Consider the following 121,896-nt stretch of genomic DNA (forward strand, 5'->3'; position numbering starts at 1 on the left):
ACATCGGAGATTGCGGGGAGACTTGATAAAAATATATAATAATAATAATAATAACTTTATTCATAGAGCACTTTAAAAACAACCACAGTTGCAACAAAGTGCTGTACATGACTAATCATGGACAAGAAATTATTACATAACAATAAAAACATTAAACGAAAGAGTAAAAACAATAAAATTAAAAACATTAAAAGCACTAAAAACAGGAGCAAAGTCTCAAGCAGTGTCAAAAGCCAAGGAATATAAATGTGTTTTAATACTGGTTTTGAAGATGGACAGTGAGGGGGCCTGTCTGATGTGCAACGGCAGGGTGTTCCAGAGTGCCGGAGCAGCAACAGAGAAGGCTCTATCCCCTCTGTTAAAATTATGAGAGGCATAGATAGGATATACAGTCAGGACATTTTTCCCAGGGTTGAAATGCCCAACACTAGAGGGCTTAGCTATAAGGTGGGAGGTGAAAAGTTTTATGGAGATATGCAAGGCAATTTTTTTTACATAGAGAGTAGTGGGGGCCTGGAACGCATTGCCAGGGACAGTGTTGGAGGCAGGTATGATAGTGGCATTTAAGAGGCTTTTATGTAGGTACATAGAAGTGCAGGGTATATGGATCATGTACAGTCAGATCATCTGTTTAACTTGGCATCATGTTTCAGCAGAAACATTGTGGGCCAAAGGGCCTGTTCCTGTGTTGTACTGTTCGCTGTTCTAATCACTCACAGAGAACTCCAAGGATGGTAAAAACACTGAGGCAGATGTTTAGGAACGTGAATATGACATTGTACATTGCATCTAACCCTCATCAAGCCAATCACGGGGCAAGTGACATGTTTCTCGTAACACCCCTGGGCAATATTTGCTCAGTTTACCGTAACCAAGAACCTTCAAGACTCATACAGCATAATTAGAAGGAAGTTCCTATAGTTACATTCAACTTTAACCTGAGAAGAACATTTTATATTATTTCAGCGAAGATTTCTATTTCCCATTGCTTTTTGGTCTTACCCCACTAACAGTGCAGGCTTATGCCAGAAAGGGGCCAGAAATAATCACTGTTTCAATACCAGGCATTTCAAACCCAACTCCCCAAGGATAACAGAGTGGATTGTTCTCAATAAGTGGAAGATTCGATGAGACTTTTATTCAAATTCTTCATCCCAGATTTTTGATCATTGCATCAACCACTTTGCTCATTACTAACTTTTCGTGTTGTGGATTTTGTAAAGTAGAGATAATTCTCACTAAACGCCACTCCACCCCAAACAGGAAGAGCTTGACTAATGCTGTGCATGTTAGATTCCAAGAACCTTCTCAGTTGATTGTTATCGGTATATTTCATTGCTTTTGAAAGCAGCAAACCTCAAACACAGTTTCTACTTCTGGTATGCGTAGAGATTAAAGTCAACCTCATTCTGGCTGCCTTCGGCGTTATTTTTCAGTAATACACGTTAGTCCACAACATAAGCTTATCTTTGTGATCTTATAAACTGTATCACTGATCTTTGCAGTTACTATGTTTTTTAATATCAATTCCATCTGGTCCTTGGGTTCATGGATGTTATTTCTGTTTATGATCCATATATCTTGCTGCGATTCCCCATGAGCCACATCTACATGCATCTCTCTCATCTTCTAACCAGCTAAGTTGTACAATGCATTGCTGAGACCGCACGTGGAGTAGTGTGTACAGTTTTGGTCATGCTTTTATAGGAGAGATGCAATGAAGCTGGAAAGGGCGCGGAGATGATTTCTGAGCATGTTGAGAGATATCAAGAGCCTGAGCTATAGGGAGAGGTTGGGAAGGTTAGGACTTTATTCTGAGGAATGCAAGAGGCTGAGAGATTATCTTATACCCTATAGAGATATATAAAACCACGAGGGGCATAGGTAGGGTGAATGCTTAGTGTCTTTTTCACGGGGAAGGGGATTCAAGAACTAGAAAACATAGATTTGAGAGGGAAAAAGTTGATAGGAACCTGAGGGATAATGTTCTCCTACAGAGAGTGGTGAGGACATTGTCAACCAGTTGGTTTTCTCATTGATGGAAAATTGTTAGTTTCCCCTCAACAGCCATAAATCAATCATAAGGCTAGCAGAAGGTACACAAAAATGCTGGAGAAACTCAGCGGGTGCAGCAGCATCTATGGAGCGAAGGAAATAGGCAACGTTTCGGGCCGAAACGTTGCCTATTTCCTTCGCTCCATAGATGCTGCCGCACCCGCTGAGTTTCTCCAGCATTTTTGTGTACCTTCGATTTTCCAGCATCTGCAGTTCCTTCTTAAACATAAGGATAGCAGATATTTTCTTTCTGAGCTCTTTCTGTCAAATTCACTCCGATCGACAAGTTACTGCTTGCTATGGCTATCAGAGTGAAAACTCTTCCATGGTTGGACTCTGGCGAGGTGACCCTTTAAGTTGGCCCACAGAATGACGTTACAATGCTCGCTTCAGGAATGCGGGTGGATAAACATTTAGATGGAACGTTGAAACACTGATATCTTATCAGTATTTATCAGATTGGCAGCAACTCCAAGAGAGCAGAGTCCTGCGATACAACAGGGAAGAGGAACTAACAGGCGTCTCCATTCTGTCTCTGTGCCTGCTGACCTGGGCTTAGCTCTCTCATTCTAACTCAAACTCAGGCAAGACCCTGACATACAAACCCTTCTTTGGGTCCTCTAACTTGATACCGATTTTACGCAATTTTTCTGGGGATACGTCTCCAGCCTAACTCCGCTAAACATTAACACTCGCAGAAAGCTCATTTCTTACTAAATCTCTTTCAATCAGCTAAAGTAGATTTGCAGTCACACTGGCAAAGTTATAAGATGTTAAATACCCCTCTCGGTCTGGCATTCGAGTCCGGTGTATTCTGCATGTCATTTTTAATCCTACCCATTATTTTCCCGATGTTTTACTCTTTCCCGCGGGGATCTCCCGATGGTATCTGGCACCAGTGGGAATGCAACTGATGCCAGGCAGTCTTCCCTGATTGCTGCCATTGTTTGGCAGGGAATTCCTGAGCTGTTAAATTGCCCTGTGGCGCCATGTCAGCAGGCAAGAATGTCAGGGTGGGAGTTGTTGGGGAAAACCCAGCAGCAAGTGGCGTGACATGGTCAGAACTCAGAGCAGCCATTCCTCAGTTCTACTGTTTCCCAATAAGGGTTAGGCTTGCCAGGAGAGGACATTACTACAATGATACACAGGGGAAGGGCTCAATCAACGGTGGGTTCCTATCCTTTAGTCATCATCTTTGCTGTGCCATGAATTCAAAGTGGGTGTCTGAATGGAGATTAAATCCAGTTGTTGTCCAACTTCTGGTCCCATCATTGTTACCACATGACGTTCAATCTTTAGAACCAATCAAACTTTCTTCCTTTTGTCACCATTGAATCTCCTTTCTGAATGTTTTTCCAACTCCAGTCTCTATCTTGACTTATGCAGGCAAACAGTAAGAGTTGGATAGGCCAGCACTTGTTTTCTCTGGGGGTGGATGAGGGGGTGACCTTATTGAGATGTACAAGTTCATGAGGGACACGGATAAAATGAACATTTACAGCCTTTTCCCCAAGGCAGAGGATTCGAAAACGAGGAGGTGATCATACAGAGGTGCATGCAGTTATGGGGGAATAGATAGCGGTATTTTCTCCGCTAGGGAAATCAAGATCTAGAGGGTATACGTTTAAGATGCGAATAGAAAGATTTAATAAGAACAGGCATTTAATTAGAATACCAGGGGCAGATTTCTCACACAAAGGGTAGTGGGTCTATGGAACGAGCTGCCAGAAGTAGTAGCTGAGGGAGGAATTAATACAACATTTAAAACAAACATTTGGACAGGTACATGGATAAGAAAGGTTTGGGGGGATATGGATCAAACACGGGCAAATGGGATTAGCTTTGACAAGGCACCTTTGTCAGGAAGGACGAGTTGGGCCGAATGGCCTGTTTCTGTGCTGTATGACCCTATGACTATGACTCTAAGTGTGAGCAATGACCAATTGCGTGATACTTTCAGGGAGTAGCTGAAATCCATGCAATTGTAATGCAGAATACAGAAAAGACTTGGGTAAAGCATGAAATAAACAATAAACAAACAGGAGTTTAAAATATGAACCTCTTTTGAATCTGAAATTGCGACTCTTAGTTTCTATAAATAGGTAGTTTGCTGAATTTATTCATCAGGAGGCCATGTAATCAGCATTTGCAGAGCAAGGGAACTGAAGTGTTCATTTAAACACTTTCTTCACCACCGTTTTACACTTCAGCGATGATAACCCAAAGCTAATTACCTCATGAAAGAGTATTAATTAATGAATGATGGTTGAATTGGCAAATTTATTAACAAGCAGCTGAGATGCAGACTGAAAATGTGCCTGGTGGGTCAGGAGGTAGGTTGTGGAGATGGTGTTGATTTTGGGGAGGGGGTGGTGGGGGTTGGTAGGGGGTTTGGAGTGGGAGGTGGGTTATGGAAGATGGTGTTGCTGGTGGTGTGGGGAGCCGGGTGGATGTGTGTGGGGTGTGGAAGTGGGTGATGATTGCAGGGGTGGTTGCTGATTCAGCTACTGAGCTTTGAAGGGTAGCACGGGCCCACTGCCCGTGTCAGGTTAAATGACCTCAGTGAACACGGCATGTGAGGTATTATAAATCTTCTCAATATCACTCCATCAATAACCAGAAATTAGGCAGCATTCCACTTTAGAATTCTTTCGATTCTTATTTATGAATATCAGGTAAAGAAAAGATTAGAAGTAGACACAAATGGCTGGAGTAGCTCAGCGGAACAGGCAGCATCCGAGGAGAGAAGGAACCTTCTCAACAGAGATGCTGCCTGGCCCGCTGAGCTACTCCAACGTTTTGTATCTACCTTTGATTTAAACCAGCATCTGCAGTTCTTTCCTACACGAGGAACATATTGGGTTTGGCTATTCAGGCTGCCTACACTCACTGTTAACCTTCACAAGAGACTAATGGTCCTTGGATGAGGAGCAGTCAAGTTTCAACTTCAAGCTTATTGTCATGTACTTGAGTATGATAAGATATAGGCACATATAGAGACAGACAAACTGTGACTACCAGGTTTAAGAACAGCTACTTCCCTAACCTCAGTAACTATGATGTTTTATAGACAGTGTCTTTGTTTGCACTGTGGACTTTGATTTTGCACTATTCTGGGTTCTCAGTATTAGTTATTAATTTATTGTATGAGTGATAAATATATATTTACCTGTGTGTTATTGGATTAGCAGTCCTGTTCAGCTGCAGCAAGTAAAAATGTCAATGTTCTGTTGTCGGTGTGTTTAACATTTCTATACCGTCATCTTTTGGAATTTATCTGCCTGCATGAATCTGGGTTATAGTCTCACGAAATAAAGGAGAAAAATAAAATACAGATTACACTCTGAGATCACTAAGTCTGCATTTCCAAGAAAGAGACAGCTTTGTTTTTAAAGCAAACCCGTTCTTGCAGCCCTGAGTTTTTTTTTTGCGACTAGCTTCAATTCCTTCATTTCTTCTGTGGGAATAAAGAGTCCAATTCAGGACAGACATGGACATCCATCCCTCCCCTCCCCTCCCCTCCCCTCCCAAAATACAGACACAGTGGAGTACACAATTAGAATCCATATCTGATTGGCTGGATGGTCAGTTGCTTTAAAAATGTTGGTCCCTCCTTTATCCCTAACAAGCCTCTACTGTGTGAGCTGTCCTTTGCTCCAGTCTCTGCTTGTCCCCGCTGACTGCACCATTCCATCTGGCTCCCTTCGGCATTCTTCTCATCACTTGACCTTCGCCCCTTGCAACGTCCAGAGTTCCTGCAGAGTGGCCCTGAAGGTCGGCTTGTCCAGAGCTGAGACAAAGCATCCACTGTCCATATCTGTCTGAGACTCTCCAGCCACAGAAACGCTGCCTCTCCCAAACAACACACCAAGTTTTTAAAACCAGCAGAGAAGCTCGATGTGTTTGAAGGTAACAGCACAAAGGGATCTGTTCCGCACCTGGGGCACGGAATCGCAGTCACAGGTACTTTAAATAACCAACAACTTCTACAGGTATAAACTGTATTGCAACAAATTGTAGAGTTTAATCTTTCTTTAAAATCCATGTAAATGGTGGCAGTTAGTTTGCATGTCTCGCTCTCTAATTATGTTCAACTAGTTCCACGGGATGCGATCAATATTTATCTCAAGAATCGATGTGAAGACAACCTAATTCTACTAACTCAGCATAGTGATAACTGCTTCAGCGATGAATCTGGATAAAGGCAGATCTATCTGCTTTAGATTGTCATAATCAATATGCCAAAAGGGTCTCCTGATTTATTTTAGTTCAATCATTTTCAATCGCCACCTGAAGAGGCTGAGTCAGCCTTATGTGCGGTAACATGACTGTCAAAGAATGCCCAGTCAGATAACAAGTTGCCCCTAAGGTACCCGTACCATACGCTGGCACGAACTTGATAGAAAAAACAGGAGAAAAATAGATTCCAGTTGCTTACTGCATTTGATATGAGTGTCATCTTATGGATACCCTGCAGCTCCAGATGTCCCTTGGGTGTGTTACAGACTAGTTTTCACTACATTTTAAAGGGATACTGATATAGTTTATACTATGAGGAGGCTCCCTGCTTTATGAGTTATATTCGTGTGTAGCTTCATATTGGATCCATTATTTCGCACATACTACACTATTGTTTAATTATATTGGCCCTAGTTGCAGTACAGTAAATTCAGTTGTAAGACATTCAGTGGCTCCATACTTCCTGTCATCTAATGAAGAAGTGTGTTTTCCCATACAGTGCCCACTGTTCTTAAAGGAACAGTCAGACCATTGAAGAACAAGATTACTCGGATATATATATATCACATAAGAATATTTCAAGTTAGTGAGAGGCAATGAGGCTCAACAACTTCCTTTCGACTGATCTCTAATCCTGCATATGTGTAGGAAAGAACTGCAGATGCTGGTTTAAATTGAAGGTAGACACAAAATGCTGGAGTAACTCAGCGGGACAGGCAGCGTCTCTGGAGAGAAGGAATGGGTGACGTTCTGGGTTGGGTCTGAAGAAGGGTCTCGACCCGAAACGTCACCCATTCCTTCTCTCCAGAGATGCTGACTGTCCTGCTCAGTTACTCCAGCATTTTGTGTCTACCTCTAAATCTGCATTCTCTTTTGGTCCAGTACCCTTATGCCCCTGTCCCACTTAGGAACGCTGAATGGAAACCTCTGGAGACTTTACGCCCCACCCAAGGTTTCCGTGCAGTTCCCGGAGGTTTTTGTCAGTCTCCCTACCTGCTTCCACTACCTGCAACCTCCGGCAACCACCTGCAACCTCCGGGAACCGCGGGAAACGTTGGGTGGGGCGCAAAATCTCAGGAGGTTTCCGTTCAGGTTTCCTAAGTGGGACAGGGGCATTAGGGTTTGATCATTTATAGCACAACTTGTGCAAAATAAAACTGATTTCTCTTTTCACTTCAAATTTTCCTTGTTTTAGATGCTTTCTTCCAACATTAATCTCTAATACTTGGATTATTTCTGTTTTTCAACTATGCCCTTCAAAGCCAACTACATTACTCCTAAAGATTCCCAGAATTATTACAGTACTTAAAGCATGTTGAGTGACAACAAGTTTCATACATCCAACTAGTTTGTGAACTCAAGTGAGTGTTGTCACTTCATTGTATATGTTCATTGTATATACTTCATTTAATCTAGGTTATTCCCAATCCTAGTAGAACGCCGAGAAGAGAGATACCTAGCCATATAATATCTTGTTTGTGAAATGCAAGTCTTTGGAAATTAAAATGTTACAGGCGATCTAATATTAGCTTACAAGATGGTGTGATGCGCATGTATTCAAAATAAATCTGATATCTTACTCAGACACTAGGACATTTGCCAAAACCATGACCGTAGAAGAACATTATAAGGAGTATCTAAAAAGAGAATGAAGATAGATTCATGGAAAATTCACAGTATAGGATTTTTGAACAAATTTAGGGAAATTCAGAGATTAGGGCTTGCAGTTGAAGACGGTTCAGGAAGAGAAGTCTTCAAAGTGATCAGATATTCCATTAAAGATAATGAAGGATTCTGATACTAAATGACAATGAAAGAAGTAAAATCATGGATCCTCCAAAGTGCAAGGTTGGTGGGATGGAGAAAAGTTAATATTCCCTCTGGTCGACTGAGTTTCAAAACCAGAGGTCTGTGATTTTAATTCATTAGCAGAGGATTTGTAGAAGAAGAGAATTCTTTTCATCCAGGACACTTGACCAGAAAAGGAAGTGGAAGCTCAAGCTGCTGCTGGGCAAATGGGATCCAAAATTGGCTCGATAGCAGGAAGAGAAAGGCAACGGTTGAAAGGCACTTTTAGGACAGGAATGACCTTTCCAGTGAGGTTCTGCAGAGCAGCACTCAGTCAAATATTGTTTGCAGTATATGTTAATAATTTTGATAAATGCAATGTAAAGGCAAAGCAGTGCTTGGTGGGGAGAGGGATTCTGCACACTGTCTGGAAAGGTGTTTGAGGTAGAAATCTTCATTACATTTAAATATTATCTGAATGAGCTGTGGCCTGCAGGAACATACACCTGCTCCCACAACTGGTGTTGGCCAGGCTTTTCCAACTGTCATGAACATGATGGGCTGAATGGTCTTTCTTGTGTTGTCATGTTCTGTGAATCCATGAAAAAGCAGAGTTGCAAGCCAGTACTGTGACGGTGGACAAAATGGCCTCCTGACCCGCAGGTTTCCAAGATTCTCTGGAGTCTTTCTTTTATTGGCATTCAAGGCAGTAGTCTTGGGAAAACTAACAGTAAAGTGGTACCTGAACCACCCCGCCCGTCTCTACAAGCAGCATCTAGTGAACCCTTTATACAGGCCACCTGCTACCACCTTGCCGTTACAACGCTGTTTGTAGTATTTATGGTTTGATGTCTGCAGGGGACCCTCAGGCTTTCATTTCCTGATTCGTACATTTGTGCAACACTTGTTTAAAATAACTTGGTCTACAGTTTTAAAATATTTCATCAATGTCTGAAGAAGGATCCCCACTCAAAACATCGTCTGTCCATTCCCACCATAGATGCTGCCTGACCTGCTGTGTTCCACCAAGACTGTGTTTTGCTCAAGATTCCAGCATCTGCAGTTACTTGCAATTCCACTGGTTTAAAATAGATAGGCACACAGCTGCATTAAAACAGCGCAGGAATGAACCCTGCAAAATAAAATTTAAACAGAGGAAATGAAAACCCTTTTAAAACTTGAGAATCAACGTACAAATTTACTTGTCCAAAAACAATTTAAACTCAGATGCGATTCTGAGCAGCATTTATCCCTAGACTGGTATCACATAAATAGTAAATGTGGTCATCACATTGCTATTTGTGGGATGTATTTATGGACAAATTGGCTCCTACGTTTCTTTGTGTTACAAGGCACTTCAAAATACGTATTGGGGAAGGGATGTGAAGCAACATCTTGAACTTGTGAAAGAGACTGTAAATGGGAGTCCTGTCCTGCTTTTAATCCTGTATGCTGCCTTTTTTACGGCCTACTACAAGCTTTCTTAAAATAAAAACAATGTACGTGCATTTCTGATGAACCTAATTTTCAGCACAGTGCTTTAATACTTTAATTCGATGCCTGACTGCTATAAATAACTACAGCTGGGGAGAGCATTAACTGGTTGTGTGGTTTCTTTTGTGTATTTAAGTCAGAGGTTGTTGGAGTTGCATGGAGAGAAAAAAACAGTGGTAACATCCCCCCCCCCCCCCCCCCCCCCCCCCCCCCCCCCCCCCCCCCCCCCCCCCCCCCCCCCCCCCCCCCCATGGGATCAGAACTGAGTTCACAGATCTGTACAATTTGGCCTTTGTGGCCTGAAGGCCTCAGTTGGTTTGTGAGGATTGACGTGCCTTCACTGATCTGAGCAATCAGTGGGTAGTCTTGGTAATTAATTCTGAAAAGGTGGATTGTGTTGATGCTGTGTCAGAGAGCTCTACTGGGCATCTTATTCTCACGCAGTGTGTATATCTTTACACAAAGGGATGGCCTCTGCTCCATGGTGACTGTACACACTGGACCTTTAGAGCCATCAGGCTTTCCTGCAGTACTGATACTGCTCTGAATGAGGAACTGACTGGCTGTCGTCTTGCCCGGTTATCTGTATTATAGGACAGAGTATGGTCTCTCTCGCAGAAAGACAAATGCTTTCAAGCTGGCCACATGAGGGGCATGGATGCTTTGCACATGGAATGTGCAGACCTAACAAAACTATGAATATATAGAAAGAAAGAACTGGAGCTGTTGCTTAATGCACAAAATGCTGGAATAACTCAGCAGGTCAGACAGCAACTCTGGTAAACATGGACCCGTTTTCTTCAGTCATGTAAACTGGATGACATTATCTTCTTCTTCTTTCGTGTGGCGTGCACAGCCTAAAGTTGTTGGACAACTTCTTCTATTTGATCTTCCGTTTGTGCACGTCGATGTGATTGCATTAGTCGAAACAGGGCGGACCATGTGAAGGTTGCAATCTTCCACCCCGATGACACTATGAATGCAAAGAAAGCCGTGCACCGTTTCTGTATTTCTTATCATTTTCATGAATAAAGTTTATTTTTTGGAATATAATTTCAACTGGCCCATATCTTTCTGTGCCTAAACCCTGGTGGAATTCCAGGGCTCTAGGTGACTGTGACCCCAAAGGCCCTGGCCAACTTGCAACTCCCTCCCCAACTCCCACCTCACCGGCTTCACCTCCACCGACCTCAGGTAGCTGCTGCTCATTTGCAAAGCTGAAACCTGGGGCTGATGTGCCGTAAGATCAGTGAACTAGTCAAGTTTCTCGCTTTTCAGCTGGGACAGAATCATAAAATGTGCATATGCCCGATTTCCAGATTGTTGATGTCAATCCAATGGGATACCAGGGAGGCTAACTATTAACATCCAAATTTCTGTACCACACCAGCTTTGGTATCTCAGCTGTATTTCTAGTGGGACAACAATGAGTTTGCCTCAATTCTGTATAATAAATTGCATGTAACAGTGCTCAGTGTATTATCTACTACGCCTGTACTCGTCAGGGGGCGGGGACTGGGAGTTGGGTTTGTGTGTTGTAACTATTATTTACACAGACTGAACATAGATCATTTTACATTTAAGCCACTCTGTAGAGATTGCGTGGGTGGATATTCCCACACTCGGGTCACTACAACCTCAGCCTTGTGTAAACTATAACTTCCCATATTTCCCACATTCTGAAAACCTTTTATTTATATTTTAAATCCCAGCTGTTACCAATTTAACTTAGTTCCACATTGGCCACAAGAGACTTATCGCCTCATAACCTGCACTCAAATAGCATTTAATACAATGGTTAATACAAACATCAGGAGCTTGGAATGGAAGTGCAGCTTTTATTAATAAAGAGTTCTAGAAACATAGCCACATGATCCATCCTGTCCCCCTCCAGTGAATAACAGCATGGATGTTCGCCAGAACGGGACTGAATCTCTCCGTGTTTACTCTTAGCTGGTTGGAGATATTCCTGTAGTTCTGATCACATGGTATTCTAATCCTGTGCCATTAAATTGCAGCCAGTTTGAACATGTGATGTCTGAAGTTTCTTTGCATTAACCTAATAAACATAAGTTGCCCTGGGGTTCAGTATATTTTGAAGTTTCCTTCCGGCTCTATTGCACGCAAGTATCACTTGCCATTTGTGATGAAGTTCCCAAGGCATTATGTAAAATCATTTCTTTCTCCCCCTAGGTTTTGTAGAGTGAATCGCATCTCGATGTTCCCCAGTAAATAATTGCAAGATCAATCTTCCACCATTACAATACCCTCCACCCGCCACCTGCAAACTTGTATCCCCCCCCTCCAGCTTTACATTTCACTCCTCCTCTCTTCTTATTTGACACCCTTTTGTCTCCTATTCACTTGAGCCTTTGTCACTTGCTCCAGCCATCAGCCAATCAACCGCCTCCCCTCCGCCAACTGTATCCACCTATCAATTGGACGGTTTTGTTCCATTCCCGCCTCACTTTTCCAGCTTTCTCCTCTCTACTCCAATCGGTCTGAAGAAGGGTTCATCCCTCCACAGATGCTGCATGACCCGCTGAGTTTCTCCAGCACTTCGTATATTACTCAAGATTCCAGCATCTGCAGTTTCTTGATCTCAATCTTACATTATGTGTCCACTGACAGGGACCCAGGTTGTAGGCACCTGTTCCTCTCCTGGCTTTGCACAAAATTCCTAAGCCAACACCATTATTCAGTCTTGCTACTTATTCCTTACAGAATCCACTACAGATGGAAAGAAAGGGGAGTGATGGACGTAAACTATTAGTTCTTTGTAGCCACAGATCACAGGGCCACAAAGTTGGTGACAAGGGAAGGTGATAAGTTCAGCGAAAAACAGGGTGAATATGAAGTCTGGCCAGTTTTGTTGACATATTGCAGAAGACTCAAACAAAGCGAGCAATGGTAGATGGCCCATATTCACTTTGCAGAATTCAGATGAACTCCCATTTATTTCCATTATATGAAAATCCATCTGACCTGAGCTCTTCCCTGCACCTGATAGTTTGCCGATCCATTATGCTTAACGTATTTTTCATATTTGGTTTTACAGTTGAAACTTAATAACTAACACTCTGATAAAAGTCCATGCATTTTACAACTGTGCAGGCCTTTTTCATTATGACAGCATTGTTTCTTTCCTGAGTTGGGGATTGCCGCTGCTGATGACATTTTATAATGATCTAATGCAAGCTTCTTCACATTGTTTGTTCCCTTCACAGACGATTGGTGTCGCCAATCTCTAAAGTTTTGACAATCGAAAATCAGTCAACATCTCTCAACCATGTCCAGCATCCAAATTTATCCCAGGCGTGACAAATATAGAGGTAAGCAAGTGACAGGGACTGAGAATCGAGATGACAGAGAATTTAATGTATTTAAACAACACAAGCTGCTGATGATGAGATCAGCTGTATTAACAGTCAAAGAAATTGATTAATGTAGACAGGTAGACAAAAATGCTGGAGAAATTCAACGGGTGAGGCAGCATCTATGGAGCTTTGCTGCCTCACCCGCTGAGTTTCTCCAGCATTTTTGTCTACCTTTGATTTTCCAGCATCTACAGTTCCTACTTAAACTTAATGTGGACAGTATAAGTTGGATTTAAATCCCAATTAAAGAACAGTAAGTTTAACCCATTTGTGGGACGTAGATTGTGCTTTTTTCATAACTAACTAATTCATGACTAACTAATTTTTCATGACTAACTAATGGACAATGTCGAACTAATGAGATACAATCTGAAGGTCATCCGACATCCATGAGTGACAAAGTATTACAAGTGCACATATATTTGCAAAAAAATAGTAAAAAAGGGAGTAATATTCAGAATATTGGTAATATTGGAAATAGGATTATTCCACAGCATGGTAAAGAAGAATCATGCCTGGTTCACAATTGAATCCCAGGCCTTCCTAGATCAGAAGTGACCCATAAAACGCTTCAATGACTATTATAAACAGCCTTGTAAGCAGGTTACTGAGTCTGAAGAAGTCAGCTTTCCACGTTTCCCAGAGAAGCTGCCGGACCCGCTGAGTTACTCCAGCACCGTGAGCGTTGACGCAACAGCCTTTGTGAAGATTCAAAGGACTATGTGCAACTTGAATCAAGTGCAAGTTTTCACATGGGTTGCATTCCCGCTACTGGACCAGAGATAAAGAAACAAGGGAATGGGTTAGTGTAGGGATGTTGGAAGTGGGGGTGGTGCGTGGAGGCAAGTACCTGTACTAAACTAAGCAAGGAGACAGCTGATATTTAATCCTGGCTTATTTAATTAAGACATAAATTAACTCATGAGTCGAAAGTGTGTCAAATTTAAATTGATAATAATAATAATAACTTTAATAACTTTATTTATAAAGCACTTTTAGGCAACATCAGTTACCACAAAGTGCTGTACAGTGGAAATCAACAAAAAGTTATCACAAAACTAAAACCATTAAAACGACAGGACTATAAAAACAGTAAAAAATTAAAAGACATTAAAAGCACTAAAACAGGAACAAAGTCTCAGCCAGTGTCGAAAGCCAGTGAATAAAAGTGCGTTTTTAGGGAGGATTTAAAGATGGACAGTGAAGGGGCCTGTCTGATCTGCAGCGGCAAGGTGTTCCAAAGTGCCGGTGCAGCAACAGAAAAGGCTCTATCCCCTCTGAGCTTCCGCTTAGACCTTGGTACCTCAAGGAGCAGCTGATCCGCTGACCTGAGGCACCGGGTAGGAGCATATAGGTGGAGCAGCTCAGAGAGGTAAGGCGGGGCGAGGCCATTCAAAGATTTAAAAACAAATAAAAGAATTTTAAAATGAACTCGAAAGTGCACTGGAAGCCAGTGAAGGGAGGCCAAAATTGGGGTAATGTGCTCCCTCTTTCGAGTTCCGGTTAAAAGGCGAGCGGCAGCATTTTGGACCAACTGGAGACGCGCCAACGAAGCTCGCGAGACTCCAGTGTAGAGCGCATTACAGTAATCCAGCCGAGATGTAATAAAGGCATGGATTACTGTTTCAAAATGCTGCCGCTCGAGAATGGGCTTCACCTTTGCCAGCTTCCTTAGGTGAAAGAAGCTGGACTTAACCACTGCGCCTATTTGTTTATCTAATTTAAAATCACTGTCCATCATAAAACCCAGGTTTAAAACTGTTGGCTTTTCAAACACTGCAAGTGGACCCAAGTCAACAGAGGGAGGTTCACGGCAGCCATTAGGGCCGAACAAAATCACTTCCGTCTTTTTTTCGTTAAGTCCCAGAAAGTTTAAGGCCATCCAGGACTTAATGTCCTCAAGACAAGACAGAAGTGATTTGATAAGATAATGATAGATAGAAGAGAACAGATGCTATAGCACTTTTTTTCCTGCCTCGGTGAAACTCGTTTTCAGTTCTTCACCTCCCTCACTCTTTTCTTAAAGGACAAAAGTAACTTTGGAATTTCATAGCACAGTATCAAATTTTCATGCATTATGACCACTGATCACTGGTTGCTTGTAAATCACATTCAGTGGACAAGGAAAGCAGGCAGTTTTAACATATTAAGCTCCTATGTACAGCTAATGTCCATGTTGTATACTATAGGTAGTGCAATTGAAACATCAATGATAGTCAAACCCTGCAGAATTATCCTGATATTTTCTCAAGGTAGAGATTGCTGTTTTCAACATACATATGAGGGCCCCAAACAAAAGACTTACTTAAACAGTAGCAGCTCTCCCTCAGTAGCGCCCGCTCAGTATTACTCAAGCTCAGAGTAACAGGACAATACAATACAATACAATACAATGCCGTTTATTTGTCATTTGAACCTCACATGAAGTTCAAACAAAATTTGGTTTCTGCAGTCATACAAATCTCTGTGTGTCGTTTCAGAAGAGGATATAGTTTAGAGTTTTGAGATACAGCGTTGGAAACTGCCCTTCGGCCCATCAAGTCCACGCAACCACTGATTACCATATATTATTTCCATGTCTTGTACAATATGAATTTACAGAAGCCAATTAACCTACAAACGTCTTTGGAATGTGGGAGGAAACCGGAGCACCCGGAGAAAACCATTGTGGTCACAGGGAGTATGTACAAACTCCGCATAGACAGCACCTGTAGTCAGGATCAAACCCAGGGCTCTGGCGCTGTGAGGCAGCAGCTGTGCCGCTCCGCAACCCTTTTTTGGTGTGTACCATGACAATAATAACCTAAACTAAAACGATGGCCAAACAATGCTTTGCTCTGCTTCACTTGTGAGATTTATTTGAATTCTCCATTCTAATTTTCAATAATAAAAAAACAATATTACAATTTGTCATTTTTCCAACCCTCCAGCTTGTGAAAGTGTCACAAAATAGCCAACCTATTATTGGTGAATGACGTGATGAGTCACACAAACTAGCAGAGTGTCAGCTTTAGCTGCTGTGCACAGATAGTTGTCTGGTCACAATTGAGGTTATGGCACAGAAAAGTAAAGAGTGTGGCTGAGTATGTGTGAGGGAGAAGTTACAGACGTGGAGAGAAATGAATGAATGAATGAATCTCTTTATTGTCATTGCACATGGTACAACGAAATTTAAAAGTCAATCCCACGGTGCGATTCACAAGAGCAGTTTTAAATATATAAGATAAGGTAAAAATACATACATATAAAAAAAAAAATTAAAAAATTACAGATAAATAACAATAGCAGCTGAGGTAGAGCCATTCAGTTGAATGTGAGTGTTATTTCTTATTTTGCATTATTAAGTTCACGTATGGCTATGGGGTAGAAGCTGTCTCTGAGTCTGTTTGTGCGAGTTTTGAAAGACCTGTACCGTCTGCCAGAGGGCAGCAGGTGGAACAGGTTGTGTCCAGGGTGGGAAGGGTCCTTCAGGATGTTGGCTGTCCTGCCAAGTGGAGGCAAATATTAGGTTTGCTCCCCAAAGGGTCAAAAGCCTCCTTGTCTACTATGGCTAAGCAAGATTACAGGTAGCTTCCAGGACAAGCGAGAGGATTCCAATATTGACCACCCTCCAGTGACTGCCTGCTATAAAGTGAGTGCTGGTGCACATCAGTAGAATCTGTACTGACCACCCTTTCCATATGGCCAGCCAGCATTTGTTGCAACACCACTGGAGGAGAGCCAGCACTTGTGGAATTTATCTCAGTTTCGTTAGAAGGGAACAAAACATTGGAAGATGGACATATTCTCACCCGTGGACCTAATTACAGAGAGCGAGTGTGGGAGGTGTGTAGTGTAAAGATCGAGCGAGATTTTACAATGTCATTTAATTGCAATTGTTTTATCTATGTAATGTAATGCCTTACTGCAGTAACAAAGGTCCCTTTTAAGAAATAGCATGATTTTCAGCAACATTTCAGGACACATTTCTCAGGCTAATAAAGCAGAGAGCTGAAGAAACCGCATAGACCTGTCGTACTGGTGGAGAGAACTCATTCTTTCCTACCCCTCTCCCCTTTGTTTCTGCAGCTTTTAGATGTTCACATGTTCTTGATTAAGTCCAGCCAAAGGGCGTCATTCTTTTACAAACTGGCCAACTTCTGTAATGAAACACAGAGCCTTTAACTGGGCCTTGCCATCTGCTCCCATGCGGTATCATTGTTTAAAAAAGAGAACCTGGCAATGATGAGGGCTTTTAAATGCACCACTGCATGTATTTCTGATGCAAATATCGCAGATGGGCCAATGGGTCCAATTTCCAATTGGTACTGCGTTAAACTTTCTTGGCCGAGGTAGCAGTAAGTGCAGGGAGCAAGTAAGAGCAGGGGCAGTTAGTAGGGAGTTAACTGCATTCCCAATCCCTCACCCTGTTAGATTGAGGTTTATCTTTGTCCTTTGTACCGAGGTACAGTGAAAAGCTTTGTTTTGCACGCTATCCAATCTGATCAGATAATACAACACATAAATAAAATCGTCAAACTCAAGTACAATAGATAGAGCAAAATGCAAGATACAGAGTGCAGAATATTGTTCTCAGCATTGCAGCACATCAGTCCCATAGACAAGCTCCAATGACTGGAATGGGATAGAGGTGAAATGGTCAGTACCCTAGCTCATGGAAAGATTTTATTCAGTTTGGTTTGTTAATGAACTTCACTAATGTAGGAGAGGGGTTGATTGTGAACAAGTTTAGGGGGCAGGTTCATCAGGGAACCTTGCTTTAAATCATCAACGTTTGTTCGAATCGTATATCCCAGGCCTTCTGCATGCGATCATGGATAAATCATGTCGTAGTTCAAAACTCTGCTGAAGCTCAAACGTTGTTATGTAACCTGCCATTGGACCAGGAGGTCCTGCTGACTGGCTTTTATTATGGTGGCGATCTCAGGAAGAAACTGAAATTGTTCATCAACCTGGCACTTCTGGCTGCCTTCAGCAGGAAATTCCAGAGTTTAGGAGATCAGGAGCTGAAGACAGAGCTGCCAGTGGTGTCGTGATTAAAACTGGGAGAGCGGAGGAGGCCAGAAATGGAGGAGCACAAATAACCAGAGACTTGTGGGGCTGGAGGAGAATGGGTAAATGCAAAATGAGTAAGGGAGGTCTCCACTGGCAGCAGAATGTATTGCGGTTCACCGGAACAGGATCTTCTTTGGTACATGTCTCTTGTGGTCCCTGCAGTCTCTGGGGTTCTATTGACTAGTTCTGCGCAGTCTTCCCAATGTAACAATGAGATATTGTAGTCCTGACACCCCACATAAACTTATTTTCTTTCAGAGATGCCGCTCAACTTGGCAAGTTCCTCCAGCTGATTGTTTGTTGCTCCAGTTTCCAGTATCTGCAGTCTTGTGTCTGCACAAAAAACACATTTGCACCTCAGCAAAATGCTTGGTGTAACAGGACCCTTTTTGGAATCCTTTTCTGCTCCTACCCTACCATCTAGGTCCAAAGGGGAACAGTTTGAAAAATCAGCCCCTGCTTGGCAACCAGCTATAGATGGGACAGAGATAGCGCCAGTCTCATTACCCTACTCCAACACCCTTTCCACTTATTCTATCTTATCACGATGGTCTCAATGCCAATCCTTATTTGCAATGTTATTTGCTAGTAACTCACGGTTCCTTTCAGTTGATTATTGCATATAGCCTGGTGATTTACTGTAACATAGCAAAACACTTAGCTTTGTTAAAAGCTACACCTGAACAGAATATAATATAAATGAAGAACTGAGGCACAGTGTGTAAACAGGCAAGACCGTGAAGGAATGAAATATATTTTCAATCCTCCACACTTTAGTATGTTTCATTTCTCTTGTACTGTGTTGTGGTATCAGATTAATGCATGTAGATTGGAGGTGGAGGAAACATCTGTTTATTGAGACAGGCCGATCTTAACGGAAGCTGGTGCAATGATGAGCCACATATTGTGCTCCTTATGTTGCCACAATCGTAATGCAACAGTTCTTACGTTTACCGCACACAACGATAAACACTATACATTCTTGTAGTAATGAGGCACCATTTTGTTTTGACACTAACCACTCAGCAACTATGATCTACTATGGACTTTGTTTTGATCGCACTACAGACTTCGGTATTCAATTATTATAGTCTGGTTATCTAGTAATATTGATTATTGATTTATTGCATTATTGATTATTGTATATTTATTTGTTTGTTTTGCATTAATGATGGGCCTGTAAACCTGCAGCAAATAAGAATGTCACTGTTCTGTTGCTGGTACATTTGACAATTAAATACTCTTGACTCTGTTTCCTGGAGATGAGATAAAACCAATGATTAAACAACAGCACCACTCCAACAACTAACTGCTGGGGTTAGGTCAGTACTGGCAGAGTGTGGTTTCATGTGCTACTATCCGTTCACAATATGGGCTCAAAGCAGAACTGCTTCCCATAATCTGGGTGGAGTGCACAGATCGAAACCAAACTACTTTCACACACACACACACACACACACACCCACTTTCTCACACATTATTCACAGAAATCTGCCGTCCTTGCTGTTACTAAACCACGTTTTGACTGTTCCTGATGTAAACGCCTTTAGATTTTTTGAGTTACACTTGTGATGCTCCGTCAGAGTATCAGGGTGTGGAAAGCAACCCAGAAAATACATAGCTTTAATTAAATAACCATTCTTTAGATAACTGGTTGGGATTGGTGTCATAAACTAACAATGTGTGGGAGATGAATTCACAGAAGTGTCTTTACATAAAAGGACCTAAATAACTTCACAAAAATGTGGAATCAAGAGTCTAATGAAAAGGATGATTAAAGGAAATTAATATTGGTAAAAAATAGTGGTGGGGAAATTAATAAGACTGACAGCCAGCTACTGAATCCCCAGGGTTTCACATTCCACAGAAATAGTGAACACTTTAGGTTAAAGTTTAGAGAAACAGGCCCTTTGACCCACCTTGGCTTACCTAGTCCACGCCGACCATCTATCACCCAAACCCTAGTTCTATGTTATCTGACTTTCGCATCCTACACTTTAGGGGCAATTTAGAGGAGCCATTTAACTTACAAAGCTACACATCTGTGGAATGTGGGAGGAAACCGGAGCACACAAAGAAAATCTTCACGGTCATAGGGAAAACGTACAAACTCCGCACAGATAGCACCCGTCCCAAAGTGAAGATTAAACCCAAGTGCTGGTGCTGTGAGGCAACAGTTCTACTGCTGCGCCTCTTTGGTTGTCTTGTTCCAAATTTTACAGATTATAATGTAATCCCATTTCCTGTTCCCCGTTTGAAAAATTTCCATCCATAGCAGTACACTACCCTCAATTCCACGTTTAAAATTTTCACATTCATTTTTTACATAAGACTGACAAAAATATACTGAAAAAACAAATGTACCACATCCACTGATTCAGCCTTATCTATTCTACCAGTTACATCCTCAAAAAACACCAGAAAGTTCATTAAAATGTATTTTCATTTTATAAATCATGTTGACTTTGTCTAATTCTGTTGATATTTTCACAATGTCCTTTTGTTACATCCAGCATTTTCCCTCCTGCTGATGTTAAGCTCACTGGTCTGCAGTTTCCCAGTTTCCCTCATTCATCTTTTTTGAGGTTACATTTACTCCAATCTGCAGTAGACATTCCATAATCTATAGAATTTGGAAGATGACAAACAAAGTGTTCACTGTTTCCATATTGAATGGAGGAGCAGGCTCCAAGGACTGCATGGTCTTCTCACCTCCAATTTCTTAACGCTTCTATTTAATGGCTTAATTGCAACAAAAGTTTAAAGAATAACACTGATGGTGACCAACGAGAAAATGGACTGCTGACTCTTAGCTGTACACACCCACTTGAAGCACACACGCAGCAGGCCCAATACTTTCAAACACGTTCTATCAGACCCCAAGGTACAATGTCTTATTCAATAATTTCTATTAGAATGCCAGGTGGTCATGAGAACATGACATTAATTTTTTAACGCAAAAAATATTATTTAAATCACAGATTAGAATAGCCAGTGCTTTTTTAGTAAACAAAAAGGTGCTGGTAAGGCTTTTTCTCTCATCAATATGCCCCTGTCTTCTATTTTAACCCTGGGTCTAATCAACTTCCAGCTTCATAAACGAATAACTAAAAAGTAAAGTAAAATACTAAAAATTTGGAAATTTTGTGTAACTCCTTGAAATTATATCACAACAAAGCACTGGGTGGTGCAGAGGCAGGGGATTTGGCTCATTGAGCTTATGCCGGCTCTTTCAAAGATCAATTTAATTACACCCTTCGTCTCGGACCCTACAATTTATCTTCCTTGATATGGAATGGCTCAAATGCAAGTGATTTACCAGGAGTTATAGCACAGGATCCACAGACCATTTGACCACTTACCATTGTGCAACAATTCTAAAAGTTTCCAGTTCCCCGCAGAAGATATCTCTGACAGATATTTGCACAACCCTGGTCAATTGTGAAAAGTTACTGCTTTTTCTGGTTTTCCACTGTGACCTCGCGCAACTTCCCTTCATTTTATGTGAACACTTCATTGACTTTAAATAGGTTATCAAATGTCCCAAGATAGACACAAAATGCTGGAGTAACTCAGCAGGACAGGCAGCGTCTCTGGAGAGAAGGAATGGGTGCAAATGTTTTGGGTCGAGACCCTTCTTCTTCGCCCTCTTTGCTCCAAGGAGCATATTTCCAACTTCCCAGGTTTTGCCATCCACACTGTTAATTCTGAAACCACTGAAGTGAATCTCCTTTAAATCCTTTCCATTGTGGTCTCCGCGATGGGGCACCACGCTCCAGCTGGGGATGAAATAATATGTACTTGGGGATTCAGCAGACCTTCCATGCATTTGCACTCTGAGCGTCTATTTATAATGCCTAAGATCCTTTATGCTTTATTAACTGCTTTGGCAACCTGTCCTGCTGCTCTCCAAAGATTCAGATCTCTCTATTCTTGAATTCACATAAAACTAACAGTTTGGAATTATCCAATTGGAATAACAGAGTCTGTACATTTTCCAATTAGTATGGGAGCTTGATGCGTGCAAAGCTAGGGTTCGGGAGCATAGCACGGGCTGGTTGGAGGTCCTGTGATGAAAGGTACAGGTGGAGGAAAAGAATATGCGCCGAATATGGGACCCTTCTTCAGACAGATATCGTGGCCGGGACAAATCTTCCTTGCTTGTTTATTTTGCCACTAAAATGCAGAGCAATCAGGGGAAATCTTCCCAAAGGTTAACACTGCCACTAACAAATCTTTTGTCAAAGTGAACACACCAAAACCTTGTGGTATATTTACATTGCGGCTAATGCACAGCCCGCAATACAAATCTTCCCAGTGTGTATCTGGACACAGCAAACAGGGCAAATCTTCCCATCAGTTTTACAATGTCATTAATGTGCAGTGAACAGGGCAAATCTTTCTGGTGTGATGAATGGTGGAACTACGAAACAGAGGACAAAAACAAATCTCTCTGGCATGTTTATGATGCCTCTAAGGTACATGGCAACAAGAGCAAATCTTGTTACATTTGCTGTGTCACTAAAGCACAGTGACCACAGCAAATCTCGCTGGTGTGAGAGATTGTTAATACCACTACTATAAAATGGCCAGAGTAAATATTCTTGTCTTGAATACAATGTCACAAAGTTGCAACAGCAAGAGCAAAAATCTTTCTATCAGGTTACAGTGTTAACAATGCTGTGACCAAGAAAATTCTTGCCATGGTTAACTGAGTTAAACAGATTATTATCTCTTTATCTTGACAAGCGTAAAAATAAATAAAACGCAACCCTCAGCCGTCAATGGGTTAAAGGGAAACTCCTCACAGGAATTTAATGAAATCAGATGTCTTGGCTAACTGTCAGAGACAAGCCATTAACAGCTAACTGCATTCATATAGGAAAGACAGATGACACACTCTAAGTAAGCGATGAAACTCAGGGTTCAGAAAAGAGTCAGTAAATGTTATATGAAAGATACTCTGAGAAGCAGAGAGTGACCTTGTCATTCTTGAAGTCAGCCAAGAAACTTGACAGCTCTCAGGAAGTGATTCAATGCGATACGCAGAAGGGGAGCTGCTGTAAATGTGATGGGGCTGTTGTAAAAGTATTAACGTCTCTGGCTGGCACAGAAGAGTGTTTCTTTTTTCATCACAACAGTACACCAGCCGTTCTTCACTGCCTTTCCAAATGAGAGAAAACCTCTAACAGGAGCCAACATGAGTCTGAAGAAACTGAGTAAGTCACAACTATTAATTTTACCTTCAAAGCTGAGAAATGCAAATTTGTGCAGTTATGCTTGAGTTCAACAGTTAACTGTGAGAGAGTTTAAAGAGAAAGATATTTAACTGAAGTTGACTGTGTTTCGTGCCTCTGTATTTATTCTTCAAGCTGATTTTTTTATACTATTATCTACTGTGTGCGTGTGTGTGTGGGTGTGTGAGAGAGAGAGGGAGAGAGAGAGAGAGAGAGAGCAAATGAGAGTTGTAATGTTGGGATTTGGGTGTGCATAAGGGAAGTGTGTGTGTGAGAGAGAGAGAATGCTAATGATATGTATGTGTCGGAGAAAGTAGTTGTATCTCTGTGCGAGGAAGAGAGATAGAATGAAATGTATAAGAATAGTGTAAATGCATATACACAACAGTACCTCTTCTTTCTGTGTACATGAGAGTTAGAATGATGGGTATGTGAGGGAGGTAGTTATATTTTAGGAGTCGTCCACTTTTTTAAAATGTGCTGTTTGAAAAACAATCCATTACATCGCTGATCTATTTGGCAACAGTCCTCCTGAAAAGGGAACTCAGTTCCCGTCTCTTAAATGTAGATGTAAGATGATCTTTGATATGATGAAATAAAATTTCCAAAGATAACTTTAAAATGGTGTTTACGTTTGTGGTTTAGTCATTGTAAATGTATGGGCTTCACGTCATTTTTGATGTCATTAGTTGATAATTTGGTGCACTGATACTTTATGTTGATATAATATATGAAGGGGGCTTTTACAGGGATTAAAATGTGGTTAAAAAATTGTTAAAAACTGAGCCTGCTTCTGAATCTTGTATCAGGAAAGACTTGGGAAGATATAACCTACCTGCTTCATCCTCGGTGTAAGCTGCAGATCATATTGAGAAGTACTTTTGGGTATAGTTGAGCGCTTTCTTCAGACTAACTAATTCCTCCTCCTGGGGCTAGCACTGCAATGTAGACTAGGCCTTTAAATTCGCTACAATTGTACTTCCATTACCAGGAAGCACCTTAAAGAAAAGAATGGGCAGCATGGTAGCACAGCAATTAATGCTACTAATTCACAGCGCCAAAGACCAAGGCTCAATTCCCTAACACAAGGTGCTGTTGGTGTAGAGTTTGCATGTTCTTTCCATAACAGGGTGCTCTAATTCCTCCATATCCCAACAGTGGGAAAATGTAGAGGAGATTTACATGGATGTTGCAACAACTTGAGAGGATGAGCTATAGGGTGAGATTGGGCAGGCTAGGATTTTATTCCTTGGAGCGCAGAAGGCTGAGGGATGATCTTTAGAGGTGTATAAAATCATGAGGGGAATAGATACAATGAATGAACGGCATCTTTTTCCCAGAATAGGGTAATCAAGAACCAGAGGGCTTAGGTTTAAGGTGAGAAGGGAAAGGTTTAATATGAATCTGAGGGGCAACTTTTTTCCACACTGAGAATGGTGGGAATATGGAACAAAGTTCCAGAGGCAGTAGCGAAGGCTGGTACAATAACAGCACTCATGTTATTTTACCTGATCAGAGGAAATATTCTTGTCATGATTCTAATTATATCAAGTCACAACAACAACTAGTGACAACAACTAGATTGGGACGGGTACAAGGATAGGAAAGGTTTAGAGGGATATGGGCCAAATGTGGGAAAATAAGATTAGTTTACATGAAACATTTCAGTTGAGCTGAAGGGTCTATTTCATGTGCTATGACCCTATGTGCCAGTAAGTTAATTGGCTTCTGTAAATCATCCCTTTGTGTAGTTAAAGTGGCAAATGAACTACAGGGATGTTGATGGATAAATGAGAGAAACTAACTTGTTGGTCAACAAGAGGTAGGGAGGGAAGCACTGATGGGTGTGCTACATAGAGAGTTGACATGGGCCTGATGAGCTAAATAGCCTTCTTCTGTTTCTTCACAAGAGAAAACATTCCAAATAATGATCCAACACTAATCCCATTGTACTCTTCTCACATTCTCCTCAACTCTTCCCAGGAGATCCCGGGTCCACAGTCTTAGAATAAAGGGGAGGCCATTTAAGACTGAGGTGAGAAAAAAACGTTTTCACCCAGAGAGCTGTGAATTTGTGGAATTCCCTGCCACAGAGGGCAGTGGAGGCCAAATCACTGGATGGATTTAAGAGAGAGTTAGATAGAGCTCTAGGGGCTAGTGGAATCAAGGGATATGGGGGGAAGGCAGGACACGGGTTATTGATTGGGGACGATCAGCCATGATCGCAATGAATGGCAGTGCTGGCTAGAAGGGCTGAATGGCCTACTCCTGCACCTATTTTCTATGTTTCTATGTTTCTATGAGAAAATTCAAGCTGACACAAACACAAACTGGCATTTACATAAATCTTTTAATGTAGCAATATGTCTAAAGGCATTGACATTCAGCCATGAAATTCCCCCTGCTCCCCCCCGCCCACCCATCCCCATGCCTCATTAATATACGGTAAAACGTAAATAGCCTCGGCCTGGTTTCTTCAGTGATAGTTGGATTGCCATTTTATCTTCCAATCCATGACCCACCTGGAATTTTAATCCACAGCTCCATTGGAAATATGATTACTATCAGCTTCACCGTGTCGCTATCTATGATCATTTAATTTTAAAGCCACATTCCTCAAGGTTAATAATTAATGTTTGGGGCCAACTAACACTAAATTCTACATTGACCCAAAGAGTTGGAGTAGCTCAGCGGGCCAGACAGCACCTCTAGAGAAAAGGAATAGGTGACGTTTCGGGTCAAGACCTTTCTTCAGACATTAAATTCTGTTGAATTATTTGTTGAGCAACAGTGTGAGTTCTGCAAACTATATATTTACAGCCATGGAGTCACAGAGATGGTAGTGGGCCCTTCAAGTCCACGCTGATAATATAGTTTATAAAATAGATTATAAAATTAGATTGCCTAAGGACCTACAGATGTATTTCCATCCACTCTTGTCTGGATATGCCTTGCAGCAGAAATAGACCACAGGTGGTAGAGAAAATCAATACTAAGCCTGCAGCGTCTGGGGCAGAATGTCAATACTATACCAACCTACTGCAAATTTTATTGGCAACCTATGCAATGTAGATTGCTTGGCCTTTTGGTGGTTTCCACTCCGTTGTCAGCTTTTCATTGAACTGCTTAACAAATGTTCGGATCTAATATTCGTTATGCATAAAATGTTACATTCAGTTTGATTCTTTCTCAATGTGCAATTCACAATTCACCAACCCTGTCTTGGTATCATGACACTCCGAGAGAAGACATTTTCGACATTTCCATCAGAAAATGGTGACATACTATTCTTAAACAATGCCCTTAATTCCAGACACTACCATACAGAGAACATCACTTTTCATTCTCCAAAAAGTTTTATATATTATTTCTTCATCTTAGGAATCAACTTAGTGAACCTTATACTTTGCCTCCATTTATACCTTTCCTTAAATTTCAAACCAGAATTGTATGCCAAACCACACGTGGCATCTTACCTATGCCCTAAGAGGGTGCAAAGATGGGTTACATTACAGATGGGTTTGAAGAAGGGTCCTAACCCAATGGTCTCGGAAGATGGCCTCGGAAGTCAGCTATGGGAATGGATCTGCCGGCTCTGGCCAGGCCGGAGTTCCAGCCGCTGGACCCAGATTCGACCCGCCGCCGCAGAACCTGTCTACCGGAATGGATCTGTGGGCACCAGTTCGGTCGGAGTTCCAGAGCCCCGGCTGCAGGGGACAAAATCGACCTGCTGATCGGTGCGCAAGTCCCGATGAGGTCAAGGTTGGCCTCCCCACTTGGCCTAGACACCACATTTTCCGGGGGACATCCAGAAGGAATTTCGAGTGCACTCTCATAATTTTGTTCGAATTAAAGGTCTGACCAGATGCCAGAAAATCATTGGTAGATTTGTACAAGAAAGCTAGAGAAGGTTAGAACAAAAAGGAATCTCCAAATCCTGGGAGTCACGAAGAGAGAGCTTCACCTAAGGGAAATGCCGCGTGTGTCAGATCAGAACATCCAATAAGATTCTGCACTGATAGGCTTACTAAATTATCAAATGGCAGCTTTTTAAGAGCTGGAAAATCATGGGGAGTGCACCTGTTATTTCCTTGTCTTGGAATTGGTGGATAAAGTTTCACACCAACAGTGTGAACATCACACTGGTGGTTTGTTTACAGTTTAGCATAGGATGAGATCATTTTGTATTTGCACCCTCCAGAGGTCATTTTGAACTGTGTGAAATGAAAAGTCACCATCCCCTGATATCCATTTCCTTGGAAACAAAAGCAAATAATGTGGCCGCACTAACATCGCCTGGTTTGTATGATGTCAAATGATCCCCTAAGTGTGTTCGCACATTCTCAGATAAAACATGCAAAGCCTTCATATTTAGTTTGCAAGGAATAACAAGCCACGTTGTGAAATGTGATCTCCAAACACATTTTGGAAATATTTTCCAACAGTGTAATAAAAATGGAATTTACCTTATTCAGTCAAGGCCTTGGTTGTGGAACTATTTGAGTTGGCTGTGTTTTTTCCCCCTTATTGAAGCTGGCTTTCCTGTATTGGCAAGCATCAACAACGCTTCTGCTGACCCAGTTCAGAGCAGCCAATGTAGCACAATTGTCCAATTGCAGCCTCAAAGATGTGAAAGGCAGTTATAAAGCATCTTTACTTGCTGATCCATGGGAGGAGATGGCAGGAATCTGAACACTAGAAAAGAAAGAGTTGGAATAGGGCGTGTGTCCACTTGATCTTACTGCATCATTCAGTAAGATTATGGATGATCTTCCAACCAACGCTCTCCCCCTTAATCTTCATGTGTCTGAATTCTCTCATGCCAGCAAATTCTAATTCTGCCCTTCCCTATGGGAAAACATCTGGTTTTGGACAACAAGAATGCTGTTCACAATCGCAGCAATAAATGAATCTACTAGTTTTTGTTCTTCTTATTTATAATCCTCAATGGTCATAATTCCTGGAGCTCTAACTCCAGAGACTCAAATTCTTCATGCGCAAGCATATCTTAAACCAGACCAATCCTCTTCTCTCTGACTAGCCCCCATATACATGGTTCAGATGGCAGTCTGAAACTAGAACCCTGGGTGGCCATTTTTCCCCTTGAAGTATGAAACTGACTTCCACTGCAAAGCCCCAACTGAAGTCAGTCTGCTCCACACAATCTAACTAACTCTGTGTTTCCTTCTTTGACCCCACAAGTCATCAAAGGATCGAATTATGCATTTTTTTAGCTTTAGTGTTTTGTTGTCCTTTGAATGAAATAATTATTTTCTTCACACAGTCCATTGCACCAACATTCCCACACAACAATGGCGTTGTTGTCTTGGCGACAGCTCAAAGAGGGCAGGGATGAGCCGTCTGAGAGGAGAATCTCCTGCTTTGCCTGTCCTGCTCCCAACTGCTTGTCCAAATCAGCCAAAGGGAACAATGTACTGATGCATATGGAAAGTACAACTTCAAAATTATAATTTGGTGATTTTCAGGACTCGAGGCTTTTTATTGTACCTTCCCTTGTACGGAACTTTTTTGTTGATAACTCAAGGAGGAAAATAGGATGGAGTTTTCATTACAAGCAAGATGTTTTCAGTAGTGGTCCATCACACCTTCTTGAATGTGCAATATCTTCAAAGGCAAGAATGAAAAATTGCAACATTTGCTTAATAGATCTAAATATTTCTGGACCAACTGATCAAAACCACAATATTTTAGTTTATAATTATCTATGCTTAATTTTTGTAAGAGCTTAATGGGGCTCCCGAATTTCCCCTGATTCGAACTCGGAGAATTACGGTAATAGCCGCTCGTAGGTACTCGGGGCTCTCATGGACATTTTTCAACATGTTGCAAAATCTTCACGAGTCTTCCCGAGCTTACCGCGTTTCCCGAGTACTTGCCGTTAGCGTTACGAGCCGCTAAGAGACGTCCCGAGCTCCGATGTACCCGCTACGTACATTCTACGTACTTCCATGAGTTAGAATTTTTTTTAAACTCGGGAGAGCTCTTAAATTAGCTCGTACAGTGGGACAGCCCCATAAGTCAGTTCAGTATCAGAACGTGTAGCCTGACAAATCCGGGATATACGTTTCCTTCGAGTTCTTGCACACAACTACAATTCTGTGGCTTTCTTTCATCCCAGCCCTTATTATTGAAATATTCTCTGCCGCTATTTGAAAGAGCATGGACACAGGTCCTTCAGCTCATCGAATTAATGCTGAACATACAGCCCCCATTTACACTTAACCCATTTTATTCTCTCTACATTCCCCTTAACTCCTCACAGATACTGCCATCCATGGAGAATTCATAATGGTCAATTCTTTGGGATTTGGGGGAAACAGTAGCAAAACAACATGTGATCACAGAGAGAAAAAAAGACCAAGTGCTGGAGTAACTCAGCAAGTCAGGCAGCATTTCTAGAGAACATGGATAGGTGATGTTTTAGATCAGGACCTTCTTCAAACACAGAAAATGTGCATACACCACATAGGCAGCATCCGTGGCCAGGGATGAACCCAAGTCGCTGGAATTGTGAGTATCAGCTCTTCAAGTTACTTCATTGTGCAACATAACACATTTCAAATGGATAGAGGATTCTACAACCAGAGGGCAACGGCTTAAGGTGAGAGGGGAGTGATTTAATAGGAACCTCAGCAGCAACATTTTCACTCAAAAGATAGTTCATACCTGGAATAACCTGCTAAAAGAAACTATCGATGTACGATAGGATAAATCTTTATTATATGTGGATATAATTATGACTTTTAAGACATTTTGGCCTACATGAATAGGAAGGCACAGAGGGATCTGGGACAAATGCAGGCAAATGGGACTAGCCCAGTAGGCCAATTTGGTCAGAACAGATATGGAACTCTGAAGGGCTTGTTCATGTGCTATCCAGCTCTATGACTGATGTCTCAAGTTATTCAAATCAATGTTCAATCACGCACTTTCGACTGATACTCCAGGTGATGCTATTGAAGGTATCTTTTGGTTGTGCTCTGAAACAAAATCGCATTTGCCCTCTGAAATGGGTGTAAAAGTTCAGAAGCCACCCCCTTTGAAGATGCTAGAAAATCTAGTGTCTGGCGGAAATATTAGTTTACAGGATGCAGAATCATACAACTTGGAAACAGGCCCTTCAGTCCAAGCCAACTGAGATACCCCACCCACCTTGCCTCATATACCCACATTAGGTTCATATCACTCTAAACATTTACGATGCACCTGCCCAGATGTCTTTTATATATCGTTACTGTATCTGCCACAACTACATCCTCGGGCAGCTTTCTTCGGAAGGTGGTCTTTGGAAGACAGATTGAGAGTCGATCGGGTGCTTACTGTAATTAATGGCTATAACATTTGCACTCCACTTCCACCCCCCCATGTGTATGTTCGAGGTGAAGGGGACATGCTCAGTGGCTTTTGAAGGGATGCCATTACGTTGGCTCATGTGGATGATGCAGATCAACATCTATGGTGTCTCTGTGGATCAGAGATATTTACTTGGAATTTTTTGTTTTCTCCCTGTGTAATGAGATAAAGATGGATTGTGTCAGGATTCTGAAATTTGAGGAGAGGTTTGTGTTCAGAGCAAGCTCTTTGAAAAACTTAGAATGGTATTGTAAATAGTTTACATTTGTATTAGGCAAAGTAATCCACAACTTTTCTTTCATATCAAGAATGCAGAGTTTTATAACTTGACGAGTGACTTAGTTTATTTGGAGTTGGAGAGGAAGTTCCCAAATATTTCCAACTGGAAATTTTAACTCCCTGTCTGCAGATCCTACACATTCCATTCCATCAAAGGCAGTTACACCATCACACTGAGGCTCGGAGACTCACGGTGCACTGTGTTTTCCCTGGATTTGCATTTTACATATAGTATTGCAATTTTTGAAAGCTTTGATAAATTTCTACAAGTCATTCAGATCCCCAGTTCTGGCTTCCTGTACATGCCAGATTTAAAATTCCTCCATTATTGGTATCAAGAGCTGGAGGGCATAGAATGGGTACATGCAAAGAAACGTTTTAGCAGGACATGGGCCAAACGTGGGCTAAGGGACTTGCTTAGATGGAGCATCTTGGGTCAGCGTGGATAAGTTAGACCAGAGGGCCCGTTTCTGTGCTCTGTGGCTATGTCTTTAGCTGTCTGGATATGAGCTCTGGAATTATGCACCTCCACCCCTCAGTAAGATACTGCTTAAAATTTACCACTTTGACCATGCTTTGGGTCAATGGTGCTGTTGTCTTATAGTGAGGCAATCTGATACCTACTAATGCAAAGCACTTTGAGATTATTTTACTACATTAAAGCTCTATTTAAATGAAGGTTGCCATTTTTCATCCACTAACGAATCGATTGTCACAGTGGCCTGTGGTCCAAGAGTTAGAGAGAGATACAGCATGGAAACAGGCCCTTCATCAACTAGTCCATACTGACCAATTATCCATTGACACTAATCCTCCATTAATCCTACAGTCTACCTACATTCCATCAACTACCCCAGGTTCTATCACTCAACGACACACTCAGGGCAATTTGCAGAGGCCAATTAACTCCTTGAAAGTGGCAACTCAAGTAGATAGAGTGTTATAGAAGGCATATAATATGCTTGGCTTCATTGGTTGAGGCATTGAGTATAAGGGTCATGATGCACCTTTATCAGACATTTGTTGGGCTATATTTGGAATATTGCTTACAGTTCTGGTCACTCCATTACAGTAAAGGTGTGGAGGCTTTGGAACGGGTAGGAGGTTTGGAGGAGGTTTACCAGAATGCTGCCTGGATTAGAGGGTATTAGCCACTGGGAGGTTGGACAGGCTTGGATAGTTTTCTCTAGAACTCCAGAAGTCGCAGGGAGACCTGACCCCAGTATATAAAATTATGAGAGGCAGAGATACAGTGGACAGTCAGTACCTTTTTCTCAGGATGGAAAAAAACAAATACTGGAGGACATAGCTTTAAAGTGAGAGGGGCAAAGTTTAAAGGAGATGTGTGGGGCAAGTAATGTTATACAGAGTGCCTGGCGAGTGTGATGAATGTGCTGTCAGGGTTGGTAGCTGAGGCAGATATGTTATGAGGCTTCTGAGGCATATGGATATGCAGGGAATGGGGGGATATGGATTATGTTCCGGTTGATAAGAGATGGTTTGGACATCATGTTCAGCATAGACATTTTGGGCCGAAGGGTCTTTCCTTGTGTTGTATTGTTCTATGACATGGAGAATGGATTAGTTGGACAGTCAGCATGGCAAATTGTGTCTTGCTAACTTGGTCAATTTTTTAGAGGAGGTGACGAAGGTGATTGATGAGGATAGGGCAGTGGAAGTTGTCTACATTGATTTTAGTAAGGCATTTGATAAAGGCTGATTTAGAAGATAAGAATGCCCAGGATTTGGTTGTGTGGATTCAGAACTGGCCCACTGACAGAAGGTAGAGGGTTGTGGTGGAAGGGTGATATTCAGACTGGTGGTCTGTGACCAATCGAGTTCTGCAGGGATCAGTGCTGGGACCTCTGTTGTTTGTGTTTATATATAAATGACTTGGATGTAAAGGTAGGTGGGTTGGTCAGTTAGCTTGCAGGTAACACCAAGATTGCTGGAGTTGCGGGCAGATTCAAGGCAGTACAGTACCACGGGCCAAGATTTAACCTGGCTCTCTGGTGAAAACCATCACCCTGTCAGGGAATTGAACCAGGGTATCCCACGAGATAGATGGTGATACTAACCACTACATCAATCGACATTTGAGTGTAATTTGTGGCAGCTGTAAATTGGCCTCTGCAGGTAGAATCTGAAATTGATGAACACCTGAGTGGGATAAAATGTGATTACAGAAGGATTCATTTAAATGGATGTATGATTGTCAGAGCGGGCTCAGCGGGCCGAAGGAATGTTTCCAAACTGAGTGACTCCAAGACTGCAAATCATTGTGATGTGTGTCCATTCGGAGAAACAAGTGGGTCTTTAGGACGGAGAGAACATCTGCTGATTGTGTATGACTAAACTCCATACGCAGATTTGTCTCCCACATTTAGAAACATAGAACATAGAAATTAGGTGCAGGAGTAGGCCATTCGGCCCTTCGAGCCTGCACCGCCATTCAATATGATCATGGCTGTATCCCGTACCTGCCTTCTCTCCATACCCCCTGATCCCCTTAGCCACAAGGGCCACATCTAACTCCCTCTTAAATATAGCCAATGAACTGGCCTCAACTACCCTCTGTGGCAGAGAGTTCCAGAGATTCACCACTCTCTGTGTGAAAAAAGTTCTTCTCATCTCGGTTTTAAAGGATTTCCCCCTTATCCTTAAGTTGTGACCCCTTGTCCTGGACTTCCCTAACATCGGGAACAATCTTCCTGCATCTAGCCTGTCCAACAACCCCTTAAGAATTTTGTAGGTTTCTATAAGATCCCCTCTCAAGCTCCTAAATTCTAGAGAGTATAAACCAAGTCTATCCAGTCTTTCTTCATAAGACAGTCCTGACATCCCATGAATCAGTCTGGTGAACCGTCTCTGCACTCCCTCTATGGCAATAATGTCCTTCCTCAGATTTGGAGACCAAAACTGTACGCAATACTCCAGGTGTGGTCTCACCAAGACCCTGTACAACTGCAGTAGAACCTCCCTGCTCCCATACTCAAATCCTTTTGCAATGAAAGCTAACATACCATTCGCTTTCTTTACTGCCTGCTGCACCTGCATGCCTACCTTCAATGACTGGTGTACCATGACACCCAGGTCTCGCTGCATCTCCCCCTTTCCCAATCGGCCACCATTTAGATAATGGTCTGCTTTCCCGTTTTTGCCACCAAAATGGATAACCTCACATTTATCCACATTATACTGCATCTGCCAAACATTTGCCCACTCACCCAGCCTATCCAAGTCACCTTGCAGTCTCCTAGCATCCTCCTCACAGCTAACACTGCCCCCCAGCTTAGTGTCATCCGCAAACTTGGAGATATTGCCTTCAATTCCCTCATCCAGATCATTAATATATATTGTAAATAGCTGGGGTCCCAGCACTGAGCCTTGCGGTACCCCACTAGTCACTGCCTGCCATTGTGAAAAGGACCCGTTTACTCTACTCTTTGCTTCCTGTTTGCCAGCCAGTTCTCTATCCACATCAATACTGAACCCCCAATGCCTTGTGCTTTAAGTTTGTATACTAATCTCTTATGTGGGACCTTGTTGAAAGCCTTCTGGAAGTCCAGATACACCACATCCACTGGTTCTCCCCTATCCACGCTACTAGTTACATCCTCGAAAAATTCTATAAGATTCGTCAGACATGATTTACCTTTCGTAAATCCATGCTGACTTTGTCCAATGATTTCACCACTTTCCAAATGTGCTGCTATCCCATCTTTAATAACTGACTCTAGCAGTTTCCCCACTACGATGTTAGACTAACTGGTCTGTAATTCCCCATTTTCTCTCTCCCTCCCTTCTTAAAAAGTGGGGTTACGTTTGCTACCCGCCAATCTTCAGGAACTACTCCAGAATCTAAAGAGTTTTGAAAGATTATTACTAATGCATCCACTATTTCTGGAGCTACTTCCTTAAGTACTCTGGGGTGCAGCCTATCTGGCCCTGGGGATTTATCGGCCTTTAATCCATTCAATTTACCCAACACCACTTCCCGGCTAACCTGGATTTCACTCAATTCCTCCAACTCCTTTGACCCGTGGTCCCCTGCTATTTCCGGCAAATTATTTATGTCTTCCTTAGTGAAGACGGAACCAAAGTAGTTATTCAATTGGTCCGCCATATCCTTGTTCCCCATGATCAACTCACCTGTTTCTGACTGCAAGGGACCTACATTTGTTTTTAACTAATCTCTTTCTTTTCACATATCTATAAAAGCTTTTGCAGTCAGTTTTTATGTTCCCTGCCAGTTTTCTTTCATAATCTATTTTCCCTTTCCTAATTAAGCCCTTTGTCCTCCTCTGCTGGTCTTTGAATTTCTCCCAGTCCTCCGGTATGCTGCTTTTTCTGGCTAATTTGTACGCATCATCCTTCGCTTTGATACTATCCCTGATTTTCCTTGTTATCCATGAATGTACTACCTTCCCTGATTTATTCTTTTGCCAAACTGGTATGAACAATTTTTGTAGTTCATCCATGCAGCCTTTAAATGTCTTCCATTGCATATCCACCGTCAACCCTTTTAGAATTAATTGCCAGTCAATCTTGGCCAATTCACGTCTCATACCCTTAAAGTTACCTTGCTTTAAGTTCAGAACCATTGTTTCTGAATTAACAATGTCACTCTCCATCCTAATGAAGAACTCAACCATATTATGGTCACTCTTGCCCAAGGGGACACGTACAACAAGGTTGCTAACTAACCCTTCCTCATTACTCAATACCCAGTCTAAAATAGCCTGCTCTCTCGTTGGTTCCTCTACATGTTGATTTAGATAACTATCCCGCATACATTCCAAGAAATCCTCTTCCTCAGCACCCCTGCCAATTTGATTCACCCAATCTATATGTAGATTGAAGTCACCCATTATAACCGTTTTGCCTTTGTCGCACGCATTTCTAATTTCCTGTTTGATACCATCTCCAACTTCACTACTACTGTTAGGTGGCCTGTACACAACACCCACCAGCGTTTTCTGCCCCTTTCAACACCACCGCAGCTCTACCCATACCGATTCCACATCCTCCAAACTAATGTCCTTCCTTTCCATTGCATTAATCCCCTCTCTAATCAGTAACGCTACCCCACCTCCTTTTCCTTTCTGTCTATCCCTCCTGAAAATTGAATATCCCTGGATGTTCAGCTCCCAGCCTTGGTCACCCTGGAGCCATGTCTCCGTGATCCCAACTATATCATAGTCATTAATAGCTATCTGCACATTCAACTTATCCACCTTATTACGAATGCTCCTTGCATTGAGACACAAAGCCTTCAGGCTTGTTTTTACAACACTCTTACCCCTTATACAATTATGTTGAAAAGTGGCCCTTTTTGATTTTTGCCCTGGTTTTGTCTGCCTGCCACTTTTACTTTTCATCTTGCTACCTATTTCTTCAACCCTCATTTTACACCCCTCGGTCTCTACGCTCACACATTTAAGAAACCCTTTCCCTTTAACTCCATCCTCCACTATCCCATTCGACACCCCACCCCCCTTATTCAGTTTAAAGCCACCCGTGTAGCAGTGGCAAACCTGCCTGCCAGAATGCTGGTCCCACACCTGTTAAGATGCAATCCATCCCTTTTGTACAGTTCCCCCTTACCCCAAAACAGATCCCAGTGATCTAAGAATCTAAATCCCTGCCCCGTGCACCAGTTCCTCAGCCACACATTCAGGTCCCGTATCTCCCTGTTCCTGCTCTCGCCAGCACGAGGAACTGGAAGCAAACCGGAGATAACAACCCTGGAGGTCCTGCTTTTCAACATTTTTCCGAGCTCTCTAAAGTCACGCTGCAGAATATTCATCCCCTTTTTTCCGACATCGTTTGTGCCGACATGCACTACCACTTCCGGATGTTCACCTTCGCCCTTGAGGATTTTCTGCACTCTGTCCGTGACATCCTGGATCCTGGCACTGGGAAGGCAGCACACCATCCTCGCATCCCGTCTGTTGCCGCAGAAACCCCTGTCCGTACCTCTCACGATGGAGTCTCCCACTACAATGGCCTTGCCTGCCTTAGGCCTTTTTGGTTTTGGCTCAACAGCCCTATTCGCATCGCAAGCCAGTCTGCCGCTCACGTCTTCTGTCCCAACAGCTTCTAAGCGGATGAACCTGTTTACAAGAGGTACACCACCCGGGGACGTTGGCATTCCATGCTTCCCTCCCTTTCTCACTGTCTCCCACCTTCTCTCTTCCAGTACCTTAGGTGTAACAATCGTACTGTAGGACTTGTCGAGGAACGACTCCGTTTCTCGTACGAACCGGAGGTCGTCCACTTGCTTCTCCAATTCCCCAACACGGCCCTTCAGGAGCTGTACCTGGATGCACTTTTCGCATTTGTAGCAGCTAGAGGCACCAGCGGTGTCCTTGACCTCCCACATACTGCAAGCATCGCACTGAATCAGCTTGCCTGACATCTCCTTCTTTTGTCTCTACCTCTCAAGCGTTTACTTCTGGATTGGGGTTGCAAACCTTCTTGGATTGCCTTTCCTTTTGGGATTTAAAGACTAACCCTTTAGAAGCTGACAGAACCAATCAGGGGGAAATGATAGGATTTGTTTTTATAGTGTCCTTATATTTTCTGTTGGTTATAATCAATGTTAGAGATGGTGAACAATAGACTGACTGATAATATGAAATAATCCATTGGGTAAAGAACAGGCTACCTCTTGTCCAATTGAGCAGGGAAAATAGACTCCGGACAGAATGGATATGTTGAGAAACCAATGATGGATGTGTAGGGCAGGGTCAGGAGTTAGGAAACCTCCACAATGAAATGGAAGCAGAGTTGACAACCCAAGGAAGGATCATTTACAGAAAAGCAATAAACATAGGTTTTCTAATCTCTCCTTTTAAGTACAATCTTCCATTCTAGGCAACATCCTGCTTAATCACTTCTGCATTGTAGCTATTGTTACTACATTGTTCCTACACTGTGGCAACCATATCTGTATACGGTATTCTAGGTGTGGCTGAAGCAATGTTTAATACAGCTAGACATGACTTCCCAACTCTGATACTCAATGTCCAGCCTATGAAGATAAACGTACCAAATGACTTTATCGTTACCCCATCCATCTGCGTCGCCACTTTCAGCGAGCTATGGACTTGTACCTCTAGGATTCTCTGTATTTCAACACTTCTAAGGTGTCTGACATTTACTCCGTAAGTTCTCCCAGAATTTGACTTTCGAAAGTGCAACACTTCATACTTGTCTGGATTAAATTCCATTTGCCACTGTTCTGGCCAACACTTTTGCTAATATGTGTCCTGCCTTATGCTGGGGTGCCCTTCTTTACTATTGGTAACTCCAATATATTTTTGTCAATGGTAAACTTGGTGATCATGCCTGGCTAATATTCAACTATTAATTAATATCATTTAAGCAGATCATCTTGCATTTACCAGATGTTTAAGAAGGAACTGCAGATGCCGGAAAATTGACGGAACTGCAGATGCTGGAAAATGCTAGAGAAACTCAGTGGGTGAGGCAGCATCTATGGAGCAAAGGAAATAGGCAATGTTTCGAGTCGAAACCCTTCTTCAAACTGAGAAGGTGTTGACCCGAAACGTTGCCTATTTCCTTCGCACCATAGATGCTGTCTCACCCGCTGAGTTTCTCCAGCATATTTGTCTACCTTGCATTTACCACATTGTTGTTTGTGGAGGCTTTCTGTGCAAAATGTGTGAAGTGAGCCACATCCCTGCTTTACAACTAATATGAGCTTCATTGTGGCTGCATCATTCCGGCTAGGTAGGCGGCGCGGCTCTGGCCAGCAGCGGCCTCTGCAGCCTGTCCGCGTTTTTGTTATTTTTTGTCTGTGTTTCTGTGTAGTTTTTGTTATTTTATGTTGGGGTGTGTGTGTGGGGGGATGGGGGTGGGGTGGGAAACTTTTGAATCTCTCCCTGCACTGGAGACCCGACCTTTTCTCGTCGGGTCTCAGGTGTCGTTGAGGCCGCAACGAGGAGCGGCCTCCAACGGGAAGAAGCCGGGGACTCTGGTGCAACTCACCGTTGCCGTCGCGGAGCTGGCCGAGACCAGAGCGGGTGGAGCGGTGGAGGAGCGCTGCCGCTGCCGCTGCTGCTGCTGCTGCTGCTGCTGCTGCTGCTGCTGCTGCCGATGCTGATGCCGCTGCTGCTGCTGAGTCGGAGGCTGCTACTGCGGGTCTGCGGACGGCTCGGACGACCCCGCGCGGCTCCCTGGAGGGAGACTGCTTTTCGGGGCTCCTGCAACGGCGAATTCTCCCGCCCGTGTTGCGGGGTCGAAGAGCTCCTGGAGCGGGGCCTAACACCATTGCCCCGCGCGGCTGGAACGGCCGCGGGACTTTGCGAGCACACACCGGGGGCTCCAACACCAAGACCCGGTGTGCGACCTCGCACCACCCGGCGTGGCTTCAATGGCCGCGGGACAATCGCCAGCGCCAGCTGGGGGCTTTGACTTTGACTCTGACATCGGGGGGGGGGAGAGTGCAGTGGAGAGATAAGTTTTTTTTGGCCTTCCATCACAGTTATGTGATGGATGTTTATGTTAAATGTAATTATGTTGTGTCTGGGGTCTATTTGTGTGTAATGTATGGCTGCAGAAACGGCATTTCGTTTGGACCTCCAGGGGTCCAAATGACAATTAAATTGACTCTTGACTCTCTTGACTCTTGACTCATTCAGGTAAACCCGAGAGCCACTGTGTGCTGTTAAATGCTTGTCTTTCTTCCTCCTGTTAAATACCAGTGTCACCAAAAACAAGGGAATCAAAGAGAGGGGCAGACAACAGTTTCAGCTCTAAAATTATATTTCTATATTAAAAAAAACAGTTGCAGGCAACGGAAATCTGAAAACAGATATTGCATTTGAGTGTACAATCTGTTTAGGTTTGAAGGGTGAAACAGTTTCCTGTCAGAGATACAAATAGCCTTCCCCTGCAGGGCTGCTTTATACTTTGCAAAACACAGACTGCTATCCTGAACAAGAGAGGGAGGATGGTGTTTTTCCAAGTTAAAGGGATCTAATGCAATTTGCCAGGAAGTTCCTGCACTGTGTGCCTTGCAAGCTTTTCTCTCTCTGCACAGCCTATATTTCTACAGCAAAGTTCAAACCAGACCTCATAGAGTCGACCTTTGAGGCCTCATGCATTAATGTGGTGCAGAGCCTGTCACGCCCTGACAACCACTCCCCTCCTCCACCTCTTGCGAATCTTTACCCCACCCCCCACCTCGGTTCCAATTAGTCTGAAGAAGGGTCCTAACCCATAGCGTTGTCTCTGCATTTTACCCCTAGATGATGAGTTCTTCCTGAGTTACTGAGTTCCTCCAGAACTTTTTTTCCCCCTTAAATTCCAATATCTGCAAGTCTCCTGTCTTGGCTTAATGGCAGGGTTTTGTTTGTAAAAAGTAGAGTTAGCTGCTGGTCACTTCAGAATCACGTGTGAGTTGCAGAAATGACAAGGCCAACTGAATTGTTCCAAATCCTGCAATATTCCAGTGGGAAAGATGTACAGTGTAAGCCAACTTCACTCTTTGGAATGGCATTGATGGGAATTCTGTGAACAGCTGCTTATGAAAAGCCCTCCCTTGGGAGACTTGTTAATGAGCAGTGTCCACAATTCACCCTCCATCGTTTTTAGGATTATGGGAAACAAACATGCCCATATCAGCCACTTTTGTCTCAACCAAATTAGGGAATTCTGTGATAGTGGCTCGGTCCCAATTGCTCAAAAGCTCCCAACCATTTATAGAACTAAGAACAGGAGAAAAATGCAACATACATCACTGGCCTGAATGCACAGTCTCAGTAGCTCAATAGCATTCTTGCCATTAGGAATTATCTCGGCCGCTGGAATCAATATCAACCCATGCTATTACTGGTATATTGCAACTGCAGCCTGCATCACCAAGACAGGATAATAACAAACATTATCTGCAACTCTTCCACTTGCAATTTGTGCTCCCTAAGGCTACTGAGTAGCAGATTCATTTGACATTCAACTTACTACAAGGCCCAGATTGTTATTTCCAGCAGCAATATAGGATTTCCCATGATGTTCTATAAGTCCCTTATTGAGTATAGAAAATATAGGAAGGCAGTGTATTTTTTAAATGGTGTGAGTTTGAAAGTGCTGTCGTTCAAAACAATACGTGGTCAGTGTAGGAATGTGACACTGGGGTAAAATATCACCCTTATTAGTGGCAGAGCAGTGGAGAAAAGCTGAATGGCCCATCCCATCTTCTGTTCTGATGTTCCCCAGCCATTTCTGCCCTAGCATATACTGACCAGCACCACCCAGTGGGCCTGAATTACACTGCCCACCACAGTACTAAAGCTCTGCTGGTAGTGGAGTCATATTTTGAGTTAGGCATTGGAGCACACTGAATGATGGGAAATTTAAAACTGTTTTTCACTGAGTACATTCTCAATCCAGTATTTTAATTTGCCATTTGCACCATGGCCCAGGGATGCTCATCCCAATGATGTTCAAAGACTGAAACTCAAAACAAAACTGCAAATCTGAAATAAAAACAGAAAATGCTGAAAATACTCAGCAGGGCAAGCAGCATCTGTGGAAAGATGTCAAAGCTTCGTCATCAGAATATGTCAAGCAAGGAACATATTAAATTGAAATGACAGAGCCTGTGGGTCAGTAATATAGTAATGTATAATAATATAGTTAATGAGGTGATTCTGCTATTTATAAGTAAGTAAGTAAGTTTATTGGCCAGTAAGGAAATAACCTCTTGTGAATGTGATTAATTGACCAAATGGCTTCCTTTAATATCATGTTCAAATATGAGTTAACCAACCTCCATTACAGATCCATAGACTATTTCACTTGTATTCTGTCTGAAGAAGGATCCCAACTGGAAACATTGTCTGTCCATTCCCTCCACAGATGCTGGTTGACCTGTTGAGTTCCTCCAACACGTTGTGTTTTGATCACTTGCCCTTCCTCCCAGCCTGCACCATGAAAGGACTCCACTTCATTCTCTCAAACAGTTCCTCTGTTTCCAACTGCCCTGATGACGGGACTTTCCGCGCAGATGTCCTTGAGATATCCTTAACCGTGGCTTTCCCTTCTGCAGCTGACAGAGCACCTCTACTCTCTCCCTTTTCATAGATGCTGCCTGACATGCTGAATGATTATCAGTATTTACTGCTTTTGTGCAGATACAGGCTATCTGTTGTCATTTAGGACACGAGTAGAAATATATTGGGGTTCCATCCGTTATCCAATGACAAAGTTGAGGCCAATTCTTAGTGACCGAGATCAGATCTGTGATTAAATTTGGCCTGTCATTCTCACCTTGTCAGATGAAGTAAATAGTAATGGGTGACAAAGAAAGAACTTGTATTTATCATCTCAAGTCATCCAAAAACACATCAGTATATTTTGAAGAATTTCCATTATTTAAGGAAACTGTGCAGCCAAGATTGCTCACAGCAAGCTCTACAAACAGCAAAGAGATACTATCTTTATTTTCTTTGAGGTTAGTTCAGGGATACATATTCTCCAAGGTACGGGGAAGAACTGTGAGATTCTTTATGTCTCAGAGGTTCTCAGTTTAACATCTCATGGAAACCTCTAACAGTGCAGTATTCCTACACATTAGTAATCCTCCCAGCTAGTCTCCCTGCTATTAGAGTATATAGTTCTCCATGGTTGACCAAAAATAGTCAAAAGTAAATCCAGTAAGGAAAAAAATATGTAAATTTAGAAATGGCTTTTTTAATCTAAGTATTAGCTCAATAGACAAACGTCCTGGGACTGTTATAGATTGCAACGGCTGAGTTTCCTAATGCTGGGTTCATTGTGAGGCAATGTGCTGTTTTGTAAACGTGGTAAGTATGTCGTTGGAATGTGTTTGCAGCTGTTTTGCAAGCCAAGAAATGTACTTCTGGTGATTATCCTGCTGGGGACAGCTGGTGCCCAGTGAACTTGAGAGAGATCAGCTAGATGGCGCTGGCTTCAAGGGCTTGCAAACTCTCCCAGCCAATATTTACAACAAAATTCCACTTCAATTACATTACAATGTGACTCATGTGGTAAGGAAACTGGGAACAGCACTTTTTGATTACAGATTGTTTAGAATAAATCACTTCAAACTTTTGTTTGCAGGTCAAAGAGTCACCTTTAACATATCATGTACTATTATAATTTATTTTATACATATTATATATATGCTATTTAATATCTATTGCATTGTTAACTTGCCCATGATATTATAAGTGTGTGAATGGTTATAAAAATCTAGTAGATGCAGAATGTTATGCCTAATAACATAAGTTAAATGCCTGGGGACATATATTGCAATATCCCCAATCTTTGCGAATAATCAAAAATTCTCGGTCACATCATTTATTATGTAAACATACATATGGGTATTACATAGCACCACATCAATCATACACAAATGTAAATTCTACTAAATGAAACAGATTTTTATTATAAAATATCAAATTTTCTTGTAATTGTCCAGCTAATTTTGAAAATTATGTGGTTTGTTCAAACTTAGATAATTGAAAATATTTAGACCTGAATATGGTATTGAGTTATCAGAAGAATGCCATTAACTGCAACAAGTCAGTAACAAATTTAGAAGCTGCTAGGTTTTAATCACCATGGAAATGCTCAAAAAGTACTTTAATAATCTAGTGAGCTGTACTGTAATACACTGGGATAATGCACTGCCTATATAATTAGACGTTCGGACAGGATATTCAAAAGTACAATGTATATGGCATAACTTTCATTAGGACATTTTACTCCCTAATCCACCATGTTATAATATAGTGTGCACTGGGACGGGACCCATAGCACTGTGTGTATAACACAGGAACAGAATACTCCATGATATAATGTTATCATCTAGTTGCACACTGAGCCATTGCATAGCAGGATTTGACACTAGGTGTGTAATGTTGAAACATTAACATTACATACAGTTCTGTAAACCGTTAATTATTTTATCGAATATCCCATTCTTTTGGGCATGAAATTTTAACATCCATGGGTGCAGTTTTTGATTCTGATTGCATCTTGATTCATATTGTGTAGTTATTTTATGCAAAATTGAAATCGGCCTGCATCATTATTTTCACACTGTCTTAGAGAGTGAGAGATTCAATGATATTGCTGCATGAGTGATATGGGAAGAATTATTGCTAAATTATTGCCAAAATATATAGGCTTGTGCACAAAGAATTGTCTATGAATTAGCCCTCTCTTTAACTTGTTGGTACTTAACTGATTGGTTGAATTTCAAATCAGTGTGATTTTGACTGTGAGGAATTTAGGCAGCCATTTAGAGGAGCAGTTTTGAGAGAGTGGTTAGCACCTCTGGTTCACAAGATTGAGGCCTCACAGTTCATTCCCTGAGCACATAATCCAGGGTGATGTCTCTGCATAGAATCTAAATGTTGCTGTTTATTGAGGGTGCTACTATTTAAATAAGGAATCAAACGTTGCAGGGACATGTCCTTCACTACATTTATCCCTCAAAAGGAATGATTTTTTTTAGCACCGTGTTATATGCTGGAGCCTATAGTTCTATAAGAGACTGACATTTCTCCTAAATCACGATAGCAAATATGTTTCATGAGCTGTAAGGGGTTTCTGAATAGTCTGAAGATATAAAAGATTTCATCTGGAAGTCAGAGGATAATAGATGCCCGGTCAATTCTAGTCGGAGAGCCATATAGCATGGAAACAACTTGTCCATACCCCATCTGAGCTAGTCCCATTTGCTGCTTTTAGCTCATATCCCATTAAACCTTTCCTATCCATATATTTGCCCAAATGTTTTTTTTAATATTGTCATTATATCTGCTTCAAATAGTTCCTCTGGCAGCTAGTTCCATATATCCAACACATCCAAAATAGTAGCCCCTCAGGTTCCTATTAAGTCTTTCCTGCACACTCCGAGGAGTAAATTCCTCCCCTTCCCATAGTTCAGGCCCTCGGGTCCTGGCAACATCTTCGTAAATCTTCTCTGCAATCTTTCTAGCCTAATGGCATCTTTGTTATAACTGGGTGACCAAAACTGGGCCCTTTTTATATGAATGTTTTTAATCATGGCAGGGAGGTGTGCAGCAACATTTCCCTTCCCATGACCTTTCCCTTTGTGAAGGGATGTGTGCAGCAACCTTTCCCTTCCCATGACCTTTCCCTTTGTGTATACAGATGTTTGACAGATTCACACAGGGGACACTGTCAGGGTTAATGAGAACTAGCTGGAGAAGCCCTAACCCTTAAGTGAGGTCCAACAAAAAAAAATGTTCAATTTACTTCAGCTTTCCATTTTTAACCCCAAAGCTCTTGATTAGAAGCAAACATTCTTAAGCTACATCATTTCCTTCAAGCAAGGGTTCCACAGACAGATTGTTATTTTAAGATGTCACTGAGTCATGGGATTGGCCATTGAGCTGCACCAGACATCTCATTACCAACACCACATGCTCTCTCAGAATGTGACCAGAAATACCTGAGAGCCTTTGAATTCTCATCGTCTCCCCAAAGGCTAGGCTAAACTCTGGGAATCTTTCAGTGTTCGCTTCTCCCCCCACAACCATAAGATGATCCACACACAAGCTAATAATTGGATTCCCTGACAGTTACTGCAACGTCAGAACTTAAAATGTGCTGAGGATATTACAGTTGCATGTTTTTCTCATGAAAGAAAACACTCAATTGAAATTTCACACAAAGAAAATATAATGGAGAGAATGAGTGCGTTGCGAGGGGGGGGGGGGGGGGGGGGGGGGGGGGGGGGGGGAGTAGGTGGTTTAGTGGTGTTTCTGTAATTTATTTATGCACTTTCTGGGCTCGAGGTTTCAAGGGGAACAAATTTCAGCCAAAGGTCCTCATTCTGATAAATATCCCATGACTTCCAGCTGAAATGTTTCCAGTTAAGAACGGACACAATATGGGAAAAAAAAACCCATAACTAAATTGCTTTCTGCAGTTGAATAACCACCCCAGAGGATGTTGGTAGATTTTAAACAAAGTATTACCATCAGTTAGGGCCTGGTGCGAAGTGAAACCTTCCTCACAATGGTGAAGTCCTGAATTAATAGCATGGTGGCCCCAGCACATCACACAGGCAGCTTCATGAGAAAAGGCTACGCAACATCAAAAGGCTATAAATAGCCCATGGGTTGAGTTTTCACAGTTTCTGAAAGTAGAATTATGGAAAGAATATGCGGCGTTTACCTCACCCCTCTTGCCCTCAGGGTTTCGTGCTTCTCTGGGTGATTGTTTCTGTTCTCTGCTGTCATGTTGTGAAAATGTGGTGTCGGATTTGGATATTAATTGACATTTCTATTTCTTTACTGATCGATGCAGAGATGTGGGGTGGGGGATGGGCATCGAGATGATTCTTATCAGTGCTGGGAGGGATAAGCCAGACGGGTCTGGGGAAGCTATTCATGATGTTAGAAGGGCTGGGAGTGTGTTCTAACGAAGGGTCTTTAGCCAGAAATGTCAATTCTATTTATTTCCATCAAGGCTGCCAGACCTGCTGAGTTTATCCAGTGTTTTCTGTTTTAATTTGTGTTGGAAGGGCTAATCTGCTTGAAATGGTCTTGTTAGTCTTGTAATGGTCTTGTTATTCTCTAGTACCTTGCAGCTTTTTTCTCCCCATTAAAACTCAGTCTTATGATTTAATTGAAGATTAAGGGGGAAATCTTTTAGGACCGAGATGAGAAAAAAAATTTTCACACAGAGAGTGGTGAATCTCTGGAATTATCTGCCACAGAAGGTAGTTGACGCCAGTTCATTGGCTATATTTGAGAGGGAGTTAGATGTGGCCCTTGTGGCTAAAGGTATCAGGGGGTATGGAGAGAAGGCAGGTACGGGATACTGAGTTGGATGATCAGCCATGATCATATTGAATGGGGGTGCAGGCTCGATGGGCCGAATGGCCTACTCCTGCACCTATTTTCTATGTTTCTATGTCTATCACTTTGGGTAATAGTGTGAAAGGAATGGTATTAGATCATCTACCACTTGTACCTCTGTTCTAAACAGGCCCTTTGGTCCACCAAGTTCACACCGACCATGGATCACTTGTTCTACAACACTACTTCTATGTTATCCCGCTTTCCCATTCCATTCCTTATACACGAGGGGCAATTTTACAGAAGCTAATTAACCTACAAGCGTGCACCTCTTCGTAAGTGGGAGGAATCTGCAGTACCTGGAGGAAATCCATGCAGTTACACAGAGAACGTGCAAACTCCACACAGAGAGTACCCATGGTCAGGATTGAACCTGGGTCTCTAACATGGGATGCAGCATCACTGCCAACTGCACCACTGTGCCGAGCTTCAAAAACCTTTTTTTCTTAATCAGCCAGAGGCTATGCTGGTGCACTGATTTTTGCATCATCAGTGACTGTTTTTGCTAGGAATTGGTTCTGGAGACATGTGGAGTGATCCACATATTTCATAATTTAAAGGACACTCCACCTTTAACAAAGTGAACGACCAAATAGTATTCCTGCAGTGTCCGTGACCATAATCTATATTCCCCTGAAGTGTCCATGCACCCTCCTCACAATCTACACTGTCACCCAACTTTGTAATATCAACATTACCAAGTTTAACATTATACATATTTCCCATATCCAGATCATTGATATAGATTGTGAAAAGCTGGGCTCCCAAGTCCAAACCATGTGGACTCTAGAGCCTAAAATGACCTATTTATTTCCTCATTGTTTTTATTCATTATCTAAGGCTCAGTCCATGCCTTTCATTCCCCCCACTCCATGTACTCCATTTTTTCATAATCTCTTCGCTATCAACTAAATATTAGAGTAAAGTAGTTGGTTGGATTCATAATATGGTGAAGAAACAAAGGGTTTGAATCTCTATAGCACTTGTTCCAGTTATGGGTTGTTCTAAGATATGTTACAACCGATGAAGTACTTCTGATCATAGTGACTGCTGTCATACAAGTAATGTAACAACAAATGTCTGCAATGTGATAATAACCAGCTGATCTGATTTTCTGAGATGTTGGTTTAGTAAATATTACTCAGGACATCTGACAAAAACTCGCCTGCTCTTTAAATAATATGCATGTGATCATTTGTGTCCATATGAAGGTCAATGAGGTACTTGCTTAGTGTCTCATTTGAAAGCCCAGCACTCCCTTAGAACAATTCATGGGCTGCATGGTAATGTGGAGAGAGGGATATATGTTGACCACAATATTTGTACATTTGCATAGTCTGATGAAGGAAGAGGGTTGATGGGCTAAATAGCGATCTTTTGTTCTACATGCAATAATATCTTAACTCATTTCTTTTTGTTCCCTTTGTTTCAGAGTTCTTTAAGTTTAAGGGTTTTGGCAGTTTAACAAACATCCGACGATCTTTCAGCGGTTCTTCTGACGGTAAGAAGAAAGAGTTGGGAGACAACCGTCTAGATTTCCAGATTTGTAGAGAGACTGCGCAGGGAACTTTGGATGATTTGGAAACGGTGCCCCGCAGCCCCAGCTATGTCCGATCAAGTGAAATGTACACCTACGTTGGCACAATGCCACGTCGGAACTCTAACAGGGCTGAGAAGCCAAACAAAAAGCCATGCTCTGCTGAAGGACAGACCAAAGGAAGGAGTAGACTTGGCCCTCTGCCACCCGTGCCAAATAGTGACCAAAATGAAACACCGGATAAGGAGCAATCGCTGGCTGAGGTGGCAAGCCCGGACAAGGTCGGTGTTGCCCAGGAATGTCAGACCACCAACCACGTAAAGCCAGTGTTCTTTGACTCTGAAGCACCGACGTCAAACTCAGCCCAGTCATCTCCTCGTCGAAATAAGGATGATCAGGAGAGACACGTTGAACCGCAACTTAAAAATAGCCAGAGCAAATCAAATGAACTTGCAAACGGAGAAGTTCAGGCGTTTCCTGCTGACGATGGAGCTGACCAATGTAATCATACAGGAACAGAAATCACTGCTGACAAGAGTGAGCTGACAGATGACAGGTAGGATCATCTATGTTCTTTCTTGAGCTCAGGTCAAGGTCTGGGATATGAAAACACTTATATTGCACTTCAAAACTTTGAAATGTTTTTTGGAAAAACTCTAGTTGTTAAATGTTCCTTTTATTTTATGTTTCACAATCAATTTTAATTGAATCAACCTGGATTGGCAACCGATGAAAGGGGAAACTGTATAAAACTTGAGTAACATTACTCAACTTTAATTACAAATAAATGTTGCATTTGATCAGCAAATAATTTCTTCCCTAATTTAGTTCTTTAATAAAAATCTTGTTTCAATTATTCAAGTTGGATAAATTTAAAAAAAAAATAAGCCCTAGAAAGAATGATAGCCATTCAGTCTAACTAATCAGTGCTATGTGAATTCTGACAATCGCTTGATTACAAAAAGATTGAAGATTCTGGATAATAGAACAAAAAAACAGAACACTGAAAGAACTCGGCAGATCAAGTGGCATTTGTGGAAATGAAAAATGCAAGTTAACATTCTTGGGTTAATACCCTACACTTGGGCCTGAGGGAGTGGAAGAAAGATTGCCAGTTTGTGGCAGAATAATAGTGAAGGACTGAGATGGGTTAGAGGCTGGTTGGCTATAAGGTGGACCAGATAACGAGGGAATCATTTTCAGATGAAAACCAGGTGGAGAGGGAATGGGCAAGGTGAACAAAGGGAGTAAAACAAACTAGGTTGACAGCTGTGTATGTGCAGGGGAATACTAGGGGAGTGGGGTAGCTAAAACGGAAAAAATCAGTGTTTATGACTTTTGTTTGTAAGCTGCATAAGTGGAATTTAACTGGAGTAGCTCAGCGGGACAGGAAGCATCTCTGGAGAGAAGGAATGGGTGACGTTTTGGAGACCCTTCTTCAGACCAGGTCACTTTGGCCCTCACACCGTCATTGCAACAGGCCATACATAGGTCATCTGTTTGTTGACTTCATCCACTCCCTTTGTTTTCTTAACATTTAATAACCCCTGCCCAATAACAAGATATTGGCCTCAGTTTTGACATTTTCATTTGACCCTAAACTCGTTTTGGAGTGAGCCCCTGATTGTCGCCACCAACAAGGTCTTGGTGAGGTATCTGGAACCTGAAACTGCACCCCAGTGAACAATTCAAGTCTTTTAGAATTGGGGAGGGGGAGAAGAGCAGAAACTGACAGGGACAATGATAGAATGTGCATTTGTTACAAAGGTCATTGCAAACCATAAACCTTTTAGAGACGTGGAATTGCTCATCCTTCCTTTAATAAAATGAAACTGCTGATTATGGGGAGCTCAAATGTATGAATAAAATTGTTCTGGGGTCATTTTTCCACTGCTGTGCTGTTGATGGAGAAACCCTGGTCCCTGAAAGGACCATTGCATAAGGACACCTCCGTGACTCTATATGAGACTAGCTTAGAAGGGGCATCTTGGTCGGCATGGATGAGTTGGGCTGACAGACCTGATTTTGTGCTGTAATATTATATCCTGGTTACAACAGGTGAATAAAAGAACAAAGAGGTCAGACAAGCCCAAAGCTATAATGGTCAACCTATGAAGGCCTAGACCAACCATGGTCCAGTCACTTTGGTGTAAGTTGACTACTTCCAGATCAATTCAGGTCTGTCAAAAGTTACTCTGGTCTTTTCGGACCTATGTGGGTGAACCCACACTAATCTTTCTACGCACATATACTCCATGTAGGATATCTCAATAATTCTGGAATTCTCGTGATCTACCCATTATTGATCAACACAGATGTACTCCGGACAGATCTCCTTCCATGCTTTCTCCACTTGGATTCAGGACCAATTCTATGAGAATCGGTAACCGTTCAGAAACTCATCTAAATGGCCTTGCATCAGTTGGGCAGGAATATTAATGGAAAAGTGGGTTATGAGTTCTCAATAAAGATTTGGCAGGCTCAGCTTACATTGTGGAATGGGTGAAAATGTTCCCAAGGCCCAATAACCTGCTCTCTTTGTATCTTTCCAATCCTGGTCCATTACCACTTGTGGTGTTGCGTTCATTTACCTGGCACCCACACTCTGAAATTCCTGCCCCACACTTCTTCTACTTCTCTCCTTTAAAATGCAGTTCTTTAACCAAACCCCTCCTCGAGTCATTACTGTGTTGGTGCAGTTTTTCTCTAAGTATCTGTTAAGCATTCTCTAGGGCCTGTCCCACTTGGGTGTCATTTGCGTGTCACCTGTCCCACATCCCAAAATCCTGGGGCGCCACGCACAACCGCGTGTCACTACCTACGCCACCATGCACCATGCGCGTATCACGTGCGCATCACGACGCAGACGTCGTGCATCGTAACGCGTAAATTACGTGCAAATGACGCCCCAAGTGGGACAGGCCCTTAAGTATCTCTTAAGTGTCCGTTAAGTATCTTAGAATTTAAAAAAAAATCTAGTTTGAAGAAACTGCACTAATGTAACCAGCAGCTGCTGGTGTTTGACTCTGCAGTGAGAATTGCAGCTATATCTTGACGGGCTACTTGGCTGGGGAAGGTGTCATGGTCAAGCTAGTGGCTACAGCAAAATGGCCAGTCTGCATGTAGTTGTCAGAAATCAATATAAAGTGGAAGTGAACCAACAAGAAAAAGCTATTGACATTGAACTAAACTTGTGGGGGGGGGGGGGGGGAGGGGGGGGGGAATATATCCAACAGCCTTACAACTCAAGGCAGCTTCCTTTTTTCCCCATTTGGAGATACTTTTCTTAACTAGAAACTGACATTTTAAATTGATTTTGCTCTCAGATAAGTTATACTGAATAAATGAATTCAACTCATTAAAGTTACATAAATTGTACTGAAAAAATGTTGGTCATTGGCCAACTAAAGTGATTAGTAAATCTTGCAGATATTAAACAAGAAGCAAAACACAAATAGTCTTGAACTAGAATAAGGGAGCTTATAGTTTAATTCTCCAGTACAAGCAGAACATAAAGTGGATAATGCGTGAGAAAGTGGCTGGAGATGATGAGATTTTTTTCAACAAGACAGAATGTTCATTCATATGTGGGGAGATGAGGTTTTACTACAATCCTATAATCCCATTCACAAGGTCAAACTTCTGAATGTTACACCTCATCAGTAAATTTATCAAATACTTTAACGAAAATTCAGCGGCCAGGCAAGAAATGGGATTAAATCCCTGCCCCCTCACTTGGCTGGATTGGTACATTCCGTAAGTAGTTCTTTCCTCTCTCTCTCTACCCGCTTGTGAGAGTTCTGTTGAGATTGGATTAGTCTCTCTGTGAGGCTGTCAGTCAAGCCTTTACAGTGGGAGCCGAGTACCTTAATTGTTGCTCAGCGGAGCAGGACAAGAGCCACTCACTCCTGTTTGGAGGCATATTACGTTAGTGAGGACAGATGACAGAACTAGCCGGTGGAGGCTGGACCATGGGTCTGAGGTAGGTTGGATATGCTTTTGTCTATTTTTTCCCCCTCTCCCCTGTTCTTCTTGGCTTTGTGAAGTTAATCTAATCCAGCTGTTGCTTTGAATAAAATTGCATTTTCAGTCTGGGTAAATGGAATTTAGGATTCACTGTTTCACTGGCTTTCAGCTTAAGTTTTCTTCACTTCCCTCTTGTTTTCTGAAACAACTTTTGTTCTCACTGGAAGGATTTGGTGCGTCTGTAGCTATTCCATCGCTGTTGCAGATGGGGCATGCCGCTGTTTTTAAGTATAACAACTGCCAACGTTTGTTTAACTAGCCATGAGTTGAAAGTTCCTTGTGTCTGCTGCTGTGACAAAGCTTCTGGGTGCCCAATAGGCAGGTTGGATGGAGGCTGTCAAAAAGTGAGAGTCAGTAATCTGTTAAAAAGAGGCCCAGAGCAATAATTAGAGGTGGACTGAGAATGTCAAAGATAGCTATAATTGTGACACATAGGGTCAGTGCATAAAATGTGCAACAGTATTAAAGAGACCGGCACGCAAGAGCAGATAGTAAGACATCTGCATGGAAATGATCAGAGAATGCAGAAAGACACTTAGGAGAGAGGAAGTAAATGCAAGTCAGGAAAACATGCCAGGTAAGGATAAAAAGAACAATTGAAAAGATAAGGAGGACGTAGAACAGTACAGCAAATGAACAGGCCTTTCGGCCCACAATGTTTGTGCCAAACATGAGACTTAAACTAACTCTTATCTGCCAAGGAGATCAAATGAAAGGCATGGAGAGGAAGCGGGAACTAGTGGCTGAATTTTCCCTTAAAATGCTGTTTGCATTTGTTAACTGCTGTCTCGGATCCCTGACCGTCTGCACCAAGTTTAGTAAGTTCCCTGTATTAGGCCAACAATGTTCTGTTAACAGAATACCCAAATGCACCTCAGCTTTGACATGTGGTCTTCCTTAGACTGAAGCAGAAGCTGTGCCGTACAGCACTGAGCTGGGTTGATGTGATCTGATCCTGGTTTCTCCTCAGCCGGCTGATTTTAACTGTAACAGAATTAGCCTCATTATTCTGGACTCATTGGGGATCTGATTCCTCAAAGTTTCTGACATCTGGAGATTCCTGCTGGATGAGGATGGGAGGTGCCCAGCTGAGATCCCTCCATGTGTCAGTACTAGCTGGACAAGAATAACCACCAAAGGCATCAGAATTGTATCCAAGCAAATAGCCAGTACTTACAGAATACAGTGTTGGGACTGGGATAGAGAGGGTGGGGTTGGGCTGATGTTCTAGGGTTTACAATTTCAGAAATGTCTTCAAATGATGCAGGAGAGAATGGTTTTTATCAAAGGTGAATAAGGAATATTAAGCTAAAAATTGATTTTAACTGCAGTGCCTTCATCGGCATGAAACAAAACCATTGGATTTGTGCAATGCCTTCAATGGAGTAAAAATATTGCAGAGCATTTCACAAGGAATTTGTCATTGACCGCAGCGAAAACATTGGGGAGATGCTTAATTAAAGATTAAGGTTTTGAGGGGCTGTTTCAAATAAACTGAGAAGCAGGAAGGATAGGGGTGGTGCATAGGTCTATTCTGACCTTGGGCGGTGTCTGTGGTGTTTGCATGTTCTTCCTGTGACTGACGCTCTTTTCCCTAGGTGATCTGGTTTCCTCCTACATCCTAAAGACGGATGCTTGATAAATTAAAGGTAGACACAAAATGCTGGAGTAACTCAGTGGGACAAGCAGCATCTCTGGAGAGAAGGAATGGGTGATGTTTCGGGTAGAGACCCTTCTTCAGACTGATATGAGGGGAGTGGGCTCCTCTGACATCAGTCTGGAGAAGGGTCTCGACCCGAAATGTCACCCATTCCTTCGCTCCAGAGATGCTGCCTGTCCTGCTGAGTTACTCCAGCATTTTGTGTCCACCTTTGCATCTGCAGTTCTTTCCTAAACTGCTTGATAAATTAATTGGCAACTGTAAATCGCCCCTAGTATAGATTGTTGGTAGGAGAATCCGGGTGCAGTTAATGGAAATGGAAAGAGTCATGGATTATATGGCACAGACACAGGCCCCTCGACCAACTCACCCATGCCAATCAAGATGCCCCATCTAAGCTGGTTTTGTTTGACTGCGTTTGGTCCATAGTCCTCTATACATTTCCTATCCATATACCTGTCCAAATGTCTTTCAAATGTTGTTGTTAAAGAGAGAAGAGATTACAGGGACATAGACGGGGGACTGAGAGCTTTAATGGGCCAAATGGCCACCTCCTAGAGAACTTCAATACTTCAATACATTACATGGCCATCAAGGTGAAAAAATTAAAATCTGGAATGTGCATGGGGACAGAATTGGAGGCATGCAGGGAGGAGATTGCAGAGGCAAATTTGGGTGGGAAATCTGAACACAGGGTGAAGTTTCCAAATTATCATTAGCAGTTTCTGGCACTGCTCCAAAGTTCCAGTGACCAGATGTGTGACTTTGGTGACAGACAGATCTAAGGGCCTTAATGTCATTCGAGCTGTACAGCACGGAAACAGGCCCTTTGATCCACCATGCCACGCAAACCTATTTGGCATACCTTTTGCTGGCAATTGGCTTATAGCGCACTGTGTCTGCTTCTATAGTTTCTCTGGCAGCTAATTCCTGATATGGAATGAAAATGAATTAAATGAATGAATGAAAAAGTTCCCCCTGAGGTTCCACTTAAATCCTTTTCTTCTCACTATATGCCTTCTTGTATTAGATTCCACCATCATGGTAACAATGTCAGAACATTTACTTTATCCATGCCTCTCAAGATCTGAAATACCTCAATAAGGACCTTGTACTTGCAGAAGGCTTGAAAGCTCCTCAGAAAGATGGATAACCTTATTTTAAACCCATGTGCCTTCTGTACTTTATAAATTGTTGACTTGTACAAAATGCAACAGAAAGGAAGTCAGTCAGATACTTGGAACTTGACTCCAGAGGATTTCCCTTTCACTGTTTGGCTTATAATTGTTTATGTGTCATTTCCTTCAATAGTTCACCACCATAAGCTCTCATTTGTTCTCCTTTGTCGCTTCAGAATTGTTATTCCAGACTTTAATTCAAAAGCTGTGTTTGTGCACAGCGACATCCTCATCACATCTCTCACTGGAAGATAGATGAGCTGAGTTGATGCATCTGTCCCATGGTGCTGTTGGAGTTGTGGTACCTTTTACAGGAGAGTAATAAGAGCAAGAAAAATACAGCAAGATATTCCTGCATACATTCTGGCATACGGGGAGAAATGCAAGTTATCCAGATAATGATGGAAATATTCATTAAGTTAGATAGCATCTGTTAGAGAGAAAGAAACATGAGGTGGAATTGGACAAAGATAGAGTGGACTCTCGTGTTGTTGCCTACCCGGGGCAGGGTTGAATAGATTTGCACAAAGGAGCAAGTCTAAGTTTCTGTTATCACTGTGGTGGCCAATCCAAACCATGGCAGCCAGTGTCATGCCTAACTGGGCTAGAATGTGCAGGTCACATGACCTCATGACATGAATTCAAATTCTACATAACAGGTAAATTCAAGTAGGTTACACAAGGGTTGTATCAGTAACGATGGCCATGAAACTAATTGTGAAGGAAATATAGTTTGGAACTATTTGTGATTGCAGACCCACCAAAGAGATTAACCCTCACTGCTCTCTACGGACGGACAATAAATAACAGTGTACCTAGTAAAAGGATGCATTTACAAGCATTGGTCTATTTTTTGGTGACATTTTCCTGTGATGATCATGTTGACAGGCATTAATCCTTGTGAAGAGAAAACTTTGATTTCAGGTGCTCAGTATTAGTAAAAGATCTCTCAGATGTAAACTGAACCATCTTCTGCTCTGCTCTCACCAACCCCTGGGCTTCCAGTTAGATGCTCTGTTTATCCCAACACAGCTGCAACTAGTCAGCACTTTCCTCAGTCAAGATGGTTTTATATTGTGGTCTATGAGCATGGAATGTTAAATGACGTTCCACAAACCTGTTCTACTCAGCCCGCTGAATAAGTTGACCCTCACTCTGTTAGGGTTGCACGAGAGTTCATTTATGAAGATTTTTTTCCCCCCCAAACAATTATTTTATCTCCAAAATTTGATAATTATACAATGCAGGACATTTACCTGTCCTCATCCATCATCCCAAGCATACCATTACATTTAATTTTTTTAAATGATACTATGTTGACATTGTGTCAACATAGCATCATTTTTTTTTAATTTTCAACAATGCATTCACTCACGCATCCCAGCCCCATAACGCAGGGCAAGACAGAGGAAACAAGGGTTGTGGTAACTCCTTGACCTGCGCGATCTTACACGGAGCTGCCCTTAGGGTCTGGTGATAAAGTGACCCTGCTTCAGCACAGGAACTCTGGCTCCCTTCTGCGGAGAAAAAGGGGGTAGGCAGAACAAAATAACAAAAGACTGAATAAAAAAAGTAAAGGAGAGGTTATTTGGCTTTGATTGTAGTAATCTGTTGTCATGGAGACCAGACCAGGAGGAAACACATACAGTATCACTGGGTGATTGATGGTGGAACTAATCCAGAGTCAACAAGAGGATTATTAAGAGCAAGTGAGCACCACGTTATAGCTTGAAGTAGCCTGACCCACATACTTGATAACCCTCCTGACTATTCCAAATTAACAAAAGAGGGTCCCCAACCATTATGCCTAACATTTAAGTTGAGCTATTCTGCAGGGCCTTGGTTGTTTAAAGTCGCCAACATGCTATTGAGGAATATAAAACACACAAAGGCCTCAGGCCCAGATGAAACACCCCTGGGTTTCTCTCGGAGTTGAGCCAGACACGATTCCTGCTTCAACTGGAATCTTCATGGGGGTATGTGTTTCAATTAGAGGTATTGAATTTGGCTGTTAACCACCCACAGTTGAATCCTCTTGTGCGACCTGTTGTGCTGTTGGCTTGACATCACATGACAACATTCTGTATCTTCAGGAGTGGAAGTGAGAACATTTACAACAGTTTAAAAAAAAAGGCTCAGCAGGAAAATTGTTCTTCCTCGTGATTGTGATTTTGTTGCCAAACTTATGAGTGGTTGTTAGAGCCTATTGTTTCCATAAATTGGCTGACATCTTTTCTATACTGAAACAGTGACTCTAGAGTTATAGAGCTGTACAGCATCAGGAACTTGGCCCTTCAGCCCACCTTGTCCACGCGGACCCAGTTTGAACACTGGGCTAATCCCATTTGACTGCATTTAGCCTACAGCCCTCTGCATGTTTTCTATCTATAGATCTATCCACATGTTTTTATAAAAGTCATAATTGCATTTGCTTCTATAGCTTCCTCTAGCAGCTCATTCAGATAAGGGCTGCCCTCTGTGAAAACGTTGCTCCGGAAGTCCTGCTTAAATCACTCCCATCTCACCCCTCCCAGGGAATCCTCTAAGCATTATACCCCTCTTGATCTTGTTAACTTGGTATCTTTATAATTTTATAAAGTTCAAATTAAAAAAACTTTGAAATTGTGAGACACTATGTAAATATAAAATGTATGTTTTTTATTCCTAAAATGTTTAGTCAGTCCAAAGAGCCAGTGATTTTGAAGTGAGACTGTAGTTTGCAGACAGCGAGCGAGCTCCTGTAAAGTTCTGATCTGCTCCACGCTTATCAGGATGCTCCTGAAAACAGCTGCTTTTGGATTTGTAACCTGACACGTGCAACAAGCTGCATTCCTGACACTCAGTAGCCCTGTACATTCACCACTTGTCCACACATCTGTCAGCAAATTCCCACCCTTCGAGGGCTGATCACTCACCCTTTATATTCGCCAATCAACAACAAATCCTCTTTTCATCGTCCCTTTCAAAGCTTTATGCCTTTAATTTGCCATTAAAACTTGTTGCTTACATTTCAGTGTCTTCACTCTTTCCGTATGGACTGCTCATAAAGGAGATGATGGTTGACATTTCAATACACAGCGCTATTATTGAGATTTCCCTATAGGCTAAGTTGGTGATTGAACCAGAGAGAGTAGAAAGACCACAATTTCTATGGTTAGATGATCTGAAAATTTGCAATTGTGTTTAACAAAAATAACCTTCAATCCTCATGTTTAATGAAGAACAAGGTCATGCAAGTGACCTGATTGAGATGTACAAGATCATGAGGGGCATGGATAAAGTGAATGCTCATTGTCTTTTTTTTCCCAGAGTAGGGGATTCTAAAACTAAAGGCCGTAGGCTTAAGGAGAGAGTGGAGAGATCTAAGGGGAATCTCAGGGGCAACTTATCCACTCAGCGGGTGGTCCATATCTGGAATGAATTGCCAGATGAAGCTATAGAACCGGATGCAATGATGTCTTATTTGGTATATTTGTATAGTATATTGTACTTTATTAAGTATATTTGGACAGGTATATGGATAGGAAGGGTTTAAAGGGCTGTGGGCCAAATGCAGGCCAATGGAATTAACCCAATATGAGCAAGGTGGGCCAAAGGTCATGTCTCGGTGTGGTACAATATGACTATGCCTGGTCCTGGCATAGTGGTGACCCAAGGTTTAAGTACTTGTGCGGATGTCCATTGGCACAATGTTATAGAATGGTTTCACATTGACAATCTCACATTTGAGTTCTCACATGAAAACAGGCTGCACTTAGGTGAGGTATGGAAGGGCAATGAGCAGCTTTGAACCAATGCTGAGACTTAGTGCCTTCACTGTAGGCGGGGAATAATGCTCCTCATTAAATTTTAAATAAAAGATTACTGAAAGGAAAAAGAGTTACTGCAGTTAATTAATAGCATCATTACACAACCATATATTGGTGTGCAGTTACCATGTTTTAAATTATATTAATAGCTTGTTAATAGGCATGTTATGTCATGGTAATAGATTTTAATTTCTTCTTCAAATATGCCCCTGCCCCCTCCTCTTTAAAAATAAAATATTACTCACAATGGCAATGGGAAGCAGACTGTGAAACATTAACTTCCACCAATGCAGTTCACCGCATCAAAACATTTAGTATTGGAAAGTGATCTTGGTTGTTTGGTTGTCCTGATGTATTCTCAGTGGCTGGATTATGAGTCCTCTCTTTCAACCCACCCTCTTGCTTTTGGGAGTCTCCAGGGTGGCTCTTATTTTTGAATTCCACAGTTCGAGAGGTTTCATACGTAAAGGAACATCTGGCTGCTGAACTTACATTTGTCTAGTTTCTAACCCCCCCCCCACCCCCCCACACACATCTATCAAGTGACCACCTAACCTGGACTGAAGATGCAATATTCCTGGTTTAGGAACAAGTGTAGACCATTCTGTACAACAGGGCCATGCAGGTACCAACATGGACACGTATGCTTCCATTTAAAATGTTCAACTAATTTATTTTTATGATTAATGTTTCCAAATCTATTGCATCTTGCTTATGTATAATTGGCAGAATATTACCCAGGGTTAATTTTGTAATTTGGTTCCTATGATAATTAAAAAATGATTTTTTTGTAGAGTGTAATGACACTGTGCAAAAAAGCGATTCTAAAATTTAAATTAGATTCGAGAGAAGGGATGAAGGGGTTAAACCTCAGATTCAGACCCGTTGCAGATGGAAGGATATGTTCTGATTGCAAGTTCCTGAGTTCAAAAGGTGCTGCCGCTGTGAGTGTTACAGGAACAGACGTTCTTCCACCAGAATGTACTTGATGTCCTTATGAAGGAAGCCTTAATTCTGTCCTCATCTAATGTAGAGAGAGGGGACTTGCGTCAGTGTTAGTGTTTTGTGTTTCAAATGAATTTAATCTGGACAACATTTTGCATGCATGTTCAGTGACCTTCCCCACCTCCACAGCTGTGAGGAGAGAGGGCCAGACCATGTCACACGTAAACATTTTTTTAGGACCTTTGAAATGGTCTCGTGCATTTTTTCACTGAGATAGTTTTGTGAGTTTCAGACCCAGTGTTCTAAAATCACATTTTTATCCTTAAACACCTTGACAGTGAATGTGAAGAAATCATTGTTTCAATGAGGCTATCAACATTTATACCATAGGCCTGATGCAGTTTGGGATTAACTTGAGACAACATCCATGTTGCCCAACTGATCATTGTTGTTCTCCTCCCACCTTTCATCATTTTGTATTACTATCATAATTCTCGTAGATTCATAGGGCTGTAAAACAAGGGCCAAAACTGTTAGGCCTAACTGTCCATACTGACCATGATTAAGAGGCATGGCAGGAGGCATTCATATTGTGCCTCTAAAGGTGAGATTCGTGGACTAGTGCAAGAGGGAGGCACTATAGTGCAGCTGCTAGAGCCACTGCCTCACAGTGCTAAAGACCCAGGTTTTATCCTGACTGTGGATACTGTCTGTGTGGAGTTTGCACGTTTTTTCTCTGACTGTGTGGGATTTCTCCAGGTGCTCTGGTATCCTCCCACATCCCAAAGCAATGGCGGGTCTGTAGGTTAATTGGCCTAGGTAAATTGCCCCTATTGTGTAGGGAGTGGATGAAACATAGAAACATAGAAGGTAGGTGCAGGTGTAGGCCATTTGGCCCCTCTAGCCAGCACTGCCATTCAATATCATGGCTGATCATCCAGAATCAGTACCCCGTTCCTGCTTTCTCCAACATCCCTTGATTCTGGATGAGAAAGTGTGATAACGTAGAACTAGTATGAATGGGTGATCGATAGTTGGTATGGACTTGGTGGGCCGAAGGGCCTGTTTCAATGCGAGTTGGAATACAGGGCAAATCCCATTTGACTGTATTTGGCTCACAGCTCTCTGGACCTTTCTTATCCATATATCTGCCCAAATGTCTTTTGAATGCATATTTCTTTCTCTCTTTTTTGTCTCTCTAGACTAATGATATATCAAGCTCTGTAAAAGTTATGAATTCTTTGTGCTAACTACTCCCTGGTAGAGAAATTTATCCTGAATTAGTCACTATTATGTTTATAGCCTCTTGTCTAATTTCAAAATGAAAATGTTATTCCTGTGGTTACCTCTCCCAATCTTTTCATACTTGCAAAGACTTTTGTCAGCTTTCTTTCAGTATCGTTTGAGACCCTCTACGGGACTGAAAGGTTCCTATAAGATCTGGAATCCCCTTGGCTTAAAGATGAGATGAGTAATCAGGCCAGGAAGCTCAGTAGGAAATGGTTCTGTTCAAATGTCGCTCGCAGATTCCGTTCCCAGCTCAAGCTTTGAATAGCTGGAAGTTGAAATGTAACCCCAAGTGGACCATTAATAACCAACCCTGCCTTTCCCTTTGGGTATACAAAGCTAAAGTGGGCAGGGTTGTTATACTCATCTCTCCTGATTCATCAGTTTGCTGCGTTAGCTGTTTCCAAGAAAAAACAATTACAAAAAATCTACTGTGAAAGCCGAGGTTTAAACACCCTCTGTCCAAGTTCAGGAATCATTTGATTCTTATACGAGAAATTAGAATGAAACACTGAGGGAAATGGCATGGAAAATGAAGGTGTAGGAATGAATCAAAGGTCAGTCTAGAACTCACGGTTGGGCATGGTCACGTGTGGGTTGGAGGTGCTTGGATGGAGGAAGATTTTGAAGTTAAGTGAAAATGAGCAATGGGAGAAGTCTCCATGATGATCCTTGATTCAACATTCTGACAATGTCTAGAGAGGGATTGAAGTTTGGATTTTAGTATGGACAAACTAGGAAAAGTACAATGGACTGTGTGTGATGGTGTTGAGTTGGTGGTATTTGAAGGGCTCTCTGCGAACTTGTCTAATTCAAATGCAGTGGGTGGGTATGAAGAGGAGAAACACTAAAGGTATTTATCTTCTCCCTTGAATTTTTATTATCCTGATGGTCTTCCCAGGGTCAGAAAGTAAATGGATGATTTGTTCACAAGGTCCCTGCTCCCGACTGAGATGCTTTTGTAGAATCACAGAATTATACAACACACAAACACATCCATCAGCTCTCTACGTCCCTGCCAGGCAGCATCTGTCTAAGGAAATTGACACACGATGTTTCAGGTTGGGATTCTTCCTCTAAAGAAGGATCCTGACCCGGACAACGCCCTCTATCCGTTTCCTTCCACAGATGCTGCCTGATCCACTGGTTTTGGCAATGAAAATGTTGTATGTTTTAATGAAATATCCTGCTATACTCGAGAGATTATAGACGCAGTCTACTTAATCACTCCTCACTGGACAATTTCTCCCAATTCCAAGAATCAGTTTAATGAACCATTGTAATGCTTGTCATCTTCCTGATGCTAATTGTATACAAAAAAATATATATATATTTTAATGTTTTTACCTCAACAGTAACCTACAGAATATGGATTCCAAGTCAGAATATGTCAAGGTAAGTCCCTCTCCTATTTATCTGAAAGGTAACTGATGTACCCTGAGAAATGTGACTTGGTTACTATCTGGCCCTAATCATCTCAAAATAATCTTTCTGACCTCAATAACAGGATTTAGATTTCAGTTAAAAAAACTTCAACAGAATAGTCATTAAGCTAGAAAGAGTGAATTATGTTGATTTTCCTCTTTCCCTGCAAGCGATGGAGTCCCCAGAGCAAAAGGTCTTAGGCTCACATCCAATGAGTCTGTTGAGGTGAGACAACTAAACTGTGTTGAGTCAATTTGGTTCAATGGCTGAGGAGTAATGGGCTTAAGCATGGAGTAAATATGGGGATGAGGGAGGGGGGAATTTTAGATGAATCATCTGTTCCTAACCATTAAGCCAATGGTGTTGGGAAGGTACTAGTTTTGGCTTGAGCGAAATACCCAATGCACAAATGACCCTTCAACAAGCTTGGGGATAACTACACTGGAGAGAAGATGGAGAATGGTTACTTGGCGTGAATCTGTCCTAAAAACTTTCAGGAGGAAAAATAAATCAGCTGATAACCTTTATAAAATTGCTTAGAATTCAGTTTGTATTGACTCCAAAGAGTGGCAAGCTTTTCAACAGCATTGCCAGGCACTGAAAATATTCATTGATTTTATTGTGTGTGCTGCAGTGCCATTCAGTCCTAACCCAGTGGCTCCACAAGGAATGGCTGCCACAGTTAGAAAGAACATTTACACTTGGAAAGTCATAAAATGCTGGAGTAACTCAGCGGGGTCAGGCAGCATCCCTGGACAACATGGGTAGGTGACGTTTCACGTCGGAACCCTTCTTAAGATTGGGGAGGGGGTGTTGTTAGTTGACAGATGTTGCTGAGAAAAGGCACATGGTTGTAGGAGTGAGTCTGGGTCTTCCGCTACTTTTGTTTTACAAAATCTGACATTGATTTCCAACATGATCTTCTACACAATAAACCAATTTTATTTCTGTCATATGCTGCCCTATAACATGACATTGGCGATCTAGGTGATAGTGATTAATTTTAACATGGTTATCTGACTTTGAATGTTGATGCGTTGTTATTGCACTTTAGAAAGACAAAAATGCTGAGGAACTCTTGATAGTTTTTTTTGTTAAAGGAAAATAATCTATTTTGATGAGCATTAACTGAAGTAAATTCTGGTCTGAATTGAATCTAGAGCAATTATAGATGATGGCAGAAGGATTATGTTTATTACATTTAATGTAGTATTTATTGTACGTGTTTTTACCATCTCACTCAAAAAAATAATATGAGTTGGTGGAAGATGAGAATTGAGAGAATAAATAAAAGAATAAAGAACAAGAAAGGAACGGTACAAGAAGTGAGAAATGTGTACCACCTACACACACGCTGGATTCTAGCCAAGGAAAAGTAAGCAATAGAAAGATATGATGGTTGACTATAATTATATTAACATCCAACACTGATGTCCACCCACCACAATCTGTTCAGGTTTATGTTGGTGCAGCACCCACTAATACTTTGAAGGGAAAGTTATTCCAGAATATAAAATTGCAAATATCTGTATACTGCAGTAGAATTCTCTGCCCAATGTTCGGAGTTGGACATAAACAACCTGTAAATTTAATCTGGCTTGGAACATTGCCAGCAGTTACACGGTTACACCACAAGAATGTCAACATCATGTCTCTTTTTGCATGTTGATATCATGATGGTGAATGAAGGCAAGTAAACATGATTCAAATGTCTTAATACGAACAGGTAGAGAACATGCAGAGTGGAGAGGTTTCATATTTGCCCCTTTGGAAGGACATGAGAGGAACGTCTGATGAATGTGGCATAAATAAACCAGAAATGACAAGAAAATTATGATTTTTAAAATACATTTGCACAGATATATGAATAGGAAGTGTTTAGAAGGATATGAGCCACTTGCAGGAAATGGGACTTGCCCAATATGCCAACATGGTTGACATGGACAAGGTCAGCTGGAGGGCCAGATTCCATACTATACTGCCCTACAACTATAGATTTAGTGATGAAGTGAGGACTAATGGCTTCCCCAGATTTGAGAATTCTATAAATTGAAATAGTTTTAAGTATTGCTGAATCACTGGAACAAATGCAATAGACCAAAGCCTTGGTTTCGACTCAGTCCAAACTGTGAACAAGAGAGAGCTTTGTGCTGATGTTTTCGATTTGTTGGCGCCACTTAGCTTCTCCTTATTTCTTCTCTTAATTCCAAGAATTAAGCTGTTGGGAGGAGGGTGTGGGGAGGTTCAATTCCCTCCTTTGCAATGGAAAGAATGGCAGAGGAAGAGAGAAGAGGCTTTTGTGAGTTTGGCAGCAAGGGAACCATGAAGGGTTTGAATGAACTCTGCGCACAGTCAGTGATTGTTAGCACTGTCACTTTTTAGCCGTCAACTGTGAGGGTATGTAGTGATCTGATGCCAATGTGAAAGACATTTGCTTAAAAGGACAGGATCACTGTTAGCCCGCAGTGAATCCTGGCCAAACAAAAAGTTTACAGTTAGTTTCCAAACTCAAGCCAGCTTCGTACAAAGCACAGAGGCGCTGTGCTGTAATGTCTGATGTATTGTTTACAGGTTCTTTATTATGAAGAAAACGTAATTACATTTTTTTTTTAATGAAACTGGAGAATCTATTTCAAGGTTACACTAAGATATCCTAAATCAATCCCGGCAGCAGAAACTACTCCAAGGTAACATTCAAGAATGGACATCACAACCTCAATACACCCATAATAGATAAAGGAAGGCAAAATATTGAAATCAACCAGTATATCAATGCTTTCAAGTTCAAGTTTATATTGACTGTCACTGTACCAATTGGTACAGCGAGATTTGGGTTGCCGTACTGTCATACAAATAAAGAGAACACAACACATGATAGAATTTAACATGACCATCCCCACACAGCGGAATCAACGTTTCCCACTGTGAGGGGAGGCAATAAAAGGTCAGTCATCTGCCTCTATGTTCACCCGTGGTCGGGGCCTTAGCATGCGCTAGTGGTTTACTATGGGAAGGGCACACTGTATATGGGCATTGGCTGAGGAGATGATTGAGCTTTGATGCCAGTCAAATATTCCATCAATAGTCAACATTTCAGAGCGAATGTGTGGGCACAACATCTAACAGCCTCCTGTGTTTTATAACAACCATTGCTCAGATGTTGGTGGCTCGCTGCACAAAATATGAGTAGAAGCAGTGACCAAGATTATGGTCAGAGTTGAGCTTTAGGCAGCATCTTCAAGCATAACAGGGGAGGTTTTATCAAGGGAATTGCGAGTCCAACAAACTCGAACAGCTGAAGTAACGCTGCCAATGGTGGAGTGAAACGGGCAACTTTCCTGTTTTAAAAAAACAAACAGCTGCTTGGCTGAATCAGTGAAGGGCGCCCAGTTTTTGAGGCGTGCAATCCTAACCAGAACTGGAATCTTGGAAGAATGAAGAACCAAACGGGGAGTTAAAAAGAAGCAAGATGTCAGCTGTAGTTTCAGTGTTTGTGCTGACTGAAATAGAGGTGGGAAGATGATTAGTAACTTCTGTGAATATTTATCTTGGTTTCCTGCTTTGTTAATGGATCCAAGTCAAGTTGACATCTCCTCATCTTCTCTTAGTAAACTTTATGAGCTAGACTATGTGGGTCTAATGAAGTGAGCAGACTTGAACAGGACCTTTGTGCTTTCCCCTCTCTCAATCTTGTTGAATTTTGCCTCCTACATGTAAGCTCTGAATGCACGTAACTTTTAGGATCAAGTCTGAGGGTTGCTGAGGAAGAGAGGAGTCATTGCCAACCAGAGAGGTTCATTAAAAAGCCCCCCACTTTCAAACTACTTATATGGAGAAACATTTGTAGCCATGTATGTTACAAGCAGCAGGTGAAGATTTGCTGTGGGACCTCTATGCAATGTCTTTACATTTCTGCATAGATACAGTGCTCTGATAGGTTCTGATTGTTTGAGGCAAGTGATACAGAAATAAAAGTTGTGAATTTAAAATAGATATTAAGAGACAACAAGTATAATGGGCATTACAACCTCTGCCATTTGACTCATAGAAACACACCAAAACTCATACTGCTATTAAAATGAATTTGGTGCCTAATCAGTCAACCATACTAATGTCTTTCTTATCATGTCATTGAGGAGCTCCATTTTGTGAGTGTTTAGCACTGGTTCAGATTATCCTGAATATCTGGAATGGGAGATGCCTTGTGTTGGAAGCTGCATTATTACTACACAAGTTATTTGAGCAATACACTGGAAAACTCAGTGAAACCGTGGAGAGGAAGATGGTTACCTACTATTCTCCAGAAGTTTTCCAAATATACGCTGAAAAGGCAATTGGAAGAGAGATCTGTGGTTACTTGGTAAAGGGCTGCAAGGATTTCAATGTTCAATACTTGAGTGATCCATGTAAGTTTTCGTATCTTCAAATGTTCCATTACATCAAATTATATTCAGACCGAAGAAGGGTCTCGACCCGAAACGCCACCCATTCCTTCTCTCCAGAGATGCTGCCTGTCCTGCTGAGTTACTCCAGCTCTTTGTGCCTAATTAATTAACGGGGATTGATATGTTTGTGCATGTAACCGGGGTTGTCCCCAGTCATCCTCACAGCCCAATGGATGGAGGCTTATGCCCCTGTCCCACTTAGGAAACCTGAACGGAAACCTCTGGAGACTTTGTGGCCCACCCAAGGTTTCCGTGTGGTTCCCGGAGGTTTTTGTCAGTCTCCCTACCTGCTTCCACTATCTGCAACGTCCGGCAACCACCTGCAACCTTTGGGAACCGCACGGAAACCTTGTGTGGGGCGCAAAGTCTCCAGAGGTTTCCGTTCAGGTTTCCTAAGTGGGACAGGGGCATTAGGAGGAAAGGGCACATTATCTGTGGTAAGACAAAGACAGGACAAGCCAGAGTGAACCTGCAGAGCGGCACCAGTTATAACCTGACCACCCTGACAATTCCTGAGCCCGTTTGGTAAACCACCTCAATTTTGCCCCTCACTTGGCCATCTTTATTAAAACGATCAGATTCTAACATCTTTCTCTTTTGCTAAAAGGCTCCACCTCCTCTATTTCATCAGTGCAGCTGCAAGTGGAAATTGATTTTAATTTGTGACTGCCTAAATTACAAGGGAGAGCAGAGTCTACAGTGGAACATAAAATACCATGCAATGTGAAGCTCGATCTGGTCATTGCAGACAGGGCGCAGGTGCCCAGCAAAATGGTAGCTGAGTGCATGTTGCAGAGGGAGGGGGGGCAGCTGTGGGAAAACACATTCACTTTAATTGCCTTTTAAGCCAGCGGATTCTGCTGAGTGTGATTATTTTTTACATTCCTGATGCAGGATCTCCACATTTATCCTAGGTTTCCCCCGACTTGTCCACGCTGACCAAGATGCCCCATTTAAGCTGCTCCCATTTGCCTGCATTTGTCCCGTATCCTAAACTTTTCCTGTCCATGTATCGTCCAAAGTCCTGGTAACAATTTGTTTCTGGTTGCTGCATTTATCTTCAGTTTCAGAAGATGGTTAGATTGGATTAGCCCCAGGGGAGTATGAAGAAAAATACCAGTATGTTCAATGGTATGTGTTTCATTCACATGGTCAATGTATCCATATAGACCAGGTAAGATCCTTGACTTCATCCCTTGGTTGAGGCTGAATAATTCCTTCCCCCAGGCAAGGACAGTATTGAGCTTGGCTGTGATTACTGAACTACTGGTCACTGCTTAGGATAGAACTGAATAGAGGCCACTTAAGTTACGTGTGAGAAAGTTGGTCAACCTGTTAGAGAAAATAAATAAACAACGTCCCTGTTTAAACATTGGTAGTCCCAATGCATGATACTGATTTCAAGTGTCAAAAGATGTCAGGTCCTGCCTAACAATTCAAGCTTGTCGCGGGTCCAAGTGGATTCTTTCTTTCTCCTTTGTGTCTAGATACTTCCCACTGAGGCCCATTCACATGTGTACAATCTCCCAGCTGGTGAGATGGGTTGCCGTGCCAGAGTTAAAGTGTTTCCAAAATCGGTATTGGAGAGACATGAATGGGGGAGTTTTCCTCCGTGTTTGCTACTCTCTTACTAATGGGCGTAGAAATGTTGGGAAGTTCCTGGACCTCCCGACTCCCCCAATGGTGTCAGACACTGCGAATGAGGCTGAGTGGTCTCTGATACCTGCTCGCCTTTCATGTCTTGGCCTAAACGGTGTTGAGTTGGATAGGGCAGTTCTGTGAAATGTGGCCAGGTTAAAAATCAAGCTGGAATTAAGATGTGTGGGGGGAGAAAGAGGGAGTGGGAGGAAGGAGGGAGGCAGCCAACATTGTGAAGGAGGCTGAGTGATCTCTGATGCCATCTGGTGGACAGCAAGAAGGGGACAGATTGAAATGTCACTCTCTCAGCCCACTCGGCAGCAGGGTTAACAAACAGATTCAAATTGCATGTGAGCAAAATATCTACTTCAACTCTGCCGTCGAACCATGTCCACAGATCTATAACATGGCAGCTGACACAAAGGAGCATCAATACCAGCCTTGTGATAAGGCACAATGATTGAACCTCCAAAAAAACAACAAAAGACACAATCACCACTGCATCACTTTGAACCAGGCCATCCAATTTCACTCACAAAGACATCGATTTCCCGATTTATTGGGCCAGGAAACAGATTTTTCCCAACAAAAACTGCATTTTCACCAATCCCTGCAGATGTGGTCACAAACCCATGCAGAGCAGGTGTTAATTTAACAACCAAAAATAACATGCAGTGCAATAGTGTCACTATTTCCCTGATCAGGTATGTCAATAGTGAGAAATGAATTAGCCCTGTGGGCTAATTAGTATTATAAACACAATCAGAAAGCGGCAAGGAAACAGATTGTCTGGGTAAATGAGGCTCGCAGAACACAGATGTGCAGACTCCATCTCCTCGTCTGTCCAAGTGGAAGTACTTGTTGATGCAGGGGATTAGGCACAGGCCCACAAGCCTGGATCCTGCATCTGAATCCAGCCCATTGAAAAGGATGTGATTCCTGTATGTAGAGTGGGGATCATTGGCTGTTCCCAGCCCTTGTTGTGTGCAGGCACTCAGTACAAAGTTGCAATAACTGACAACACAACTTAGAGCACGGGGATGGCTGTTGTGTGAAATCAAACAACGTTCCTCTAATACCTCATGTTTATAAATCAACAGCTTTGATCTAAATCTCACCGAGCCTGCGGTGTTCTTGTTTATTTTAGACAAAATTAGTTGTGCACAATTTGTTCAACAGTCTGCTGGTGCAGTCTTTTCAGATTCACACCCTCCAATGATGCTTAATCTTAAAGTCATAGAAATGTAGAAACATACAGCACAGAAACAGGGCCCTTCAGCCCATCATGTCCCTGCCAACCATTCACCTACACTAATCCCATTTTACCAGCACATGGTTTGTGGCCTTCTGTGGCCGGGTGATTCAGGTGCTTGTCTATGCAGTTTTTACATGTTGTGGGAGTTCCCATCTTCCACGTCCCTTCAGATGCTTTGTTCTGGATTCCATCTATCGTGTGAGTGGGAGAGTTCTTCCCCCACCCCCTTAAACCTCGTACCCCTTACTCTAAACCTATGGTTTTCAGTTTTAGGCATTTCAGCTCTGAGGAAAAGTTTCCTACCTATGCTGTCAGAAATTTGTATACAAAAATTAGAGTCACATTGGAAAAAAACAAGTTGGAACCAAGTTGGAACACCATTTCAGGGTGGAGGGGTGTAACTGGTGGAGTACACCAGAGATCTATTCTTGGCCCTCAATTGTTTACTATATACATTAAAGACTGATGGGCAGAATAAAATGTAAGGTTTCAAAGTTTGTATATGAGACGGAAATAGTGGTAGGGTATGTTGTGATGAAGATATTGCGATTGAGTGATTAGACAAAAATCTGGTCAATAGAGTTTAATATAGGGAGTGAGAGGCGTTTGGTTTGAAAGGAACCAATATATTTAGGGTAAGGGCCTGATGCGGGCAAATGGAACTGGTGCAGATGTGCAATAAGGCCATCATTCATGTGGTTGAATTTTCTGCGCTGTTCAAGGCTGACTCTCTGAATCTTCCCTGAGTAACACACCATCTGCTGTGCAGGAACTAATTGGAGAAAGGAGAGAAATCCTTTCATTTGTGAGCACAAAATCTGAGATAAGTGGGAATCAAAAATCAAAGCGAGGGCCTTGTGAAAACAATTCTCTCATTGCGTTAAAAATGAGAAAAGGATGCACTTTCCATCTGCGGTGTGACTTCTCCATTAGTTCATCTGCCTTATTCTACTCCTGCTAATTTATCGTACCAGAAACCTAAGACGGCATCGGTTTTAGAGGCACAAGTCACTGCAAAGCTGGAGTCCTGAGCAAACAAACAAAAGTGCTGGAGGAACTCAGTGGGCCAGGCAACATCGGTGGAGGAAAATAAACAGTGTTTTCTTCTTCAGAGCTGACGCATTGACTCTCCATTTCCACCACAGATGCTGCCAGGCTTGCTGTGTTGGTGCACAGCATTCGGTTTTGGTTTAGTGCTCCTAAATTGAACATGGTGCCGCCTGGAATAGAGCTCCAAATGCCATTCAAAATTGCGCAGAGAATACGATAATAAGTCAGGACTACAGGGAGGGTGAATGCATCGGGATTGGAACCCATGACATGGCCCTTTCTCCTAGTCTGCACACAGCTAGTGTTTAAATGCAATTATTTAAATCCTCTTCAACACAGAACAGTCTGCTCATCTATTTTCTAATTCATTTCTGTCAAAGGAGGACCTCAGTCATCCAATTGAACAGAGGGAATTTATTTTCTGGCCTTGGCTTCATTGGGCTTTAGGGTTTTGTGGAGAGAGAATTTGCTAAACAAACTGAATAGAAAAAGGATAGAATGTTATTTTGCTAACCTTGACATATTCTGCTGGTGCATTGTTTGTACATCCGTGGTGGGGAGAAACATTAACCCACTTCACGACTTCCACCTGCCGATATATCTGTCCTGTGTCAACCTCAGCTGTGGGCAGCATTCTGACCTCTGAGACAGATCATTGTGGGTTTATATATTGTGCCAGTTATTTGGGACAGTTTCTTCCCAGCTGTATCAGGCAACTGAATCATCCTACCACAACCAGGGAGCATTCCTGAACTGCTATCAACCTCATTGGTTACCCTCAGACTATCCTTGTATGGACATTGCTGCCTTTACTTTGTTCTAAACATTATTCCCTTATCATGTATATATACACTGTGAAAGGCTTGATTGTAATCATGTATTGTCTTTCTGCTGACTGGATAGCACGCAACAAAAGCTTTTCACTGTACCTCGGAAAAGGTGACAATATACTTGGGTGCATGTTCTAGTCTCACACAAGTTGATGGTGCAGTCATCTGGGGTGGGTCCAGAACTGAATTAAAATTAAAAAGTGACTGCTTTTCTCAGGGATTATTACACATACTTGTGATTTATAATTACTGGTCAGTAGTCTACCCTGCTCCCTTAAGGAAACCTGAACGGAAACCTCTGGCGACTTTGCGCCCCACCCAAGGTTTCCGTGCAGTTCCCGGAGGTTTTTGTCAGTCTCCCTACCTGCTTCCACTACCTGCAACCTCCGGCAACCACCTGCAACCTCTGGTTACTGCACGGAAACCATGGGTGGGGCGCAAACTCTCCAGAGGTTTCCGTTCAGGTTTCCTAAGTGGGACAGGGGCATAACTCACCTCTTAGCTGCATTCCAGCCCTTCTTGTCTGCAGGTTTAAAAAAATCCCAGAAAAGATTAAGGAATTTTCCCAATGTCCCAGAAAAACCTTTCCACCATTAATATCACTAAAGCATACTATCTACACAGAGCAAGCTCTGGCAATCACTAACAACCACTTAATATGCTTTTGTGATATGAGAGGTGGAAAGGCCCTGGCCTGATCTTCTTTAGTGTTTTGGGATCTTTTAGCTCCAGTCAGGGTAGGCTGGGTTGTGAGGAAAGTGTAAGGGGATGAGTGTAATAGCAGTGGCATGGCCTACTGCCTAGTAATCATCAAGCACAAGTGATTTAACAGTACACTGTGGAGTTACTAGTACAGGTAATGGATTTAAAGGGGCAATGGGCCTTTAAAGTTAAACTGGTCCTTCACAGAGAGTAGGGGGGATTGATCATGGAGGTGCGGCATATTCTTCCCACACTACTATTGATGGTGGGACTACAATAATGAACAAGGCCACATATGTTTAACTGTCTACCCTCAGTTCAGCACAATATTTTAACAAAGACAAATTTAACAAAGATGATGCAGGGGAAATTATGAATATTCAGAGACAATTGAATGGATCCTCATCAAAAACATTAATGGACACCGACTCTCATAACACCAGTTCCTCAATCTCTCGACACATAACGTTATTGGTTGAGGAGACAGGAGGTCTAATCCAACCACTGCCGTTTTAGATGGAAAATTAATTGAGATCAACTTCCCTGTGATTCTTAGGAAAGGATTTGTTTGTACAACAGCACAATGAAGCAATCACTGGACTGCACTTCACAACTGAATCATAGAACAAGTCAGAGGACAGTGTCCACGACTGGACATTGATGTATGGGTTTATCCCACTGAGGGACTGTTCCGTTTCAGACCGTGAAATGGTTAATGTCTTTCCAATCAATTCAATATGTTGAACAACGAGCACCATCCGCTGGCATGTCAATGATGGATCACTTTGCATTCCAAATCCACACACAATCAGCTACCCTGTGAAAAGCTTAGCTGGTTAAGAGTGACTAACACATCCCCACAGACCAGAAGCAGAGGCGGTCTGATCTTGAAGTCGGCATTGAGGAAGTTAAAGTTGTAAAGTCATAAAGAGGTACAGGACCTTAGGCTCACTGAATCTGCACCTACATAAATCCTACGATAACTGTATTTTATTTTAACACATTCTCAACAATCCCTCCAAGATCCCACCCCTCACCCGCAGACTAGGGACATTTACACTAGCCAGTCCCCATCTTGGGAATGTGGGAGAAAACTGGAGTAGGCAGGGGAAACCCACAGAGTCACTGGCAGAATGTGCAAATTCTGCACATAGGTTGAGAGTGAAGCTGGGTCACTGATGCTGTGGCTCCATTAACATTGGCTCCATTAACTGCGCCACTGTGCTGCCTCAAATTAGGTTAAATAGTAGTTGGGGCCAGCAATTCTGAGTATGGTTATCGACCTTCTTTAATCATTCCTGGATCATCTCCAGGAAAGACGAATGAATGTCGTGGCCTTTGCTGCCATTAGCCCGAAAGAAAAATCATTGTGGCATTATTTTAAATGTGTGTTTTGTTCAGTTTCTTTTAAGAGTTCTTTGTAAGCTAAGACAATCAAAGGCAGTGAAAGGCAAACAAAGATCAATTGGAGTCGAGAGTTTTCTGTGTTGAACAAATGGAAATGCCAAGTTTCCCTCACCTATGACGTCCAAAGTAGACAGGAAAGGGGTGGCCAATAACACCTTGATTCTGAAAAAAACATGCGACTTGCAAGCACAAAATAATCCAAGCCTTTATCCTGGCGGAGGTTCATGATGAAAAGATTAGCAGCCGGCTAAAGAAACCTCAAGAATTGTTCATCTGTTCATTTCCTTTTATTGCAGACTTTCAGTCATTTGTAATCTCTTTATTTTTACTCAGTCTGCTCTATACGTGATCCAGTAGTATGCCAATGTTGTTTACTCTTAGAGACGTAAGAAACTACAGATGCTGGAATCATGAGTAAAAGACAAATTGCTGGAATTCAGCATGTCAGGCAGAGTCTGTGGAGGGAATGTATATGTGATGTTTCAGGCCGGGACCCTTCTTCAGACTGAAATGTTGGATGTCCATTTTCCTCGACAGAGATGCTGCCGAACGCCTCCAACAGTTTACTGTTCACTCTCATGTTTGATTTTTAAACTGCTGCACCCCTTTCCCAGAATGAAGAGGAGATGGTGATGAAAAGCAAGCAAGTCAGAAGATAGCATCTTCAAACGTTTGAGGATTCCCATGCCAATGGCTGAGGTCGCCACCAGCACTCCTAGATAAAAACATCATTCAATAATATTATTGACAAGTGTTTAAACCAGATATTGCATTGAAGGAGTTATAGATGTAAATTCAAAATGTCATTTAGAAAGCAAAAATAACATGACCAAAGGATTTGTGAGCTGGATAAAAGTGATTTATAGTCCAGTCTGTATTGTGGGATTGGGTCGAGTTCTTGGCTTACGCTTTGTCCCATTTTCTGATCAACTTATGTGTTACGGGCGAAAATTGGTGGGGAAGAGACAGAACTAAAAATATAGAAAATATCATATCCCCATACTGAGGCACACATTGGGCATCCAACGAAAGATTTCCCCTTTCTTACAATGGGTGGTGAATATCCGGAATTCTTTACCCCATGAGGATTGTGGAGACTGGATGTGTGTAAAGAGTAGGAGATCATTTCTGAAAGATGAGGGAATTGAGAGCTGTGATGAATTGGCCCAGAAGAGGAGATGGGATCTGGGGCAGATCAACCATGATGATATGGAATGACCGAGCAGGCTCGAGGGGCCTACATCTGTTTTATCATGTTCGCTGTCTCTTTGCATGTTTAGTGTAAAAGTGAAACCTCACCTCCTACCTTATGGATGCATCATGCCATTTAACATATATATTTGCACACTTATTTCTGGTTGTCCGAGGACTTTTAAGATCTCAGTCAAGTTCTGCAGACTAGGCCAAGTTAAGTTTCACTAAGGGAATCACTTGGGATACTTTCAAGACACAAACTGTAAATAGCAAGTATATGATTTGTAACCTCTATACAATACACACTAGATTATCATACTAGTAAAAATATCAATGCATGTTTTGCTTCCAAGATCAAATTAGTTCCAACTGCATCAGGTTGACATTTTCAGAAGGTAAAGGAAAGAAGTAAGGCTTTTGATAGGTCCCTCATGGTAGTTGATCCAGAAGATTTAGATATATGGGGTTCACAACGACTGTGAAGATTCGGAACTGGCCTTATTCAAAGAAGAAAGGTTGTGGCAGAAGGTAGATATTCTGGCTGGAGGTCTGTGACCAGTGAAGTTCCACAGGGATTTGTGCTGGAACCTATGTTGTTGGTGATATATACAAATTACCTAGACATGGAGATTGGTTGGTGAGTACGTTTGCTGCTGATGCAAAAATTGGAGGTGTTGCAGGCAGAGGAAGGCTCTGTATATAAGATACAGTGAGATATAGATCAGCTCCAGAAATGGGCCGTGAAATGCCAGACGGACTTTAACCCGACAAGTGTGAGATGTTTCACTTTGAGAGGTTGAATGTATGCCGAGAGTGTACAGTTGATGGCTAGACCCTTAACAGCAATGATGTGCAGATGGATTGTAGAGTCCATGTTCAAAGCTCACTAAAGGTGGCAACACAAGTAGATAGGGTGGTAAAAAGGCATATACGATATGCCTGTCTTCATTGCTAGGGTGAATATAAGAATCAGGAAGTCATGATGCATCTCTATAGGACTTTGGTTAGGCCACATTTGAAATATTGCATGCAGTTCTGGTCACCCCATTACAAGAAAAATATTAAAACATTGGAGAGGGTGAAGAGGAGATCTTCCAGAATGCTGCCAGGATTAGACGGGTTCAACTACAAGGAGAGATTGGTTAGACTTGGATTGTTTTCTCTGGAATGTAGGAGGTTGAGGGGAAACTTGAAAGAAGTATTTACAATTTATGAGAGGTATAGATATGGTAAACAGTCAGAACCTTTTTCCCCAGAGTGAAAATGTTCAACACTAGAGGGCATAGCTATAAGGTGAGATGGGGAAAGTTACTGGAGAAGTGGGGGGGGGTACATTTTTATTATGGAATGCATTGGTGGTGGAAGTAGATACAACAGTAGTGTTTAAGAGGCTTTTACAAAGGCGCAAGCAAGTGCAGGGAATAAAGGGATATGAATCATGTGCAGGCATATGAGATCACGCTCAGCTGGGCATCATGCACAGCATAAACATTGTGGGCTGAAGGGCCCATGCCTGTGTTGAACTGTTCTATGTACGAAATAGGAGAAGATTGATGTAAAAAGAGAGGACAACATTGTCCCATTGAAAATATTTACCAGTACTTTCTTTTTGAGGTGAGGTAGTTGTCTCTTGAGGAAAGATTGAGCAGCATAAACTTTCTATAGTTTTGAAGAGGAAATGCTGATCACTTGAAATAAAAATTGTGAGAAGCTAAACGGGGTCAATGCTATGAAGATGTTTCTTTTACTGCCGAACACCGGATTTGCAGTGTACAGTTTCAAAATAAATGATTGACCCTTAAGACTGAGTTGAGGAGGAACCTCTCGTCTTAGAGGATTGTAAATCTCCAGTATTCTCTACCAGAGAGCCTGAGATGCTGTGTCATTGAACATATTCAATGCTGAGTTGTTTTAATTATTTAGGAATACAGTTATGGGGATTGGGCAGGAATGTGAAGTGATGGCCAAAGAACAGATTAGCTATGGTCTTGTTGAAGGGTCTTGCAGTATACCCAATCCTGCTCCTTGAGTTCTTATGACCAATGACTAAATGCAGCATTATATTCCGTGGTACACAAAATTGCTGGAGAAACTCAGCGGGTGCAGCAGCATCTATGAAGCGAAGAAAACAGGCGACGTTTCGGGCCGAAACCCTTCTTCAGACATTATATTCCTTGGCACTGATGTGATCATTATGGAAATGCTATTTCTCTCTCTCCCTCAGAATAAAGAAAGGTCCGCCAAAAATCTTTATAGAATTAAATGTCTCTTAACGCATGGCCTTGGATTCCTAAATATAGATGCTCCGATCGCTATGGATTGTTCTGTTCCGTTCAGTTCTTCTTCATCCAACTTATCATCCAGCAGAATCATTAACATGAAATAAGAGACTAGTACCATTGGAGGCAATAAGATTTAATAGGCAGCATTAACACTCGTTCCATTTCATGTACAAATAAGCTATTAGATATCAAGATTTCTAAAGTGGGGCATTAGATGGGTGTTGATAGGCAGATGGTTGGACAAAGGCCAGAGTTGAAATAGCAAAAGGTGTGAGATAAGGATGGAACAGTTGCAAATTGTGAAGTCAGAGGAACAAATTTCTGCCGTTACCAATTATCCAAATAGTTAGTTATGCACTGGATTGCCACTGGGGACAATGATGATTGGCAGGGTCCTGCTGGCCACTGAATTATTTGACCTTAGCTGAAGTGCTAATGGATGGCATGTTACAAGGAAACAATCAATCCTACATAAATTACAGGCCCCAAAGCAACAATGTAAAGAGAAACAACATGCTTGTGCCCAATCTCAGATGCATTTCGTTGTCTCATGCTTGTGCTGAATCTGAATCTGAGTTGAGCCCATATTGGATGCCCTTCTACACTAAGCAAGCTAACCATTTGCATAATAACTAGAAGACCCACAATCCTTTGAGAGAAAGAAACCTCAATGAATAACACTCATACACTTGTATATAAATCAATTAACACTGGATCATGCACATGGAAAAGATGGGGATGTTAGGGAGGTGTTGAGCAATCATAGTGATTGAAAAATAACACGTTTTAAAAAGTATGATAAAGGGTGAGTTTACACTAAAAGCATCATTGGAGTAATGCTTACCCGATACATGTTACACAGTATTTATATGGATAGTTACACAATTATATTTTTTGGATAATTTGAACACTCTGCTATTGAAGATGCCGCACCTTTTCTTGTTGTTACATTTATTATATAAATTACATAATCACAATTTCATAAAATTACGGAACATTCACAAAGAAAAGATTCAGTAATCAGTCAATGCAGGTATCGCTGAGGCCAGTGGTGTTGGAACCGTCTACCATTGTTCCCTTATCCAACCACCGTAACCTGCTGATAAACGTTCTATTATCCTCAACTTTTCCCTTGAGGCCAATTATGTTACAGTCATTTTTACTGGATGCTCATCTCTTTCCAGCTCTGGTTCATTCACCATTGCCAGATCAGGTGGTGAGTCTTTCCTTTTAGTGTAGTAGTCTACACCCTTTATGAACACCATTTCCTTATCCTCTTTACCTGCTCTTCTGCCTGTCAGTTTCAGTGGAGTTAAAATTCCCCATTAATATTATATTCTATGGGTGGTCTGAATACTATTGCTTTTGTTATTGATCCTTAAGTACTTTCCTTTTCTAATGTAGATTCACTTTTGTCTAACTGATGTACTGGAATTATTTTACCTCTGCTTGCTTTAATGCTTCACCTTTCTTTTGCTCTGAAGAACGTTTCTCTTTTAAAATCCTACAGTGATTAATTTATTCTAATAATCTGGATCCATACACAATCCTTACAAACCTTTTTTTGTTTTAAACTTCATGTATTTTAGCATATGGACAATTTGACATTATTAACAGGATTTCCTCTCACTTTATTTTAACCATCGCTTTACATTTATTCTTATAACCCTATTTATTCCTGATCCAGTTAAGACCAACTTGTTTTATAGATGAGAATGGCACATCCAAGAAAAGACACAAAATGCTGGAGTAATTCATCAGGTCAGGCAGCATCCTTGGAGAACATGATTAGGTGATGTTTTGGGTCGGGACACTTCTTCAGACTCGAATAATCACCTATCCATGTTCTGACCTGCTGAGTTACTCCAGAATTTTGTGTATTTCCTTGGTAAACCAGTATCTGCAGTTCCTTATTTCTACAATACACACACACACACAAACACACACACACACACACACACACACGCACACACACACACACACACACACACACAACCACACACACACACACACACACACACACACACACACCACTCACACACACACACACACACACACACACACACACACACACACACACACACACACACACACACACACACACACACACACACACACACACACACACACACACACACACACACACACACACACACACACACACACACACAAAGTGCTCATGGAACTCAGCGGGTCAGGCACTCTCTGTGGAAGGAATGGACAGACGATGTTTTGGGTTGGCACCCTTCTTCAGACTGATGGTGAGAAAGATGTATAAGGGAGGTGGAGCAGAACTAATCCAGACAAGTGATAGGTGGATAACAGCAAGAGATTAGCAGGAATCATAGAAGGGGTGTAGTGAGAGAGGGTCTCACAGAGCGCCTGGCAGAGAGAGGAGGAGAACTTCTTCAAACAGGACAAACCTGAGAAGATTAACAGTGGAGCGGTAAAGTGGAGACACTAGGAACTGCAGATGCTGGAATCTTGAGCAAAACACAATGTGCTGGAGGTACTCAGTGGGTCAGGCAGCATCTGTGTAGGATATGAACAGACAATGCTTCACGTCAGGGCCCTTCCTCAGTCAGGTGTCATCTGCGGATATTGTTATTATGTTTGTTTACAAATTAATAGAAGTACATCCAAAAATCGGGAAAATCTTCCAGTCTGGCACCTGGTCCCCAGAATGTTGGATTATTGGAATATATTACATAGAAAATGTTAGAAAAACTCAACAGTTCATAGAATCCTTTTATACCATCTCGTTCATTCCTAATATTTTCTTGTGTACGGCTCATATCCCTTTATGCTTTTCTTTTCCCAGTATCTGTCCAAATTTCTTTTTAATATTATAACTGTTTCTGCCTCCACCACTTCCTCCGGCAACTTGTTACAGATATTCAACACCCTCTGTGTGGAAAAACCTACCCCTCACTCAAATCCTCCTGAAATGTCTCTGTTTTCACCTTAAACCTGTGTCCCCAATTGTAAACTGCACTGTACTGCGAAAACTGACTGTCCATCCTATTTTTGTCCCTCTTAATTTTATGAACAGGTATAAGGTCAGGCTGTATCAGTTGGGAGAGGAGTGGAGTTAATGCTTTGTGTCAAGGAACTTTCATCAGAATTGAGAAGAATTGGCAATCAAACCTGTTTTAAATAGCACAGCAGCGAGAGTGTTAGAGAGAGCAAGAGTCAAGAGTGTTTGATTGTCAAATGTACTGACAATGGAACAATGAAATTCTTACTCGCCACAGGTGCATGCAATAGTGTGCAGGCTGAGAGGCAGAGAATGGTGGAGACTTGTTGACCAGTTGATCTACCTGGAGGGGACAGAACTGGAAGGAGATGAATGAAAACAGGAGATTGAGAGAAAGAGTAAAATGTGATAACTGCGAGATATAAAACATCGCTGATTTTGGACCTGAGATAAAGCAGGGAATGGTAGAAAGGGTTTCGGCCCAAAACGTTGCCTATTTCCTTCGCTCCATAGATGCTGCTGCACCCGCTGATTTTCTCCAGCATTTTTGTGTAACTATGCTAGAAATACTTAGCAGGTATGCAACATCTGTGGTGGGAGGAAAACAGGATTCACATTGCAGGTTGATGAGCTTAGATCCAGCTGATCAGACTGGTCACTTGAAATTGTGGAATTAAGTCCCTAAGTGCTTTGATGTGACTTGTTGAAAGTGAGAAAGCAACGTGACTACATCTGAAATTAAATAGAAAATGTTGGAAACACTCAGCAGGACAGGCAGCATCTCCAGAGAGTGAAACCGTTGTTCTGAAATGTTAATTCTTAATTTCTCTCTACAAATACTACTGTCCAGCTGAGTATGTCTAGCATTTTCTGTTTTTATGATAACTTGTATATATTGTCGGGAATTTACAAAATTTACCACTGCATAGAATTGCAACAATACTTCAAATGTTGCATAGAATGATGGATGGGATGTCAAATTACAACGTTATAAAATACTGGGTAAACAAGGAACTGCAGATGCTGGTTTACAAAAAAAAAGACAAAGTACTGGAGTAGCTCATCGGGCCAGGCAGCATCTCGGGAGAACATAGGTAGGTAACATTTCAGGTCAGGACCCTTCTTCAGACTGATTAAAATACTTGTAAGAAGGATGTGATTGGCTTGGAATGAGTGTTGAGGAGATTCTCCAGGATGTTGCTTGGATGGGAGGTGTTGGGTGTATTGGAGGTAGACTCTGTCACATTTAACAAGCACCAAGTAGACTATCTGCACTAACAACCCTATGTACCCAATAGGGGTAAATGGGATTAGTGCAGATAAGTACAAGGGGTTGCATGGACATAGTGGGCTGAAGGGCCTGCGTCGGTGTGGTGTGAATTTGTGTGTGATTTCCAGCAGTCCGAAACCAACTCCAATTCTCCCCACGCACACAAGCTGCCCGGCCCTTGCACCTGTGTGAGCGGTCATCCCGGACCGTCCCCACCTTTGTGCAATGGGGCAGAGAGAGAGATGCGGGGAACGAGCAGGGTCTGGGTACAAGTGCGAAGCGGGGAGCAGCCAGTTTACGCGGGGGTGAGGACGAAGCCCGTTGTGTCTGCACGGACCCCGGCTGCAGCTTGCGTTAGTTAATGAACAGGCTGGCGAACGGCTGTCTGTCTGCTCACTCGCTGCAGCCAACGCGTGGTGCCTGAGTGTGTGGGCACCGCGGGCTGCGAGGCTGCCTGAGCAGATAGCGGCTGCTTTATCCGTTCCCTTGTCTTTTCCTGCCCTTTACCACTACCCCCCCTCCTCCCCAAGAGATCCCGGAGACAAGAGCCTCGCTCTTGGCGTCAGCCGGTGCCCGGGGCAGCGGGGCTGGGCTGTGGGCTTGCATCTCAGGGGAAGTATTCTGACTAGAGTTGGCGAGTGAGTGGGTGGGTGAATCGAGGTGGACTCGCCCATCCTTCCCCCTCTCCCCCACCTCCATCACCAGCTCCCCGTCAATTCCCGCTGGGACTTGATTGCATTTTCATGAGCTGGGAGGCAGCTCCTGACAGTCATTGGCGAATCGTGGCGGTGCCGCGGATTGTCAGGAGGGTGATGCTCCCGTGCCCAGCACCATCTCCGCGACTGCACCAGACCCCCTCCCCCCCCCCCCCCCCCCCCCCCCTTTCCCCTCCCCTCCCCTCCCCTCTCCTCTCATCCTCATTCAGCATCTGTAGCTATCTGTGTGTGTAACGGCACCGCGAGATATCAGGCAGTAATTCAAGCCGAGGGTGTGGGAGGAACCCGGGTCAGTTCTTGTTAAGATCCTGGATTACACACATCTCTTTGGAGGAAGCGAACATGACTGACAAGTGCAGTTTGTGGAGCGCCATCTCGGCGGCAGCGTGCTGCTTCTACCGAGGATCGTTCATGCAAGTCCAGGTAAGGAAGGATAGCATGAAACACAGGCAACACTGTGCAGCTCGCCTGGCTGTGGCATGCGGTCCCCACACATGGGGAGGGATGCGAGGCTGCAGCTGCACACGGTGTCGGCATTCTGCAAACCGCTACTTTATGAATGAGATTTGCCAGGTAGTCATTGTAAACTGTTCCATCCTGCCTGCTTGCCTTCTACTGAGAGAAGGTTGGATTCCTTAAGCAATCCCATCACGTTGGCTTTGTACACTTCTACAGATAGCGTTTGAATCAACAACATTATATGTGTATATATTTTATACACTATTAAGAATTACTGTACGGGTGGATTACAGTTAAACAAATGGTAGTAAAGGTTGTTTTTTATAGAGTCTGGTACAAGGGTGATATACATATACATACACAAGCAATTTCTGAAATGACACTTGGACAATCTGAGTGGTCGATGCACGGGGTCCCTAGCAGAATGGGAGTGGGGTGGACCAGGGTCAAACAGTATAGGCAGATATAGACACATAATGCTATTCGGAGGGATAGCCACAAAAGATGCAAAGAGACGGAGATGGGAATGATTCAGATCTGGGGAGAAACTGAGACATAACCAAGAAAATGTGACTTGGATGAAGAGGCGCAATGGGCTGTGTATAGGGACAGAGACATAGAGACATGGAGGGAGAGGTACGCGGGGACACACAGTGAGACAAAGCTAAAACCCAGACCCTCGGGGAGACACAAAGGCGCATACCTATAGGGTCACAAAAGCACACATACTCATGGGACAGATACAAGGCGAGTGGCAGTGACTGGCTCGGCGCCTGATCCAGTGTGTGATGGAACTGTTGATCTTCCACGATCAGTCCATGCACTCGATGATGTCATGCGGTGACTCTGCTTCGTGTCCTCACTGACTTCTGCTGGAATTTGAAATATGGCTCAAGATCCCAGAATCTGTAGTTCCTTCAGCCTCTACTTCGGTACCTGAGCCGTCATGATTCAAGTTTAGGTTTCATACTCGCTGTTGACCAACGCACTAGTCCATTCAATACTGGCCAATAGACGATAGACAATAGGTGCAGGAGTACGCCATTCGGCCCTTCGAGCCAGCACCGATGATCCACAATCAGTACCCTGTTCCTGCCTTCTAACCATATCTCCTGATCCCGCTATCTTTAAGAGCCCTATCAAGCTCTCTCTTGAAAATATCCAAAGAACCGGCAGATAATTCCACAGACTCACAACTCTCGGTGTGAAAAAGTGTTTCCTCATCTCCGTTCTAAATGCCTTACCCCTTATTCTTAAACTGTGGCCCCTGGTTCTGAACTCCCCCCAACATCGGGAACATGTTTCCTGCCTCTAGCGTGTCCAAACCCTTCATAATCTTATATGTTTCAATAAGATCCCATCCCATCCTTCTAAATTCCAGAGTGTACAAGCCCAGCCGCTCCATTCTCTCAGCATATGACAGTCAAGAGGTATGGCCAAGGTAGTAATGAATAATGAAGGGAGCTAGATCGGAGGAGTATTGAACTTCCAGGATTCCACCGCACCCCCATCCTTGCCACCCTCTTTCTCCCCTAACCCCCGCCTTAATACAAGTGGAAGTGGCTGAAGGGTCATCGCCCCACAGTTAGTAAATTAGCCGGTTTACAAACACGTTGGTGGCGATGGGAGGTGGTGGTTACCAAGCAAGAAACCCTCCAGTTGAATTGCCACCCCCTCTGCGTTGGGCAGCTTAATATCAAAACACAAAGGAAGGAACTCTGTGGGCCAGGCAGCATCTGTGGAGGGGATGAATAGACAATGTTTCGGGCCAGGATCCGGTGAGTTCCTCCAACACTTTGTGCTTTGCTCAAGATCCCAGAATCTGCAGTTCCTTCAGTCTCTACTTCGATTTCTGGTCCGGCCAAGAACACGTTCAGCCAGGTCTGGACAATTGTATGGATAGTCCATACGGTGACACTCAGAGGATGATCAGCAGTGAGCTAAAGCACCAGAGAACCGCGGTCCCTCACTGCGGGAATATTTGAACCAGTCCCACGCCCATACTTGGCAGAAGAAACAAGACTTGGAGGAAATAGTTCGGAGCAATTCCAGTAAGCCAGCACTTGTCACACCAGGAGGAAATGCGTGACCGAGGGAGCGTAAAAAACCCGCTCACTGAGAGAGATGAATATAGGATGCGTGCTTTGGAGATTCTGCCATGTTATTGTAAGGACAGGTGCGGTGTATGGAAAGTGTGAAGTAGACGGATGCTCAGTCGCTTCCTTGTAATGTGACTGAGCTAATGACGGCGTGGGACAGCTGCATTAGCGTGGGGAATGAAAACATCGTTCAGTAACATATCCCATTCTCCGTGCGCCAGTATTCAACATTAATATAATGTTTAATCTTTACTTTCGTTTTGTTAAGGATTCTGATGACGACTATTGTCCTTCAGCGCCTGACAAATAACAATTCCCTAGGGTCAGCATTGAGGTGGCCAACAACTCTGCTCTCTCCTCATAAAGAATGCCTAAATCCAGAGATTAACCCAGTCCATGGGACCTCAGATTTAGAATACTGATCCATGCCCATTTCATTGCCCAGAGCCCTCAACCCCATCCCCACCCACCTAACCCTGCCTAGGAAATACCTGTTCACAGCGGGATCTGTTCATGTTCCGTGTAACAAATGGCCTTGGTCAAACCCTACCATGCTGGTCTTAATGCTTAGAGGTTATTTCATCACAGGATAATCGCAGCTGTAGTCAGAGGTCTTCGTCCCAATTACACTCAGATGCGTTTCCAAGCAAGGATCAGCGGAGACAACAGTCTATCTATCTGCCTCCCTTCTGCAATCTATCACCAAAATACACACACAGACACACACCACAGATTAGGAATTGAGCAGTTATATCTGATTCTCAATGATTCAGCTCCATCAGCAGTATATTTATAAATAGGCCCGAGGGGGAGGGGGGGTGCAAGATGTACTGTAAATGTGTGTATTTGCATTGTAATCTCGTTCTTTCTAAGTGTGTTCTTTATAATTGCAACGTGCACTGCACATTTTTGCTCCAGGAAAACATTATCCGCTTTATTGATCACACATTGAAATGCAGACACTTGGCCACTCACACGACATTTCAGGCTCCATTAGAAAACCGATCTCATACAGAGAGAAGGTAGAAAAACACAGAGAGAGCTGCTGCCGCCCCCCCTCACCCCCACCCACCTTCACCCCCACCCCCACCCACGCTGCCTTCAACCTGCACAGCAGTAAGTTCTACAAAGTTTCCAAAAATTGACCTGTGGAAATGAATTCACATGTAAAATGAAAATTTAAAAAATCCGAATTCCCATGGAAGTACAGAGAGTGTTCCAATCTATTTACAATGTGATGGGGGCAGCTAATGGATCGGTAATCTGGGCCGGCAATTCCAATGTATGTTACTCAAGCACTAGAGGCAAGGCATGGCTCTTTAAATTAGTTGCAGGAACATCATTTTGTTCCCAATTTTAAATACGGTGCCGAATACTTGAAGTGAATTCATGTTCACTTTCACGAGATGGGGGGGGGGCAGAACTAGTAACTGGTGTCCATTTCAATCCTCGGGGAGGAAATAAAGGTGTTCAGATGATAACAGAAACTGCCTCTGAAAAGATGACGTAACTAAGAAATAACGATGTGCAGTTTCTGTTTAATAGACGAGTCAGGTGCCGGGTACAGACCCCTTATTAAAATAACAGACTATCACCTCTGTGGAAACAGCGATTGAGAAATGGCACGACGCTCATTTAGCTCCTAATCGCCGGCGATGGTTTAGAATCTTCATTGAAACACCCAAAGCAACTACAGATATAAAAACACAATCAGCTGTGCGATTGTAGCGGGGAAACGTCATTTTTGTTGTTGTTGCTGCGTGAAATTCCTCCCTTTTTTTTTTAGAGAAAGGAGAGGTTGAAATCTAGCCAGTGATGATCTGGGAACGCGCTGCCGCTGAGACAGCAAAAAAATAACTCGGAGACAAGTTTCGAAAGGGATTGTGACAAATACTCGGGGCGGGAGATAATGGCAGAGATATGGATAAACAAAAGATTGCCGGGGGTTAGGAGAGGTTGGATGGGCCGAACAGTCTCCACCGAGAGCATGTTTTTTTTTTAATCCATTGGACCCAAAGACCAATTTAAGACAAAGAATGTGTTGAAATTCTGGTGGTGATCTGTCCTCAGGCCGCGTGCTAATGTCTTCTAAAATAGACACACAATGCTGGAGTAACTCTGTGGAACAGGCAGGCAGCATCTCTCTCTCTGAGACCCAGAGATGCTGCTTGTTCCGCTGAGTTACTCCAGCATTTTGAGTCTATCTTTGGTGTAAACCAGTTCCTTCCTACTTCTTTCGTCCGCTATTGTCTTTTTTGTCCGTAACAGGGACATTGTTTGGGCTGTGCGGGAAAGAAAAGCACGTCTGCTGCGAAAATGACATTGAAGGTCCGAGCAAGCAAGCAAGCAAGCAGCTGTAATGTGTTATCCCTGCACCAACGAGAGCTTTTCCTTTGTGGTGTAGCGGTGACATCATTTCTAGCCAATAGCTCCCCTTCTCGATGACATGCACAGCAAAAAAAAGAACCCGCTGAAAAAAGAGAGAATCCTTAACCTTTTCAGTGCCGGAGTTGAACCTCGACTTCTCCCAGTCTCTGGAATGTGATGGCTTCCACTTCCTCGCTTCCTATTGAATTTCCAGTGACTCCTAGTCCAAAGCACCCTTCCCCACACCTCCCCTTGCCCCCCCCCTCTGCATACCTGAAGCCAAATAGAGAGTAGGTAGACAAAAGTGCTGGAGAAACTCAGTGGGTGAGGCAGCATCTCTGGAGAAAATGAATAGGTGATGTTTCGGGCCGAAACCCATCTTCAGACACCGAAGGAAATAGGCAACGTTTCGAGCCGAAACCCAAAGGGTTTCGGCCCGAAACGTTGCCTATTTCCTTCGCTCCATAGATGCTGCCTTACCCGCTGAGTTTCTCCAGCACTTTTGTCTACCTTCGATTTTCCAGCATCTGTAGTTCCTTCTTAAACGCCAAATAGATAGACCGAAGATAGACACAAAATACTGGAGTAGACACAGTGGGTCAGGCAGCATCTCTGGAGAAAAGTGTCTCTGAAGTGTCTGAAGAAGGGTCTTGACCCGAAACGTCACCTATTCATTTTCCCCAACATGCTGCCTGACCCTCTGAGTCACTCCAACATTTTGAGCCAAATAGATAATGCTTGAGTGATATTCGAATGCAGAAGGCGCCATTACCGAATCCAATTTATACTTGCACAGAAACAGGCCCTTCAGCTCAACTTGTTCATGACTATCAAGATGCCACATCCAAACTCGTTTGACATTTTCACTCCATGCATTTTGACCCATGTCCCTTGAAACCTTTCCTATCCACGTACCTGTCCAAATGTCTTTCAACTGTTGTAATTGCACTTGGCTCATCATTTCATTCTCCCTGTCTCTACTACTTCCTCTGACAGCTTGGTCAATATACCCACCACTCTTTGTGTTGAAAAAAGTTGCCCCTTAGGTTCCTATAAATCTTTTCCCTCTCACCTTAAACCTATGATCCCTGGTTCTTGATTCCCCTAACATGGGAGAAGTCTCTCTCTCTCCTCCTCTCATGATTTTATACACCTCAGCCTCCAGCATTCCAAGGAATAAAGTCTGCCCAACCTCTCCCTGCAGCTCGGGACATTTCTTAGTGAATAGTCACTGCTACATGGGGTTAACCTCGAGTGAACTGAAGACTGGAAGTTAATTACTTAACAGTTTGTCTTGGTTTGGTCGAGTTTGTGATTATTACCTTGAAGACAATCCAGGATTTTATCTTCCAGTTTAAGATGACGTGACTCGTTTTGTGACTGTTTTTCATGCTGGTGCAGTGGTGTCAAGTCTATGTGCTCCCATTCGCTGCTGGGCTGTGACGTCTGTGCTGAAGGATTAATTGCTCCTGCACCAGGGTTGCAGATTTAGGAAGAAATTATTTGCTGTTTTATTTACTGGCAAATTCAGTGTCCCGTATACTATCAATTTTGTTCATCATTTCTTCCACTTTTACATTTTACAGCTCATGTACTTGAGAATATGTGATGGGAAGCTGTGTTGATATCAGGCATCCACTACAGATGACGTCTGTATATTAGTGAGTGGCTCAGTGGTCTCAGCAGGGACGGTGTGTGTGTGAGGGGGGAATCTGCAGACAGTCCCTGCACAGACTTCTGAGAGGAAAAGGTTATATTTAAGCTCAAATACAAGTTGCGCTTGGCTGCAGAGACCAGTTTGTCCTGTTGCTCGACTCTTCCCCCCCCCCCCCCCCCTCCACATTTTCACCAATGCACTCTGGACTTACACAACAGAAGCTCCAATCTGGCCGTTTCTTTGTTTCTTTCTCCTTTGTTGCAAATCCTACAGGATTTCATTCTTTTCCAGGGTGTAGCACTTTCATCTTGTTTGTCGATTCTAATCCATTGCAGAGATTTGAATACATAATATAGACTGACGATGAACAACCTTTCTCAGGGGGAGGGGCAGATTTTACTGTGCAAACCACCTCTGAGGGCCAACCACAAGAATCTAATTTTGTTTTAATTTGTATATAACGAGATGGATATTTTTAGAACCATTTATACACTAGTGCCATGGCACCACCTCCTCATTGCTCCACTCGCTCCCACTCTGCTGTTTTCTCTAGTCATCCCTCAGCCTCGTTTGCTCCGAGATATAAAGTCCAAGCCTACACAACCTCTCCCCAAAGCTCAGGCTCCCCTGGCGAGCTGACAATGCTGCAGGGATAAACCGAGAATGAGTTGCAGACTGGAAAATAATTACCTCACAGTTCAGTTTGGTTTTGTTTAAAGCTGTGGTTGAATTTGTGATCGTTACCTTGAAAACATGTTTTGTCTTCCTGCTGCCCGTTCGTTACTGCCCCTAGCATCCAGGAGCTGCATCTAGGGACACGGATCTGGGCTCAGGAATGCCATAAGGACAGAGAATGTGGGAACAATGGACCCATCTAGTGGACAGATTGTGGACTATATGCCATCCATTTTCCCCTATTGATTCAGGTTGACACTTCAGTGCAGTTCTGAGGGTGTGCAGCAGTGTCAGTCGTTCAGATGAGAAATTAAAACAAGATAGTCATCAAAGGACATAATCATCCTTTGAGAAGATGGCCTGAGTGGTAATCCTGAGTGTTTTAGTTTTCAGAGATACAGCGTGGAAACAGGCCCTTTGGATCACTAAGTCCACGTCAACCATTGATCACCCATACACTAGTTCTATGTTATCCCACTACGCATCCTACACACTAGAGGAAATTTATAGAAGCCAATTAGCCCACAAACCTGCATGTCATTGGAATGTGGAAGAAAACCGGGGCACCCGGAGAAAGCCCATGCAGTCACAGGGAGATCTTACAAACTCCACACAGACAGCACCCATAGCCAAGATCGAACTCGGGGTCTCTGGCACTGTGAGGCATCAACTCTATTGCTGTGTACATTCTAGCTAATGTTTGTCTCTTCACCAACATTAATTAAAACAACTGGTTTGTCATTATCACATTCACGTTTGTGGGAAAATTTGGCCAATTTCCTTCTTTACAATGTAATAATGTGTAGAGGTTGTAAAATATATTATATGCATCTAAATCTTTCTTTAAATGAGGTGACAATAAAGCCAAAGGTTTCCCATGGTTTATTTCTCTCAAATCATATTTCTACTGAGCTGTTGGAAATGGCAGCATGCCAGTTCAGTGCTAAACATAGCTGTCTTTTCTTCTCACTATAAAACAACTCCAATTGGAATTCATCTGGGAGCAAGAGGCTGGTCTCTGTAGTAAAAGGTAACAGCATCCGGCCTCTGACCCCATTAACTGTTCCATCTCAGGACAGTTAAGGTCAGCAGCAGCATCAGAAAGGTCATAACTGGAAAACCAGGTTTGTCTGCTATTTCCCAGTTACAGTTTAGGTCAATATTAATCTGTTCAGGGTCCAGAGAATCACACTGTGTGATGTGTAAAGGCTGTTTGTATTGGTTAGAATAGGTCATAACCTTAATTTCAACTACAAGTGACTGAGGAAAGCCAAACAGAATAGTCTCTTTAAGAAATGAATTTCTGTGGTGATTATTCTGGGCTCTGCAAATTTCCCCCTTTGAATTGTGGTTGCAAACTTTTTTAATCATGGAATGTAGCACGCAGTGGCACAACCAAGACTTATCCACAGAGTGGAATTCTCAGTTTTATAATGGGGAGCCATGTTATTAACATGATGTTTATCATGTTGCATTATAACAGGCAGCTTTATTATCAGAGATGGGTGCATCAGACTGGTATAGCCAGAACTGCTGGCACAATGGTGTTGTAACTGGGAGCCTCATCAGCATGGGTGTGGCAGGCATTGTAAAAACTGAGTGTCTCATCATCAATGCAATGCAGCGTGATATTACTGAGAATTCTGTAGTATTCTGGTCCATTAGACTGCCAATAGGATAAAGTTTCATGATGTAGTTCAGGGTGTTGTTGAATAGATACTTACTTTTCATTATCTGAGCTACTGGGAAAAATACACAGGCTAGAGACGTCAATGTGGCTCTTGTCTTTACTAAAAACATGACCTTTGCCAATGTTGCTCATTCATTAATTCATCATTCAGGCGGGCACCTTTTGTGCTAGTGTTTAGATAGTGAATATCATCTGGAGATGAGGTATGTCAAACTGAAACCAATGTCATCCAATATCATCCAGTCACACTATCATGAGCAAGACCCTGGATTGCAGTCTACCAAGCTGGAATCCTACCATTTCCTTCAACCTCTCCTTCCAACCTCTGCTTTTGTTATACCAGGGCAGCTGTGACTAACTGAAACTCTGTCATTTTTTCCCTGGTGGAATCTTGCTAAGTTAGAATAGACCAATAATGGAATCTGGGATCTTTTCGCACAAAGGCGGGGAATAATCTGTAGTATTCTGATGTTTCTGTAATTTCACTTAATGTCTGGGTGAAATAGTCTCAATCCTGGTAATTGCCTCAATTTGGAAGCTATAGCTTTTATAGGCAAAGAATATTCCTAATTTGTTTAAGAAGGAACTGCAGATGCTGGAAAATGGAAGGTAGACAAAAATGCTGGAGAAACTCAGCGGGTGCAGCAACATCTATCGAGCAAAGGAAATAGGCAACGTTTCGGGCCAAAACCCTTCTTCAGACTGAAAAAGGGTTTTGGCCTGAAACGTTGCCTATTTCCCTCGCTCCATAGATGCTGCTGCACCCGCTGAGAATATTCCTAATTTAATACGTTGTAGTTGATTTATTATTATTATGTGCACCGAGATAAAGTGAAAAACTTTGTCCTGCCTGCGATTCGGTCAAAACATATCATGCATGAGTACAATCGAGCCATACACAAGTACTTGGAAATGAGATTTAAAAGAGTAGACGGATTGTAACGGATGATAATAGATCCTCTGCTGGGAACAGCAGGCAAACGGTTGCCACACTCCCGCGCTTTGTAGAATACAGGAAAAAGTAATTTTTACTGACATAATCCTCAAAATGATCAGACAAATGAGTTCTCGTGGTTCAGATTTTCTAAAGAATCTGGCGATCCTCATCTATCAGTTCCTTGGAGGATACAGATGATAATTGACTCTGACTGGGCATTCTTTACAAACATCAACTCTTTTTTGATAAAGCAGACATCATTTCTGGTTTAGCACAACCGGTTGAATATTCATCAGTTCATATTGTACCAAAGTGATGTATTGAATCACACTTGGTAAATCACATCCCAAAGCCACTTCTACGTATTTTATAGACTGCAGTTGATTGTGAGATTATTATGGTAATTGCATTATCCTCCTTCATTCTTAATTTGAACCCTGGCAATTTCAGATGTGATGGAAATTATTCTCTCAAATCATGGGATTTGATATGAGTTCATGGCTGAATAGCATTAATATTCTAAATGGCGGAACTTGGTTGAAGTTAGATCCTGAATGAGCAAACCTTGTGATTAATCCAGAAAACGTAAAATGCTATTCTGAGTTTAATGGGCACTTCATGCATTATTGAAAAGGTAGAAAGCACTGTTGGAGACCAGCACAGTTTAGGCATAAGAAATGTAAGCTGCTTACATTTCAGTAAGTGACTCACCATCGATGCATCAAAAACACTTCCTGTAAAATGTGTTCACAACCATCAGTGCTATTATGCAGATTCTATTAACAGGTTATTGATTTTACACTGTTTCTGTAGGCAGTTCACTGGAACAGAAGGGATAAAATATCCATTGGTGAAATTAACTACAAATGTCAGGAAGGCTTTGGTACAACAGCCCCTCAGGTTCCTGTTTGTGTGCCTGCTCCCCACTATCTTAACTGTACCCCAGTCCCTGTCCTTCTTCCTGTCCCCCTATTGGCCTGCTCCCCACTGAAGCTATTCTCTGCAACAAACGTGTTCACCTGTGGCAACATCTTTCTCCTCCACACTGTGTGGGTGACTGTCCGATCCCTCTGTTCATGCTACTTCCTGTATTGTACTTGGCATACCCCACATTCTTGCTCCTCGACTATATGCTCATGGTGTTCCAGCTCCCTCTGTGTATTTTCAAGCTTGCTAATCCCATGTATTCTTGCTGCCTGTCCCCCTTGCTGCTACTCTTACTACCAATGACCCCATGTTATCATTGTATCCCCTCCTTCCCCCCCACCCCAAAGTAACATCTCACATCTACCCATACTAAAATCTGAGTTGCAGGGGGCTCCTTACTTTTCAGTACTTCATAAGGAAATGTTTAGTGGGAGCGGTGGGTTGGGACTGGGGATTAACAGTGGAGTTATGTAATGGATAAGGAGAAGTGGATTGCCAGGGACAGAGAAATAGATGGTCAGGGACATTGGACACACACACACCCAACCACCCTGTCATACAAGCCAGCCTTTGGCAGTGTGGATTCCACAAAGATTGTACATCAGCCACTTCAGAGCACAAACATATTGGAAACAAATTAAATGGGACTAGTTTAGATGGGGCATCTTTGTTGGCATGGACCAGTTGGGCCAAATGGTCTGTTCTCGAGCTGTCTGACTTTAAGTCATCCTTGGCCTTAAAACTGCCTAGCAAGGTCGGTAAATGGTGTGAATAGGTGGTTGGGAATCTCCTATTGTAGATGTATCCCTGATTTGGTTTACCTCCATGTTTAGTCACTACGAGGCTCATGCACTGAGAAGGAATGGAATTAATGAGAGGATGAAAATTTGATATGAAACACCCCTCACGTTGGATTTGTTTGCAGCCTGCTCCTGGCGGCACAGCGTTCCGTGTATTACACAGTGTCAGATGCAACACTGTCTTTAACATTAAAGTATAGACGTGATAAAAGTGTAGTTACACCTGAGAAACCAAAGGCTTCCTGCAGCTTTAGAATACCAAGCCTGTTCCTTAATAACATGCGCGGACGGCATGGGCTTGCCCCCTCGCTCTGCACACCGGACTGGTAGGGGCAACATGTAAACGCTGTAAATCACCATTGTCCCCAATGCTTTACTGCAACTTCCTGCTGTAGTCGCCAGTCTTATATTGTGTGTCTTTTCATAGACAAGTATACCCAGACACGCCAACATCGGCCAAGCATATAGATAAACACACACATATAAACTCATTCGAATCTGCATAACACTCATGCTGAAACGTAGAACATAAATGAGCAAATTTCCTGCTTCGTAATTCACTGACTGTCGCTGCTCAATCATTTTACTTCACGCCGATTCATTATAGTTAGGCATTGGAGCATCCCCCCTCCCTGCCTCTTATCATTCTGTATCTCAGCCGCGGTGGGGAAGGTGCAGGTGAGCTGTGTGCATGGGATGAGATGGGGAAAGTGCCCACTGAAAGCTTGCAGTCAAACGCATTGTGAGGAGCTGCAGCTGAACGAGACATTACCTCATCTCCCTGTAGCCTCACAGCACCATGCATCGGGGGGAGGGGAGGGGCAGGGAGAGAGCCGGGCTGAGTCAGGTGCCCGAGTGCTAATACAAACTCATCTCAATCAATCGACATGATTAATATTTCGATCAGCAGCAAACACAATAATATACCTTTTGCGGCATTTAACGCTCAATTTCCCCGTAATTTATGTTCAGTGTGTGTAAAAAAAAATAGCACAGCTATCAATGTAAAATGTAAATAAGCGGCTATAAATAGAAAAGGGATAATAAAAACGAAGGAGAGATTGACTTCACACATTTAAAACAAACCGATGGTGATATTACTAATCTCCTGCTGCTGTGGGGCTGGGGCTGGTTTTCTTTGGCCTATCCCTCCTCTCCCCTGGATTTGCACAGCGAGCTTTCTTCCTATTTTGTCCCCAGTTCACCATCAACTAAATTACTAAATTGGTTATCATCTTACTGGTTTACGGTGTGCAAATTCAGTTCCTCCACATTACTAATAAAGATTACCCTTCAGAATTAGTTTGTTGGCTGTCAGGGACTTGAGGGTCCTCTTGAAAGGCACCATTCAATTAAAACTTTGTCCTTTCTACAGACACCACCCAACATGCTCGCAATTCATGGAATAAATGGGACTCTAATTAGGGAATAACATTCCCCTATACCCTTAACTACAGGCTTTAGTCCCACCACCCATATGTTCCCATAAACTATGAATTAGAGCTGTGTGTGTACACTATATGGTAATGAATGCTGAACTGCGATGGCACATCATTAACCAGGGCATGTAATTATCAGCATTGTGTTCTCTTATTTAGTCTTGGCCCCTGATTGTGAAGAGCAAGGAGAGGGGCAAGCTGATAAACAATTAATTAGAGTTTAAAATTAAAAGCGTCAGGAATATTAAAACCGCTCAAATGTGTTACCGGGGAGGCAGCAAGATTCATCAATCAGAGATCATTAAATGTTGATCATTTCAAAGCAGGGCAGATCAAAAAGATGGGTGAAGGTTTTGCAGCACAAAGCTCCCGCTTGTGTCCTGCTGCACAGTCCCATGTGCCTGACACAACCGATGATTCAAAGATGACACAAAGCAGGGTGACAGCGTGTGTAGGCAGGATGATGTACAGAGGCCCCAGGGGTATTGGGAAGGTAAGTGAAAGGGCAAGGCCATGGCAGGAAATGTGAAGGCATCCTTGTTGATATCAATAAATAAAGGATATATCAAATATATTTGTGGTGAGAGATTGAAAGGTTGAGAGTTCAGAGTCTGAAGAAGGGTCCCAACCCGAAACATCGTCTGTCCTTTCCCTCCACAGATGCTGCCCGACCCACTGTGTTCCTCCAACAGTTTGTTATTTTTGCTCAGGTGTTCAGAGGCACCTGGGTGTCTATGCCCATGAAAGATGACTTGTTGATACACAAAGCAAGCAGGGAGGCAAATGGTATATTATGTACAGTACTGGTCTCCCTAGAGGAAGAGCTGCAAGAACTCACCAGATTGATACTTGGGACAAGGGTGGAAGTGTTCTATTAGGAGAGATCTAGTAGACTAGGCCTATGCTCTCTCGTTTAAAAGAGTGAGGGATAAATATACAACATCATGACATGGCTTGACAGGGTAGAGTCATTGAACTGTACACTATGGAAATAAGACCTTTGAGTCCACGTGCTGATCAAGTTGCCTAACCAAGGTAGTCCCACTTGCCTGCTCCTGACCCATATCCCTCCAAACTTTTCCTATCCATGTACCTTCCAAATGTCTTTAAATATTGTAATTCTACCACTTCCTCTGGCAGCTCGTTGCATATATCTATCGCCCTCGGTGTGAAAAAGTTGCCCCCAGTTCTTGATAAATCTTTCCTTTTTCACTTTAAACTCATGTCCCCAAGGTCATGATTCCCACTCTGGATAAAAGACTGTGGTTATTTACTTTATCTAAGCCCCTCGTGATTTTCTATAGCTCTATCAAGTCACGCAGCAGCTTCCTATACTACGAGGGGAAAAAGACACAGTCTATCTAGCCTCCCCTCATAACTCCAGACCTAATAACATCTTTGTTGCACATTTGCCAGTTTAATAACAGCCTTCCATTAACAGGGCAACCAGATTTATACCAAGCATTCCAAAATCCTAACTCCTGTACCCAGTGATTCCAACAATGAAGGCAAGTGTGCAAATACTCTTCACCACCCTGTCTATTGGTCTTCACTTTTGTGGAACTATGATATTGTGGCATCCAGCCACACACAATGTAAACAGCTGAGATCTTGTGACATTGGGACGCAGGTGATAGATACCAGGCATCATTTTATTGTTCAAAATCCATGCTTATAGTATTGGCTTCATTCAGGCTGGTCTTACACAGCTGGCTGCCTGACAAAAGTAAGGCTGCTGGGAAGATTAATTTTTAGAGAAGAATAACAAAAATCAACCTGACTTGGCACTTGCAACCACGTTGCATCTTTAATGTAATAAAACATCCTCGAAGGAAGGAACATAATCAGATAAAATACCATGCTAGTGGGCAATGACGAATGACTTCGGCTTGTACTCGCTAGAATTTAGAAGATTGAGGGGGGGATCTTATAGAAACTTACAAAATTCTTAAGGGGTTGGGCAGGCTAGATGCAGGAAGATTGTTCCCAATGTTGGGGAAGCCCAGAACAAGGGATCACAGTTTAAGGATAATAGGGAAGTCTTTTAGGACCGAGTTGAGAAAAACATTTTTCACACAGAGAGTGGTGAATCTCTGGAATTCTCTGCCACAGAAGGTAGTTGAGGTCAGTTCATTGGTTATATTTAAGAGGGAGTTAGATGTGACCCTTGTGGCTAAAGGGATCAGGAGGTATGGAGAGAAGGCAGGTACGGGATACTGAGTTGGATGATCAGCCATGATCATATTGAATGGCGGTGCAGGCTCAAAGGGCCTACTCCTGCACCGATTTTCTATGTTTCTATGTAACTTGGGCAAAGAGGTATCTTGTAATTTACTTCTAAAATGAGGAAAAAAAGCTGAAACGTTGAGAAAGAGAATCTCAGAGTGAAACCTGAGCTTTGTGTTGGAGTGTTGTAGGAAATAGATTTGCACAAGAGATTAATGTTGGAGAAATGCGATCACGGAGAGCTGGAGAAAGTCACACTGTTAAAGTGAAGTCAATCAGAGTCGAAAGAAAGGTCTCGACCCAAAACCTCGCCTATGCCTGCCTAACCATGCCTGACCTGCCAAATTACTCCAGCACTGTGTGTCCTTTTGTGTATTAACCAGCATCTGTAGTTCTTTGTTTCTAAATCTGTGGTGATTTGTATATGTGATGGAAATTTAAAAGCTCAGGTGAGTGACTTGCTTTCAATCCTATGTTTTATAATATATGAAGTCTAATTCCAGAGTCAAACTAGAACACAAAATACTGGAATCACTCAGCAGGTCTAACAGCATCCACAAGATAGATTTCTAATTTTTTTCCTGCACCTGCAGCATTTTGTTTTTGTAATTTCCTCTTGGATTTATTTAGTTCTTGATCTGTTTTGGGCACAGAAGCAATGATGTATATATATTGGAGGGTCAGTGTTACTGATCAAACGTATTTTTAAACTATTTTTCCCCATCCCATTCCTTTATTTGCTCCCATCCTGTCTTAAAAGCACCAATTTGGACCAGAGATAGGCTGTAAGAAGTGCTCACGGGAATGAACTAGGCTGACTGTCTTTTTCCAGGAATCACTTCTGTGCCTTAGCTTTGATGTGACTTGCGCACCTTGTAGCCTTAATGTTTCTTTCAGTTCCATTTCCACTCCAACCCTCCTCTCATTTTGTCTTTTCTCCTGTTCTGTCCACTTGCTCATGTATGTCTGCCCTCTTTTTGTCTTATTCTCTGTCTTACAGTCGTGTAACTAGCCTTTCTCAATTTGTGCAACGTCCTTCCACACACCATCTCTCCCTCTTTGTCTTCCTGTCCTTAGAAGCAGCAGTTTAAACCTTGCATTGTACCAGTACCCCTGGGAATCTCGAAGAGCAGAGTAAAAATATAATATGACATCACCAGCTGACCTGCAGACACACCGCGGTGTGTGTGTGTGTGTGTGTGTGTGTGTGTGTGTGTGTGTGTGTGTGTGTGTGTGTGTGTGTGTATTTGCAGTGGCAATAGCCGAACACATCAAATTAGCACAAAGGAATCAAAAGCAATTTCACACAGACAAACCCTCCAGGGCTGGCTAGTAAATTAGGAGCAAACAGAATGAGTTTGGAAAAAAGCTATCACCATGATCATGAGCACTGGCAGGGTTAATTATAAGAATATTTTAACTTTCATGTTATATGAATTGACTGCTAAACCTCAGTCACATATATAGCAAGGCCACCACTCCCTCATATACCCAACATCACATATTACTGTTTACTACACCAGACTCATTCCGTGGAGTACACCCCTCATCACACGGTCCAATGCGACATTCCTCCTTTACACCCTAACCTCCAGCTATATTTAAAAAGTCGCTTGAAACTTCTCTTCATGGTGACAAGCACAGATGCAATATAGTCTGTGGCAAACTCAGATGAGATAATTCAAACAAAATGGCCATGGGACACACTTTGAAGTATTTTCCCCCCACAAAAGACAGTGACGTATCAAATTTTCCAAAGTGTAAGACAACATGTTACACAGGGGAGCTTTATTTGGGACACATTCTTGGTTATTTGTAATGCCTCATGTTAAAATATGTGACAGATACTGGGACATATTCACCCCTCTGCCATATTGCACCTTGATAGATGGGCACTATTTAAGGGCACTAAATAAATGCTGAATAATACCATGTGATTAGTTGTCTCCTCCTTTATCTGAGTAATATTTAAAGCATGTTCCTTTATTCCCAAATGCGTGGACATATAACTGCAGATACTGGTTTAAACCAAAGATAGACACAAAGTACTGGAGTAACTCAGCGGGCCTGTCCGAACTAGGGTCCCGACCCGAAACATCACCTATCCCTTTCCTTCAGTGATGCTGACAGACCCACTGAGCTACTCCAGCACTTTGTGCCTTTCTCTCTTTTATTTCTATGTTGTTTCTTCTGAGTTGCTTAGAGCATTGTTCCAATGATTAATCTTCAAATCCTGCAGAATATCCCCCAGGATATTCTGTCAACGTCTGTGATAGTCAGGCATTGCAAAGGAAGGAAAGATAGTGGAGTAATTTAGTGTGGTCGTGTCGTTGGTGTTTTACTGTGCCTAGTGGGGCTTTAATGTAGTGCAATATATCTCTACATTAAAGCAGTTCGGGGAACATCCATTTGCCTGTATGGAATTCGGAATTCAGAATTCACTTCCAAAAATATTTACCTTTGTTTTAGTATATTATGGTCACATTTACCGAGTTATAGTGAAAAACGTTGCTTTAGGCGGTATCCAGCCAATTCACGTCATGAGTACAATCACGCAGGTAAACAAGTGGAACAATTGTAGTTGTCAATTGTAGCTGGGGAACTGATGCCTCATGGTGCCAGAGACCCAGGTTTGATCCCGACCTCAGATGCTGACTGCGTGGAGTTTGCATGTAACTGCATAGGTTTCCTCCAGGTGCCTGTTTTCTTCCACGTTCCAAATTCGCTTCTGTAAATTGTCCCGTGTGTGGGTGAATAGCAGAGTCTGGGGGGTGGGGGCATAGTTGATGAGGATAAGAAGAGAGTTTTGAAAATGGGATTAATGTAGGATTATTGTAAAGGGGTGATTGATGGTAGGCAGGGATTCAGAGGACAGAAATTGGGAAATTTATAGAGGCCAGTTAACCCTCAAACTCACCCGTCTTTGGGATGGGGGAGAAAACTGGGGGAAACCTATATGCTCATAAGGAAAACGTGCAAACACCACACGAACAGCACCCGAAGTCAGGATTGAACCTGGGCAGTGTGAGGTAGCAGCTTTACCAGCTGTGCCATTGTGCCATTCATTGGATGCTGTATATCCTATCTTACAGCAGTTAATACAGTCCAAAAGTATTTCATTGTTCTAAAGTACTCAGGGACCACCTAAGATAATTAACAGTATTTTTTAATTTGTGCTAATGTGTACTGTGTGAAAGAGCAACATTTTAAAAGCAGCTGTGACTCAACAGTGACACAATTTGCCAGCTTTGGTCCCGGAATTTTGGTCAGCTATGTTCCAAAAAAAAGTTAAAGTACCTGTTACAGCCTTGACGTAGTGATGTGTTGGAAGATCCCGTTGAAGGTTTCTGAATATAAATGTCTGGGAACCTGAAGCTTTTCCAATTTTGACGAGTTTTGAATATCAGAAGTACCTGATACCAGTCTAATTTGAAAAACCTTAACATAGGTTTTCTGTCATTTAGTTAAGTTTAGAGATACAGCGCAAAACAGGCCCTTCGGCCCACCGAGTCCGCACCGACCAGTGATCCCCGCACATTAACACAACCCTACACACACTGGGGACAATTTTATATTTATAACCAAGTCAAGTATCCAACAAACTTGCACGTCTTTGGAAACCGAAGATCTTAGAGAAAACTCACTCAGGTCACGGGGAGAAAGTACAAACTCCGTACAGACCGCACCCGTACTCAGTTTTGAACCTGGGTCTCTGGTGCTGCAAGGCAGTAGGTCTACCGCCATGCCACTGTGCTCTTACACAACATCTGGGGTACAGTCTGTCCAGTTTGATGTCTATTTAATTTACAAAATCTCATCAAGTCAAGGACACATCAGGTGTCCAATTTAGGGAATCTCTCAACATTTATGGTAAGTGATATCCATCAAGTTTAGGCATTTATTTCCAGTGCATGGGAAGCATTTACTTCCAGAACAATTGCCCAGGAGCTCTGGAGGAGTAGTCAGAAATCTTTAGGACAAGTTGGTGGAACTTACTGAGCCAAGCACATGTTCCAATCCAAATTAACAACAGACAAGCCCAGGTGTTACTTCAAAAAAGTGCCAAATTATGACTAACATCCAGTTTCCCTTGTTTCCTCTAGTTTTCAAAGGATAAATATATCCTGGATTCCAGTCCTGAGAAACTGCACAAAGAGTTGGAGGAGGAGCTCAAACTGAGTAGCACAGACCTTCGGAGTCACGCCTGGTACCATGGGCGCATTCCACGCGAGGTAATGAACAATTATCTTGGTTCTCAGTTAACAAAGGGGCCAATTATATCATGCCTATTACATCTTTGTTGGAGCAAAAGTTATTATTACCACTAACTATTACTATTACTTGTAACCATTACAAGTGCGTAATATATTGTGCAGATGATAATATTGCAACAAAGGCAGCTATTCATGGAATTACAGTGCGATTTATTAGGCGCAACGTTTCTCAAAAGCCGTTAGTAGAAAATTCCTCAAGCTCCCGCGACGTTCTGTGCCTCTTGCATGTTGTGAAGTTGGTGTGGAGGAAAATCATTGCTTTCCAGTTTCATTGTTGCTTCTTGGAGAACCACCAATTGCTGAAAGCTCGGGCTCCCCCTTATAGAGCAGAAATAGTTGAGAGAGTGACTCCAAAAAATAGCACAGCCAAGCAGGTTTTGTGAATGTAACAAAATAATTAGATTAAAACAATCACTGATAGTTACTTTATTTTAAAAATATATTTGGAAGCCTTTTATAGCTCACTTTGAAATGCCTGCTTTTTTTTAATGTTGTTTGCTGCACCCATGGGACATGGATTGACTGGCACTGGCAGTAAAACCCTGCCTGTCTAATACTGGGTATTTACGTGGCATGTTCTGTGCTACTGAAGTCAGCATTTCCAAACTACAAACCCTTTCAAATACTTTATTACATTATTTCTATTTTTATGATATAAATCAGTGTTGTAATTTATTCTCTTATTAACACACATCTTCTCCAGGATATCTGGCTGCATTTTCTATTCACATCAGGCTTTCCACAAATTTCCACAATTTTACACTATGTGAGGCACCAAAGCTGAACTTCAGCGGTCAGCTTCAGCAAAGAGGCGCAGAAGTTGGCGGAGGAATTGACTTAAACGAAACACCTAGTAAATTGGCCACCCATTCCTTCTCTCCAGCTGAGTTACTCCAGCATTTTGTGTCCACCTTTGATTTAAACCAACATCTGCAGTTCTTTCCCTACACGTAAATTGGCTGCTGTTCATTTTTGCACTGACTTCAGGGGAGAAATTGTTTTAACCATGGAAACTATATTTACAGATTAAGACTGTGAAATTCAACTTGCTAAAATACAGGCGGAACACCTAAATGGACATCTAAAATGGGAACCCTCTTCAGACCGATTGGAATGGGGGGGGGGGGAGAAAGTTGGATAGAGAGATGGGGGCGAGACTAAGTCTGGCAAGTAATAGGTGGATACAGGTGTGGGGAGAGGGTGATGGGCAGATGGGTGCAGTAAGTGACACAGGTGAGAGATGCAAAGGAAACAATAGGGTGTCAGGAAAAGGAGAGATGTGGAGGAGTGAAATGTTAAGCTAGAGGGAGGTATTTGTGTGGAACGGGGCGGGGGGTGGGAAAGGTGTGTGTGTGTGTGTGTGTGTGTGTGTGTGTGTGTGTGTGTGTGTGTGTGTGTGTGTGTGTGTGTGTGTGTGTGTGTGTGTGTGTGTGTGTGTGTGTGTGGGGGGGGAGGTTAGATGGGAAATGTGAGAGTCTGCGATTGTCAGGTGTATCGAGTTACAGTTTTGCATGCCAGGAGGGAAGGGAGCTGAGCAATGGCAAGGAGATGGCAAGAGATGGTGACCTGGATATCTTCTATGTCAAGCTATGTTGAAAGAAACTCGATAAGCTTTTAAGAAATTATTTAAAAGTTTTTATCAATGTTTTTATCAATGAATTACCCAAAGATAACCATCTGTAGTTTGGGCCTAATTTGAGAATCTTTTGATAATCTATGAAATGTATATATTTATTTTGTCACTGTTCTACAATAAATAGGTTACCGGCAAAGACTTAAGAGTTCATGTTATGCGCCTTATGTTCAGACTTTTATGTTGTAACTACTTCCAAATTTAGTTCCAGTCACCGAAGCCCATTATTCAGTCACTGTTTTCAAGGTGTTTGTGGAAGCACTTAACAAAGAAAGCAGAAATTCAGTTACCAGGAATGAATCTAATTTGAAAACAAATTGAAATGTCAAGGTGATAGCTCCCTCATGTATTACTATGAATAAAAATGATCAAGAGATATAGCACCTAAAAGCTGGGAAAAACTGCAATATATCTTCTGCTTTCCCTCTACGCAGGAAAAGGATTTGACATTTTTACTGCTACAGGCATTAACAACATAAATATACATCAGCTCAGTGAGCGGTTGGTTTGGGGGGGTGAGGGGGGGGGGGGGGCAGCTGACAGTCTGATGAACAGTCAGCCTATGGCTTCTCAGTGTCTTGACACATTTTCATTAGTTTATTCTGAACATTTCACACCTGCCTAGTGAGGTGAAGAATGGATAGTGATATTTTTTTTCCTAGACACATCAATTGAAAAATGATGCTACATTTATCGACAATTTTTTCCCCATCAATATGGCCCCTTCCTCTGTTTCGATTCTGCGCCCAATCAACTTCTAACTTAACAACTAATAACTAGAAAGGTAAAATCACCACCTGTTATAAATTAAACGTTATTTGAAAATCTAGTTTTTAACTTTTCAGAAGATACTAAAAAAAAGCACCGATGGTCTTTTTTCCAGGATCTCAGGGTTAACGACATGACTGTCAGGTCATGTTCAGCCGTCACAAACACAGTGGATCACTTTCATTGGTTTCACCAGGGGGATGCCTCTGTTGCAACCCCAGGAAGTGTACCGTTGTGCAAAGTAGCTACATTGATGGATGGTGCTGTTCCCATCCATCAATGTGGGTCTTTGCAGAATGATATTCCTACTGCTGCGAGGAACTGCTGGTTAGTGATCAGGAGCAAGAACATTGGGTGATTTGATCTAAATACCAGCCCATGGGTCAAAGCCGCGTAAGGGTTTCGGCCCTAAACGTTGCCTATTTCCTTCGTTCCATAGATGCTGCTGCACCCGCTGAGTTTCTCCAGCCTTTTTGTGTAACCTTCGATTCTCCAGCATCTGCAGTTCCCTCTTAAACACTGTGTATACTCTACTGCGTTATCTCTTCAAGATATGCCCACCTTGAAGAAGTTCTCCTCTTCTCTCCGGAGACAGTTTCACAACCTCCTCTCCAACTGTCCCCCATCTGTGCCCTTTCTTGTCCCCACCCACCCCCGCCCCCGATCAGTCTGAAGAAGGGTTTCGGCCCGAAACGTTGCCTATTTCCTTCGCTCCATAGATGCTGCTGCACCCGCTGAGTTTCTCCAGCCTTTTTGTGTAACCTTAGGTACTGCACAGGCTGTAGACAGGGATTCACTTCAGAGGCTGGGCGACAAAGGATGTGTCAATGGAACTGATGCTGAGGGATTGGCCGTTAGAATTTATGAAGTACCGAATGAGGTTGAAAATGCAGTGTTAAGTGAGAAATCTGGAACAAACTCCTTCAAAAATGCTATTGAAACTGGAATGGGGAGAGGTAGGGGGAAGGTACAGGGTCACCTGAAAGATTCAACACTTTGTTTTAGGTAACTGCATAAAGAGAATCAGAATTATGCAAAATGTAAGGATTACAACATAGATTGCCCAATATCCAATTGTATGGACGAACAGGCTTGTGGGGGACAAATCTGGTTCCTGTGTTCCTCAACAATTTTTTTTAAATTCTGATATTTTTTTCAGGTGTCTGAGAATCTAATGCAGAAAAATGGCGATTTCCTCATTCGAGATTCCCTCACATGTGTCGGTGATTACGTGTTGACCTGCCAATGGAGAAATGAACCTCTCCACTTCAAAATCAACAAGGTGATGATCAAACAGAACGAGGCCTTCACCCGCATCCAGTTTCTGTTCGAACGGGAGAGCTTCGACAACATCCCCGCCCTGGTCCGGTTTTACGTCAGGAACCGCAAGCCCGTTTCCGAGCAGAGTGGTGCCATCATCTACTGTCCAATCAACCGCACCCTTCCCCTGCGATACCTGGAGGCCAGCTACGGGCTGTCCAATGGGAAGTATGGGCTCGCTCACCCCTCTGCAAATCAGAAAGGTGGATACATCAAGCGGAGGAGTGTGACCATGACAGACGGTCTGACATCTGACAAGATCATCCGAAGTGACAGCTGTGGTAACAGGTAAATATTTGGGTTCTTGAGGGAAAAGGAACTCTTGTTTCCCTTGTGCTGCAGAAAAAATGAGTTTCAGAATCTTCTTCTTCTTGCATATGGCATGCACAGTCTAAAGTTGTAGGTCATCTTGTTCTATTTGATCTTGTTTGTGCACATCGAGTTGATTGCATTAGTCGAAACAGGGTGGACCACGTGAAGCTTGCAATCTCCCGCCCCCATTTCAGATCCTCAGACAGCTTTGTATCTACGAAGGTGTGATTGGCAAGGGGGTCAAGGGTTATGGGGGGAAGACAGGAGAATGGAGAGGGAAAGATAGATCAGCCATGATTGAGTGGCAGAGTAAACTTGATGGGTCGAATGGCCTGATTCTGCTCCTACAACTTATGAACATGTACGCATGTATTGGGACTAAATGGAATACTCTGTAACTTGTCAGCACCCTATATGTGGCGACTTGTTTATGCAAAACAAAAATCTCACCGTGACATGTCACTTGTGATAAGAAAGTGTCATTCTTTCATTGGCTGAATATAGGATCAGGTTTCGTTATGATTTCATTGTGCCCATTCCCCATTATCTTATCGTCTGAGACACTCAAATGACATGCAAACTGTGACCTTCTGCTTGAAGATCAGAGAATTTGGCAGTGGGGTGGCCGTAATTATGAAAATGGGCTGTGCTTGGGGTGGCAGTGTCTTGGAAATGGAGGGAATAATTTACCGCTCTCCTCACAGGAGGCTAGGAGAATGTCAGCTGGCTCTGAACTTCCACAACATTGGGCAGTGGGTTGGCAAGATGATTATTGGAAGTAGGGAGGATCCTAAAGTGGCAGCATCGCTTCTTTGGACTACAGCTGCTTCAGAGAGACTCCCAGAGTCAGGTGGTGAGCCCACTTCACATTTCAGTTCAGGGCCCATGCTGCAGTTTAGGGCCTATGCTGGCGGTGAGCCCACTTCAAGTTTCTCAGGGCCCATGCTGCAGTTTAGGGCGCTGGTGGTGAGCCCACTTCAAGTTTCAGTTCAGGGCCTATGCTATAGTTTAGGTTGCCATTATGTGGGATCCCCAGCAGTTTAATGTCAAGTTGTGCTCTCTTAAATTTGTAAGCCATGTGAGACAAAGATGGTCAGGAGAAACCTGGCAGTCTCCAGGATCACCTGATCTCCATCTATAGCCAGCTGGCACAATATAAATGAATGCTGCTCTTCAAAATGGACCAGGTTTCACTATCTACTCAAATTTACTCCTGGATTTCGTCTTCTAGAGAGCATGGTGTGTCCTCTTGACAGTTAAATGCTAATTGACAATGCAAAAGAGCTACCATTCAACAGTGTCTTGCCTCCCTACAGCAGTCCGTCACCACATCACAAGGATCCAATCCGCAACTTTGCTCTTAGCATGGATCAAATCAAGGACATTCGCCACGGAATGGGCCCAGTGAATGAGATCCCTCTCTCTCCAGAGTACAGCACAAGTAAGTGACGTCAAAATAATATCGTAACTGGCCTTCCAGTAAAATGTTGCCATCTGACACAACAAAGCATTTGACAAAGATCGAAACAGATTTGGAGTCATAGAGGAGAACAACATGGAAGCAGGCCATTTGGTTCACCTTGTTTATGCCAACCAAGTGAGCATCCTGGAAACGACCCATTTGTCTGCACTTGGTCCATTGCCCTCTAAACTTGTCCTATCCTTTCCATCTGCAGCTCATGCTAGATACAAATTACCGTCCGAGTGAAAAGGTTACTGCGAATGTCCATCTTAAATCTCTCCTCACTCACCCTCAGCCGATGCCTCTAGTTTTAAAATCCTTCAAAGAAAAATGTCCCAGCCTCTCCCTAGAACTTAATCCCGCAAGCCCAGGTGACGTCCTGGTGCATCTGCAACCTTTGCAACTTAATAACGCCATTCCTGTAGCTGGGTGACCAGAGCGGCACACAGTTTTGTTTTTTTAAGTTCTGCTTCCGCAGGTGAGAATCACTGTCAGGGAGTCACTTTGGGAGATGCATGTGTTTATGAACCTCAGACCCACGTTTTGATTTGGGCCCTGGATCAATCTCAGACACGGGATCTGTAACCCAGCAATATGTCAGTTCTATCCGAAAAGCTTAAGGGCTGGGGGTACGGGTATACCAGCACCTAATGTTGTTAAATCTTCCACAGGCTTGAAGCACAAAAGCCAGCTGGGCCGAGTAGCGAGGATGTCGCCATCATCGCCTGTACTCCGGCGATCCAGTGAGCCACAACTAAGCCCAACCATCGGTCACAGTCTATGTCAGGAGCCCAACAAGGACAAGGCACCCGAGGCTTCGAGTGGACCTCATTGCACCAGCACACATTCCACCCAGTCGCACGGCTCCTCGCAGTCAGACCAGAGGGTCGGCTCGGAGAACTGTGGGGAATCAGAGCACAGCCACTACTGCGAGCTGCGGCCATCTTCGCCGATCGACTGGGAGAGGCAGCAGCTGGAAGTGGCCCTCAAGCAAAGCCAGCTGATGGCAAAGAGCTACGTGGAACGGTTGAAAGTTGAGGAAAATCCAAACATATCTAGCTGGCAGTCGGAGACGAACTTCGGGTTCCTGGAGACAGAGACGTATCTCAGTCCCTTGCCCAGCTGTGCAGAGGAGGAGGAGGAGGAGGGACAGCAGTGTCATTGGTTCACAGCCCCAGTCATCGAACTGGAATCTTCCTTTCACCCAAACGGTTATAAGTCTCTGCTCATTCCCTTGGAGAACAAGCCACTCGAGATGACCGTCCTAAAGAGAGTCAAGGAGCTGTTGGCTGAGGAAGATGCAAAAACTATTGCCAAACATATCACAAAAGCTGACTGCACGGTAAGAAAATCTAGTTCCAGTGGATTCATCTCAATTATATTTCATTATTGTGTTGAGTTGTAGAAATAGTAAACCTTTCTTATTAACAAGACTAGTCCAATCTAAGAAAGTCCCATCTAAAGCTTGTTCGCATTCCCATGTTGCCTTTTCGAATCATCAGAAGCAGACAAAGTCCTTCTCACAGAATAAAGACTTGTCATCGTTGTAATGTAATAAATGGCAGTAATTGGCACCAGGAAACTCCCATAAACAATAGTGAAAAGAGGACAGGTTAATCTGTGTGGATGTTTGTAGTCGAGCATTGAATGTTGGGTTCGACAGCCGAGAAGAGGTTCTGACCCTTACCCCACGAGGCCTTGTATATCAGCCTCAAAGAATTCAATTTAAGGTCTCACACAAAACACTGCATCTTCAGTGATGCAGCATTCCTGGAGTATTGCACCAAAGTGCCAGGCCAGATTATACGGCACAAATACCTCTGAACCCACAATCTCTAACTCAAAAGTGCAAATACAGAGCAAAACAGGCTCCAGAAAGTCCCGCAATCTATGCTGTTGGACAATCTGAGGCACGGTGCAAGCTGAAGCACTCCTGGTGGTTTTCATTCACTGGATCTGGGGAGAGGGTTGTTTTTCCACTGAAGATTGTGAACTATCAGTTGTCTTACTGGAACAGTCAGGTAAGGACAGGATCAGTCCCGGTTTTGTTACATGTGCTGCTGAATATTGATCATGGACAATGTCCTGACTCTCAGATTATCCAGTGCCTCTTAGCAGAAACTGGCTGAGGCCTGGTGAGGCCAGAAGAAGAAATGAAAGTGGACTTGAATTGCTTGATTTATTCATCTTAAGCATTGTAGTTGGCATATTACCAGCCTGTTCGAACCACCAAGTTCAATTTGTTCTCTGGCAAAAAAGCGACAATGTTCCTTAAAACTAAAACTAAGTAAAACATTTTTCAGTGTGTGTATCCACAGTACTCTTGTCCAATTCTCAGAGACAAATGTGTATCCCAAACAGTTGATTGGGAGTCTTGATGTTTCACAAACGCAAGACACAGTGTGGAGATCCTTTTCACAAACAGATCGATATTCAGAGGGTGAATGTGATGCTTGTTACTTGTGGCCATGTAATTGCTGAGAGTGCAAGTTGATTAATCTCCTTTATATCCTGTCTCCACAGGTTGCTAGGATACTGGCTGTTTCTAAGGAGCTGCAGAAGCAGATGGGAGTGAGCTCAGGGCTGGAGTTACTGACACTTCCCCATGGGCACCAGCTTCGACTCGACTTACTGGAACGGTGAGAGAAGCTGAGAGTCGTGAGGCAAACCACGTCCTGTGATCTTGGCCGCCTTGCAGTACAGTTACTTTGAAACAGGGTGGCTTCTAGAGTTGTTTCATAAATGTTCTGGCATCAATTTGTAACATTGGGATAATGTCACTGTATTTGAGCCAAACTGCTTGTTGTAATCAGATGGCCATCTCCTGCAGCAAGAATTTGTGCAGAAAATGTCCATTTCATTTACTCTTTTGTCCTGTGGGAAGGAAAAGTATGATCATTTCTTCCTCTCATAAAGGTGCTGCCGACTGCTTGGTTTGTTACATTAGCTACGTAAAATGAAGGCAGACAAGGCTATTCAACAATCAGATACATTCACACAACAATCTACAGGAAGCACGTGGGGAGCACATGTTGATTTTTACGTCAAAACTCATTTGCAGGTCAGGAAATTAAAGGCCTGATCTGATGTTCCTACCCATGCTTTAGTCAGCTCTGAGCAACACATGACCATGCAGCATATGTTTTTAAGTTCCAATCCAGAATGTGGACCACCATTTTGGCTCAAGCTGAGCTGCTCATTTCAGGAGCAAGTTAAAACAAGGCCCAAGTCTGCCGTTTATAGTGGTTATTAAAGGTCCCAAGTCTCAGTATTTTGAGACGACCAAGGGCTAACATAAAACAGGACAGCACCAGAGCAGGCCCTTCAGCCCACAAAGTCCGCCCTGTTACTTTCAAAGGCAATGGTTAAATCTTATTTTACCTGCTGGCAATTTTGGAGATTAATTAGAAGAACCTATAGGCTCTGGGGGCTGCTAACTCTATTAAATATTTTACATTAACACAGTGTGATGCCCTTACTGAACAGATCTTACTGGGCGCTGAACATGAATATTTAGCCTGCTGGCAGGTAGAATTAGTGCACAGCTGTATATATTAATCTAAAGCAACAAATAGTCGCATGTGAGATTCAGTGGCAAAACCTGCAAACACTCTGGGCAGTTTGTAAGTTAATAAAAGTATCCATACATGAATGGTCAATGGGGACGGAAGCAGGAAGGATGAAGGAAATGGAGTGTTATGGGGCACTCAAAGACAGGATCAGGGTTAGAAAGCGGTGAATGATATTTTATGGAGTATATATGACTACACAGTTCTTCTTGAGAACAATTAATGTGTAACGGGGATGTTGCCAGGCCTTGAGGGCCTTGAGCTATAGGGAAAGGTTCGGCAGGGTAGGATTTTATTCCTTGGGGTGCATGAGGTTGAAGGGTGATCTTATACAGGTTTATAAAATCATGAGGGGAACAGGTAGAGTGAGTGCACATAGTCCTTTACCCAGAGTAGGTCAATCAAGAACTAGACAATATGGGTTTACGGTGAGGGGGGATTTAATAGGAGCCAGAGGATAAACCTTTTCAATCAGAGGGAGGTAGGTACATGGAACAAGCTGTCTGAGGAAATAGTTGAAACAGGTACTATAACAACATTTAAAACATTTTGGACAGGTACATGGTTAGGAAAAGGTTTAGAGGTATATAGGATAATGCAGGCAATGGGACCAATGTAGATGGGACATACTGATTGGCATGGACATGTTGGGCTAAGGGACTGATTTCATGCTGTATGACTTTAATTGTCCACAAATGCAGGTGGGAGTTTTGACAAGCATCTATCACTGCAGGACAAGTAGCTGAGTGTTCTTAGAGAGGTCCCCAGGCCAATGTTATTTACTGAACTAATTAGACCGGGGTTGAGTACAGAGGTACAACAGGGTCTGGAAGACGCAAGTGACGGCAGATGTTAGAATCGAGCAACAAACAATCTGCTGGAGTAACTCAATGGGTCAAGCAGCATCTGAGGGGGGAAGGAATGGTCAATGTTTTGGGTTGAAATCCTGCATCAAATGTTCTGCTATTCTCTGCAATTAAAAGTTCTGACAAATAGTCGTGATATGCCAGTTTGCTTTATCTAACCCACTGAGTGTCCCCTGCATTTTCTATATTAACCCTGGATCTTTACCTTTTTCCATAGGTTTAATACCATGTCAATCATGATGGCAGTGGACATTCTGGGCTGCACGAGCAGCACAGAGGAGCGAGCTTCCCTCCTGCATAAAACTATACAGTTGGCTGCTGAACTGAAGAGCAATATGGGAAATATGTTTGGCTTTGCCGCTGTGATGAAAGCTCTGGAAATGCCTCAGGTAGGTGCTGGAATCAGTGAGATAGTCTGAATTTCGTATCCTTGTTTAATTATTAATCCACTATTGGGCTAAGGGTAGAGTGAGATATGTGCTCCTGGACCAACCACCAACAGCCTGACTATTTTGTTCCCCTCGGCCAGTTGAGGCAGCAAAGCCCCCAGTCTGACTTCCCCTCTGCCACACTGTGGAAAAGGTCTGCTTCCTCACAGAGGGAAATGGTTAAACACTCAACAGATGGGATTGTTGAGGGTAGCAGGGAGTGCAAATCTGGTACCCTCCAGGATATGTGGCATTTGTTCCATTGTTCATCGTAATAACATCCAGTTCCAGTGTTTATTTTTTTGTCTTTGAAGGAGGTTTAAGTCACATTCAAAACGACCAAGGAACTATGTTAAATAATTAATTGTGTTGTTCATACTTAGCATTCATTACATTTACAATGCCCACAGGGTAACAATATCAGTAGTGCGCTCTTGCATACTACCGTTGATGTCCCATTAAATATATGAATCCATCACTGATGATCCTATATTGATCCAAACTCGATGAGCTTGAAATATGAGTAAGGTTTCTCCAGTAAATGTCTTTTGGTGAATTTTTGATTATTGAGCTGGGAGTTGTTCTCGGAATGTCATTGCAGCTTCTGCTGCTTTTATTCTTGCTTGGAAACAGTTTTTGTTTGGTTATTTTACCAGACTTTGCACTCAGGGAACTAGCGTGTGTTAATTCAAACTCTGCTGCTTCTCCTTATCCATTGTGGTCAGAATATGATTGGTGGTGTGGACATTGACTGAATAGTTTGACAGGTGGCAGGGTTCCTTGTAGCCGTGGATCTTCTCACCAATCACCCTTCTGTGGTATTGCTCATCATTGTACAACATGACAATTGATTTACCATGGCTAAGAAACTACACTCCTAATGAGCAGGATTCTGAGGATTTTACTGGTGCTCTGATGATTCCATTTCATGGCTTGTTCCATTATTCTGTAAGATCTACAAAATCACATCTTTTAAACTTACTGAAGCTCCAAACAGAAGGGGAACGCTATGCCTATTCTTTTCATATGCTTATCCAATTGCCAGTTTAAAGTTACAGTGGAATGCAATACCACTATCCTCTGGTGGTGCTACAGATCATAATAACCCTCTGAACAAAGACATTTCACCTCAATTGTCAAAAGCAGAGGCATTTGAATTTGAAGCTGCTAACTCTCTCCACCATCTGACCCATGGGGCAAGTGTGTGGTCTACTGACTTCCCCATTCTGAAGTCAATGATTAGTTCTTGGATTCTGTTGATGTTGACTGTGAGGTTGTTGTTGTGACACCCCTCAACCACCTGTTCTATCTCCTGTATTCTGACTCATCGCCACCTGAGATTCAGCCAACAGCAGCGGGTGCATTGGCACATTTATAGATGGCATTGGAGCTGTGTTTAGCTACATAGATGATTCATGGGTGTAGAGAGAAGAGCAGGCGGCTAAGCAGGTAGCCCTGAAGTGCACCTGTGGGTGATAGTCTGTGAAAAGGAGACCATGACCTTTTTCCTGACGTAATGTAAACAGCATTATAAACATTAGTCCTTCTGAATCTTAAAATGTGATTTGTAACGATTAAGCAAGCCTCCCTTGCTTTTATGATCTCTACACTATTAAGTATCTCATATGTTTTGTTAATTATCACATTAACTTTTCTTGACACCTTCAGTAATACACAAAATCTAATTTGCTTTTCACTATACCACGTCTTCAGAACAATGGCATTTAGTTCATATTTCCTCTCATTTCTCCCTCAGAGACTCGCATCACACCAAGCCATATTAAATTGCATTTGTCATATCTTCTACCCAGGGAAAAAGCGATTCAGTCTTTTTTCCCCAAAACAGAGAAATCTGAATCTCGAGTGTAAAGGATTAAGGCGAGAGGGGAGAGAGATTTAAAAAGGACCGCAGGGGCAACTTTTTCACTCAGGGTGGTTTGCACCTGGAATGAGCTGCCAGATGAAGCGATAGAAATGGATAAAAGTACGAGTTTCAAAAGACATTCAGACAGATATATGGAGAGGAAGGGTTTAGATGGATATGGGGCAAGTGCAGTGTGCCATCTTGGTAGGCATGGACAAAGTGGACCGAAGGGCCTGTTTTGTACTATACAGCTCTACAACTCAAATATCTGCCTTATGATCAGTCTTTATCTTCCTGAACTATGCCAAACTACCTGTTCACTGTCGACAATACTATATTATCCTGAACTTTGCCATTAAACTCCTTAAATCCAGCTTCAGTTTGTATCCTTAATACCAACCCCCCACTTGCTACTTTGCTGCAGTTCACCGCTCCTCTTTATTGTTAACCATTTGCCTCTAATGTCCACAAGGACTCACCAACAGAAATACCTAAAGCTGCTAATTTGTGAATAAATCTGTAATGTCATACTTTATCAAATATGTTCTTAAAAATATATACATACATCAATTGCACTGCATTTCTTCACTTCTGTTACCTCAAAAAGTGAATTCAATCAAGCAACCAGTATCAAATTCCCCTCTGAGACAAAGCAGTTTCATGACGGGTTACCCACCATGAAATAGTCCAATTCATGTTAAATCTGTATCTTCCCAGTTGCAACATTTATTCACCGCAGGTTTTTATTGTAGATTTCGAGGCTCGAGCAGACATGGATGGCTCTTAGACAGCGACACACTGAGGGAGCGATTCTTTATGAAAAGAAGTTGAAACCCTTCATGAGGAACATGAACGAAGGAAGAGGTAAGACCCAGAACTTCATCCATCAGACATGTTTGTTATTGAACTGTTTTCATATACTGAAAACAGTCTAATAAAGGGAAGGAGAGAAAATTATTTTAGTTAGACAACACACCTTCAATGCCTATCCACGGTGGCAAGTTGACCCCCAGCTAATTGTGGGATTAAGGTCCAATGGTCGTTTAGTGGCTCATCTGATGATCCACAAATGAGATGCGAGGGATTATAGATTTGAATGGATACAGATCCAATATCAAGAACATCTCTTAATATGAAGATAAAACCATTATGTGAGCGTTTACGAAATAAATGCCTTTGTAAACAAGCTCCATCCTCAACTGAATATTAAATAAGTTATTGGTGATAGAGGAACAGACCAACAGGATGAAATGCTCCCCTGTGCAATGCTAGTGCCCCTGAGAACTAGGTTTGAGACAGGGGAGCTGTTGCTACAAAGTCAATTACTGAGTCAAAGGGCCGGGGGAAAAAACATTGACAAATATTTAGTGATTTTTTAAATCTTCTTTTATGGATCAGAATATTTAGCAACTGATTAAATGAATGAAGTAGAAATTGTAATTAGGCAGGTAGTCTGTGGTAAGAGCAGGATTGATGGAACTTCTCATTCTAATTTATTTAGCTTTCTGAGTTTTATTGAGACGTTAACTATCTGCCTTTCAGAAGCATCTCCACTGACCAACACCACCTTTCCTCACGTGGTTCCTCTCATCACTTTGCTCGAGCGTAATTTGGCAACGACTGAGAACATTGAGCCATGGGAGATCAGCGACAGTGGCGTTGAGGTGGTGATGTCACATCTGGAGGCTGCAAGAACAATTGCACATCACGGGGGGCTATATAAAACCAACGCTGAACTGAAACTACAAGGTAAATACTTAGAATACTCTCTCTTGCTGAAACAAAGAGTTATATTTAGCATCCATCAATAATCTCTCTTCCCAGTTATCCCCTCTTTGGTCTAAAGCAGTGGTTCCCAACGTGGGGCGTACGCCCCACAGGGGGGCAATTGGATTTTTAAGGGGGGCAATTGAGCGCAACTGAGGAGGTCTGGGTCCAAATTATCGATTTTTATTTTTTTGGATTTTCCATCAGGTAAACATATGTAGTTTATGTTTCAGATGTTATTTTGAGTAAATAATTTTTTTTGGGTAAAAAAGGTCTTTATTGTGTAGTTATTTTTTGAAGCTTGTTTAAACCAAGGTATTGGCGTTTTAAGCTTCTTCAGCTGAAACGGAGTTCACTTTTTAAATGATAAGAATTATATATCACCACATGGGGGGGGCATCAGGATTTGAGAGGTGATTAGGTGGGGCATGGCCAAAAAAAGGTTGGGAACCACTGGTCTAAAGGCTGTAAGATCGGCAGGATTCAAGCCAAATGCCCACCCAGGTACCAAATCCAATCTTTACACGAGCTTCGACAGTGACTAGCTGTTTAAACACTGTACTGGCCTGGCCTAAGCATCTCCTATTGTTTCCCAGCATTGGGCACTGTGAGGAACCAGTGTTGGACTTTTCTTTCTTACTGCTTTGACTCGGGCTGCTGCATCCAACAGTGTGACCACTGCCACCTAGTTGAGGACAGCTCATGTGGCCTTGGCTGGAGGCCCAAACCGATCAGCCCCAACCCAAAACATCGTTTGTCCATTCCCTCCACAGATGCTGCCTGACCCGCTGAGTCCCTCCAGCACTATTGTGTTCTTCTCAAGGTTCCAGCATCTGCAGTTTCTCGTGCGTCCTCGTTGATCTGTTTAGTTCAAAGCCACGTTTGCTTTGAAGGCAAAGTGGAAAGCAGATAATGGCAGGGGAGGATGTAACTACACACACACATTCTGACTGCTTTTGTGCCTTGGTCCAGTATGGGAGGAGGGGCTGGACTGAACAGATGGGGGTTATTTTGTCATGGGAAAGGAAGGAAACCCCTATCAACAAGGTTATCCTGCACAAGCCTTGTAGATGGTTACAAAACACAATTGGCATGAAGCCAAGAGCAATTTGTTTGTCTGGTTCGGGGAAATAGTGGAAGCTGGAGGGGGACTTAAAAGTAAGACAATATGCACACATATTCCATTATTATTGCGTAGGCAGCTGTCAATACTAGCAGGTATCCTGACCCTATGGACTCGGGAGGCCAAGATCCTAGCTGATAGTTTTAAGAAGGAACTGCAATGCTGGAAAATCGTTTGTACCAAAATGCTGGAGAAACTCAGCGGGTGCAGCAGCATCTATGGAGCGAAGGAAATAGGCAACGTTTCGGGCCGAAACCCGCAAGGGTTTCGGGCCGAAACGTTGCCTATTTCCTTCACTCCATAGATGCTGCTGTACCCGCTGAGTTTCTCCAGCATTTTTGTTTACGTCTGATAGGTTTTAATATTGGTGGTAAGGTTTTGGCTAGCTGTAAACTCAGAGCGCAGAGAATGCACTCACTTCAGTTCAGGGAGATGTGTGTGGATGTGGCTAGCAATCACCCAGCCCCTGACATCGCTACTTTTTTCCTCAGGATTGGTCCAGACTCAGCCATCGGAGGGCTTCATCAATCAATGACCTTCAAAGTTTCCCAGCATTTTTGACTATACTATCCAAATACAAAGGAACAGATGTGTGGGATGGATATCACTTGCACAAAGTTCAAGTCCATTTGGAAGTCCTCATCAAATGAAACCGTGCATACCTTCAGGCACAAATACAGGCTGTTAAGTTGCAAATACCATTATTGCTACAAAGTGCCAGGCCCTGACCATCTCTAGCGAGAGTCAGTCTAACCATGTACTCTTGATATTCAGTTACTTTACCAATGCTGCATCCTCTACCTCAATGTCCCCCGGGTCACCATTGACCAGAAACTCATCTGCCCCAACCACATAAATAAGACGGTTACAAGAGCAGGAATGTGGTTGGGTATCCTGTGGGGAGCGACTCGCCTGCGCCACAAAGCCTTAAACCGTGCACACAGTACAGTCAAGGGTATGATGGAACATGCTTCCCTTGCGAAGATGAGTGTTGCTCAAACAATACTCAAGAGCTCAATACCATTCAATCCATTGTGTTTAAGAAGGAACTGCAGATGCTGGAAAATCAAAGGCACACAAAAAAGCTGGAGAAACTCAGCGGGTGCAGCAGCAGCATCTATGGAGCGAAGGAAATAGGCAACGTTTCTGAAGAAGGGTTTCGGCCCGAAACGTCGCCTATTTCCTTCGCTCCATAGATGCTGCTGTACCCGCTGAGTTTCTCCAGCTTTTTTGTCTACCTACCATTCAATCCAGTTGTTTGGCACCAGATTCACCAGTCTAAACATTTGTTCTCTGCACGACTGGTGGACAACCTCAGCAGAATGAATCGATGTTTCTCATTTCTGCTACTCACTCAGCACCTCTCAAACCCACAACTTCACCTACCTAGAAAGAACGCCCAATGTTAGGCGAGTCCAGAACCAGGGGCCACAGTCTTAGAATAAAGGGGAGGCCATTTAGGGCTGAGGTGAGAAAAAACTGTTTCACCCAGAGAGTTGTGAAATTGTGGAATTCCCTGCCACAGAGGGCAGTGGAGGCCAAATCATTGGATGGATTTAAGAGAGAGTTAGATAGAGCTCTAGGTGCTGGTGGAATCAAGGGATATGGAGAGAAGGCAGGCACGGGTTATTGATTGTGGACGATCAGCCATGATCACAATGATTGAAGGGCTGAATGGCCTCCTACTGCACCTATTTTCTATGTTTCTATGTTTCTAACTGTTCAACAGATGCATAGGAATATCACCCCCACTGCTTCCCCAACCACGTCATACACCATCATGTCTTGTACATCACCGTTCCTTAATCATCACTCGATTTAAATGCCCCAAACTAACTTTCATGGATAATAAAAGACTTTTGTTTTAAATTAGAGCAAGTTGAATGATCTGGAACACCATTTGAAAGGAGATGTTTCCACCATCCTAGCTTTGTTTTCAAAGCAAGTCACACTCTCTTTTTGCATCCCGCAGGTTTTCAGGAGAATGAGCAAGTTCTTGAAGTCTTCAAGACAGAGTTCCAAATGCGGTTGCTGTGGGGCAGCCGAGGAGCAGGTGGCAGCCAAGCCGAGCGATACAAAAAGTTTGACAAGGTCCTGTGTGCGCTGTCGAACAAGCTGGAGCCTCCAGTCCGTCACAGTGAATTGTAGCATGGAGCAAATACCTTCGCAAGCCTGGTTAAGGGGATCAGTAAACAGGAACTTCCTAGTATTGTTCTTTTCTCATTCACTTATTTCTAGAAATCCCATCTGTTTAATGGGTTATCGTAAGTCATTGGTAATTCATGTGTGCACAGATTCATAAACAGAAAGAGATGGGCATGGATTTCAAACGTTGATTAACGGTTATAGATCTTAGAAACTATGACAATCTCGGACTTAGAGCTTTGATAACGTTCTTAATCATTTATTGCCAAGCAGTATGGATCAGAATAGTCCACAGAAAAGCATGTGCAAAATGTAATCTCATTTCATCAAGGTGAACATTGAGGTGTTACAGAGGGTGAAAAGGAACTTGTCTTTTAGACTGGAGAAGTGGGGAGGAAACTCAGCAAGCAGTTGCAATCCAGTGAGTTTTACTGGGAAGTGGACCTGCATTTGAAATTGGATGAAGCCAAGATGCTACTAGCTTACTGGGACTGATGGTCAAAACTGTTTTGAACAACAGTCATGTGGATAAGGTTCTGGAGCTAGAATTGGCACGTTTTAGAAGAGGAACCAAACCACAGTGGAAAACTGATAAATCTTTCAAAAGGTGACCAAACCCAAAAAGATTTGCACTTTTTCCAAAAAAAAAACTAACCAACAATATTGCAATATGTAGTTATCTAACATCTTGAATGTGAGGAAATGATAGCTGTGAATGTCATGGTGCTCCACTGCCTAAAGGAGATCTAGTCAAATGATGCCTCCGAGATCTAAATGACAAAAAAAATCAACAAAGTCTTAATGAAAGATGGCAGGCAGCAATCCTTCAGAGGCAAAACTAGGGTTGTTTGGTTTGTTATCCATAAAATAACATCTGACTGTCTCACTGTGTTAGCTTACCGGAAAATTATACTGTGAGATAAGTTAGGGGTAAGATGGCACAACAGCACTCGCTACCCAATACCACTGTATTGGTGGGAAGGGTAATCCCAGACTAATTGGCATCAGTAACACCATGCACCCATGTCAACCCAACCGGGTGCAGTGTGAGAGGCATCTCATTTTTGAGATGGCTTAGAGCTTTCTAATAGCAGAGAGCACAATCTGCACTCTGAAGGCAATGCTGAGGGACAGAGAGTGAAGATACACACAGATGCTGCCCATTACCCGAGCAACTAGATAGGAAGCAAATGTTTAGCTTCCAATCTTTGTTCAGTGACCTTCTGCACATGTGAAACATTGATGCCTTGTATGCTCTCCAACCCTCTACAACTGGACTTCTTTGCTTAAACTACTTTGAAGAAAGTTAAACCCAAGGACCCAAGCATGCACTTTCAGGAGGGAAAACAGAAGACATGCCATGGGAGGGAAGACTTTGGGGGGGGGGGAAGGGGTTGTTGCAAAAACTGAGTAATTGTACTCTTAAGTATCAGGGTACTAACCTTTCCTCGGTCCTGATGGACTCCTGCACATCAAACTGTCTTTCATTGAAGGAGTAGAGAAACTCAACAATCTGGAATAGACTCACTCTTTTGTAGCTTTCTGGCTTAAAATACAGAATTTAACTTGAAAATATGTAATTACCAGTGTACTTAACAGTGTTAGTGAATAAGGTTAGGGTTAGACGCATAGGTGGTATATCTTACTGCTGAAGACAATGAACTCTGTAAAAGCTGAAGACAGGCCTTCACCACAGTGCTAACATTTACTGCTATTCCCAAGAGGTTCCTTTGGGGGAGGGGCCAGCATTATTCTGTTCCTGAGACAGATGCTGCCAAAACTATGCTTTCCGAGTCACATCCAACACACCATAACAAATGTTTAAAAGCACTCCATTTGGCATTGGCCACGTTGAATGGCACAACAAATGGAATGCAGGTGCACAGATCCAAACAGACACAACCGAATAGACAACAGCAGTTAATACTGTACATGTCCAACACCAATCCTGCATTAATTGCCCAAAAAAGGAACATACCTCATATACGTACTAATGTGGTCCTCAGGCCATCTAAATACATTTATGTTTAACCGCAAAACTCTTCAGTGTTCTTCTGCTTTTGCAACAATGGCACAGTGTAAATAGAAACAGATGTATATAATGAATATGTCCTTACATAAAATTGTCCCATTTGTTACAGAATATAATCTTGGTTGTTTATGAATGATTTCATTTGTATTAAGATGTGTATGAGCGAAAGTAAGTGATCGTACAGTACAGTATGTCATTTCCGACTTCATTGGTGCAATTTAAATAATTTTTTTAAATACACGTTGATTAAAAGTTGAGAAATGCTAATAAATTGAAAAAAATGAGAAAATAATAGTTTATGGTTTTTAATCATGAAATAGTTTATCCTTTGGTTAAAGTTCTTGATGTTTCAATTGGTAGCTGTAAGTCCCAACAGTTTAATTCCACGTCTGTGCTGAATTAACACATCTTGGAGCACTAATTATTTTGGGACTAATTCCCATGTAAAGTGACAAATTTAGTATGATCACTTGAGGTGCTTTAAAACCCACACCCTAGAGTAAGAGGCCACTTTCAAGAGAGGAGAAAAATGCTCGCCAATAAAAATTGACAGGAAGATGAACGCAGGTATTTCTTTACCAGTCAGATTATGTTTATTAAGCGTGGTTCATTAACTAACGTTATTACCACCTTTCA

The 121,896-nt window shown here is 42.6% G+C and overlaps 1 protein-coding gene across 3 annotated transcripts; it reads left to right on the forward strand.

Annotated features, from left to right (window-relative positions):
• Positions 1-5,694: 5,694 nt before the first annotated feature.
• LOC129711981 (SH2 domain-containing protein 3C-like) lies at positions 5,695-121,556 on the forward strand. Of its 3 annotated transcripts, none has more exons than XM_055660072.1 (14): positions 5,695-6,047; positions 12,804-12,908; positions 23,150-23,227; positions 48,221-48,881; positions 62,586-62,625; positions 101,801-101,929; positions 105,532-105,980; positions 107,321-107,445; positions 108,138-108,808; positions 109,990-110,105; positions 112,119-112,290; positions 114,946-115,057; positions 115,736-115,942; positions 119,056-121,556. In XM_055660072.1, exons 2-14 carry the CDS (start codon positions 12,866-12,868, stop codon positions 119,229-119,231), a joined length of 2,979 nt encoding a protein of 992 aa, XP_055516047.1. In that variant the 5' UTR covers positions 5,695-6,047; positions 12,804-12,865; the 3' UTR covers positions 119,232-121,556. The 3 variants fall into 3 exon arrangements, with proteins under 3 accessions (XP_055516047.1, XP_055516046.1, XP_055516048.1); XM_055660071.1 differs by having other exon boundaries at positions 5,695-6,018; XM_055660073.1 differs by lacking the exons at positions 5,695-6,047; positions 12,804-12,908; positions 23,150-23,227; positions 48,221-48,881 and adding an exon at positions 51,729-52,307.
• The last annotated feature ends 340 nt before the right edge of the window (positions 121,557-121,896 follow it).

The sequence above is a fragment of the Leucoraja erinacea genome, chromosome 31 (genome assembly GCF_028641065.1).
Source record: "Leucoraja erinacea ecotype New England chromosome 31, Leri_hhj_1, whole genome shotgun sequence".
Taxonomy (NCBI): Eukaryota; Metazoa; Chordata; class Chondrichthyes; order Rajiformes; family Rajidae; genus Leucoraja; species Leucoraja erinaceus.

Excerpts from the sequence above, each read along its gene's own strand:
- LOC129711981 (XM_055660072.1), top strand. The coding sequence starts at position 12,866 with ATGTCCAGCATCCAAATTTATCCCAGGCGTGACAAATATAGAG. Across the intron at positions 48,882-62,585 it reads AGTGAGCTGACAGATGACAG|TAACCTACAGAATATGGATT; the intron begins GTAGGATCATCT and ends TTACCTCAACAG. Across the intron at positions 105,981-107,320 it reads AGTGACAGCTGTGGTAACAG|CAGTCCGTCACCACATCACA; the intron begins GTAAATATTTGG and ends GCCTCCCTACAG.